The following is a 144,179-nucleotide window of genomic DNA, read 5'->3' on the forward strand; positions in this document are numbered from 1 at the left end:
TTCAAATGGTCCAAAAGGGCAGTTAGCCTAGTACTAAGCTATGAAGAAGCATTAAGGCAACTGAGGGATGGCAGATTTTACTATAACCTGCCTCTTGATCCCACTATGGATTTTAAAAGAAAGATAGATGAATTTCTTTTGAATGCCAAGTTAAATGGGGATATATCAGAATCCCTATTTAAACAGCTTCTTGTGAGCAATCCTAAACCTCAATGGTTTTATATTTTGCCCAAAATACATAAAACTATCTTGAACCCCCCAGGGAGGCCTATTGTCTCTGGCAGGGGAACTTTAACAGAACCCTTGTCTGCGTATTTGGAATATGAATTGAAACCATTACTTTGTTTGGTCAGGGCTAGGTTGAAAGACTCTAAAAACCTTTTGTGCTTGATGAATGATTTGCAAATATATCCTTCCTCCTATCTTTGTACCCTTGATGTCCAAGCACTATATACGAATATACCACATAGTGGGGGTATTCAGGCATTAAAATACTTTGCAGACCAGGCTCGTCAGGCTAATAGGTCGATAGTTCCCAGGATCAGTGGTGACTCCACATTTGTGGAGTGGGATAACTGTTGTTGTGCACCATTCAGTGGGCACAAAGCCTGATGCGAGGCTATTATTGAACATGGTGCTTAAGTGGGGAGCCAGTTCATTCTGAAGTTCGTGTAAAATGCAGCCTGGGATATTGCCCGGTCCCATGGATGCTGTGTTTTTAGCTTTAGAGAGTGCAGCTTTTACCTGCGTAGTTGTGATTACAGGGACTCTGCATTCTTCCTGTATAGATATGGGCCATTTAGGGGATGATGGGGTGGGGTGCAGTCAACACTGAACCTATCTACCAGGATGTTGGCAATATCAGTTGGTTCTGTAATTTCCGTGCCATTGTGCTGTAACTCAGAGCAGATCTGTTTGTTGCCATCGAGATTCTTATATGTGTGTGTGTGTATGTACATATATATATATATATATATATATATATATATATATATATAGATATGTATGTATATGTTTATATGGGTCTACTTTGATTCACTGAAAACTCATTTCACTGAATGTAAGTACTGGTGGGCAAATAAAATGTATATGCCCTCTTCCCCACTGTAGCGCTATCCTGGAGTTGTATACATAGCTGTGGGGGTGTGGGGGGTGTAGCCCCTCCTACTTTTTATTTTATATTGTTAGCTTTCAGTGAAGAAATTCATAAATATAAAAGCTAAGTAGGTGCAGGGCTATGCCCCCCAACCTTCCAGTGTGGGGTGCTTTGCCCCCCCACGCCCTCCAACTATATATACTAACTCCAGAATCACACTGCAGTGGGGAAAAGGGCATATACGTTTTATTTGCCCAACAGTACTTGCATTCAGTGAAATGTGATTCAGTGAAATGAGTTTTCAGTGATTTGAGCTTTCAGAGATTTTTTGAGGCTGAATTGAAATTCAGTGAAATGAGTTTTCAGTGAATCAAAGTAGACCCATATATATATATATATATATATATATATATATATATATATGGGTCTACCTGAAAACACTGACAACGAAATCACCGACACCACAAAACTGAAAGTTCAAAAACACGAAACTTCACATGCCAGACAAACCACACTCCCGACAGTCAACAAACAAAACAAATCCCCTGTCCAATAAGCACACACACAAAACAAGCACACCAAAATCCTTACAAACCTACACTAAACCTTACATACACAACTATCTATGCACTAACCTTAATCCAAACCCTAACCCTAAGGTCCGTCACTATCGCACACTCACCTAACTTGCGCCCTAACCCTAACTCACTTAACCTACCCCTAAAGTCTGTCACTATCGCACACTCACCTGACCCGCGGCCTAACCCTAACTCACTTACTCTGCCCCAGCCCTACAGTCCGTCACTATCGCACACTTACCTTAACATGTCGGTGTTCTCAGAATCGGGATTTTCAACTGTCGATCATCTCCGTTGCCGATCTTCCGGTGTCGGTGTTTTTGTCGTCGTCATTTAGGACTTTCGGCTTTTTCAGGTAGACCCATATATATATATATATATATATATATATATATATATATATATATATATGTATATGGCTTACAATCAAAATGTGGAGTGGCAGTTTTATGACTGCCACTTGTTCGAAATTGTGAAATCGTGGCACTCAAGATCTGCAGTGTCGAACTGCAATATTACAAACCATAACAATGAATGTAGAGCTGCATTCGTTATTATGAGTTCGGCATTGTGAATATAGATCTTGGTACAGTGGAGAGTGGGGAATTTCCCCTTTTCCTCACTGTAGTGTGATATTGGAGTTGGTATATTTAAGTTACAGTGGGTGGGGGGGGTGCAGAGGGGCTTTCTTCCCTGCAAAACATTGACACTAACACTGATGTTCGATTCAGACAGTTCGGTGTTGTGAGTGGGACTGTCGCAGTGATGACTTCTGATGTTTTGCAGGGATCGGGGAGTATATTTTCGTAGTTTCGGTTCAGCATTGTGCATAAAAGCACAATTGCTGTTCCAAATTTTGATAGTAAACCTATATATATATATATATATATATATATATATATATATATAGGTTCACTTTATAATCCCCAAATCCTGAAATATCATATTTCAGAATTTCAAAATCATAAAGGCGAAAGCTTACAATCCTGAAACCCCAGAAGCACGAAATTTGAAATTGCGAATCCTACACTAACCATATACCACACACATACACACACCTTCCCCCCACACACAAACCTACACTATATACAAGCAGGGAGGCAAGTCCCCCTGCACCCCCCATGTGGGGGGCTGCGCCTCCCACACCCCCTCCTTAAATATGCTAACTCCAAGGTCGCACTACACAAACAAACACATGAAAACACCACCACACACCTACATTCCCCTCGCACACGCACACACATCACAGTCACAACACACACTGACACACATTAAAGCTCCTAACCGACACCCTTAAACATAAATACTTACCTGAACTTCCACCTATCCATTCACACACCGAAACACCAGAAGCGCTACTTCAACATCTCCGAAGTTCAAGATTTTGAAATTCGCACTTCTGATGTTTCGGTGTTTGCAGCTTTCATTTTTCTAATGTCGGGATTCTGAAATTCGATATTTCAGGATTTCAGAATTATAAAGTGAACCTAGATATATATATATACATACACACACACACACACATATCTTGGAGACAGTTTCTTTAAGTGCAGTTACATATAGTGCAAATTAAATTAAAGATCACGTAACTTAAAATGCATCAAGCATCATTTTATGCTTAAAATAATTTATATTCACTTACAGTTATATGTTTAAAGTCTCTCAATGAAGCATACCAGTTCTTGGTATTACAGCTCTGGACAAGCTGCCGCTCAATCCCAAGTACACCCACAGTTAACATACTGGTCCTCCTGGAGTAAATCCACAGCCAGGATCCTTGAACTCCTTGACTGGATCCATCAGGCTTCAATTGATTCTCTTGGCATTCCCTGCAGCTGCATCAGGGTTCACAAAGAGTCTTCACATTTGGCCTCAAAAATCCCTCTCTGTGAGAGGAAAATGTCTCATATATTATGGGCCCATGGAGAAAAGCTCCATGACAAACAGGAAAGAATAATGTATAAGTACATCATAGTTGAATTAGCTTGGTTTTAAACTGTTTTTCTCCGCCTCCCAAGTCTCCTTTGCTATGTCCAGCAAGCCTCAGGTAGCACCTCAAACAGGATTAATCCTACTGAATCTTGGGAGAGAGGCAGTAGGGAAGTAACTGTCTCAGTTCGTACCTTTCTATTCAGTTGCCCTTTTTAGCATAAACTTTAGAGTTTTATCGAAGCACTCCTCTAACCCATTGGTTTGAAGATAACACACTGAAATTCATAACTGCTGTACTTTAAAACACTGGCAGAGCTGGTGTATTACCCCAGACATAAATGGGGTCCCCTGGTCTGTGAGTACGTTTTTGGGATCCCTACCCTGGAGAAAAGTAGCATCAGCTCTCTAGTTAATGACTTAGCACTGGCTTCTTGCAGGGGTACTACCTCAGGAAACATTTTGGCATAGTCATTAGTCACTAGTAGCCATTACTAGACTTTACCAGTGGACCTACAAAATGTATAGCTGCTCTGTTTAATGAGACACAGGCATAGGCATCAGTGGACTTCTGAACCTATGATGTGGTCCTCCCTTTTGATATTTTGGGCAAGCTGCCGAGAAGTTCTCAGTGGCTTTCACTTCATCAGTCACAACTTCAACTTTGTTGATTATAGTGCTTATTTCCTTAGCACTCACTACACAGATGTGGAGCATATGAAAACAATGTAACTTTAATAGGCAATATGGCACATGATGTAGCAACATTTAAGCATAAGAACATCTTCACAGTCTATAAAATAAGTCACTGAAATCTCATGGAGATATCCCAAGTGAGTCCTAACAGAACATCTGCATACACCTACATTAAAATAACTGAAAAGTGAATAAAGTTTTTCATACCTTGCCAACCCAGAATTCGCCATCCCAGGACATAAGTTGAACTAATTCAAACATAAAATCCATAAATACCTAAGCCAGCAGTAGATTATGTTCGAAAAATAATTCTTCACCATTAAACAGTCAGACAAAATCCAGAATCCTTCAAAGTCAACATAGTGCCTTAATTTTGCAAGTCAGCAATATTAGGGTAACATTGTTGTAAACACACGGTAAACATACTTAAGATAAAAAGTCCAACTGACAAAAGACCCCCAAAAGATCACCAAAGGACTGCTGAATGTGGCTGGAAGTGCTGTGAGAGTACTGCTGGTGTGTGGCGATTTTGGATTTTGGATTGGAATTATTCATTTAAGCTTTGAATAAACCCATTATTTTTTATTATTTTATTTTTTGGTTTTACTATATTACAATTTATTTTATTTTAAATTTTGTTTTACCTTAAATGTTTTTTTTTTCTTGATGTTTTAAAAGTTTTTGGCTAAGATCAGTTAGAAAAAAATCCTTTTCTATTCGTTGACTGAAAAAAAATTAAATCCAGCCAATTAGTGGGGGGAATTTGAAAGTAGGGTTTATTATTTAGTTGCATTTTTATTTAGGTTCCTAGAAGATTACAAGGTTAATGGCTTAAAGGCCCTTACAAACCTAGCCAATATAATGCACTTTTACCCAATATATGGCCCTTAGGGGCAAGAGGATGGCATGGATTTATGCCTGTGCATTGAGTATCTTACAGTTTGTCCCTTTCCATAAGGGAAGCAAGTACTGTGAGGCAACTGCCAGTGTGTTAATATATTGGATTTTGTTGTACCCACCTGGTGCCTACTACCAGCCCCCAGTATAAATCTGACTTTGGAAGTTCCTCCCAGTCTCATCTCATCTGCTTATTCTACTCGGCAATGAAAGTTCAAACTGGGAAGGACCTCCCTTCGACTCTTAAACCTTGAGTTAGCCTCTGTTTTCCATCATCCCCTTCATTTAGTGCACTCTGTAATATTTAGAATATTTATCCCTTTTTACCATCTTACTTTTAAAATCTTTAACATCTGAGACTAGACTACCAATCACTGGAGAGCCTAGAAATGATTATCTGGAATCAACTTGGGATTAGTGCTTCTGTTTCTCTCCTGATGAAAGAAATGCAGAGACACAGTAATTCATGCTGGTATCTGATTGGGCAATGTGTATGGGCCTTCACTGAGTGGCCTGGTTGCAGTTGTGGTGAGAACGTCTGTGGGGCCTTTGTGCAACTTAGCTTTGTGTTGTGTCCAGTTGCTGTAGGTTCCATCCAGGGTATCTACCAAGTGAAGACTATGACAAGTGTACTGAACCCAGTAACATCTGGGTTAAGACTACTTCTCAGGAAGCAGTTTATGATTAGTGCTAATCTTTGATTCTGGTGAGAGAAGGCGCTAAGGATCATTGAGTCATAGCTTTGTGCAGCTGTGTTCAAATCAGCACTATGTCCACTACCAGACAGGCAGTACTTTCAATAATCAACTGCAAACCTCATCAGTACTGCTACACCTTAAGCCCACATTAGTAAGAAACCTGGAATCATGGATTTCAATTTCCAACCATTTCTTTAACAAGCTGAGTTTAAATGGGCATCCAAAAACAATGTAGCCATTGTCTCACATTTACTGACAACTACCTCCTTCTTAAGCTGACTGTGTGAGAGATGTAGTGATATAATATTATTGGAGGCAAAGCTCTCATAGGAAGCCACAACAAATAACATGCAGGTTGTCAGTACCACCAACACCATACTAAACCATTCATACACAGCTCAGACGAAACACATAGAGCTACATTTACTGAGGCTCTTAAAAGCAACCTACCTAAACCTCAAAGGCCTCCTAAAAAGTAACCTAAGAAAGTAGTACCCTCAGCAACCTCACAAACACAGCACAGGCACCTTCCATGAAACATACATCTAAGAGTCACACTGACTCAGTCAAAAGCCCATAATGTAAAACCTGCACACATTTCAGTATCGTAGTCATGGGTGCCTTCAAAGTGTGATACACCAATGCAGCACTTGCAAGGCTGTGTAAGGACAGGGTCATGGTCAGTTGACTATTAGGCGTCAGGTTTTTCCACATCATGTAAGCATTCAACTCCTTGCACAATAAGTATGCATACAACACAATCATAGTGCATGTGGATGTAAATGACTTGAGATGTGCATTCTTGGACTATATGAAGAGACATGGTGGAGCTCTCAGAATATATGACTGAGGCAGGTATGAACCTAGCCTTCAGATGCATTCAACCATCATTAAGAATGATAACGCAAAGCAAACAAAAGATTATTCATTTCAACAACTGGTTTAACTTCTGGTGTCATTCTAAGAGGTACAATGTATATCAGCCTGGAGGAGATGGTAGACAGTCCTGACTACTTTACAAGGGATGGTCTGTACCTATCTTCCCCCAAGGCTTTTGTATATTAGCTAAACCCTTGTCCACCCCCATAGTGCCTTTTTAGGCAATGTCAGTCTTCTAAAGCTTCCAACATAACAGAACACATTCTTGATAACATAAAGGTATTACTGCTCAATTGCAGGAGTCTTAACAAAAAATGTTCACCCCCTGCAAGCACTCCTTACCCTGGATCTTAACAAAAAATGTTCACCCCCTGCAAGCACTCCTTACCCTGGAAAGCATCAATGTATGCATCATCACAGAGACCAGGTTCAAGACCAATGACAGCCCTCCATCAGTACAGGGTTTAAGACCAACGAGAGTGTGACAGAAGGAGGTACTGCTACCACAGCTAGCTGAAATTTTGTAAATAATTATATGTCATTCGTGAATATCAGAATGATTTATATAATAGGATCATAGGGAGTTACTAGGCTAGTGGCCGAGGCCCTTACAAGCCTAGCCAAGAATTTAGCCCATGTTCCAACAAGTCAACATCTGATGCCTTTGTCCAGCAGGGACACAGGTAGAATCCCAGGGCAGTATTTTCTGTTCCCCATGCAGTTATCCAGTTAAAAAGGGTTAATGAGGTACTCTGCCTGATGTGGAGAGGGAGTTTATTCCACAAAAGGGAGAGTCTCTGGGACACAAATCTGCCCCACCAACAAGTTCTACTGATGTCACAAACCAGGTTGAGGTCACGTGTATGGCTTACTTGAGTGGAGCTAGACTTGCGGATATGCAGCACTCCCATCAAGGTAAGGTCTGAGATTGCTTTGTATACCAGACAGAGGTCACCCCTGAAGAGTCTGTATGAGACTGAGTAGAGGGACAGGGCCTTAGCCTATCTGTGTAGGGTAGATGTTTGAGGCCCTGGATTCTCCTGGTGAGGAACCTCTGTGGTCTCTCCAGCTGCTGCATGTGCTTTGTGAGGTACATGCCAAAAGGGAAATTGTACTCCATAATGGGTCTTCTAAGGAAAGTATGCAGGGATGTTATAACCACCTTGTCCCTGGATGAGATACCCTTACTAATGAGGTGGGCCATGTAGAAAGCTTTCCGTACAATAGAGGCAATATGGTGGTCAAAAATCAGTTTGCTATTAACCTGGGTGCCCAATTCCCTCACCAATGATTGCATGCTTATGACCTTGTTATTAATGTGATAATTTGTGGGGATATCACTCTCCCCAAAGGGGATGATGATGATGCATTTTTTGGCATTTAGTTTGAGGCCATGTTTCTGGCACCAGTCATATGTTTGGGTGAGACCCTCTTGGAGGATGTCCACATCACTAGGGGAACTGATGACAGCACCCAGCTTACAGTCATCTGCAAACTTGGTCAGCCATAGCCCACTGGTTTTGGCTTGCACCTTAGAAAGGTATATCCCAAACAACAAAGACTGCAAGACCGATCCCTGAGGTACACCGCTCGTTACAGTTCTACTGCTTGAGGTGGCTTCCCCTCTTTTGACTAGATGAGTTCTATCAGTGAGTCAGTTTGCTACCCATCTGATAACATATGGATTGATGCCTAATTGAGAGAGTTTATCTATTATACCTGAGTGGGGAATAGAATCTAAGGCTTTGGCCAGGTCAAGGTAGGTGGTGTGCACTGTTTTCCCCTCATCCATGACTTTGGTGACTGTCTCAAAGAAGTCAACCAAATTTAACAGGCATGACCTCCCCTTCACAAAACCAAACTGTGGGGGATTGAGTGTTTATAGGTTTCCAATGTCCTTGTTAATGAGGTCCATGATAATCCGCTCCATGGCCTTGCAGATCAGGCTAGTTAAGCTGATGGGTCTATAATTTCCTGGATCAGTGGACACTCTACCTTTGTGCAAAGGGATAACAGTGGCTGTCCTTCACTTGGCTGGGACAAAGCCTGTACTCAGGCTTTGGCTGAATAAGGTGCCTAATGGTGCTACAAGTTCCTGCCTGAGTTCATGTAGGATGCGGCCTGGGATGTTGCCGGGTCCCATGGAGGCTGTATGTTTTGCCTTTGAGAATACAGTGATGACTTGTTTCCTAAAGATAAGGGGAGGGGGAGGGGAGGGGGAATATCCTGATTTGTTGATGGGGGGACAGAGGAATGAAATTTTCGCTGAACCTGTCTGCCAGCAGGTTGGCTATATCTACGGCATTTGTGTATGTGGTGTCCTTGACCACCAGTTCTGAGCAGATCTGGGTGCTTCCTTTGAGAATGCAGATATATGTGAAGATGGCCTTATGATTGTCTTTAGTAGATGTGGCGAGTTTAGACTCAAAAGTTTGCTTTGAAGTGTTTCACTAGTGCTCTTATTTGCTTGTTCAGGCTAAGAAGAGATTGCTTCCAGTTAGGCACTTGGTCTTGGACAGCAATTTTTTCCTTCTATTATAGAGTTTAGTTATTGCAGATGGTCACCAGACAGGTTTACTATTCCTTAAGCAGGATGATTTTGTCCTGCCGGGTATTCCTGAATCCATGCAGCTATATAAATGCTTGTATAGTACTTTGGTGTAGGTTTAGACATACGTGCCAGTTCCTATGGAGGGGAAGGAGGCTGTGAAGCTGTTTATACCTTCCCTCAGGAAGTTGTAATCAGCTTTGTAGAAGTTTTTTTTTTTTTTTGCTTGACCCTAGCTAGGGGGGTTCAGGGAGATGGTGACTTCGAAAGTGATATCTTTGTGGTCAGATCTTACCAGGGATGATGACACTGTAGGGATGTTGCAGTAGTTACTCATGTTGGTTAATACCAAGTCCAAAATATTTTCACCTCTTCTGGGGGAGTCGACCTGCTGGTCCAAGGCATTTTCATTGATGAAATCAAGGAATGTCTGGACATTTGTGTTTTGGCATGAGTAGTTCTTCCAATCTATGATTGGATAGTTAAAGTCACCCAGGATCAGGGTAAAGGATTGAATCTTGATAGATTTGAAGAGGTCCAGATAGGTAGAGTGGGCATCTTGAGTCAAAGTTGGGGGCCTGTAGCTAGCTATGATTTGAATAGGGGGTCTTGTCACTTGTTAATTGCACCTGGAGTGTCTCCTTTACATCATACTATTTGACCAGTCTGGAGATCTATATGTCTTTTATATATATTGCAATTCCACCTCCGTTTGCTTTGCTGCCCACAGTTTGGGGTCTGAATGTATGATAGGATAAGTAACCTGGTATGGCTGGGGTGCTCGCCGCAGCTTTGAACCAGGTTTCTGTGACTGCACAGATTTCAACATCTTCTAGAGTTAAGAATGCTTGCAATGAGTGCAGTTTCCATGTTTCTACTCCTAGCATTTAGTAGCATGACCATGCTTGTGTTACAAATGTGTTAGAAATGTAAGTCATGTGTATATCAAACTGGTTTGTTGAGACGTATGTTGAAAAGGTATTTTGTAAAGTGCTTGTGTTTAAAATGTATCCACAGTGTGCCCTACTGGAAGAGAACAGAAATGTACATGCACTATTGTAACTGTTTAAATGTATATGTTTTAACAGAGGAAACTGGAGGGTTAAACTCAGTCCAGCAAACTTTAGAAAAAAATATCTGAAATTAAATCACTTTATAGGCTAGGCCATAAAAACGCTATCTCACAGGTTTCAATGCAGCCAGAGACACAAAGTCTGTACTATTAAGCTTTCTGTATTGTCTTTGGGGTGAATTAATTGCCACTCAGGAAGAGTGGAAGTGTTTAGCTGTATTACGACCTCCAGAGGCTCAACAGATCTGAGCAAAAGGCCTTGTGCATGTATTTTTACAGGTAGGTGCTAAATACTGCCAGCTGACACCAATGGGGGTTTTGCATGGGAATTAGAAGTAAGATGACCAGAAATGCTGTCATCCTCCAAGCTATCCCAGCAGTAATATTTTAGATATTTTGAGAAGTCTCTTAGTGAGACAGAACATTCTGTATTCTGTCTTAGACTTGACAACAAGAACCACTCATCACATCATGTGCCTTGCTTTATTAAGTAAGTTACTAGGGAATGGTATAATTCTCTTAGCTTCAGAAAAGGAACATAGTGAAGCTTAGTTTAGATATTTTTCTTTATTTGTCTGAGCCTGTCTTGCAATGTTGTTTTAAATATTTCCTATGATTCTGAACTCTGATGTCACTGTGAATATATATTTAGTATTGTCTTGTTCTTTTATTATTTAATATTAAATATATTTAAACCTCTCATTGTGGCTGATTTTTGTAGAAATATTTAAGTTTTGAGAGTACTTGCATATTTATTTGGCAACACTGTGTGGGCCACTCCTAACAACCTTGTTCTTGGTCAAATTACCATTTGTATTAGTATTAATATTACACAGTAAGATTGGACACCCTTTGTTAAGGGCCATAAAGTAGCTGTCAAGGGGGTGTGGTGGCAGTGGTAACTACCTTATAGTCTAGGCAAGAGGGGGCATAGCTAGTAAGTGTGTGTGTGTGTGTGTGTGTGTGTGTGTGTGTGTGTGTGTGTGTGTGTGTGTGTGTGTGTGTGCGCAAATCAAATCTCCAAGAGTGTGTGTGTCAGCTACTTGAGCAGGGACAGGAAGCACTCGGACAGAGGGAGTGTTGGAGAACTTGGCTTGGAACCCTGGCTAAGGACTCAACTCTATAGCTGTGCCTGTGGGGAGTCTTATTGTGGATCTGGAGAAAGAGGGCAAAACCAGCCCTGGACTGACTGTGGTCTCTGTGTGCTCTCAAGAGAAATTGCACTTTTTTGTTTGTGTGTGTACAAGAGAATTAACAGACTGAGCTACTGAGTCACTGCTGCAGTAGTGAGAGCTACATCTGGAAATACTGTGTGTGCACCTGTTATCCTCCCATTGAACAGCCCCCCCCCCACACACAGGTGCCAGTGGTGAGGATTGAGGATCCTTGATTACTGGTTCAGAGGTGGGATATCCACATCACATATTGGTTGGCAGTGGTGGGTCTTCACAGAGAGCATGGTACTCATGCAGGGTTTAAGACCAATGAGAGCAGTCTGTCAGTGCAGGGTTGCAATGGTTACCACAAAATGAATGTACTAAAGGTGGTGGAATCTCCATATTAAAATTTTACTTTCAAACTCTTTAGACAAGATAATGACCTGAAACTCCTCCGCATCCAACTTGCTGTTAACAAAACCTGTTATATCATGGCTAACATTAGGACCACTCATATGTCACCCCCCCCCCTTAGCTCATGCCTCCTAGCTAATCAGTATGGAGTCTTTATGCATCAAGTCAAATACTGTTCCACTACCCCTCCATTAATTGGGAGTTGTATACATCCACAAATGTGCATGCCCAGAATTTTCTGGACTTAATCAGTACAAATGTTGGTACCAGTTAATCTGCACCCCAAACAGCTTTATAAAATCGTGCACTTGATCCTTACCTACATGGGGTAGCTTTGTTCCTTACCATTTGTTACTTTCTCCCTGGTCAAATCAGGCCACAAAGCAGTCATATACACCTTAAGACTGAAGCCAGGAGCATCTACCAAACCCTGATTTTCAAAGAATATGTCAAGGCTAATTTGCTAAAACTGAATGATGCTCTATCTAAATTCAAAAGCCTCTTACATTTTAATGACTCACTACTTATGAGGAATCCTTTACTGCCAAAATCTGTGCACATGTAAATAGCTGCATAGCTGCATTAGTCCCCCTCAGAAGAACTGCTTGTCCTACAGAGGTTATTCAGTATCAGCCTCCAAACAGGCTTCATGCTGGTTGACTGGAGTTCAGCAACAGTCACTGCCTCGCACAACATCTCTAAACGTCACAAAGGTATTCAACACCATCCCACACTTGGGTATCATATATAAACTTTTCCAGCTAAATGTGAATCCGTATATAATGCATTGGAAAATCACAAATAGAATCTAGGGAACTATGAAGGATGGCCCTACTACTTCTCAAAGACCTATCTTTAGCAGCATAACACAGGATCAGTCCTTGGACCACACCTCTTTGGTATTTTCTTCTGAGAGGTTAAAGCAATTAAAAGTTTTGGTTGACCAAGTTTGCAGATTACCATAATCTTGTTATCATCATAAATTCCGCAGATGTCACCCAAATCTTCCAAGAGGGCCTTTCCAAAACAGATAGCTGGTGTCAAACTCATGGACTAAAATGTATAATGCATATCCTTTGACAAGCATGACTTCCCATGTAACTACTACTTTGAAAGCATATACAGTCAGGGATCTGGGAACCTACATTTATCATAAACTCTCCTTTGATCACCATGTATCTACTATCGGAAGAAAGTCCTATTTCCTCATAGAGTTTATATCTAAAAGTAGACTTTCCAGGTCGAGGGATGTAATCATTCCACTGTGCTTAGCTATCCCCAGGCTGTTTTTTAATATAATGCTCCATTCAGTATATACCTGTTCAAACACTTGCCACAGCTGGAGTGACCATAATGTTTTCTCACTAAAAAAAAAATCAAGGGCCTAAATTACAAAACTGTGCAGGCCATCTCAAAGCCTTGTCTCTCTCTCCAGTAAAAATCAAGGGCCTAAATTACAAAACTGTGCAGGCCATCTCAAAGCCTTGTCTCTCTCTTCAGTAAAAATCAAGGGCCTAAATTACAAAACTGTGCAAGCCATCTCAAAGCCTTGTCTCTCTCTCTTCAGTAAAAATCAAGGGCCTAAATTACAAAACTGTGCAGGCCATCTCAAAGCCTTGTCTCTCTCTTCAGTAAAAATCAAGAGCCTAAATTACAAAACTGTGCAGGCCATCTCAAAGCCTTGTCTCTCTCTTCAGTAAAAATCAAGGGCCTAAATTACAAAACTGTGCAGGCCATCTCAAAGCCTTGTCTCTCTCTTCAGTAAAAATCAAGGGCCTAAATTACAAAACTGTGCAGGCCATCTCAAAGCCTTGTCTCTCTCTTCAGTAAAAATTAAGAGCCTAAATTACAAAACTGTGCAGGCCATCTCAAAGCCTTGTCTCTCTCTTCAGTAAAAATCAAGGGCCTAAATTACAAAACTGTGCAGGCCATCTCAAAGCCTTGTCTCTCTCTTCAGTAAAAATCAAGGGCCTAAATTACAAAACTGTGAAGGCCATCTCAAAGCCTTGTCTCTCTCTTCAGTAAAAATCAAGGGCCTAAATTACAAAACTGTGCAGGCCATCTCAAAGCCTTGTCTCTCTCTTCAGTATCATGCAGACTTCTAAGAGGGGAGCTGTGCCTCCTGTACAGAGCTTTAACTTACCAAATCCTGTCAGATCTATTACACGTTTCAAGGCCGATGGTAGCACATGGTTGTTATTAGTCTGTCTAAGCTAGTACTTAGTATAGTTTAGATGTGCTGCTATCTGTTCAGAAAATAAATGTTTTTCAAACTGCTTTCAAGGTCTTAATGGATTCAGTAACAGGCTTCTGGTAACACACAGGCTACTCTATCCCATTCAGCAAAAGCCATATTTTTGTTCCTGTTCTCATTTCTACATTATTTCTCTTGATAAGGACTGATTATTTTAACAGTGTGCTTGGCTGCTGTACCCCACAGTTTTAGTAGTGGTATATTCTGGAAGCAGAGTGTGCAGGTGTGCCCTCTTCCTCATAATTTCCACATTGCCTTGAACCGATGGCAGGTTTCGGCAACAGTAACATTGTGTGTTAATTAATTTATTTGAATTAGTTTACCAAGGTTGGGCACTGATACCATTGAACAAATTTCAGTCTCTGCACTGACATAAAAATACAGTAAACACAGAATACAAATTCGATGCCAAAGCCACAGGATTTAGTGCTTTACTCAACACATTTTTAATTTCTGAATCTATTACAAGATATGTCGTCCTGTCCTATGCATACATAAGGAGAAGGTATTATTTTTTATTTATAGAGAGACGGCTGTTTAATAAGTGTGGCCATGCTCCGGGGATCAAGTAACACTTTTATTTTCTTGCCATCTACTTATACCATTCATTTGACTAACTTTTATTAGCGGCACATGAACAATAAGCTGATTCTGTTTTAACAGCTACTTTAACACATTCCATTGGGTGTACTCATTATCGGCATGTTCACCCAGTCGTTTCTAGCTGCAGGCTATGGACACCCAGTTGCCTCTAGCTGCAGGCTATGGTCACCCAGTTGCCTCTAGCTGCAGGTTATGGTCACCCAGTCATCTATAGCTGCAGGTTATGGTCACCCAGTTGTCTCTAGCTGCAGGTTATGGTCACCCAGTCTCTACTAGGTGATGTTATCCCATGCCTGACCATGATCTTCATTTCCTGTGTCAAGATTGGTGCAGGCTGGAACATCAGTGGTGCCACAAGGGTCTGGGGAGTGGCAAATCTGACCTAAATTAATGCTATGCTGTCTACCAGGCTGAGATATCTCACAGTAAGACAACATTTCTGTCCAAAGAGATCTCATCAACAACAGACTGACCAGCAGCTCTCTTCTAAGTGGTTGAAAGGATTTCCAGCCTGACCCGCATCACCACTAGAAGAGCTTTGTCTATGTCAGAATGCATTTTTGCTGCTTATTTATTTATTTTTTTTGCTGACAAGGTTGCAGGTATCAGATTTGCAGGTATCAGATCTGCTACCAGACACCCATGGGTATTGTTATGGTCCCAGCATCCATATTTCTTGACCTTTGGATGGTCTTTAACATTCCCAGCTACAGTGAGATCATTGCTGTTATCTTAAGTATATGCCCTATGACTTGCAGTCTGAATCAATGCCCACTGAATCCGGTGCTGGGGAGTCATCATATTCTTGGAATAGTAATGTTTAAGATTTGGTTTTCTTATTAAAATCTGTGACTTTTCCATCAGCTTTGAAAAAGGCCATTGTTATCATAGTCTTAAAAATATCTTTGGACCCTAACATCTCTGACAATTACTGCTTGAACTCTAACCTTCCCTTCTTGAAAAAGGCTATAAACAGGTTGAGACTTGGCTTTTTATTTTTAGATTATTTTATTTATTGAATCATCACTTGTCACATAGGTAAACATACATTTATATAAAAACAAACAAACCACATTAACACATTCACAGTAACAAACAGTGTACATCACATATATTCTGTAAAATTATCATCAGTCCAACACTGCATAAATTGTTGAATTCCTCCTGCCTTTCCTTAAACCTCGCTCCTCCTTCAAAACATGATTCTGCATGCATTGTTCCCACAACTTCCATCTACCTTTTTACGTAATTTGCTGTTACTCTTTTCTAAATACCCCACTTCCCATTACTTTATCCCTGTTGCAATATTCATTACTTCAAATACACTTTGTTGAGAGTTTGATTTCCATTTTCTAGTTAATTCCTTTTTTTGGCAGTCACCAGAATTAAACTTAAGGCCTTACTGTGTCTAGGCAATTCATATCATGTATCGCAGCTTAAAAAAAATTCCTTAGTTACATCCATTTGCTCACCCAATATTTCTGACAGAGTACTCTGTATAGAATTTTCAAAGTCTGCCAACTCATTACACTCCCAAAAAGGTTGCGACTTTCCTTATAGTTAATGGTCCTGTAGATTTTCCTTATAGCTAATGGTCCTGTAGATCTTTCCTTATAGTTAATGATCCTGTAGATCTTTCCTTATAGTTAATGGTCCTGTAGATCTTTCCTTATAGTTAATGATCCTGTAGATCTTTCCTTATAGTTAATGGTCCTGTAGATCTTTCCTTATAGTTAATGGTCCTGTAGATCTTTCCTTATAGCTAATGGTCCTGTAGATCTTTCCTTATAGCTAATGGTCCTGTAGATCTTTCCTTATAGCTAATGGTCCTGTAGATCTTTCCTTATAGCTAATGGTCCTGTAGATCTTTCCTTATAGTTAATGGTCCTGTAGATCTTTCCTTATAGTTAATGGTCCTGTAGATCTTTCCTTATAGTTAATGGTCCTGTAGATCTTTCCTTATAGTTAATGGTCCTGTAGATCTTTCCTTATAGTTAATGATCCTGTAGATCTTTCCTTATAGTTAATGGTCCTGTAGATCTTTCCTTATAGTTAATGGTCCTGTAGATCTTTCCTTATAGTTAATGGTCCTGTAGATCTTTCCTTATAGCTAATGGTCCTGTAGATCTTTCCTTATAGTTAATGGTCCTGTAGATCTTTCCTTATAGCTAATGGTCCTGTAGATCTTTCCTTATAGCTAATGGTCCTGTAGATCTTTCCTTATAGTTAATGGTCCTGTAGATCTTTCCTTATAGTTAATGGTCCTGTAGATCTTTCCTTATAGTTAATGGTCCTGTAGATCTTTCCTTATAGTTAATGGTCCTGTAGATCTTTCCTTATAGTTAATGGTCCTGTAGATCTTTCCTTATAGTTAATGGTCCTGTAGATCTTTCCTTATAGTTAATGGTCCTGTAGATCTTTCCTTATAGTTAATGGTCCTGTAGATCCTTTTTGATAGCTTTTATTCAGGTGGTTAATTATTTAGTCTTTGTGCTTGATCTCTCAGTAGCATTTGATATTATTGATTATGGCATTTTGACAGAATACTTATGATCTTATTGTGGCATTTCCTATATCTCATCTCCCTGGCTGTCAAGAAATATGAAATAATTGCATCCCCACATGTCATTCGTAGAAACCTGGCACAAAGAATCAGTTATCGTACTTAGAACCAAGAAAACTAAGTTAATGCTTTTTACCTCCAAAAGTTGCCAAAATCAAAATAAATTTTTACCATAAAGTCAGCAAATAATACTGTCATTGAAGCTATAACTCACAGTAAACTTCTGGGCATTGTAATAGATGACCAGCATATACTGCACACTGTTAAATCTACACACAAGAAACTAGGCTTCCTTTATAGGATCAATGGATTCCTTAAACAGATACTGCAAGAAAAACTTTAGCCACCACCTTTTTATTGCCAACTCTCTTATATACTGCTCCTACCTTAACAAACTTAAACAATATAAATAATCCACAAGCGAAATCTCTCCACTCAACTGATAAACAAACAAAAAGAGAACCAAGGAGAAAAAGTACTGCCACTACTTTTTATTTTGTTTCCACACACCAAACACGTTGTACCAAAGTTTGATAAAACGTGTTTGATGTGTGGAAACAAAATAAAAAGTAGTGGCAAACTTAAAACAATACTCAAACAAAGAAACATGCCTTCTGCTATAACAGAATAGCCACATTTTTCTCCAATCTCCCTCATAGGACCCACCATTATCATAGTTCAAAGCAATTAAATTGGCTTGAACTACAGCACTACCTAACATATTCACAACTAACTACAGCACACAAACTCATTCATCATGCCAGAAAATACCCTACACTACATAACGTATTACTGACCTACTGTCTGTCAAGGGACATCTGCTCTAGTGACAATGCAGATAAGTCAAATAATGTTGCAAGAGACTCGCTGTGCTCCCAATACATTGCTAACCTCTGGAATAGTATCCTCACACAAATAAAACTCTCCAACAAACTCAGTAGTTTTAAACCATTGATTAAACAACATCTTAACCAATCCTAGTCCCGTACATGCTCATCGCAAGGTTGAGACTTTGTGTTCATCATACAATACTGTCCTTAAACAGAATACACTCAACATCTCCCGGAAATGACAACACAATTTTTATACATAACCGCTGCTTGTACAATTCACTAAGCTGTACATGGGTTTTTTCTTTAGTAACTTCCACCTCTGCAAAATCTTAGAATGTGTACATGTAACTACTGTTTGTGTATAAATGTAAATAGAAATGCAATTACTCTGCGTTTAATTGGAACTTAGTATAATGCAATGTAAGCAAATGGAGCTTTTCTCCCCATAACTCCACTGAAAATGGGTATTACCCAGTTGGACTTTCCCAGTAAACAGACAGACAAATAAATAAATAAATAATACATACATAAATAAATAAATAAATAAATATGAATGAACATGTCACATTCCACTTTAAACTGTTTGAATACTGCCAGCTATAAAGCTATTTCACCATGTGCCTATGCTGTGCATATCACGAAAATTATATACACATTTGTGTGCATGGTGTAAAAATCATATACACACTCTGTGCTTATTGTAGAAACACGTGCACATACTGTTATAACACTGAAATCATATGCACATGCGGTGCATATTATAAAAATTGTCTGGTAAATGTAAACATGAACTAACTGTATTTCCTATTTATAGAATTGTATCAACATTTCATTTGTGCCCTAATAACACCCGAACAAAAAAAAGTTACTGTTTGTCGTTTTTGCATTTAAGTTACCTGTAACACATTGCATTTAAGTTACCTGGCACTTGCTCACTAAAGCAATTATATAAGTCAGCACTAAAAAATTAAAAGCACTACACCCTCACAAACTCCCCTTGAGTACCTTGTTCCCCATTGGCCCTTTTTTTCAATTATAAAGGAATTCCCAATACTATTCTAGCATGTCCAAAGGTCAGTTGTCAATCTCCTCTCCGGTCCAGCTGGTGAATCTGGGAATCTTGAGGGAATGTTACAACTGCCTCATATACACAGACAACCCTCTCCTCCTCCCAACAAATTCCAACACATGTGAGAGTTGCATCCATATAGCCAAACTGGAGGCTAAGCTCTCTCAACTCAGTACTGGCGTAACCAGTCAGGAGGAGATGGAAACCACACTCACTGCAATTCCAGCCTCACATAGACCTACCACGACAGCAAACCAAACACATAAACACACAAAAACATACTCGGAGGCTCTAAATAAAAATCTGCCTAAGCAGCAGAGACCTCCAAAGCAGACACCCAAGCAACCGCTACCACAAAACAAAACACATGCAACACATAGCTCACAAAGCCAGTGTGCCGAACAGTCACAGCCCTTAAGGCTAAACAACACAACTGATACACTTGTAATAGGTGACTCTATCGTCAGGCACACTGACATCCCGCTCACCAGGCTGAACAAGGAGAAGGTCATGGTGAGCTGCCTGTCGGGCGCTAGGATCCGCCACATAACACAACCACTCAGGTCACTCCAAGGCAAGTACAAATATGACTCAGTCATTGTCCATGCTGGTGTGAATGACCTGGGACGTACCTCCCTGGACTACATGAAAAGAGACATAGAGGAGCTCTCTGAGCATGTGGCCCAGGCCGGTATGACCCTGACCTTGAGTAGCATCTTACCCTCACCAAGAATGATGCCACAATATGAAGACAAGATGATCAATTTCAACAATTGGCTTAAGTATTGGTGTCATTCAAAGGGGATCCAATGCCTGTCAGCCTGGGTTGACATGCTCAACAAGCCACGATGCTTCACTAGGGACGGCTTGCACCTGTCACCCTTGGGCTTTTGGATATTGGCAAAGGCTCTTGCTACCCCCATAGTGCCTTTTTTAGGCAAGGCTCAAAAGACAAACCCACCTCCATAGGTATCACAAGGGATAAGAAACTAAGAGTAATGCTACACAATGCCAGAAGTCTAAACCTCAAGATGCATGCACTCGAAACTCTCCTTAGCATGGAGAACATCGATATCTGTGCAGTAACAGAAACCTGGTTCAAGGCTCCCAAGAGCACCCCAGCACTACCAGGTTATACCTCATACCATGCTTTTCGGCCCCAAAACTTGGACCGAACCACAAAGGAGGGGAGTATCAATATTCGTCAAAGATACCCACACCTCCAGGTTGGTGGCACAGCACAAAGCATCAGAGACTATCCATGTGCAACTAACAGTGGGTAAAACTGCCTTCCAGTTTATAGCCTGCTACAGACCACCCTTCCAAACCCAGGAACCCCACTCGGCCTTCCTGAGAACACTGGAAAATATGAAGGTCTCTTCAAACACCATTATATTGGGCGACTTCAACTACCCAAACATAGACTGGGAGCATTACTCTAGCTCCAACACCCTAGCCCAAAGGTTCCTAGAACTTATAAACTCAAATGCTATGGAACAACTTGTTACCACTCCCACAAGAGGGGAAAACATACTGGACCTGATCATCACCAACATGGGGACTCTATGCTCCAGACCAGAAGTGTATCCCTCACTGGTAAGATCAGACCATAAACTAATCTCACTGGATATTCACATCCCGACCCCACCTCCTGCCCAGAAAACCACAGTGAAAAACTTCTCTAAAGCAAATTTCACACTCCTCAAAACCGAGGTTGAATCCTTTCAATGCCCCCGGGCCTGCGGAAAATACGGCCCAGACCGCAGAATCCTTTATAAACACATTCTATGACGATTGGATGGGAGAAAGGAAATTCACCCCAGGGATCACATCAGTCGCCCTGCTAGACAGGGGTCCAGGAAAGTAAATAATGTGGGAAGAAATATTCAGGGAATTGTTTATGGCTAGGCTTGTATAGGCCCTAGGGCTGATAGCCTAGTACTAACCTATGAACCTATGAACACCTTCAGGAATGCATGGATCATGCAATCCCAAATAAAACCAAGACCCAATCCTCCAAAGGCAGACGTCCTGTCTGATGGACCCCAGCCATAAACAAACTATACAATAGAAGGAGGAAGCTACTAAGTGATAGTGCAAAATCCCAAAAAGGGAAGGCATCTCTGATCAGTATTAGCAAAAAACTATGGGCACTTATAAAATCGTCTAAGGCCAGCTTCGAGAGAAATATTGCACAGGACACTAAGGATAATCACAAGGCTTTCTTTAGTTATGTTAGGAACCTGGGTGGGAATTCCCAGATATGCTCAGAATTAGTCCAAAATGACAAAAAATACACCGAACCCACAGACATTGCCAACATCCTAGCTGATAGGTTCAGCACAAACTTCTCCACCCCCCCCCCACCAAAATGGCAAATATCTATCCCAGCAGAGTGCTGCCCCCCTGATATCTCAGATGCTCAGGTAAGAGATGCCCTCTCCAAAGCAAAAAACACAGCATCAATGGGATCAGACGGTGTCCTGGGCTGCGTCCTACATGAACTCCAAGAAGAGCTAAACCCAAACATAAAACTACTGTTCAATCTCAGCCTTACTACAGGATATGTACCCAAAGAGTGGCGTACAGTAACAGTGGTCCCTCTCCACAAAGGTGGTGCCTCAACGGATCCTGGAAACTATCGCCCCATAAGCCTGACTAGCTTGGTCTGCAAAGCTATGGAAAGCATCATCATGGACCTCATAAATAAAGATATTGGGGACCTACAGACACTGGATCCTACCCAGTTCAGCTTTGTTAAGGGCAGATCCTGCCTCTTAAACCTGGTTGATTTCTTTGAAACAGTCACCAAGGCCATTGACGAGGGGAAGGTGGTCCACACAGCCTACCTGGACCTCGCAAAAGCCTTCGATACAATACCCCACTCTGGCATTATAGATAAGCTCACCAGCTTAAATATAAACCCCTATGTCACTAGATGGGTTGCAAACTGGCTCAAGGACAGAACCCACATGGTTAGAATTGCTGGAGCCATGTCAGACTCCAAACCAGTTACAAGTGGCATCCCACAAGGCTCAGTCCTGGGATCTCTCTTGTTCAGCATATATTTCTCGGAGGTACAGGCCAACACGGAAGGACTGTGGCTGACCAAGTTCACAGATGACTGCAAACTGGGCGCCATAATCGACTCTCCAGCCGACACAAGCATCCTCCAAAAGGACCTCATAGAAACAGACAACTGGTGCCAGAGCCATGGCCTCAAGCTAAATGCCAAAAAGTGTATAGTCATCTCCTTTGGCAAAAGCAAAGTGCCCGCAAATTACCACATAGGTGGTAATCCATTAAGTACAGAAGAAGTAATTAGGGACCCGGGGCCCAAGTTGATAGCAGTCTCTCATTTGACAACCACGTGGCCAAAGTGGTTAGAAAAACATTTTATACAGCCCACCTAATCATGAAGGGATTCACATCTAGATCAGGGGAGGTCATCGTGCCTCTTTACTCATCCCTCATCAGGCCCATAATTGAGTACAATGCCCCTTTTGGGATGTACCTTACCAGACACCTGCAGCAACTGGAAAGACCCCAAAAGTACCTCACCAAGAGGATCAAAGGGCTCAAACAGATGCCATATGCTACCCGGTTAAAGAAACTCCAGCTCTACTCAGTGGCATACCGCCTGTTCAGAGGCAATCTGTGCCTGATGTATAAAGCCATGTCCAACCCGGAATTAATGGACATGCTGCACCTCAGAAAATCCAAATCCCATCGAGCTACGAGCTCAAGAGACTTGAACCTCAGCACTGAAATAAATAGGACATGCTGGAGGGACAGATTCATAACCCAGAGGCTCCCTTCACTCTGGAATAAAATCCCAGTCCAGGTTAGGCAGAGTCCCTCATTGACTCTCTTCAAGAGGAATCTTGATGAGTGGATGGGAGATCGTAGGTTTACCCCGGGTATCACTTCTGTGTCACTGTTAGACAGAGGCACAGTATACTAACCTTGAAAAAGGGCATAGCAAAATTAATTTAAAATGGGTGGCGAAAGCCAAACACATTCTGGCTAGGCTTATAAATGCCCTAGGGCAGATAGCCTAGTATGAACCTATGAACCCATTTGTTGACAAGGTAGGTTCACTGGACACACCGCTCATTCTCAGAAACAATCTGAAATCAATGCTTAAAATCACACGGTAGGCAAATGAAAACTGAAAGATAACACTGCAATTCAGTTTTAACCCTCTGTGCCAACTTCTAGACCCATTGCTGATAGCATTTTCTTCAAAAGAAGAAAGCAATTAATTATATTTTAATAAATGATTTAATCCCTTTATCAGTGTCACTATAAAATAAAAACTACAACCACTAAAAGTGTTTCATACTTACTAACCATCCACCTGATGAACAGACAGAAAACTGTATTTTATGCTGTCTGATACATCATATGTAATGCTGCAAGTAGGCCTGCTTCTTTTTGTCTCATGCTTTTTAAGCATTTCACATTATTTTCCTAACCTTTTCCAGCTAGGTTAATATTTTCCCTTTGTTCCTAATTAATCAATTAATTAAGTTACAGTTAATTAATTAGTCCTGTTTTACTTATATTCTTAAAAGGGATTTGAAATGTACTGATAACACACAATTAAAACTCATGCAGGAAAAATCTGAACATAAAAACTGCCTTTAGAAAGTTTTCACATTTAGTTCCCTGTAATCTCTGGAAAATGACTTTTTTTGTGGAAATTTACAGAGGATTAAGAGGATTTTTCGATTAAAGTAAACCTGTGGGCAGTGGAGTGGATTCAAGCACTGTAGCCCTTTATCAATAGAAAACTATATTTTCAAAATAGTGAGCAGTAGTGGGATTCAACCCCCCCCCCCCCGGGTCTTCACAATATTTATGCACACAGCATCACTAAACATTTCATCCTCATGGGTTAAGAAATTTTCCATGTCCAAACTGCAATTCTCTGTGTAAAAATAAAAATGAAATCCTTTCCCCAGTCACAATATGGCATCCCCATTCCTATGCTTCTGACTCAACAAGAGAAAAAAAAAGAAGATATATACTATCAATGGTGCAGATAAAAACTAAGCCATGGAACTGTGGAATAATGTTTAGTTCTTATGACTGACTGAAAGTTGGTTAACCTTTTTCTGATCCGTTAAATAGCACTTATTGGAAAGAGAAAGGCAAAAAGAGAGAATAACGTTTATACTAGATAAATATCAACATTTGAAAAAAATAACTTCTAGGAAAAGTTTATGAAATGATATTTATACTGTATGTCAGCCTTTACAACTGGCATTCTCAACCCTGTGTTGGTAAACATAGACTCTTTGACAAAGGTGCAGTACCACAGAAGTTGTGTGTAAAAGGAAGCCATTTACTACAAGATATCTTGTATATCATCACCATAAGAAAAAAAGTGTATTTATATGTGTGTATATATATATATATATATATATATATATATATATATATATATATATATATATATATATATATATATATATATATATATATATATATATATATATATATATATATATATGGTTCTACCTGACATAATCGAATCCCCAAAACACCGACAACGCAATCACCGAAACCACATAACCGACAGTGCAAAAACACGAAACCCCACATGCCCGACAACGAAATAACCGACGGTACACAAACACGAAACCTCATACACTGCACACACCACAATCACAACAATCAACAAACAAAACACATTCCCTGTCCACAAACCACACACACAACACAAGCACACCAAAATCCCTACAAACCCACACTAAACCTCACATACACAACTATCTACAACCCTAACCCAAACCCTAACCCTAAGGTCCGTCACTATCGCATACTCAGCTAACCCGCGCCCTAACCCTAACTCACTTAAACCACCCCTAACCCAAACACTATCACTACCGCACACTTACCTGACCCGCTGCCTAACCCTAACTCATTTAACCCGCCCCTAACCCAAACACAATCACTACCGCACACTTACCTGACCCGCTGCCTAACCCTAACTCACTTAACCCGCCCCTAACCCAAACACAATCACTACCGCACACTTACCTGACCCGCTCCCTAACCCTAACTCACTTAACCCACCCCTATCCCCACAGACCGTCAATATCCACACTTACCTTACTCGCACCCTAACATCCGTCACTACCGCATACTTACACAGCCTTTTCCCATGTCGGCATCCTCGGCATCGGTGTTTTCATCCATCGCGTTGGTCTTCTGAATTGTCGATCTTCTGGGGCTCGCGATTCGCTTGTCGGTGTTCTGGCGTGTCGACTAACTCAGGTAGAACCATATATAAATATATATATATATATATATATATATATATATTTATACATACACACACACACACACACACATGCAGACACGCATGCGCGCATTGCATCTCATTAAACTTTTGGAATAAAGGAATGTTTATTTTATTTTATTTGACATATGATTGCCGCTATGGTACGGCAGTAGCATTGTTACCTCACAGCAAGAGGTTCTCCCGTTTGATTCTCGGCTTGGCTTGGGAGTACCTTCTGTGTGGAGTCTGCATGTCCTCCCAGCGGTTGGGTAGGGTTCGAAAGACATGCGTGCATAAATGGGCGTGCCTTTGTTGAAGGTTGGGTGTCAAGCTGGCATCTCGGCGTTTTGTAAAAAAATCTACTGCCAATCATTAGCGGACAGGAGTTCTGCTGTGGCGACCCCTTACAGGGAAAAAGCCGAAAGACAAACAACAACATTTGTTGACCAGGAGTGTCCGACTGAGCAAAAGCCCTTTTTCAGCATAGGCCCATGGAGAAAATCTCCACAACAGCATGAATAATTATTAACAGACAAACAATAATGAAAGAGTACATATATCAGAGTAAATACAGTAGCGCAATATGTGCACGCTGGTAGGGTAATAAGTCTATATACACTTTATGATTAGACAGCAGTGAAGAGTGGTAATGTCCGTGATATTTACAGACAAGTTATGTAACAGAGCAGTTTCTTGAAACAGAGGGTCGGCTATTTACAAATTATACAACAATATCAATAACAGATCAGCTAAAAAGGAGTTTACAGAAGAGAGGTTTACAAGCTGCTCAGTAGAGAGAGACAGCATCGAACATTAGGTGGCAAATGACATGAACAGTAAGAGTGCAGAGCAGGCAAACAAATCTCAGAGTTGTTAGAGATTGGCTAGGAGTTACAGTTACAAGTTTGGTTATTAAGTAGATATTGTTTTAGGGCCTTTTTGAATTTATGTGTGATTGTTATTTTTCTGATGTCAGTGGACGCTTGTTCCAGTTTTGTGCAGGGGAGTAGCTATATAAGTTTTGGCTGATTTTTTTTGGACTTAAAGATTTCTAGGTGTTGTAGGTTAGAGCTCCTGAGGGCTCTGACTGGAGTATAGAGAGTGACCAGAGAGGAGATGTTAGGACAGGCAGTGGGTTTGTAGAGAATGGAGTGAATGCTTGGGAGCTCTGAGAGTTGAAGTTGATGAGGAAACTCAAGCCACTTTAAGGCAGAGAGTAAAAGACAGTGATGTGAGTTTCAGGACTGATTAGGAGTAAATTGTGCAATTTTGTTATAGATGCTTTTGGGTTTGGCTTGTAGAGTGGTCTGTAGGTTAATTAAGATTCGTGAGCCATAGAGGAGACAGGGAGAAGATATGTATGAACCAATGAGGCTCTAGAATCTTTAGTAAAGAACTTTATATTTCTGTAGAGTAGTCCTAGTTTTTGCTGTTTTGTTTTTTTAATGCAATGGTGGATATGGAGGTCAAATGATGGTCCCCAAGGTGTTTTATTTGGGGTTCTGCATCAATAATAGTGGTGTTAGATTAGGTGATAAAGAAGAAAGATTTTTGGTGGAGAGAGATTTGACAGAGCACAGCAATCCTTCAAGAAAACACTTCAAAAAAGATTTCTGAATTGTATCCATCAATTTGATGTACTGCACATGAATATGCACAATTAGAAAAACAAACAACACCCGTAAATGCAGAAATGCAATCTCAAGAAATGATATGTCAAACTCCTTTGTTTTAGTCCCCTGATTTCCACCTGGTGGTAGACCTGTGTACTGCTTCCCCATTCGCTCAGCACAAAATGGGGAAAGCATATGGCATTTTTGGGTGTGTGAGGGCCACATGTTATAGAGGTTCCTCTGACCATAGTCCACCTTTCTGATATTTAATCACTGATATTACTATGTCAGTATAGTGCCCTGTATAACCTACTGGGTCTGATTCTAAAAGACTTGCTCTCAGTATTAGTGAATTACTAAGGTGTAAGCCTGCTTTATAGATGGGCCTTACACTGGAGTAAGTCACTTACACCAAGAGCAAGTCTTTTGGAATCTGGTGCTCAATATGGCATACTTAGATGGGCCTTTCCCACCACACTCCTGAAGCTTGAAATTATGACTTTAGTCCCTTGACATTATGTAGTCAGGTTGTGTTGTTCTAGAATACTTTGCCTGTAAAAATGGTGGTTGTTGTGACTTTCGGCTTTTCCTGGTTAGGGGTTGCCACAGCGGAACTCCGGTCCGCTAATGATTGGCAGTTGATTTTTACGTACCAAGTTGCCAGCCCTGACACACAACCTTCAACGAAGGTACACCCATTCACACATGTCTCCACGCAGAAGACGCTCTAACCGAGAGTTGAACTGGACAGTGTCTTACTGTGAGGCGACAACGCTACCGCAGCACCACCACTGCGGATTTACCTGTAAAAATGGTAATATTGTGAAAATCATAATCTGAAAGGCCTAAGGACCACATAAGTGAATTATATATATTTTTAATTTTATCACTGAAATTATATGCATCCATTAATTCCATAACATCTCATGCTCTATTGAATGAAAAAGTATTAATATCAGCTACCAGAAGTTTTACATCTCTTCTATTTGAAATATTATCCACAATTTCTCTTACTATTATTAACAATTCTTAACATCCCTTTCCTTTCATAACATATTGATTTTTTCCATTATATTTTCCATCTTATTTTCCAGTCATTTTTTTAATTATCTTCATAAAAATCTTATAATTTGTATTATTTAGTATTGTTGGTCTCCAATTTTTATATCTTTCTTTTCACCTTTTTTACATATAAATTTTAATATTCCACTACACAGTTCCTTATAATGCTGTTCTTCTTTCGGCTTTTAACAGTTAGGGGTCACCACAGCGGAACTCTGGTCTGCTAATGATTGGCAGTTGATTTTTACGGTGCCGAGGTGCCAGCCCGATGCCCAACCTTCAACAAAGGCACACCCATTCACGCATGTCTTTCGAACGCTACTCGACTGCAGGAAGGACATGCAGACTCCGCACAGAAGGCGCTCCAGCCGAGAATCGAACGGGAGAACCTCTTGCTGTGAGGCGACAATGCTACCGCTGCACCACATAAACACCTTAATTTACCCATTCGTTTAACAAATGTAACCAGTATTCTTTTTGCCATTCCATTCCATTTTACACATTGCGTATGCTACTCCATCTTCGGCTGCTACTGAATCTATATTTACCTGTCTAAGCTCTTTATTTAGCTCCTACATAGTAATCTCTTTTTCAGTTTCCTTATTTACTTGATCTGATTTTTTCCACATGCTATTTCTTTCTTTCTTTTTTCTTTAACCATTTCTTCCACATAATGAACTACAGTTTCCATAATCTGTTTGTTTCCTTTCTGGCTGTCCTTTCTTATTTTTCATTTCTCTCCTTACACTTTCTTTCACAATCTTACTGAAATATGCTGACGTCTTCCCCTTTTCCTTGTAATAAGAATGTCTGTTTATATAACACATTCCTCATCTTTTTCATAATTTCTTTTGTATAAAAGTTTTTCTTTCTCAACAGACCCTCTCTTATCCTTTTCTAGGTTTTCAAAAGCATTTTCATATATCTCTACATATCTACCATTTTCTATCTGTTTTTTTCTCTGTCATTTAAAAAAAAACATTTTATATTTACTTTCAAATGTAATTTACAATTTTGACCAATTAACATAAAATGCCTTTATATTGACACGATTTCTCCATAATTGTATAATTTCTTCTTTTCCTTTTTCATTCCGTTCTTTTTCTTTTATTCTTTTTATTCCCTTTGCTAGTTTTATATATTATTTATTTTCATTTATCTCCATCCATATAGCTAAATGTGTAAACCCTGCTCCAACTGTTTCCCTTTCTGCTGTACTTGTTTCTTCATATATTATAAAGTAATCCATTTCTGATTTAAGAGTACTTCTTTTATACGTCCAGAATTTTCTAGTCCATATAACCAACTTACCACATTTCATAACTTCTACTATTTTTTTATATCCTTTCCTTTCTTCTTTTTTTCTCTTTCCTCTTAAATAACAAAGTCCCCATGTTATTATAATATTCATATTCACTACTACATAATCCAACAACTATGGAAATAAGTTCTCCCTCTTTTTACAAAGAACATAAGCATACAAAGCTATAATTCTATATACTTTTTCTTGCCATCTTAAATCAATATAATCGTTACATTCTTATTAGTGTTACATCTAATATCTTCACTGCCCTCCTACATAATACTGCTATTCTTGAATAATGTTCATTTCCCAAATTCCATATTATATTTCCATGCCATATTTTTTCTGTTTGCTATCTTTCTTCATTTCTTAAGAATTGTATGTGTTCTAGTACAATTATATCTACATCACATTTATGGCACCATTCTAAAATTCATATGCCTCTTACAATATTTTAATACAGTTTACATTTACCAAAATAATTCTTAAATTACTCTTTTTCCTTAATTTAAAGGAAAACATTTACCCTTTTCAATTTACATTGCCCATTACCCATTTATTTTAAATGGATTCCTCTAAACCTGCTTGTCCTTTCTTTTACTCTTATTTCAGTAGTATTTTTTCTTTCACTACTTACCAGTTTATATCTTCTTCATCACTGATTTCTGAATCTTTCTGTATCTCCTCTCCACCTTCTTGTCCTTTAGTTTTATCCCTTTCTTTTTCTAAAATATCTTCAATTTCACTTTCCAGTTCTTTTTTTCATTTTGTTGTATATCTTTCCCTTCTTTCAGTATCATTACATTATTTTACGTAGTCCATTCTAGTTTACATTTCTTTGCATCATGCCATTTTTCCCACAACTATGGCATTTCTTTTTATGACAATTATTCACCAGATGTCCTTCTTTCCCACAATAAAACATGTTTTTGGTCGTCCTCACTCTTTTACCACACTGCATTATGATCAGTGTTTATAACACTTGGGAATGTACATAATATTTCAAATTTCTATTTTCAGAACAACATTGAACCCCCATCCCCCAAGTCCATAAACTCCTATTGCCATAAACCTTTGAAATGCCATTCACTTCTTTACAAATGCTTTTTAAATGTCTTTTCAAAGTCTTTCTTTCTTTCTTCTTCTGTTCAAAAATGTTTTTTTTTTTTTCTCAGAAAAAAAGCTTTTACTGCATAATTATTCCAAGGAATGTCATTCTGTCTCTTTTCATACTTGCATAACAATGTTCCATTCCATGAGCAGTCTCAAAAATAATGTCACAAAATATATTTTTTTATCAAAATAAAAGGTCTTGTCTCTTGGACTTTCACAGCCAAATGTAAAATGATAGTGTCCCGTTCCTCATAACTGTTCAACTCATTACTCTTCTTACTTTGTATCCTCACCACACATTTCTTTTTCACACCGTCTATTTTTTTCTTTTTGCTCACAGCCTCGACTGTCTCTGCATACTTTTTTCCGTGTATCGCCCCCTTTTTGGATTACGTCTGACTCTTCCTCTTGAATTTTCTCCATTATCTTCTCCAGGAAATGTCGCCTCCATTCTCTGGTTTAACATCTCCTGCACTATATTACCCCACAACCCTCCTGACTGGAAGGTTGTAACGACACATTCCTCTCCTTCTTCGCCATCTCTTCTGATTTTGCAAACAGATTTTCTTGAAAAATGACCTCAGAATCTATACGTACATCTTCCTGTGAGATGGCATTTGCCTCCTCTTCCCTATCTCTCTCGATGCTGTGCACCATCCTCCCAGCTTCCACTGTGCCAGGAATGGGAAGGGTGCACATATTCATGGCCAGTACTTCTGCAAATACCATTCTCTATCCAAAGGCCATATTTCACCTATTAGTATAAATACTACCTCGGGTCTCCCCTGTAAAGAGACCTCTAGCTTAGTGGGACAAATCTGGTCAACAAAGGATAAATAAAAAAAATGAATGTGTTCTCTGATGTCCTTCCACATTCCAAAGATGCTCCATATGTGAACTAGTGATCCATCATCCTCCCAAGTGTTTGGGACTCCTGACAATCCTGAAATGGATGTTCTGGAACACCTGAAGATGAATGAACAAATGAATAAGGAAGCTATCGAACATAATTTTACTATACAGATGGCAGTGCTGACATTGCATAACAAGAATGAATGAGGTCATTCTGGAACTGTTAAAATGCTCAGCAGCAGCCCTTATCCATTGCTGAGAGGAGGGGTGCACATGCCTGTAATCCTAGCTACATGGGAAGCAGAGGTTGTTGGCTCAAATGAGCCTTAAGGAGGATGGTGAGGATAGACCATACATACATGCATACCACCAGGTCAAAAAAATTATGTCTTAGTAGCCCAGAACCCTAAGAGAAAGGGTGCAGAAGGCAATGTGCTCCAAACCATAAGTTGGGAGATGTTACAGTGTCCCCAGAGACACAGCCTCACTTTTCCTGTGAATCTTTTTTGGTGACACAAAATTAAATGTTATTTAACATAATGTTATTTTATTGTTTTGCAACATTCCATGGCCCAGCAGACTGAACATGGTACATGGCATCTGTTCACGTTTGACATATTTTTTTTTTTTTTTGGGGGGGGGGGGGCAGGATACAAGTATGGAAGATGAAGGTTATGTTGCACTGCTGTCTTTCAAAGAAGCAAAGGAGATTTTAAAACATTTACAAATAAATATGACCTATAAAATGCATACTGTGTTGTACACCATAAGCAGTACATGATCTACTACTGGGAGAAGATTTGAAAGTTTACATCCAATCGGGATAGCCAAAACTCTGATGACATCCCAGGTTATGGACTAAAGGTGTTATAATCATGATTCATGACTTTTTTATTTTTTTAAAGGTAAGGTAGGCTACTAGGTTGTTGAGCACCCGCCTTTAGTGTCCAACAAGTTCCTGCCGTCTAGTGGTTGTGGCAAAAAATTAAGATGTAAAGTATGGAATTTCTGGATTATCCACCAGCAGGAGATGCTGTTGGACACAGTTTCTGTCTGGTCACAATAAAAGTTTGGTGCCACACATGATCTCGTACTACACACTTTTGAGCTTTAATATGGACAATGAGGCAATAAAAGAGGGGAAATTGGTCTGCAGAACAGTTGCCACGTCTTTCTGCCGTTTTATTTACAAGTGTATGAAAATATTGCAAATGGTGGCTGGACATTCTTATTTACTTTTGTTAAGACCAGAACCATATTAACTGCAAAATCAAACATGAATATTATAACCATTTGCCCCATTCCTGAGGAGTAACATGCTTGCGACTAACTGTATATGCTTTATGGTTGTTCATGTGCTGGGTTATACTGTGCTGTAATAACTCCAATAAAACATATGCAGCTTTGGGTAATTCCCAATTAATTTACATGGGGGACGGTGGATATCAGGTTTGATGAGCAGCAAACTGGGTGCAAAGCATAAGGAGTCCTAAAGGTTCACCGCTACCTTTCCTTCTTTATGCAGGCCAATCTCTATTTTGGACAGATGGATCCTGGGGGAAAATTAAAATTACCTTGGGGTTTTAGTATAAAATTAGTTCCCTCTAGTAGTTGCATAAAACTGCTATTTTGTACCTAAATATCATAATATTATACAACACAGATGAAATAACTTAAAAACTTAAATCTGTTGCAGTGTTTATTTGGCAGCAAAGTGAAGTCATACCCTTTCCATTGGTTGTAGGTATGTTTTTGCAGTGAAAATATCCCACTCCAGATAGAGCAGTGGTGCAGTGTTAGTGTTGTTGTCTCATAGCAAGCGGTTCTACAGTTCAAATCTCGACTGCAGTGCTTTCTCTGGGAGTCTGCATATCCTCATAGCATTTGTGTGGTTTTCCTTTGTGTGCTCTGGTTTTCTCCCATGTACAAAGACATGTGTCTGGAGTGTTTCACCCTGGGCCTCTGCTGAAAATTAGCTTAATTCCAAGTCAGGCTTTCTAAATAAATAAAAAGATGGCAGTCCTATAGCCCAATAATATAAATGTATACAGTAGTTCTTTACTCCCTTACCCACTAAACTATATTTCATCACTAGGTGGCACTGCTCAACCATTTATATTGTATAGATCACGTCAAATATATCTCTGTTCTCTCCCAAGCAATCCCCCACTCTCATAGCATATTTGCCCCACTCGCCTGCTTTGACTTGTGATTTGTTTTATTACCTTTCTCCCTCTACACTCCCCAGCCTAGACTCACCTCTGCTGTTCCTGTACTTCTTCTAAGCTTCCACAATTCAGCTACAGCTGGCTGATTGTTTTTTTGCCAGCCAGCTTCTCTTCAGCTCTGGAATTCCATTAATTCTCTTCTCAACCCAGGTACCAAAAACAACCCCTGCCTTGACACCAGCAAATCTGATCCTGAAATAGCCTCTCTATTCAAATCCTTCTTCACCAACTCCATAGCAGAACTGACCAAGACCTTCCCTAACAATAACCCTTCCCCTCAACCTATCCAGTCTTCCTCACCCCCTACACCACCCTCTGCCCCCAATCCTCCTCCAATATTTGAACTTAAGCCCGTCTCAACCTCCCACATCAAAAAAATTACTTTCTAAATTAAAACCATGCTCCACTGCCCCTGACAATATCACATCTTCCTTCCTAAAAATAGCTGCAGACGGTATCGCTCTCCCCATTAGCATCTTGATCAATAGATCTATGCAGGAATCTTATGTGCCCAAATTATTGCATGCTGCCTTTATTCTACCTCTCCATAAAGGAGGCAAAAACAATAGCGTCTTTAACTACCGCCCCATAGCTATCCTCTCCCCAATATCAAAACTTCTGGAAAAATGCATCCACCTTCAGCTTATGCCATTCCTAGCCAATCACCAAGTAATCACTCCAACCCAACATGGCTTCCGATCTGACCATAGTACTATCAATGCCCTTCTCTCCTTCTTAGACACAGTAAATCTTGCCCGTGACTCTGGAAACATAGTATCAGCAGTTCTACTAGATCTGTCCAAGGCATTCGATACCATCTCCCACACCCATCTCTTGAACCATCTTTCTAACATTAATCTCTTCCAGAAGACATTATCCTGCTTCTCAAGCTACCTATCTGACAGATCTCAAGCTGTGAAATGGAGGAAAGGCACATCAGCCTTCCTTCCTACCCCCACTGGGGTACCCCAGGGATCCATACTCAGTCCAATGCTATTCAGCATCTTTATTAATGATTTCCACACAGTCATACCCAGCATCCAAATTGTACAATATGTAGATGATTCAACTTTAGTCTGCTCCGCCTCTAACCTCTCAGAGCTTCAAAAAGTGACCCAAACTGCTTTCTCCACCACCGAAAACTGGATGCTCCCAAACCACCTCTCACTAAATGCAAACAAATCCAAAATACTATTATTCTCTCCCTCAAAAGCTTCCCCTCTTGATAAAAACTCATTCCAGATTATTAGCCACAACTTTATTATAGAGGTTGTTCCCTTCGCTAAACTACTAGGGGTTACTGTTGATGAACACCTAAAATTTGACACTCACATCCAGCAAAACATTAAGAAAACCCATATAAAACTTAGTATGCTATACAGAAACATCCACTTTTTCTCTCCTTCCACCAGACAAACTCTCGCCACTACCTATGTACTCCCCACACTAATGTATGGTGCTCCTCTACTAACTAACTTATCTGCCTCTCTCTCCTCCGTATTGGAAGTTTGTTATAATAAGATTTATAAATTTGCCACCAAAGCCAAATACTCCTCCCATCATTGCACTGCCCTTCATTTGTTAAATTGGCTTGAACTCCCCAACCATCTAGACTATCTCCATAGTACTACAGCCCACAGCCTAATTTTTCAACCTACTAAGTGCCCAGCACTAACCAACATCCTCCAACCTTACACCCCTCAGAGAACTCTAAGATCTACTCACCAAACCCTAATCACTGTCCGCAAACCCAATCGTCCTGCTGGTCAGCTTCTGTTATCCTTTTCCTTAGCTCTCTTTCTTTTGGCTTTTCCCGGTTAGGGGTCGCCACAGTGGATCACCTTGGCTGCTCATGACTGGCAGTGGAGTTTTACGGTGTTGAGTTGCCAGCCCGGCGCCCAACCTTCCATAGAAGGCACACGCACGCACTCATGCCTAGGGCCAATTTTAGTGTGTCCAATCCACTTGCGGCATGTCTTTGGAGATGTGGGAGGAAACCGGAGCACGCGGAGGAAACCCACATGACCGCAGAGAGGACATGCAGACTCTGCACAGAAGACACCCCAGCCGAAGATCGAACCGGAGAGCTTCTTGCTGTGAGGTGACAACGCTAACTGCTGCACCACCGCAGCCATCCTATATCCTTTTCCTTAGCTAAAAAATGGAATTCTCTTCCTCCCTAAGGACCTGTGAAAACTTTGACAACTTTAAAACTCAGCTACATTCCTACTTTTCCTCTAACAGGAAATGCAACTGCATTCTCCCCACCTATCCTAACCCTTAAACTCCTGACTAACTCTGAGTACAAGCTAATCTAACATAAATGTACATATTGTAAATAACATAATTGTATGTATTATAAATAAGTCATCCCACTTTTTTCTCTCTTTTCCATCTAAGTCTTCACTCTCCCTCTCAATTAAGTTACCACTTTCATCCTAAATATTTAGAAACTATGTAACCAAAGAATTTATTCCTGTTCTTTAGCATGTAATGAAATTGTAATTGGGTCATATTTACTATGATTGTATCTGTAACTAAACTATGTGATGCGGAGCTTTTCTCCCCGTGCCTCCACTGAAAACGGGCTGCCGGTCATCAAACTGGAAATAAATAAATAAATATAAATAAATGTATACAATTGTTGTTGCAAGAAAAGCAACCTGACTAGGGCTGCCACATTTTCAAATGCCTAAAGTGGGACATTTTTGTAGAAATGTAAAATTTTGCAGGACAAAACCTGCTCACAGCCAGTGCAAAGGACAGAACTTCACTTTTTTTGCTAAAATAAAAGTTTCTTTTTGTGGCATTTGAGATGCTTATGCTGTTTCAAATAATGTGTTTGTGTTTCAGACACAAAATAACTGTTTTATACAACTATTAAAGAAAACGTAAGAAATATATTTGGTCTTAAAATCTCAGGACATTTGCCCTTTTTTAAGTTTGTTCGCAGGACACAACTGCCCAGAGTGGGACTGTCCTTCGCAAATGGGACAGGTGGTAACCCTAAACATGACTATACCACAGTTCTCACAGTCTTTACTCAAGGGGGGGGGGGGGGGGGCAAAAGGCACAAAACCATTTCAGTATCACTCTGTTTCACTGAACATGTAAAAGAACATCGGATTTTGCATCACATGCATTTTGTGAACAATAGGAATTACTGAAACTCAATGTCTGACATCGTTGACTGACTGTAAGGTTTACCTGAATATCACATATTGTGTTAGGGAGAGGACTAAAATATGAGGTGAAATCAGAGACAGTTGAGATATATGAGTATAAAATATTACACAATAGGAGGAACTGAAATAGCAAATGTTTTCATAGGTAAAATAAGTGTATTTGTCGACTACGCAGTTCACCACCTCTTTGCAAGCAATCGTTAATTTTAAGAAGACCCAACAAAAATGTAATTCAGAAATCAGAAGCATCCCTGAAGACTCAATTGGCCCATTTTGTTTGCCTATTTTTTATCTCTTCCTCATAAAAAATGTTTTCTATCTAATCGCTGAGGACTTAAGTCACTAAATAATGACATATATTTAAAGTTCAAGCGTCATAGCTTTCCAAAAATGCATTTTGACATATCTCTCAACTGTCCAGATTTTCGCTTCTTTGTAAAAATGATGCTTTACTGGCAAATCTTTGAGGACTAAAGCCACTAAATAATGACAGACATTTGAGTTTTATACGTGAAACCCTTCGGAAATGTTACAACTTTTTAAGTTAATAAGAGCTGTATTTTAAACATTTTCCAATTTTTGGGCCATTGCTCCCTTGTTCGGATTTCTTGCGCTACGGGGCAGCAACTTTCCTTGTTTATAAGAGCAACATTTTAAAATCTGACCCTACTTTTGGCCAGACAGCTTGTACTAGAGATTGAAACGTATACCTGAAAGTCAGGGGATGGTCGGTTGAAAAGTAGAAGCAGCACATATAATTCTTTAACAGGGATGAGGTCATTGTAAAATGGTTTACAAATACAACTTAAGTAGATTATTCTTCCGCCGGGTGCGGTGGCGCGTGCCTGTAGTCCCAGCTCTGGGGGAGGCAGAGGTTGTTGGATCGATTGAGTCGGAGGACTGTGAGCTGGCCAGGCCTTATCAGAAGGCTCCGGGTGCAAACAATGACAGGCTGTCACAAGTTGGGTACCGGGTACAAAAAATGACAGGCTGTCACAACAGGAGACACAACCTCGATTTTTGTTTTCACCTCTGTTAAAAGCACTTTGTTTTATGCTTGTTGTTGCAGTTCTTAGTAATAGGTCGACAGGCTACAAACTTAATGTCATTGAAAGTCTGGACTACCTTTTAGGTTTTGACGATGTATTTTTAAAAGCACTTCGCATCGGACTTCTGAGTAACGGATACATCATTGCGAGATGATTTACATTTACACGGGATAGAGCACGGAAAAAAGTGCTGGTACCGTACGGCTCTTATGTGTTTGAAACTCTTACTATGGTTGTGCATATTGACTGCCACCTAGTGGTTATGTCCAATATTGAGCTTTTAGCGGAAATGTTTGTGCTTAGACACCAGCAGGGGTCACTCTTGGGCATGTTTCCGTGGTAATCTTTGCCTTGAAAAAATATAGTAAAACTTAATGAATTGTGTATACATCTCAATTAAGAGCACACATGTGGACAATACCAACAGTTATGAGTGTCAAAGCACCAGAATTGTGAACAATTTTAAAATATTGTTTTGTACGTTTAGAAAATTACTTGAATAATAGATTTTGCACCGACATACATTTTCTGAAGGATATGGAATTTGAAACTCAAATGCCTCGTTTTAATGACTTCTGTTCTCAGTACTTTGCTAAAGAAACACAGATGTTATGAGGAACAGTCCACAAATACGAAGCAAAAATCTGGGCATTTGAAGGGTACGAAATTGTGTATTACTTTAAGTAAGAGAGCTGTTAAGAGGTTAATTTATTTGTGTAAAATAGTTGATTTCTCGCTTGTATTCTAAAAGCATGTGCTTGAAAATAAGCAGATCGTTGTGACTGTTTCGGTTTTCACGTTTTAAACACAATGACCCTAGAGAGTTTCTTCTGAAGGTTTTTCATGAAGCAGCCCCACATACTGTAAGGCAACGATGACCCTTTCAAACGACCCAACTGTGCTTTAGTCCAATTACCTAGTGTTAGGGTTGCACAGTAAACTAGGTTATGTATTCAGCTAATTCTGGCCACAATCAAACATAATGGGTGGGGCAAAGATATTTTATCAGGAAACATTTTTAAGTATTACTTTAATTCACTTGAATTAATTAAACACAACGTTTTGTGTCAACTAAGGGTGTAGCTAGGCATACGCAGTGTACTGAAATAAGCATTTCTCAGCAACGTTATCGCTTAAATAGCAAATTATGTTTAGACCTGCCTAAATGGAAGTCTACTGTGTAAAACCATGCAAAATATACTTATGTGAAAGGAATGCACCTCTTAAAAATGGCCATTTCAGAGTGCTGATGACAATAGATAATAGTGTATACCTTTCCAAAATGAAATGGCATAACATTTTGAGGGTTGAGTACATTTTTTTTGAAAATGATAGGTGGGCGGTGGGTTCAACAGCAAGATGTATGATACAAAATATACATTACAGGCTACACCTCTGGAGTCAATGTGAATTTTCTGAACAATAAGAAATCTGATTATATGAAACTCTTTTGACTGGCGTTATTGATTGTAATCCTCAGGGATCTGCCAGAAAATTAAACATTTTTGAAGAGGGTCAGCACCAACTGTTTAATTTGGGACACTCTGCGGACTCAGGAACAGTGGGAGAAGTAATGATGGGTGAGGTGCACTATGCCAGCAATAATGTTCGCAAGGTGGTTGTAATCCAAGCAATAATGTCCAGGGGTGGAAAGGTGCTATTTTTAATTTATTATTTTGTTTACTGGGAAAGTCCGACTTGGAACAAACCAATTTTTAGAAGAGGCACAGGGAGAAAACCAGAGTGCCCAGAGAAAACCCACACGAACGCAGGGAGGACATCCAGGCTCTACACAGAAGACACCCTAGCTGAGAACTGAACTGGAGAACCTCTTGCTAGGAGGTGACAATGCTAACTGCTACACCACTGCACCATCCAGTTATTTTATTGTTATTTTCCCCAGTAACACCCACCCTGGAGGGCATGATTGTGTTTAGACAATAGGCTATTTTTAGGCTCATAGGTTGGTACTAGGCTATTGGCCATATGGCATATACAAGCCTAGCCATAACAATTCCCTGTCTATTTCTTCCCACACTATTTACTTCCCTGGACCCCTGTCTAGCAGGACAACTGACGTGATCCCCAGGGTGAATTTCCTTTCTCCCATCCAATCGTCAAGGTTCCTTTTGAAGAGGGCCAAAGAGGTGCTCTGCTTGACATGTATGGGCAGTCTATTCCAGAGTCTGGGGAGTCTCTGGGTCAGGAACCTATCCCTCTAGCATGTTTTGTTTATTGTGATGACAAGGTTTAGATCCCTGGAGCATGTGGCTCTGAGGGATTGGGATTTCTTTAAGTGTACCATCTCCAACAGCTCTGGGTTTGACATGGCCTTGTATGTTAAGCAGAGATCGCCTCTGAGTAGACGATATGCGACAGAGTATAGCTGGAGTTTTTTAAGGGGGTCAGCATAGGGCATCTGCTTTAGGCCTGTGATTCTTTTAGTGAGGTATTTCTGCTGCCTTTCCAGTTGTTGCAGATGTCTTGAGAGGTACATACCAAATGGGGCGTTGTATTCTATAATGGGTCTAATGAGGGATGAGTACAGTGGGATAATGTGCTCCTTTTTTCTGGATGAAAAGCCCTTAGTGATGAGGTATTCCACACAGAAGCATTTCCTGACTGTTGTGGCGATGTGGTTAATGAAGGTGAGACCACTGGCCACCTGTGTCCCTAAGTCTCCTATCACACTTTCGTTGTTTAGTGTACTGCCACCTATGTGATAATTCACGGGTACATGTTTTTTTCCCAAAGGGGATAACTATACATTTCTTGGCATTGAGCTTGAGCCCATGGCTCTGGCACCAAGCATCTGTTTCTGTAAGGCCCTTTTGTAGAATATCCACATCATTTGGGGATTCAGTAATGGCTCCCAGTTTGCAGTCATCTGTAAACTTTGTTAGCCAGAATCCCTTAGTGTGGGCCTGTACTTCAGAGAAGCAGATGTCAAACAAGAGCAGTCCCAGGACTGAACCCTGAGGTACTCCACTTATCACTTGTCTGGAGATGGATTTGGAGTCAGCTACTTTTACAGTCTGGGTTCTGTCACTAAGCCAGTTGGCAACCCATCGAGTGACGTAGGGATTTATGCCCAGCTTAGTCAACTACCCATCTTCTTTTGGAGTCTGTTCTCCTCTCAAGATTCATTGAAGATGGACTCACTTTAGAAACTAATGTATGTACTGTACAGTAAACTGTTTAATTGTAGACTACACTGTGCTTGTTCAGTGGAATGCCTATACACAGTTTGTTTTTTTTCTAGGTAATTAGTCTGAACTATTTTCTTACTACATTTGTGTATTTTTTGTTCGTGAAATGTTTTGCATTTCACCCGGGCTGAGCCTGAAATTGATCAATATTGATTGGCTCACTACCGCAGTAAACCAATATAAATAGATGAATTAGAAAGAGTACAACAACATAAATATATGAAGGGCATACAAGAATGTGAAAATAAAGTTATTACGAAAAGACCAATATATGTGAACTTGTACAATGTTTCATACAAATATTTAAGAGGCCTTATTCCGGTGCATAAGGCATTTAGAGACGACCATCTCGGGGAATGTTTGAGGTTATCAAAAATAACAGAGAATCAAGAACGGAAACAAAAATGGGAGGCGGTGAAGCAGGAAGCACATAATGATACAGACATTTGTAAAGAAACCAAAACCTGAGACACAAATAAAATCCAAGGAAGCTGCAAAAGATGAGAGCTTTCATTCTGGTTACCCCCAAGACTTCATCAGATAATGAATTAATTAATCATCAAGTAAAACGGAGTTTAAATAATTCTGAATAAATCACGTGAACGGCAACTGATTTTCTTAAAGAAACCTAAACCCGAGTGCAAAAAGTTCCATAGACATAAAATGTTTGTTTCTCATCATTTTAACATATATAATAAATAATAGTAAATATATGATAAAACCTTTATTGACAGTTCTCCCCTAAAAAACAACCGTTTACCCTATACATGGAGTAAAATGATTTATTGATATATATATATATATATATATATATATATATATATATATATATATATATATATGAATTCCTATTACAAGAACGAAAGTTCACTACTTCGAACTTGTAATAGGAAACCTCACTCCTGTGAAAGTTCACTTTAATGAAAGTGAACTTTTGTGTAAGTGCACTTCACCGAAAACACTGCAGCACAGTGGAGGACATAAAAAAACAAGCTATGTCCTCCACTATGGTGCGATAGTCACAGACCTTAGGGTTAGGGCACAGGTTAGGGTAAGGGGATAGTTAGTAAAGCTATCCCCTTACCCTAACCTATGCCCTAACCCTAAGGTTCGTGACTATCGCACCATAGTGGAGGACATTGCTATGTCGTTCACTGCGCTGCAGTCATCACGGACCTTAGGGTTAGGGCACGGGTCATGGTAAAGGGATAGCCCTATGGGCTATCCTCTTACTATGACCCATGCCCTAACCCTAAGGTCCGTGAGTACTGCACAGAAGTTCAGTACAACACCCATTCATTGAACTGAGCTTTGCGTAAGTGCACTTTCGATTAAGTGCACTTTCGCTGCAGTGAGCATTCCATGCACTATTTTGAATTAGTGAAAATTTGATCTAGTGTATGGAACCCATATATATGTGTGTATATATATATATATATATATATATATATATATATATATATATATATATATATATATATATATATAAAGCAATTACAAAGAACTTAAAAATAAAAAGTTTAAGAATACTTGCATATTTATTTGGTGACACTGTGCGGGCCACTCCTAATAGCCTTGCTCAAACTACCATTTGTACTAATATTGATATTACACAGTAATAATGGACACCCTTTGTTAAGGGGCTTAAAGTTGCTGATAAGGAGTCGACTGGTAGCAGTGGCAACTACCTTATAGTCTGGGCAGAAGGGGGCATAGCTAGTAAACCTGTGCCAGCCTCTCCTAGGTGTGTGCATGTAAATCAAACCTCAGAGTATGTGTCAGCTACTTGGGCAGGGACACAAAGCACTGGCTGGATAGAGAGGGTATTGGTAGGTCTTGGCTTGGTCACTCAGCTGAGATCTCAACTCTATAGCTGTGCCAGTGGGGAGTCTTACTGGGAATCTGGAGGAAGAGGGGAAAAAAACAACACTGGACTGACTGTGGTTTCTGTGTGCTCTTAAGGGAAATTGCACTTTATGCAGAGAGCTGCATCTGGAAATACTGTGTGTGTGTACTTATTTAACCTCTCAGTGAATGTCCCCCACTGGTGCCAGTGGTGAGGATTGAGGTTCCTTCACTACTGGTCCAGTGATGGGGCATCACAGTTGTTTTGACTGACACTTTGCAAATTCTTGTATTTCTACAGGAGTCACTCGTTTGGTCAAAGGGAAAAAATGTTGAATGTTTGGAATATGAAACAGCCTTTTTTTGCTGGGTTGCATTCTTTTCGGGCATTGGGAGTTTGCCCTTTCCCCAAGGCTGTGCATTCTTGGAATTAGTACATATAATCTGCAGGAGGGGGGACAGGGGGACTTGGTCCCCACCAAGAAAAAGTTTTGAGTTTCATAATGTTTCAGGTGCACCCCAGTCCTCTTTAGCAAACGTTAACAATTGCTAAATATGTAAAGCTTACATTGATGAAATCCAAGTGTTGTGATGAATTACTAAGTGCACATGATTAGGTGGATAGGAATGCAGTGAAGTAATACCTGCAGACGGGTCAGACTTCTATGTATATACTCTCTTTTCTCATCTCATCACAGGCTGATACATTATTAATCTGCAAATATTTGTTCCACTTTTAATCAGGAGGAACCAATCTTGTGCATGCAATGAGAGTTTCTGAAGACAACATGTTCTAGCATGGACAATGCACTACTCTAGTAGTGTACATAAAATGTAAGTACATGACATCAAGTAGGGAACACACCTAGAAAACATGTTTTAAAATCCACATTATTATAAGTGAAAACAGAGTGCATACACATTGTGTATCCTTGTGGCAGTGTATGACCAGCAGACATGGACACCTGGTGGGGACAGGTAACACATTTAAGGTTAGCTTTTGTCCATTACAGGGAGATACTGCATGCTGTCCCCTGTGGTCAAGGTCAAGAGCATAGCTCATTCCTGTCTGCAAAAGATGCTCTTCAACATGCCTGGTAACAGAGTTGGCCTAGTTTATGTCTGGTCTCATTGCCGAGAGCTCAGTTGTATTATTCTCCGGGACAGAGTGGGTCATGGGTGGTTGTGGCAGTGAGCTTGTGTCCACCACACTATGATTCAGAATCTGTCTTTGAATACCTTTCTGTTTTTATGTGATATGGGATCTGTCTGTATACTTTTTTTTTTAAGAGGGAACAGGTACCCATTTCTTTTTTGCAAGTAGTGTAGATGGGGTGGAGGCAAACACCAAGTTCAAGGAGTAAGGTGCATAAAGGACAAGTCATTGGGCCACATAAATATATAACAGGGGCAAAGACTGACCAGAGATGTGATATACAAGGGGAACAACAAGGGATAGACACAAAAGGTGGACAACAGCTGTTGTAGAGAAGTAGCTGACAATACAAAAGGTGAGTGACACAGTAGGAGGGAAACAAAATCAGGGTGGATAAGGCAACATAGAGAATGTCAAGCAGTCTGATCCAGAGGGGAACTCGCTGTGATGTCAATCAGATCTTGGGCAGAGAGCACCTTTGGTGGCCTGATGGATGGGGCCAGACACAAACGTGATTCAAACAGCTGCATAAGAAAATGTTCCTGGGTGCCAATGTGGGCATCCAGCTACTTGTGTCCCTTGGTCTTCACAGCTGTCACACTTCCAACTGTATGATCCAGAAGGGACACTCTGCATCACTCTGTGAAGAGGAGCTTTCTCTCCCATGAGATTTTGCAATGGAGGCCATCACCAAGGGGACTGACAGGGTCCCAGAGGTAGGCACATTGGGAGTCCCGAGGCTCTACCTCTCCACTAACCATATCACTGTTGTTACTGCAGAAAAAGAAAACAAATGGAGAAAAACAAAACAATAAATAAAAAAAAAGACAGAAAATACAATACATTGGTCATGTGCGGTACACTTGGGTGCAGAACTGCCAGCAAAACAAAACACTTACCCTGCTGGATGGTCAGCCCATCTGGTCTCCTCTGACTGGCCACACTACTATCCTGCATCTAGGCCATATGAAAATACACATCCACACAGCATATCCCGAACAACTAAAGCAACCACAGTATTAGACCCAGTGTTTAATACCAATGCAAGACCAGACTATGTTCAAAACTAAGATGGCCGCCTCTAACTTTTTTTTCCCATTGATGGAGAAGGTCTAAGTGGTGTTTCTGCTGTTCGCTATACTTGTGTCTACATTGCCTGACAGAGAAGGCGATGCCAGTAGCATCACTTGTTAGCCTGGCAAGCTGCTGAAAGACATGTAACTTGTACAAAGGGCCCTCCTATTTACCCAGTGGACACACTGTGGGGTCCCTGTGCAGCAGGTGGTGAACGATTTTGCACTTCTTACTGTGTCATGCAGGTGCCCCACCAAACTCTGTGTATGAAGAGCCCTTGTCCACTCTGCAAGCAAGAATGAAGAGAAAAACGGTACCCAGTGTGCACAGCCCACATAGTAGACACCACTTGACACTGACAAGCAGCAGGGCAGTGAGATGCAAATGAGCAGTACAGAAAAAACAATGCACAGCAGCAGCATGGCTAAGCCTCAAAGTAGTGTGACGTAACTGGTCAGAAGTATGCCATCCTTCATAGTAACATGATGTAACTGGTCAGTAGTGCAGCCAACCCTCTTAGCAGCATGATACTATGGACTGCAGATAAGACTGCAGTGGACATAGACACAACAGAAACGGTAACCACACAAGGTGGTGTGTGGTGTGCCACAGCATGAGGCGTGACAGGGACAATGACAGGAACCACACTGTAGGATAGGAGAAGAAGGCAGCAGTGTTGCAAGGGGACACTGGAACTGGGTAAATTAAATTGGGCAAGATAAGGTTTCATATTTGCTTTTTATTAGTATATATGTTTTTCTTTTCAAATTTTGGATGCAAAATAGTTCCTAACCTAATGTTTCAGTGTAGCTGTTGCTTATGTAATGGTTGTTGGAGGAAGTGTTTTACATCTAAAATGCGTATGTATTTAATGTCAAAACACACACACACACAGTCACATCAATATACATGCACAGGCAGTGATAGACAAGCACATATAAGCAGAAACATACAAAAACATCCATACGTATACAAACACATATACACATGCACAAATATAAATGTGGCCAGCAATTAAAACCACTTTCTTGAGTGAATACACTTTACCTGTTGTTGTTTGTCTTTCGGCTTTTCCCGGTTAGGGGTCGTTAATTGTCGAAAGATTTTACTCTTCTAACATATTCTGGAAGAATCACACCAAGTTCTTGTAAGCAAGTAAAACAGCTTTATTTTACATGCATGGAGACCAGCTACATGATAGTAATATGCCAGCAGTCTGGTTACTTGTACTTTGAGTTCTCCTTATATAGACCCTCCTGCACGTACATACACGTAGCACACAGAACATTCATTAGAAGTGATAGTTTGATTACTTGTTTTTACCAGCCAGTACCACAGTTATTCTTGCACCATTAACTTTCTTATCAGCAGTTTAAGATTAACTTCTGCATTCCTCAGTGATCAACATTTTCCAGAACATTTCAGTTTGCACGCAGTGAACATTTTTCTGCTTAACCCTTTAAATACAGAATACAAATTATGTTGACTTCAGTATTTTTCCACATTTCCCCCCTTACAACATTTTGTATACTGTTTATTTTACACAATCCCAGATACGTTGTATACCTTCTCATAATCAGAGAAATATGCTTTTGGAGCATTGGCAGAGATAACCTTCGATATTATCATTTTGATACATGGTATGCAACAGCAGCCAAGCAGCAAAAATATGATTGTACCAACACATACAGCAATTAAAATGTTCATCAACACAGAACCCCAGTTTCCAAACAGATTTTGGAAAAAGTCAGTCAAGGGGTTTGGACCAGGTTTAGTCAGTTCAAAAACTTGTTGAACTATTTTTCCTTCGCCGCTAGGGTGAAATCGAGTGCCATACGGTTCTGCAACACTACTGTTCTCATCGCCGTTCCGTCACCAATTCTAGCGCTGAAAAATGTCGCATTACTCAGAGTCTCTAACAGTTTTGACAGTTTTCTCAGTTCCCAGATGGATTTTACTGTCCCATACGCTGGCAAAATACCAGCCCAAGCAATTACATCATCGCCTAGGTCCATATGTGAGAGTCCTTTGCTGCTGACGTGTGCCAAGTCATGGTGATAAATCCATGACGCATCAATGTTACCTACGGGATTAATAGATTTATTAAGAGAACGTGCATTTCGTATTTTACTTTGAGGTAATACATTTGCGTGTCTGATAGCTGGTATCAGATATCCCAAAAAACAACTTCCTGACCAGCCATATGGTAACCATTTATATGCTTTCCTACCACAAATAAAATAACAATCATTCGTTTTTATGGTGATATTGGTTGCAAATTCATAACTCCCATTTGGCTTTAGCCCTTAAATAACAGGCCATATACATACAGCATTTTTTCAACAAAACTAGTATCATTTACATTGATGTCTTTTTTTTATAGCTCCAAACTTGGTTTCACACTGCCCTTCTAGGGTACAATTATGAACTATTGTCAAATTACATTGGCTCAGCCCCACCTTAACTTTTCCAATCTTTTGAAAACACACTGTTCCGTTTTGGCGCCCCAGAAGAGGCAGCGCCACCTTGTCTCTCAGTGGTACTTCTGTGGTTTCAAACAACAAACTATTCCAAGTATCATTTGTTCCCAGAGGGGCTGTCCCTAACATTAAGATACTATGTACAGTAGGTATTACAGTACATACCCAACAATTTGAGACATTCATTGAGGATGTATATGCATATTTAATCGCTTGATATGTATTAAAGTTTGGATGCCAGCTGGTGTGTTTGTCTCTTTTTGAATGGCTAGCTTCATTAAAAAACAAAAATATTACAATCACAATAGTTATAAACAATAAAATATTGCAATAGAACCATTTTCTCTTATTCTCATTATTGTCCTTCATGGTTACTGCTGTCTGTTTGTTCCTCAGGGGAATTCAATTTTTTATCTAACTTAAAATGTTTTACAATGCGTTAGGTGGATCCATGAGGACCTTTCTTTAATCCGAGCTGCCATTGGAGTTGCGATGACTTCCGTGATTTTGTCGTCTCTTAAACCTAAAAAACAATCATTCATTAAACAGCTGTTAGTATTGGTCAGCATTTTCCTCATGCTATCTCCTCACCCCCCTCACGTTCCGCAGGCAACAAGTTTTGCCACTGCGGGACGTAATAAGGTCTCCCATACAACAACTCAAATGGGGTGACTCCTTTTGAGGTGGGAGTTGTGCGCATGGAAAGGAGGGCTAGAGGTAGACAGGTAATCCAAGACTGATGTGTCTCGGCCATGAGTTTTCTTAACTTGCCTTTTAGAATGCCGTTGTGGCGTTCCACCAACCCTGCTGACTGTGGGTGGTAGGCACAATGGTGTTTCAGTTCAATTTGGAAAACTGTAGACAGTTTCTGAATGATCTGATTGACAAAATGCGTGCCGTTGTCAGAGTAGATGCGTGTAGGAAGTCCAAAGTGCGGGACGATGTAATTGACCAAAATTTTAGCCACTGTTTGAGCATCCGGATGTGTCACCGGAAAGGCCTCAACCCACTTAGTAAATGCATCTACTATCACTAACACAAACTTCTTTAGTTGTGCCGGGGTCAATTCGATGAAGTCCATACATATTGTATGAAAAGGATAGGGGGGTGTTGGAAATGATGCCGGAGCAACTCTGACCCCTCCCCCGTGGTATTTAGCACATACTATGCAGGATAGACAAAAACGTTTTGCATATGCAATGAAACCCTTGGTCCAAAAGGTAAGGTGGATAATTCTAACCATAGCTGCAGGGCCCAGATGGGAAGGGCCATGCACAACTAGTGCTGCATACCTAAAAAGATTAGTAGGCAAAACATATTTATTATCCGTCCCACATAGATTCCTTTGTTCTGCCTAACACCATACCTAGTCCAGCGTTGTTTTTCCTGTACTGTGCTAAGTTCCTGCATGACTTGTAAGGTTTGCAAATCAAATTTATTTGTTGGTTGTAATTCTGTAGGTGTGGTTTCAAGTGAAAAGGTACTGGACATAGCTGCCTCTTTGGCTGCTTTGTCTGCTAGGGCATTACCAAGTGATACCGGGTCCTTAGCACGGGTATGAGCAGCGCATTTACAGATGGCCAAACCCCGTGGCCGCTGGACGGCTTGTAGTAATTCAAGGATTAGGTCTTTGTGCATAATGTCTTTCCCCGAGGTTGTAACCATCCCCCTATTTTGCCATTGCTGAGCAAACACATGCACCGTAGAGAAGGCATATTGACTATCCGTATAGATAGTGACATTCCTGTCCTCTGAAAGGAGACATGCCCTTGTCACAGCAATCAGTTCCGCTGCTTGAGCGGATAAGTTCCCGGGGAGTGGTCTTGCCTCTATTACCTGAGTTGCAGTAGTAACTGCATACCCTACCTGCGTGGTGCCTGTTTCTGTTTTGCGTGCTGACCCATCTACAAACAGTGTCCAGTCCGCATGTAGTAAGGGTTGATCTTTAAGATCCGGTCTTGGTAGAACTTTAGAATGTATGAGATCTAAGCATACATGCGGAATACCGTCTTCAGCAACAGGTAGCAATGTCGCTGGATTTAAGGTAGTGCATCTCTCAATTGTCATGTGTGGCTGCGATAACAGCGTAGTCATACAAGATAAATGTCTGCTAGGTGACAGAAATGTTAACTTGTCCTGCAGAAGGATGACTGCTACAGAGTGCGGGACTTTTAATGTAAGATCATGGAACAATACCAACGTGGCAGATGCTTGTACCGCCAAAGCGGCTGCAATTACTGCTTGCACACAGTGTGGTAATGCTCGTGCTACTGAGTCTAATTTGCTAGAGTAAAATGCCAATGGTCTTAACTTATCTCCATACATTTGCATTAAAACAGATGTCATAAATCCCTGCTTGCAATCTACAGTCTGTATAAAGGTCTTACTGTAATCTGGAAACCCCAATGTCGCTGACCCAGCTATCAGTTGCTTGATTCTAGTGAATGCCTGTACTGCCTTGTCTGTCCAGTGCAGCAAATCTTTGCCGCCATCGGTATTGCAAAATTAAGTCTGATAGCGGGTGCACTTCTTCGGCATAGTTGGGAATCCAACTACGACAGAAGTTCGTAATGCCTAAAAAGGACATCATTTCTTTTTTTGTAGTTGGCATGGGGGCTTGTAAAATAGCATTCTTTCTACTGTCATCTAATCGCCTACCCTTCCCAGAGATAGTATAACCCAGGTAACGTACTTCTAATTTACAAAATTGTAACTTAGACTTATTTACCTTATGTCCTTCGTGAGCCAGAAAGTGTAGTAGTCGAATAGTCTCGGACTTACAGAGTTCTTCCGTAGTCGCGGCCAGGAGGATATCATCCACGTACAGTAGTAGGTGGCACCCTTGGGCTGGTTGGAACTGAGCCAAATTGGTGGACATCTCTTGTGAGAAGATGGTCGGACTTTCGCAGTATCCCTGCGATAACCTGGTATAGGTATAACGCTTACCCATAAATGTAAATGCAAACCAAAATCTACTATCTTCCTGCAAGGGAATAGAGAAAAAGGCATCCTACCCATTCAGTTATTTTCTTACCCACGAGGTACCATGACATTCCTTCACCCTCCGTGACTGAAATATGTGTGGTTAATTCATTCTTATACAGCAGCTGCATATCCCTTGTAAGGCTACATGTGACTGCAGAATTACCTAGTGTGTCCCAAAAAAGGCTATGCAATACTAGTTTGGTGACTTTAAAACTAAGAAATTTCTTTTCGTATTCTAAATCAGGTCCGGCACATCTTCTGTAATACATTGTGCAATGTAATGGATCTGACACCTTCGGATTTGTTATGCCGTATTTGCTTAATGCCAAATTTGTAAGAGCCGTCACTACCCTCTGGGGGCCTGTCTCTATCAAATCATTACTATACCAGTAATGTAGATCTCCCTGCCCCTCTAATAGCATTGCACTATTCGGTTCAATTCTCCTTGCCACCATCCCAGTGGAGGTTGGGATGGCTGCTATGCCGAACACTTGCATTAAATCTCTTCCTAGTAAATGTACTGGACAGATTTTTGAAATTTTATTACTCGGAACCGTATGGTCTGGTTCGTCTCTGGGTCAGTAAACCACAGAGGTTTGGACAATGGCTCTTTGTAAATACGACCATTTGCTGCTTTTACAAGCACATATTCATCCGAGGTAACATCGGATGATATGGCAATACTTCTGACTAACGTTCGTGAAGCCCCTGAGTCACAAAGAAATTCTATGTCTCGGCCCTCAACTTGCAATGTGATACACTGGTTAGGATTCCAATTGCATAGTTGATGCTAGTGCTGTTAGATTTACCATTTGATATTCCTCATTTTCTGCCATTTCCTGTCCCCACCCATCGTCTTCACTTGTACCTACTTCCCCATTCTCACTTTCTTCTTCTTCCTCATACCCTCCATCTACGTTTTCTTCCGCGGTTCGTAGAACCTTGAACTAACATTAAAGTTCCATCTTCACTAACTGTAAAAAGTCTGGGCTTGTTTATCTTTCTTTTCCTTCAGATATTTCTCAGCATGTCTAGCATAATCCATAAGGGGCTGTAGACGCGCTGTCCTGTGTGTGATCATATGCTTTTGTATAAAGTTACCAATGGCTGTCTTGCAGCCCTTTAGGAATGCATTTTTCAATTGCTGTTCATAGGGCAAGTCATTTTCCTGATTTTCTGCCTTAATCAACCCACTATGAGCATCAAAACATTGTGCGAGACGATGTAGATAATTGTCTACGGTTTCGTCATATGATTGAACGCATTGATTAATGCAAGTCCAATCTGCCTTGGGCTTCCAATGTTAAGAGAGTCTTTATTCTAGTTCTACACACTTGGAAGTTTTATTATCTTCCTTTTTAACAAAGTACACATCTCTTTCACTTGAATTACCACACCCTTTTTTCAAATTTTGTTCCCTATTTCTTTTATTTGCTTCCTCCAGCCATTTCTGTGCCTGGGGAAACCCCACCTTTTTTTGATTCCTTGTCTTATTTCCTGCCTGTTTGCGCAGTAATCTTACTAGATTTTGACATTCTGACTTATTTAAATATCCACTAAACCCATGATCTTTTTTCCATTTATCTAAATATTTTACGTTCTTTGGGTGTAAATCAAACAAACTTTTCATCTTCAGTTTTGTCGTCACCTTTGACGCAACTGGTTCCTGTTCCCATTTCTCTTAAGAGAAACTATTCCTGTTCCTGAGATCTCTTGTATATGGAATTTATTCACATATACTCCTTATACTTTGAGAAAATTAAATTTCTCCCTTGACTAGTCCCTTAAAATTTAGACAAAAATTCCAATCAGAAACAACACAAAAATAGCGTTTTTTTGCTTACCTTTGTGATTCCTCCGCCCTGTTTCGCTGCCACCTCACGGATTGAATCTGGAAAGAGTGACTGGCCTCTAATTTCAACCTGTTTCAGTTGGAGGTCTTTCATTCGAGGAGAGCCTGATCTCTCTCCACCTGCGCAGGTTTTCAGCCTCTCTTTGTTCGATTCGCCATGCAGGGCATACGTTACGCCAGTTATGTCGAAGATTTTACTCTTCTAACATATTCTGGAAGAATCACACCAAGTTCTTGTAAGCAAGTAAAACAGCTTTATTTTACATGCATGGAGACCTGCTACATGATAGTAATATGCCAGCAGTCTGGTTACTTGTACTTTGAGTTCTCCTTATATAGACCCTCCTGCACGTACATACACGTAGCACACAGAACATTCATTAGAAGTGATAGTTTGATTACTTGTTTTTACCAGCCAGTACCACAGTTATTCTTGCACCATTAACTTTCTTATCAGCAGTTTAAGATTAACTTCTGCATTCCTCAGTGATCAACATTTTCCAGAACATTTCAGTTTGCACGCAGTGAACATTTTTCTGCTTAACCCTTTAAATACAGAATACAAATTATGTTGACTTCAGTATTTTTCCACATTAATGATTAGCAGTAGAGTTTTACGGTGCCGAGGTGCCAGCTCGACACCCAACCTTCAACGAAGGTATGCCCATTCATGCATGTCTTTCGAACACCATTCAACTGCGGGGAGGACATGCAGACTCCACACAGTAGGCACTCCAGCCGAGGATCGAACGGGAGAACCTCTTGCTGTGAGGCAACAATACTACCGCTGCACCACTGCGGCAACCAAATACACTTTACCTGTTATTGTGATCAAATAAAAGAAAAAAAGTCATACAGTCCGAAACATTGCAACTCCCTAACTAAAATCCCTGATTTTGCAGAACATCTCTGATTTGCCTCATTTATTTCTAGTAAATACTAGATTACAGGTAGTCAGTAAAGCTAGACAGGTAGTCAGTAAAGCTAGACATTATCATTTCATACTTCCTATTGTTCAGGTGATGAATGTTGTTTTTGTAAAAAAATTGTCTCCTCACACTCGAAGATATAAACATCTGGGCAGTTACTGGGACATGGTTTTAAAATGTCAGACAGTACCCTAACAGCATAAGGTTTCAGTACCTTATACATTTTTAGTCCAGCAGCTGCACAGACAAGGGCTAAAGGAAGAGGTGTCTCAATATACATCAAAAACAAGCATAACTCTATGGTAGTCAACAGGATGACCTGCTGGAGTTCCACTACGTGCAGATCACAAATAAAATGCCGTACCTTATGCTAGCCAACTATAGGTCACTCCCCATGTTCCAAGAAGATCATAATGCATACTTGGGCCTACTAGAGAACACGTAACATCCATCCTAACACCCTACTCATGGGAAACTTTAATTACCTCTCTATAGATTAAGAATGTTACACAGCCTCAAATCTACAGGCACACAGATTCCTGGACTTCGTAAATACAAACACCCTTGACCAAACAGTGAATATGCCCACTAGAGGCTCCAACATACTGGAGCTTGTGCTCACAAATATGGGCGAACACTGTCCCCCATGTCTCATCCTCCATGGTGATAAGGTCCAACCATAAAGCTGTCTCCTTTGAAATCAAAATCAACTCTGTAATCCCATTAAAACCAGTGACAGTTAGGAACTATTCCAAGGCAAATTACTTTTTTATGAAATGTTGGTTTGTCACAATTCAAGGTCCCTCCAAGCTCCCAAGAACACAGCAGCCTACACTGAATTGCTCTCAGAAACTCTGTACAGGCATGTCAGTGGATGCATAGAGGCTGCTGTACCTACTAGAAGTAAGCACATGATTAGCCCAAGGAACAAAACACCCTAGTGGCATCCCAAATTAAACAAGATATACAACAAAAGGGGAACAAATATGGTAAAAATCTGAAGGGTAAATCCTATAAAGATAAAAACTCTCTCCTCAACCTAAATAGGCAACTAAGAAGACTAATTAGGTCATGCAAAGCCAATTCTGAGGTTAAGATAGCCTCCCAGGTGAAAGATAACCACAAAGCCATCTACAACTATGTTAGAAACCTCAAGGGTAGCACACAGCAAAGTACTGAACTGGTGGTTGGTAGACTCACATTCACTGAGCCTGGTGATATAGCATACCTGTTAGTGGACAAATTCAATTTCAACTTTACCCTCCCTGACTTCAACTACCCCCCAAAATTACCCTCAAGCATAACCCCATCAACTATGATTAAGAAGCATATACTGGCTGCACTCACTAAAGATAAGAATACGGCCTCAGTGGGCCCTAATAACATCTCAGGTTGCTTCTGGAATAGTGTAAAATATGATTTTTTCAGAACTCCTGAAGTCATTATTTAATTATAGTCTTAAAGCAGACTTTGTGCCACATGAATGGAGGACTGCAACGGTCATCCCCCTTCATAAGTGAAGCCCTTTAACAGATCTTGGAAACTACAGACCTATTACTCTGACTTGTCTTATTTGCAAAGCATTGGAAAGAAGTATCATAGAAATTGTCAACAAGGGCATAGGAGACCACAGGATACTGGTGTGATAAACTGAGGGACTGCCAGCCCAGCTAGATAGAATTTTGTAAATAATTCTATGTCATTGTAAATATTAATATGATCCACAGGCTTGTTTGACAAATGTAAGAAAACTGTGTTATGTGCCGAACTTCAAAAATGTAACCACAGTGCACCCTGCTGGAAGAAAGCTGATAAGTAAAGAATTTTACAACTGTGTGTGATCTCAAGCTAGGGGACATGACGTCTGCAGCTGGAATGTCTTTCTATTGTCCAAAGACAGATAATTACTAGGTTTCACATGTAAAGTGTATTTTATTGCTGTGACTTCCTGGCAGCTGCAAGATCACAAAGAAATATTACATTTTAAGTTCTGTGAGCCTGGGGACTTAAGTAGAAGTGACAAGAATGATGTAATCTGAAATGACTCCGCAGTAATGTGTATTCACAATTAAGTCTATCTCAGAGAGAAAGAGATAGCATTTTGTATTTGTGTCTAAACCTGAACACATCTGCTCACCAGCACTTTGCTTTGCTCTGCAAGTAAGATATTTAGAACAGTGATTTATCTTAGAGACAGATAGAAATAGTATGATTAGTCTAGCTGTTTTCTATATTTATGTGAGACTATCCTACGTTGTTTTAAAGTATTTCCTGTGATTTCTGAACTCTCTATTGTCACTCTGTTCAGTTAATAAGTATTGTCTTGTGTTTTTATTACTTATTATTAAATATATTTACATTTTTAACTGTGGCTGTTTTGTGTAGAGATAATTTAAGCTCTTTTGAGTACTTGCATGTATTTAGTGATACTGTATAGGCCACTCCTATATAGCCTTCAAGTCTCAGTCACACTTACCAATTGGATAACAGTAACATTGCACAGTAGAATTGGACACCCTTTGGTAAGGGCCTTTAGAGTAGGTGGTACTACCGTATAGTCTGGACAGATGGGGGCATAGCTGGAGAACCTATGCCAACCTTACCCAGGAGTGTCTGTGTGTTTGTATATAAATCAAATCTCAAAGTGTGTGTGAGTGTGTGTGTGTGTGTGTGTGTGTGTGTGTGTGTGTGTGTATGTATGTCAGCTACTTGGGCAGGGACACGTAGCACTGGTTGGACAGAGAGGGTACTGGAGGTTTTGGCTTGACTACTCGGTTGAGATCTGAACCCTATAGCTGTGCCAGTGGGGAGTCTTATTGGGATCTGGAGAGAAAGGGAGAAACCAGCCCCAGACTGACTATGATCTCTGTGTGCTCTTAAGGCAAATTGTACTTTACTGTGTGTACGTGTTATCCTCACAATGTGGACACCCTTCACTGGTGCTAGTGGTGAGGATTGAGGCTTTTTGATTACTGGGCCAGTGCATGGGCATCACAACTGGAAACATACCTGTTTGGTGTTGTCAAAGGAAGTTCATGCTTACTGAATCTGGTGGACTTTGAAAAGGCCACCAAGGCAATGGATGACAGGGAGAATGATGCTTACTACTACCTAAATTTGGCTAAAGCATTTGATACAGTACCCTACCTGAGCATTGTCAGCAAACTTATTGAACTAGGTATAAACCCCTTTATAATACTCTGGATAGCTTCCTGGTCCACTGATAGGATCCAGGATGCTGGTCACCAATGATGTACCCCAGGGGTCAGTGCTAGGCCCACTCCTCTTTGGTAACTACTTCTAGGATGTCAAAGCCAATGTCAAAGGCCTCTGGCTAACCAAATTCGCAGATGATTGCAAAATGAGAGCAGTTAGGGAATCCCCCCCCCCCAAGATGAGAACATCCTTCATGAAGGTCCAGCATGGAAAAATACATGGTGTAAAAGCTGGACGTCTGCCACCCCAGGTAACTACATCATCAATAAAACACACTTAAAAACTGATTCAGTAGTCAGGCATTTGGGAACTCATGTAGATAGTAACCTAGACTTTGACCAACATGTGTCCCAGGTAGTAAGAAAATCCTTCTATGTTGCTGAACTTATAAGCAAGAGCATGGTATCTAGGTCTGACCCATCATATAGTTTAATGCCCCTTTAGTATGTAACTGACCAGACACATGCAGCAACTGAAATGTTCACAAAGGTTCTTTACAAAAAAATGCAGGGGGTGAACACAATGTCCTGTCCTGATCGCATCAAAGCCATGTCTCTTTACGTGGTATCATACAGACTGCTAAGAGGTGATCTTTGCCTGATATACATAGCATCTCTAAAAGACCTAAATTTTGCTTGAGACATAAATAGGACATGGAGAGATAGACATGTTTCTCACAGAATTCCCATTCTCTGGAACAGCTTCCCTATCCATGTGAAACCAAGTTCCTCTCCATCCCTATTTAAGTGAAACTTGGACCAGTGGATGGTTAATTGGGAATTCACATATGGTCTGCCTCCTATGTCACCGATGGACAGAGGCAGTCAGTAAATCACTCCTGTATAAATTAAACTTGCAGGTCAGATTTGGGTAGCATGGCTAGGCTTATAAGGGTCCTAGTGGTTGTTAGCCTAGTGTACACTTATGAACCTATGAAAAGCCTCTTCAGATCCAAATTCTTGACCAAAGTTCAGAGATATACTGTCTCCCTCTCTTTCTCTTAGACACACACACACACACGCACACACCGTCTCTGTCTCTCTCAGGACTGATTTTTCTTTTTTCTTTTTTTTTTTTTTTTATTTTGCTAAGTGTGGCATTTTTAAACTATGCTTAGTGAGATGTAAGTAAAAGGGCAAGTCCTTGTGACTGCTATTGTAATTACTTTTCTTAGTTGAGTTGTTTTATTTTACACGTGTTAAATAGCAAAGCCATGTTCAGTAAGCATAAGAAATGGCAGTCATCTGTTTTTTTTTTTTTTTTTCTCTCCAACGTCATGGCAGCTTAATATGCTGCCCTGAAGCAGTGGATGTGCTTTTTGCCAGGTGTTACCTCTAACAATAACACCCTGTTAGAGAATAATTGTTCTTCAATAGGGTGAAAGATGTACACTTCACACATTGTCTAAAAGAAAATTGCACTGTCCAGGGGTGTTGTGAGGTTGAGAACCTCAACACCCATGGAAGGTGTTTTATTTCCCTGTAATGTCCACCCTGGAGGACATTATTGCACTCTCATAAGTTAAGATATTTGCCAGTTTTACATTTTATTATTTATTTATTTACATTTGTTAACCGGGAGTGTCTGACTGGACGTAGGTCCATTTTCAGCGGAGGCCCAGGGGGAAAAGCTCCACAGTTAAAATAAACAGACAGTAGTTACATTGGATTACATAGCGAATAACAATTTAACATAGCAATTACTTACAACATATTTACAGATGAAGAACATAGTACATCAGTAGACAACTATAATCTTTATCTGTGAAGTACACAACAGACATTAACAAATGTAACAATGAGAAGTTCCTGCTGTATAATAAGTACTAGGCTTATGAGCATCTGAACTTGCTGTAATCAAGGTAGTTGGTGGAATGGAAAGAAAGGTAGTGGTTGGATGGGGTGGGTGATATTAGAGTGGGAGTTGCAAGGGCATAGCCAGCATGTTTTTAGGTGCGCTTTTAGTAAAGTTTTGAAGTGGGTGCATGATGGTATGGAGGTAATTGTGGGTGGGAGGGAGTTCCATAATTTGACTATGGTGCAAGAGAATATTGCTTTTATTACTTAAGAAATATGACTAGTCAACTGAGTTATTACCAAATAATGCAAAGAATAGTCTATATGTTTGTTTTATTTTATTTTGTAAATATTGTAAATAATTTGCTTGATTTATTCATTTTGTTCTCGTTACATCTTTGAAAAACAAAAAATGAACCCCAGTATTCAGCCACTTTCTTGATTAAGCACACCTCAGATGTCTCATTGTGATCAAATGAATGAAAACAGTTATACAGTATAAGGCATTGCTATCTCCCTGTCATGCCCCTCAACTGCCCCTGATTCTGCAGAACCTTCCTAATTTTGCCTCATAGTTTTGCTGCATCCCTTGAAAGTGTGTGATCTTCTGATGAACCCCTGGGGATTGCAGGCAGTCAATAAAGCAAACATTAATTTCATACTTATGTTCGGAAAATGCATGTTGATGGGAAAACACTTTTTAAGTTAACTGGGGCTGATTTTAAAAGGTATGTTATCTACTTTTGTAGAGTGGGACAAATTATTATAACCGTTCTTCCCGGGGATTGCAGCATTTGTGTGGAGAAGAGGTGCCCAAGTACAGATTTTCACAAATTATTCTGTTTTGGTAGTTTTCCCCTGTAGGGATTGCAAACAATGTCCTCACAGAAACCAGTGATGTTGTATCTGAAAAAAAAATCATTCTACTGTGTTAATAAACAGATACAACCAACATTAATGGACTGTTTAATTTGATAACAAAATAAAAATAACATTTCTGCATCTGTTTATAAGTGTGGTTTGTCCTGCAAAATCTTGGGCATCTAAAAAGGTGGATGCCCTTTCTTACCTGAATATATAAAGTTAAAGCTTTACTTAACCTTAGGGATGGCGTTTGACACTCATGGCAATACAGTGCTTATCCTGTCACACAGTAATACTTGAAACAACTTACACATCTCAGTAGACAAGCAATAAGATGCCATAAAAGCCAACTAATAAAATATGATCAAGACCCCCTAATACACTCCCCAAAATAGTTTTGGAAATAAGACTCCTCATGAAATGCACCCTCTCATATTACCTCTTCTGACTTTTTTAGGGAATTCAGTACCTTCTGACACAACAGTGTTCTTCTTCCATCATTCCATCGCCTCCTATTCTCTCACCCCCCCCCCACACACACAACACACACACTCCTTTAGTTCACTTCAAGAAGTCTCAGCTAAAGACATAGTCACCTCCTTGAACAATTACAGATAGACATCTCCACTGTCACTGACCATTTTTTTCCTTGATTCATATAGTGCTCCTGATAATTCGACCCATCCTTAATTAAACTTTCAGTCATTGCATATCACAAAATGTTATGCCCAACTATAGACATCTGCCGTAGTAAAACCATTATCAAAGCAACAGTATCCTATCAATGTCTCATACTACTGTCCAATCTCCATTCTTACTACAGCAGGGAACATGCTAGGAAAATTATTTATACTCAGCTTTCACAGTATAGTAGCCAGGTTCTTTCTTCTAAACAGCATGTTTATTTTTCCGTGTTCAGGTTGTAGCATTCTGATCACAACATGGGCTCATACTGATGACATCATTCTTCAAGGTATAGACAAAGGGTTATTTACAGGAGCCATATTCAATGATCTTACTAGATCATCTGACAATCACTCCATTCTCTGGCACAACCCAATCAAACTAGGAGTTAGTTCAGATGCCATTTCTTGGTTCAAAAACTACCTGTCACTTTGCCATCACTTTCAAGTTCATTACCTCAGTATCACCCCCCCAAAAAAAAAAAAATAATTCCCTAAGGGTCAATACTTGCCCTACTTTTAATCTTTAGTTACAACAACATATTTCCCTTTGACCTTTCTCACATTCCTCTTTTAATTTATGTTGACAATATGGTTTCATTCTAATCAAAAATTTATCTTCCTTTTTTGCAACCTGAACTTCAATTACATTCCATCAGCACTAAAACCATCTACTAAACTCTTGCAGAACTGAAGCTATGCTCTTTGCTGCCATCAGAAAACTCAGCATAACCACCTCAATACAACACATTTTCAGCTGCTACAATATTCTTATAGAAAATATCAGTTCCTTTAAATATGTGGGCACCTGGCCAGATCCTGCTGTCTGTTTCCATGTCTATCTAGAAAACAAACCAATGAAGATAAAATCAGTCTTGTTCTGAGCCAAGAAGATAACCCCCTTCCTTTCTTTTCTAGTAGGAGAACCACAGACAAAACATTTTGTTTTTTCAACTTGAATATGGTCTCTCATTGACAACAACCATGTCCAAAAATAATACCACAACAGTCTAAAACAATTCCCAAATAATACCTATTGTTTCATCACATTCTCCTCAAAACAATAGCACCATTGTAAAACTCTCTAAAATCTAAAAAGATGAGTGGCTTCTTGTCCAGCAAAGGTCAAACCTCCTACTGGGGTCGCTATTTTTCAAAATAAGTGGTCAAAATCTATTTCCATTAGCTACTAAATTCGTAAGGCAGACACTTTCCTATAATCTAAGCAAGTACAACCACTCTGCCTCCCTCCTTCAGCTCTCCAAATCCAATCTTCATTGTACCAACCACTTTTCCATTCTAGGCCCCACTGGGAATAACTCACTCCCTCTCTTAAAGATACACCCTCATACTCATAGTTCAGATACCAACTAAAAAGCAAAATGCATCCTCTCATGGCATACAACCTAATCTTAGAACCTTTCCTCATCCAATCTCCTTATCTTGCTGAGCTCCATTTGTGCCTGGCAGAGAATACTTCTTAAACAATCTGAATTACAGAGCTACATAAGTACATTTTTGGCACTTTAATTGTTCAGTGTTTCTTATCAGCACTGCACTGGTTGTATTTATTTTGCTTATCAGTACTGCATTGTTTTTTATTTATTTGTCTGACAGTTATGCACTAGTTTACTGCACTATTTTTATTTATTTATTTGTTTGACTGAATTATTTACTTTTCTGTGTCTCCATTTATATAATTGCTGATCTGTGGTTGAATTTTTGTTTCCCACCCACCCACCGCATTGCAGTTGTGCTCTTGTAGTTGTTGCCCACGTCTACTGTAAATTTGATAAGGGACACTCCTCCCAGTCCCATCTCATTAGCTCATTCTACCTAATACAGAGATCACTTGGGAAGGTCACACCCCTTAGTTCCTTCACCTTGAATTTTCTTCTGTTCCTCCTATCTCCCTTTCCACTTTACTTAAAAAAAAAAAACACTTTATTCAGCTTCTTTTACTGTATTTGAGTTTCCTCCTCCTGCTCCATTACTTCATCATGCTTTTTCTGCTACTTGCAGAGGTTTGTTCTCTAAACTGTTCAGTTGCATCTTTTCTATTGCATTTGTTACTGCTTGTTTATAGCCTGTTTACATTGTAAGCATTATTTTAAGCCACTTAGTTTTGGTTTAAGCACTTGGGCTTTAGGCCTACCCCTTAGCTCTCCCTGGCCTTTTTTCTCAGATTCTGAAAAATATGGATAGACAATTTCCTACAGTTTCTCCTGCCATTCTGGTTGATATGGGCATCCTGAGACAGTGTAGCAACTGCCTTATGTACACAGACAACCACCTACTACTACCTCCTAGGAACACAATTTGCGATGGATGCGATTAGGATACATTAGGAACCTAGAGTCCAAGCTCTCTCCCTCACAAGCCATCATATCTGGCATTGAGAAGGTTGTCAACACAATCACTACACCTCAAAGACCGCCCACACCTACACAACATACACCCACATATGTAGAGGTCCTTAACAAAAACATACACAAAGAAAGGAGACCTCCGAGGCAATAACCTCTGAGGCAAACACACACACGATTTCCACAGCACTCCACACCACATAGCATGCATAGTTCACACACCTGTGTCTCACAACCACTAAGGTTTAACCATAAACCCAACATATTAGTCATAGGTGACTCCATTGTGAGACAGACAGATGTGCCTCTCACCAGGCTGGATAAGGAGAAAGTCACGGTTAGTTGTCTGTCAGGGGTCAAAATCCGCCATATCACACACACGCACTCAAGCTCTCAACAGTCCATGTTGGTGTGAATGACTTGTGACATACTTCCCTGGACTATATGAAAAGAGACATGATTCAACTCGCTGAATATGTGTCCCAGGCAGGTATGTCCCTAGCCTAAAGCAGCATTCTACCATCACCTAGAATGATGCCTGAATACAAACAGAAAATTATTGACTTTAACAATTGGCTTAGTTTCTGGTGTCATTCCAGGAGGATCCAGTACCTGACAGCCTGGGAAGATATGATCGAAAGACCATGATGCTTTGCCAGAGATGGTCTGCATCTGCCTCACCTGGTTTTCAGGATTCTGGCAAAGGCTGTTGCCTTCCCTATAGTGCCTTTTCTTAGGAAAAGTGATGAGGTGTAAACGACCAACATAAAAATTTCAACAAAACACAAATTAAAGGTCATGCTGTTAAATGCTAAAAGTCTAAACATGAAACTGCACTAATTGCAAGCATTCCTAACCCTGGAAAATGCTGACATGTTTGGGGTCACAGAAACCTAGTTCAAAGGTGCAGAGAGCACCCCAGCCTTACCTGGTTACTTATCCTATCATCCATTCAGACCCCAAACTGTGGGTAATAAAGCCAAAGGAGGTAGAGTTTCAATATATATTAGAGACATGCACACCTCCAGGCTGGTCAAACAGTATGACGCACAGGGTCACTCCAGGTGCAGTTAACTATTGACAAGACCCCTATACAAATCATAGCTAGCTATCAACCCCCAAATCTGACACAAGATGCCCAAAATGCCTATCTAGACCTCTTCAAATCTATCAATAGTCAACCCTTTACCCTGATCCTGGGTGACTTTAACTTCCCAAACATAGACTGGAAGAACTACTCTTGCCAGAACACAAATGCACAAAGATTCCTCAATGTTGTCATTGCAAATGCTTTGGAACAGCTTGTCAATACCCCCATGAGAGGTGATAATATCTTGGACTTGGTATTAACCAACATGAGTAACCACTGCAGCACCATTGCAGTATCATCCTCCTTTATAAGATCCGACCATAAAGCGTTCACATTTGAAGTCACCATCTCCCATGACCCCCCCCCCCTCTAGCTAGGGTCAATAAAAAAAAACTTCTCCAAAGCTGATTGCAGCCTCCTGAGGGATGATATAAACAGCTTCACAGCCCCCTCTCTAGGAACTGGCACCAATATCCAAAACTATACCAAATTACTATATGAACATTTATATAGATGCATGGAATCAGGAATATCTGACAGGACTAAATCATCCTCCACAAGGAGGAGCAAACCTGTTTGGTGGACATCTGCAATAAATAAACTCTATAACAAAAGAAAAAAAAATCCTGACCAGGACCAACAAGGAGCAGGTGCCCAATTGGAAGCTATCTCTCCTTAGCCTAAACAAGCAAATATGAGCACTAGTGAAATCTTCCAAAGAAAACTTCGAGTCTAAATTGGCCACATCTACTAGAGACAGTCATAAGGCCTTCTTCACATATGTCCATAAACTCAAAGGTAGCACCCAGATCTGTTCAGAACTGATAGTTAAGGACACCACATATACAAATTCCATAGCTATAGCAAACTTGCTGGCTGACAGATTCAGTAAAAATTTCACCCCTCTGTCCCCCATCAGTAAATCAGTACATTCCAAGTACCTGCCCCCTTCCCCGTATATCTAGGGATCAGGTCATTACCACTCTCTCAAAGGCAAAAAATACAGCCTCCATGGGACCTGATAACATCCCAGGCTGCATCCTACATGAACTCAGGCAGGAACTTGCAGCACCATTAGGCACCCTAGTCAACCAAAGCCTGAGTACCGGTTTTGTCCCATCTGAGTGGAGGACAGCCACTGTCATCCCTTTACGCAAATGTGGTGCGTCCACTGATCTGGGAAATTATAGACCCATCAGTATATGTAGCCTGATCTGCAAGGCCTGGAATGGATTATCATGGACCTCATTAATAAGGACATTGGCAGTCTCCAAACACTCAATCCTGCACAGTTTGGCTTCATCAAGGGGAGGACATGTCTGTTAAATTTGGTGGACTTTTTTGAGACAGTCACCAAAGCCATGGATCAGGGGAAGACAGGGCACACTGCCTACCTTGACCTGCCAAAGCCTTCGACACTATTCCCCACTCGGGCATAATAGATAAACTCTCTCAACTAGGCATCAATCTGTATGTTACCAGATGGGTAGCCAACTTGCTCACAGATAGAACCCACCTAGTCAAAATAGGGGTAGTCACCTCAAGCAGTAGACCCGTATCGAGTAGCATACCCCAAGGTTCGGTCTTGGGGCCTCTGTTATTTCGGATATACTTTTCTGAGGTACAGGCCAAAACCAATGGGCTATGGCTGACCAAGACTGCAGATGACTGCAAGTTGGGAGTTGTCATCAATTCCCCTAGTGACGTGGACCTCCTCCAAGAGGGTCTCACCCAAACAAATGACTGGTGCCAGAAACATGGCCTCAAGCTAAATATGAAAAAATGCATCATCATCCCCTTTGGGGAGAGAGATGTCCCCAAAAATTATCACATAAATAACGTTCTGAGCATGCAGTTAGCCATGAGGGATTTGGGCACCCAGACTGATAGCAGCCTGACTTTTGACCACCATGTTGCTTCCACTGTACGGAAAGCTTTCTATATGGCTCACCTCATAAGTAAGGGTATCTCATCCAGAGACAAGGAAGTCATAACATCCCTGTATTCTTCCCTTATAAGGCCCATTATTGAGTACAATGCCCCATTCGGCATGCATCTCGCAAAGTACATGCAGCAGCTGGGGAGACCACAGAGGTTCCTCATCAAGAGAATCCAGGGCCTCAAAAATCTACCATACACAGATAGGCTAAAAGCACTATGCCTCTACTCTGTTTCATACAGACTCCTCAGAGGTGACCTCTGTCTGGCATACAAGGCGATCTCGGACCCCGCCTTGATGGGACCGCTGCATATCTGCAAGTCAAGCTCCACCCAAGTAACCCGCACACGTGGCCTCAACCTGGACTGTGACATCAACAGGACTTGTTGGCGGGACAGATTTGTATCCCAGAGACTCCCCATCTATGGAATAGACTCCCTTTCCATGTCAAGCAGAGTACCTCTTTACCCCTTTATAAGCACAATCTGGGTAACTGGATGGGAAATAGAGAATACATCCCTGGGATTCCACCCGTGTCCCTGCTGAACAGGGGCATCTGGTGCTGATTTGTCTATCCATGGGCTAAACTTTTGGCTAGGCTTATAAGGGACTTAGGGCCAATAGCTTAGTAACTTCCTATGATCCTATATATATATATATATATATATATATATATATATATATATATATATATATATATATATAGGGTCTATATTAGGAAAGCGAAAAGACGTTTACGCGAATATGTAAATGTCGAACCGTATAGTGCGAAGTGGACTTAGAGCGAAAGTCGAAAACCGCGAAAATGGAAATATCGAATTTCCATGGTTGGCCCGCCTGTGGATTAGCTGCATAAGGTAAGTTCATAGGTAGTTTATAGGTAGGTACTAGGCTATCGGCCCTGGGGCCTATACAAGCCCAGCCAAAAAGGTACCCTGGCTTTTGCCACCCAAGAAAATTATTTTCCTGTGCCACTGTCGAGCAGAGCCACAGAGGTGATTCCCGGGGTGAATTTCCTATTTCCCATCCAATCATCAATATTTTTCTTGAAGAGTGCTAATGAGGAGCTTTGTGTGATATAGATAGGTAGTCTATTCCAGAGTATGGGAAGTCTCTGGGACAGGAATTTATCTCACCGGCATGTTCTGTTTATTGTGGTGACAAGATTTAGGTCCCTAGAGCATGTAGCTTGGAGGGATTGGGATTTCTTTAAGTGGAGCATGTCCAACAGCTCTGGCTTTGACATAGCTTTGTATGTTAGACAGTGATCACCTCTGAGTAGGTGATACGCGATGGAATAAAGCTGGAGTTTTTTGAGACGGTCAGCGTAGGGCATCTGTTTGAGGCCGGTAATCCTCTTTGTGAGGTATTTTTGCAGCCTTTCCAGTTGTTGGAGATGTCTTGTGAGGTACATACCAAAAGGGGCGTTGTACTCTATAATGGGCCTAATGAGTGATGAGTAGAGGTAAGTGCTGGCTAGTTACGGCGTTTAGGATAGGGTGCAGGTTAAGGTAAGTGCTTAGATAAGTAATGTATGTTAGATTTAGTGTAGGGTTTTGTTAAATGTATGCATGTAGGTTATATATTTTGTTTGTGTATATTTTTGTAGGGGAAGTGTGCAGTAGTTACGGACCTTAGGGTTAGGGAGGGGTTAAGGATAGTGCATAGATAGTTTTGTATGTGGGGTTTAGTAGTGTTGGAGGTAGGGTTTTGTTAAATGTATGTATGTTGAGTATTTGTTTTGTTTGGGTGTATGTCTGTAGGGGACGTGTGCGGTAGTTACAGACCTTAGGGTTAGGGAGGGGTTAAGGATAGTGCATAGTTAGTTGTGTATGTGGGGTTTAGTGTACGGTTAGAAGTAGGGTTTTGTGCTTTACTTTAGGTTAGAAGTAGGGTTTGGTTAGTATATGTTTGTGGTTTATTTATTTTATTTGGGTAGGTAGTGTATAGCTAGTGGTGGGGTTGGCCGACTATGACAGTTCGATTTTTTTTTCACTGTTTAGTGCGTTCGGGATTTTCACGGTTCCCGGTATAAGGGTCGGTGTTTTGGTATTCGCGCATAGGGTTTTTCGCTTTTGTAATATAGACCCATATATATAATATATATATATATATATATATATATATATATATATATATATATATATATATATATATATATATATATGGTTTACTATTGAATGTGCGAATGCACTTCGTTCGAACGGCGACCTCAGTGACGCGTTTGCGCGAACCGAAACTGCGAAAACCGTTCGCTAGCGAACTGAAACCGCGAAAACTTCGACGATCGACATTACCGGCCGCGCAACACCTCCACACCCATGCTACCATGGGTCGGATAGGGGCGAGGTTTTGCCGTTCGCACATCTGGGAGTCGGTGTAGTGGCGTTCGCAGTTCCGCGTTCATGCAAGACGAGTCGCACATGTCGGGATCGATATTTCAATAGTAAATATATATATATATATATATATATATATATATATATTGTGATTTACTTTCTTACTATACTCTTTTTTTTAACTTTTGTGCATGCCCTTTGATGTAGTATGGGTTGTTTTTCTGTTCTTTCCCTTCTGAGACTGAAGCTGGTCATTAATGAACAGTGCCATGCCCCACTTAACAAATTCAGATAAATAAATAAACTGCCCTTATCCTAAACTGAGTATATGTCAGCAGTTGCATAACTGTAAACCCATAATAGTCAGCTGCCAGCTAAACGTGCAGTAAATCAATGGACCTGTAAACCTTTTTATTCCAATGGTCAACATAACCATTAAATGCTGTACTGCATTAATCCAACTGTGTGTTTTTGGAAACAGATCTGTTCACCTCCTTTCAAGGTGGGAGATGGTGATGACAGTGCATGGGTTCAGGAGTTTAGGCAGAAATATTAACGTGGTGGGTTTGGAATAACAGTTAAGGTCTTTGCCTCATATACACAAGGCATAGGGTTTGATTCTGTCCTCTGTGTTATTGGCTAGGCTTAAAAATGGCCCTTCAGGGCAGTTAGCCCAGTATTCGCCAATGAAGCTACTGTATGGAGTGCCAAGATTACTCTCCAATATCGGGAGAATGATAAACTAGCTAACAGCTTTCCTAGTGTGATACACAATTGTAATAGCACTTAGGAGGCACAAAACAATAAAGTGCCCCCCTACTCTTTGTTACAATCGGGTCTTGTGCTATGGACTAACAGCAGACAGGCTCGCCCATGAAGAACAGTGGTAGAATGTAAAAAAAAGCTTTTGTTTCTGCCTGCTGTCTGTGCCTTTCAATTGTCTCAGAGTTTTGTCTCACATTTTTGCTCTGTCTCTGGTAATGTTTTGATTTGCTGGTATATCACTGAGGATTACAATAAGTCAATGCCAGATGTTATAACTTCTTATTGTTTGGGAAATACATATTAATGCAAAACATGTTGTATTAATGTTTTATGGAAATGAGTGATATTTTAAAGCTGCCCCTCATTTTGATCCTTTGTCCATCCATTATTTTTGAATTTGTCAGGAATGTTTATGCATCGAGAAGCTGAGAAGTGTGCTGTTGTCCGTTTAGCAGAGCGATGCGCTTCACTGGTACTCACAGCCAGTAAAACAGTTTGCACTATGATTGTTTCCTAAAAAAGGAAAGTACATAGAGCAGATAGGCTCTATGTACTACAAAGAGTTATGTTCTCTCGACATGGATGCCTAGCTTCAGCTCCCGAACTTCACTTTTGAGGTGAATTTCTTGGCATTTATGTCTTGAACACATAAGTGTGTTAAGATCAGAGACAGGATCATAATTTATTTATATATACTTATTCACCAAGTAGGTGGACCAGTCTGCTGATCCTTTTTAGCCACAACTTGATCTGATGCTCTGTTTTGCACCCTCAACATGGCATTTAAAACATACTCATCTCTCCAAGAACTGTTTCTACAATTAACAAATGTTGACTTCATTTATCACCCCACCCTACACACAGTCATGAAAACACAAGTTTTAAAAACGAGTTTTCCAAATCCTGATCATTACTAACATGAGCGACCATTGCTCTACACCAATAGTCAACTCCTCCCTGGTTAGATCCGACCACAAACTAATCACCTTGGAAATCCACATCCCTCCCACCCACCTGACCCCCTGCAAAGGTAACCACCATTAAAAACTTCTCCAAAGCTAACTTTGGGCTCCTAAAAACAGAAGTGGCTTACTTCACGGCACCCGTACAAATGGAGTATACTTGCATGACTGCCAAATCATACACCAGTGCACTGTATGAACACATACACAAATGCATGGATCTCGCCATATACCCAATAGAACCAAGACGCTCTTTTCCACAAAAGGGAAGCCAAATCTAGTGGGCCCCTGCCATAAACAAACTCCACAACAGAAGGAGGAAACCAATGCAGAATAAGATGAAGTCCCAAGACTGGAAAAACTCCCTTATCAGCCTCAACAAAAAGTTGAGATCCCTCATCAAATCCTCTAAAGCTAGCTATGAAAACAGAATTGCAGCAGATAGTAAAGACAACCAAAAGGCCTATAATTATGTAAAGAATCTCCACATCAATACACAGATATGCTCTGAGCTACTGCACAGTGCTACCTCCTATACAGAGCCAACAGATATTGCCAATATACTGTCCGACAGATTCAGTGCCAACTTTACCCCTCTCTCCCTCCCCAAAGGACCAATCACAATACCAGTAGATTGCCAGGCACCCAGTATTACTGCTGCACAGGTTAAAACAGCACTGTCCAAGGCCAAGAATACACCTTCTATGGGACCTGACAATATCCCTGGCTGTGTTCTACATGAACTACAGAGTGAACTGGCACCTCACCTGTGTGCCCTGTTAAGTCACAGCCTCACCTCAGGCTTTGTCCCTACTGAATGACGCACTGTTACAGTTATCCCTCTCCACAAAGGAGAAGTGACTACAGACCCTGGGAACTATCACCCCATTAGTCTGAAAAGTCTGATATGCAAAGCTATGGAACACATCATCATGAACCTAATAAACAAGGGAGTCTCCAAACTCTGGATCCCATACAGTTTGGTTTTGTAAAGGGTAGACCATGCATGCTCAACCTGGTCGACTTCTTTGAGTCAGTCACCAGAGCTGTGGATGAAGGCAAGGTGATTCATACACCCTACCTTGATCTGGCCAAGGCCTTTGATTCCATTCCCCACTCAGGAGTCATAGAAAAACTCACTAAGCTAGGCATAAATCCCTATATCAGTAGGTAGGTTACAAACTGGCTCACAGATAGAACTCACAGTGTGAAGGTGGCTGACAGACTGCTGAACAGTCACAAGTGGAGTCCCACAGGGTTTGGTCCTGGGTCCTCTCCTGTTTGGTGTCTACTTCTCTGAAGTCCAGGGCAACACGAAGGGACTCTGGCTAACAAAGTTCGCAGACGATTGCAAGTTGGGAGCTATTATTAACTCCCCAAGTGATGTTGACATCCTACAGAAAGGCCTGACTGAGACCAACAACTAGTGTCAGAATCATGGCCTTAAGCTCAATGCCAAAAAATGTGTCATCAACCTCGTTGGGAAAACTCAGTCCCCATGAATTACCACATTGATGGTAGTCCACTGAACACAGAAGGTGTTATAAGACATTTGGGAAGACAGGTTGACAGCAGCCTCCCTTTTGACCACCACATTGCCACTGTGGTCAGAAAATCCTTCTATGTGGCACATCTCATTACTAAGGGTTCTGCATCCAGGAAGAAAGAGGTCATTGTCTGCCTCTACTCTTCCCTCATTAGGCTAATCATCGAGTACAATGTCCCATTTGGCATGTACCTCACTAGACACCTGCAGAAACTGGAGAGGCCACAAAAGTACCTCAAAAAGAGGATCCTAGGCCTAAACACTTGTTCTATATGGACAGACAAAAAACTCCAACTATTCTCTGTCTCATATCTCCTAATTAGAGGCAATCTCTGCTTCACTTACAAAGCCATGTCTGACCCAGCTCTGTTAGAAATGCTACATCTAAAGAAATCCCAATCCCTCCTTACCACATGCTCCAGAGACCTCAACCTCATTACCACAATCAGAAGAACATGCTGGAGGGACAGGTTCCTCACCCAGAGACTGCCCATGGTATGGAATAGACTTCCCATACATGTCTAACAGAGCACCTCACTCTCCCTCTTCAAGAGAAATCTTGACGAGTGGATGGGAAATAGAAAACGTCAACAAAAAACAAAGCACAAGGCACACCAAACCAAAGAACAAGCTGTAAATAATGAATGGCCACACAATAGAGCCCGAAGGAAGCTGAATTTAATGTAACGTTGTCAGTACAAATAGAAAATTCACCTCAGGGATCACTCCAGTGGCTCTACTCGACAGAGGCACTGGGAACTAAGGTCGGGTGGCATGATGCTAGGGTAATCCTATGGGATAGGCTTGTAAAGGCCCCAGGGCCATTAGCCTAGTACATACCTATGAACCTATGAATCTGAGTATTCTGTGCACATGTACATATTCCAGATATTCTCCAGGATTCAGAAACAGCCCCACTGCTTGTGATAAGAGCTTTGGTAAAAAGGGACTGTTTCCATGATGTGGTATTGTGTGATTCAGGGACATATTTGCTGCAACGAGGAAAAAACTCTTTATCAGCTAATTTGCATGTCTCTGCATGGCTGTTAACTACTGCAAATGCAGATCAGCACTTTCCTGTGGTAGTTAACATTGTAGGCCCATGCATTGAATTAGCACGCGCAACACCTCTCATTCATTTCCCACACAGTATTTACATATTAGGATGTGGACACACACACACACACACACACACACACACACACACACACACACACACACACACACACACACACACACACACACTCACACTCACACTCACACTCACACCCCTATCCTTGTGTTGTCAGAACATCCCCGATGCCTCTTTTTTTCCTGTCCTTATAAATCATAGATTATTACAGTGACTCGTTAATGCCAGACGTTAGAATCTCATGCTTCACATCCTTTAGTAAATACATGCTAGTGCAAAAGCTATCAGTCTAATGACTGTAAAAGTTTGTTAGAGGAATAATTACAACTCATCCCTGAGTGTGTCTTTGTCCACCAATTATTTATAGTTTTGTCTAGATATCTTGTGCTATGAGATTGTGCAGTTTACTTATATGTGCACTGTCCCTATCCCTTGTATGTCATGAATTGTTGCAGGCCTTGAATACTGTCTGAGATCTCATATTATAAAAACAGTCTTGCTGCATTCACTTTTTAAGTAGTGTAGCAGGTTGATGCTGCAGTTTCCTCTCTTGGGAGGGGGGGGGGTTGAAGCTTTCCCTCTCCTTTGTACTTTACCTTTTTTAGTTTTATTATTCTAGGTTATCCTTTGTGTCCAGTGGTGACACAGAGGACTAATGTTCTTATCGGTAGGGTGCAGGGTTTAAATCCTTTATGGCCTTTAAGGCATGCTCTTTAGAGTATCCCTGGTAGCTAGTAGCCCCATACTACCTATATTATCTTTTTTTTTTTTTTAAGTGCCTTTAAAGCATATTGTTACAGAGTTACTCCTACTGTCTGTTGTTTTCCCTTGCCCTACATCTTTGTTAATTGCCCTAAAGAAATAATGTAAAAGTCATCTCTGGTGACTAATGTTCTGCTGTCCCACATCTTTAGAGTTCTCCCTGGTTTCTATGGGACTGTGGAGGTATGACAGACCCCCCCCCAACTCACACAAGCACTCTCACACAAAACATCCATTCATAAATTCATGCATACAGTCACACACCACCCCCTACCCTATTGTACTCACATACACACTCACCCAATCACCTACACACACACACACACACACACACACACACACACACACACACACACACACACACACACACCCCAAAAATGTATCCTATCTCTTACCTAACTCCCCCCCAATGCGACCTCCCATGTGAGACACACTGACACATAGGCTGTCACATGCAGCAACCATACATATACACATGCACCCCTCAACCACACACATATACACATGCCCCCCCAACCACACACATACACATGCACCCCAACCATCTATATATATATATATATAAATATATATGTACACACCCCAACCACACATATAAACACGCAACCCCCAACCACACATATATACATGCACTGTCCCCGTACAATCTGCCTACTAAACTCCTCAGCACTTAACTCTACCATGATGGCTGAACTACTAACATAAGTGGCCAGAAGCAGTCATGTCCAGCCATGTTCGGCCAGCCACACACCATAAACCCAGTCTCACATAGAACTATCACAACTACAAATCAAACACATAAACACACAAAGACATACTCGGAGGCACTGATCAAAAATCTACCAAAACAGCAGATGCCTCCAAAGCAGACACCCAAACAACTGCCTTCTCATGACATAACACAAGCAACACATAGATCACAAAGTCAGTGTGCAAATCAGTCACAGCCCTTAAGGCCAAACACAATGCCAGACACACTTGTCATAGGTGACTCCATAGTCAGACACACTGACGTCCCACTCACCAGACTGAACAAGGAGAGGGTCACAGTAAGCTGCCTGTCGGGCGCTAGAATCCGCCACATAACACAAGCACTCAGGTCACTCCACAGCAAGTACAAGTATGACTCAGTCATTGTCCATGCCGGTGTGAATGACCTGAGACGCACCTCCCTGGACTACATGAAAAGAGACATAAAGGAGCTCTCAGATTATGTAGCCCAGGCTGGTATGACCCTGACCCTGAGCAGTATCCTACCTTCACCAAGAATGATGCCACAATACAGAGACAAAATGATCAGTTTTAATAATTGGCTTAATTTCTGGTGTCATTCTAAGGGGATCCAATGTCTGTCTGCCTGGAATGACATGCTTGACAAGCCACGCTGCTTTGCAAGGGACGGCTTGCACCTGTCACCCCTGGGTTTCCAGATATTGGCAAAGGCTCTTGCCACCCCATAGTGCCTTTTTTAGACAAGGCTCAAATTCTAAACCCACCGCCCTAGAAAACAATAATGGAAAAAACTAAGGGTAATGCTGCTCAATGCCAGAAGTCTAAATCTCAAGATGCACGCCTCAAGCCCTCCTCAGTATGGAGAACATCGATGTCTGTGCTGTGACTGAAACCTGGTTCAAGGCTCCTGAGAGCACCCCGGCACTATCAGGTTTTACCTCATATCATGCGTTCCGCCCCAAAACCCGGACCGTACCACAAAAGGAGGGGGTGTATCCATATTCATCAAGGATACCCACACCTCCAGGCTGGTGGCAACTCATGAAGCATCAGAGACCATTCAGGTGCAATTAACCATAGGCAAAACTGCTCTACAGTTTGTAGCATGTTGCAGGCCACCCTCTCAAACTCAGGAACCCCACACAGCCTTCCTGAAGACACTGGAGAGTATAAATGTCTCTCCAAACACCATCATATTGGGTGACTTCAACTACCCAAACATAGACTGGGAACACTACTCAAGCCCCAATACCCTAGCCCAAAGGTTCCTGGAGTTCATAAACTCAAATGCTATGGAACAACTTGTCACCATTCCCACAAGAGGTGAAAATATACTAGACCTGATCATCACAAACATGGGGACAAAATGCTCCACACCGAAAGTATATCCCTCATTGGTGAGATCAGACCATAAACTAATCTCACTGGAGATCCACATCCCTCCCCCACCCCCAACAAAAAAGACCACAGTGAAGAACTTCTCAAAAGCCAACTTCACACTTCTTAAGACTGGTGTGGTATCCTTCAAGGCCCCTGAGCCATTGGAAACCACAACCCACACTGCTGAATCCCTTACAAATGCTTTCTACGAGCACCTCCAGGATTGCATGGATCAAGCAATCCCAAATAAAATCAAGACCCTTTCCACCAAAGGCAAGCGCCCGATCTGGTGGACCCCAGCCATAAACAAACTTTACAACAAGAGGAGAAAGCTACTACAAGATAGAGCAAAATCCCTAAAAGGGAAGACATCTCTGATCAGTACTAGTAAAAAACTACGATCACTCATAAAATCATCCAAAGCCAACTTTGAGATAAAAATCACCAAGGACTCAAAAGACAATCGTAAGGCCTTCATTAGCTATGTTAGAAATCTGGGTGGAAACTCCCAGATATGCTCAGAATTAGTCCAAAATGATACAAAAATCACTGAACCCACAGACATTGCAAACATACTGGCAGACAGGTTCAGTGAAAATCCCCCCCCCCCCCCCAAAAGGAGAAATATCTATCCCAGCAGAGTGTAGCCTCCCAATCATCTCAAATGCCCAGGTGAGAGCTGCTCTCTCTAAAGCTAAAAACACAGCATCAATGAGACCGGATGGTGTCCCCGACTGTGTGCTACACGAACTCAATGAGGAACTAAACCCACACATAAGGCTGCTGTTTAATCTTAGCCTTACCACAGGATACGTACCCAAAGAGTGGCGTACGGCAACTGTGGTCCCACTCCACAAAGGCGGTGCTTCTACGGACACTGGTAATTACCGCCCCATAAGCTTAACAAGCCTGGTCTGCAAAGCTATAGAGAGGATCATAGTGGAACTCATAAATAAAGACATAGGGGACCTACAGACATTGGATCCTACCCAATTCGGCTTTGTCAAGGGCAGATCATGCCTCTTGAACTTGGTCGACTTTTTTGAAACAGTCACCAAGGCCATTGATGAGGGTAAGGCAGTTCACACAGCCTACCTTGACCTTGCAAAAGCTTTCGACACAATACCCCACTCGGGTATCATAGAAAAGCTCACCAGCTTAAATGTAAACCCATATGTCACAAGATGGGTTGCAGACTGGCTCAAGGACAGAACCCACAGGGTTAGAGTTGCTGGTGCCATGTCAGACTCCAAGCCGGTCACAAGCGGTGTCCCACAGGGCTCAGTCCTGGGCCCCCTCTTGTTCAGCATCTACTTTTCAGAAGTGCAGGCAAACATAGGAGGATTGGAGCTGACAAAGTTTGCAGATGACTGCAAACTGGGCGCCATAGTTGAAAATCCATCAGACACAGATATCCTTCAGAGAGGTCTCATAGAAACGGATAACTGGTGCCAAAGCCATGGCCTTAAGCTAAATGCCAAAAAATGTATAGTCATACCCTTTGGTAAAAACAAGGTAACCCCAAGTTACTACATAGGTGGCAATCCATTAAGCACAGAAGAGGTTATCAGGGACCTGGGGACCCAAGTTGACAGTAACCTTTCTTTTGACACTCACATCGCCAAAGTGGTTAGGAAGACCTTCTACATTGCCCACCTGATTATGAAGGGATTCACATCCAGATCAAGGGAGGTCATTGTTCCCCTGTACTCTTCACTTATCAGACCAATGATTGAGTGCAATGCCCCATTCAGAATGTATCTTACCCGACACCTGCAGCAATTGGAAAGACCCCAAAAGTTCCTCGCCAAAAGGATAAAGGGGCTCAAAAATATGCCATATGCTGCCCGACTGAAGAAACTCCAGCTCTATTCAGTCGCATACCGTCTGCTCAGAGGTGACCTGTGCCTGACATACAAGGCCATGTCCAACCTGGAATTAATGGACATGCTCCACCTCAAAAAATCCAAATCCACCAGAGCCACAAGAGCAAGAGACTTAAACCTCAACACGGATATAAATAGGACGTGCTGGAGGGACAGATTCATCACCCAGAGACTCCCTATGCTGTGGAACAGAAATCCAGTCCATGTGAGACAGAGCACCTTGCTGGCTCTGTTCAAGAGGAATCTTGACCAGTGGATGGGAGATCGTAGGTTTACCCCGGGGATCATCTCTGTATCACTGCTGGACAGAGGCACGGCAAACTAATGGGTATAGTATTCTTCAACCTAAGGGGTGGTGAAAGCCACACAACTCTGGCTAGGGTTATAAATGCCCTAGGGCAGATAGCCTAGTATGAACCTATGAACCTATGTTAACTAATGCAGAATCACTTGGCTGTGTAAATGACTTACAGCAGACAGTTCTGGGAGAGAGCATATAGCTAATTAGCATATGCCACACCCCAGAATGCCTCATTGGCTTTTAGCATGGTGCAGAGACAGTTCACTGTGGTGCTGCATGGCATTTTGCAACATTGTGGTAAGGGTTCTCTGAATCTGGAATAGTTACCATTAGGTACCTTTTTGAATTGGGCCCATTACTCTATGCAGTTTTAAATATCCTGAGCTCTGAGTCACAATGCTTTTGCAGTTACTGATTATGCTGTATATGTCGGCTACGCACTTATTTGGTATCATTAAACTAATTATGGTTTAGTTTCATTTTGTGCAGATAACAGATTACCAGGGGTAAAGGGGACAGCAACCCCTTTAAAACCACTGCATGTAGGAATAGAATTGAAAATAAAAAGCTCTTTGGTGCTGTTTTAAATAAATGTAGTAAACAGGTCAGTAGGTGCTTGCAGGTAATTAGGTAAGGTAACTGCTTCTAGGCAGTGTTGAATCTAGATGTTCATCATTTCCACTGCAGCAGTACCATTTGGGCTACATGGGTTGTTTCCTACCCATGAAGCAACAACCAGCCAGCTTCAAAAAGGTCTGGTTCCTTCACGCACTCCTTCACTCTGACTGCTGATTGGCTAATTCCGCTGAGGGAAATCAGCAGTCAAAGTAAAGCTTTCTTAAGTAGTTTCTTGGTGTCTCAAGAATAAGCATCTCTTGGACTTCAAAGGATCAGTTAAGAGCTTCATTTCTATCAGATAGGTCCTCACTGGGGAACCCCTCCACACATAAATTATTGCCATTTTAGGAAAAAGAATATATATTTTAGTTTTTGACTAAAACAATATTTCCCTTTTAAGAACCCTGATATATCGGAAGTTTTCTGTCAGGGACTGCTATTTTTAGCTAGAACTGTCTTTTTAGATATTCAAGGGTAATTTTCTGAGAAATTATGTACTGCTTGTGTAAACTTTGAATTTTGTGAGTCAGAAAAGTTCACAGAGGAACAGGCGGGATTGTGTGTGTGTGTGTGTGTGTGTGTGTGTGTGTGTGTGTGTGTGAGCGCGCGCGCAACACTTATACTCACTTTGTGACAACCTACCTGCAGCAGTGTTTTCTGGTAGTGTGTTTGTGAGTGGTTAAATAATACTGACAGAAATTTGGTTCTACCTTTACTTTTTCTAACCTAAGGGACTTAGGAAGGTGTTGGGAGTGTAAATGTGCTACTTGTGAACACTCATTGACAACTTACTGTTTGACCAACTCACTCGAGCTGCGCTTATCACTTTTAGTGCTTCTTCCTCGGTCACAGCATGTATACTCACTCCAGTTCAGCTGGATCTTCTCCTGCAGTACCTAAAAAGAAAAAATCCACTTACTAAGGAGTCCTTGCTATTGTTGTAGACTCAGTCTTTGCCTTAGCCAACAGTGGGTGAAATGTAGTCATCATTGGTTGTTCCTTAGAGCAATCATTTACCTCTGTGGCTTCACCTGATGTAGTTCTTTAGGGCAGCATAAACCAAGCGTCAGCCATGTCCTCTCTGGCAATTCCAGTGTCTGATATGGGCATGGGAGAACCATCTTCTCTTGGTCTGTGAGACACTCTGGGAAATTCCTTTTGGGGTAACTGGGGGAAGAGATCATTAGACTGGGCAGATATCCCTCCTTCGAGTTGGTTTTCTTCTGCTGGAACTCCTATTAAGAAAAAAAAAATAAACATTATTCTTCTGATGAAGTTATGACTTCTAAAAAAAATTAGTTCCTTACCTTGATCTGACAGGCATTAAAGGGAAGAAATCCTTGTACACAGAAGCCATTATAGGTGATAATCCCCTGTAAAGTTATTCCTGAGTAATCCCAGGCCTAGTTCTCTGATGGTGAGGAATTTTTAATCCTTCTCCTTTCAAGAAGGAATTTTATTTTAAGCAGACCATTGTCATAATGAATGAGGTATTTTTATGGTAATTTATGGATTTCCCTCCTACAATGAGATATTATGATCAGTTACAAATAGATACAAATAGATATAACGCATTCCTTTCCCATTCCTCCTCTCCTGCCAGCCCTGGAGGATGTGTTGTATGCTGCCTGTAAGCATATTGATATCTGGCATCTGCCTGCCTTGAAGGATGTGTCGTGTGCTGCCTGTAAGCATCCTGATACCTGGGCATCTGCCTGCCCTGGAGGATGTGTTGGCTGCTGCCTGTAAGCATCGTGACACCTAGACATCTGCCTGCCCTGGAGAATGTGTTGTGTGCTGCCTGTAAAGCATCCTGATACCTGGGCATCTGCCTGCCTTGAAGGATGTGTTGGCTGCTGCCTGTAAACATTCTGATACCTGGGCATCTGCCTGCCTTGAAGGATGTGTTGGCTGCTGCCTGTAAGCATCCTGACACTTAGACATCTGCCTGCCCTGGAGGATGTGTTGTGTGCTGCCTGTAAGCATCCTGATACCTGGGCATCTGCCTGCCTTGAAGGATGTGTTGGCTGCTGCCTGTAAGCATCCTGTTTACCCAGGGTATCACTTCTGTGTCACTGTTAGACAGAGGCACAGTATACTAACCTCGAAAAAGGGCATAGCAAAATTAATTTAAAATGGGTGGCGAAAGCCAAACATACTCTGGCTAGGCTTATAAATGCCCTAGGACAGATAGCCTAGTATGAACCTATGAACCTATGATATCTGGGCATCTGCCTGCCTTGAATGATGTGTTGGCTGCTGCCTGTAAGCATCCGGATACCTAGATATCTGCCTGCCTTGAAGGATGTGTTGACTGCTGCCTGTAAGCATCCTGATACCTAGATGTCTGCCATGCTGGAAGGGTGTGTTGACTGCTGCGTGTAAGCATCCTGATACATGGATATCTGCCAGCCCTGGAGGATGTGTTGTGTGCTGCCTGTAAGCATCCTGGCATCTAGACATCTGCCTGCCTTGAAGGGTGTGTTGGCTGCTGCCTGTAAGCATACTGATACCTAGATATCTGCCTGCCTTAAAGGATGTGTTGACTGCTGCCTGTAAGCATCCTGACACCTAGACATCTGCCTGCCTTGAAGGGTGTGTTGGCTGCTGTCTGTAAGCATTCTGATACCTAGATATCTGCCAGCCTTAAAGGATGTGTTGACTACTGCCTGTAAGCATCCTGATACCTGGGTATCTGCCAGCCCTGGAGGATGTGTTGATTGCTGTCTGTAGCCATCCTGATACCCATCCTTGGTCCCTAAAAAGCAGATAAGCTGTATCAGGTACCTCAGAATAATACATTTCTTTTCTCACTTTAGATTTGACCCAGCTGCCATTTTACGTGTTGGCAACTGGTTGGTTCTCAATACAAATCTTTCAGCTGGTGACAAAGAAAGCAAAAGGTTGGACTGAATTAGTTAGAAAACATTTTCTTCCACTTTAGCCTTCAGAGTTCTGAATTACCAGGAATATATGTGGGAATTTATGCTTTGTCATTTGGAGAGCCTGAGCAAATTGGCTTCCACTCTTCCTACAGAATAAAGTTTTTTTCAATCAAACTGTTTCTACCCCATCTCCAGTATCTAAACATGCTTTAAAGAGTGTGTTCCATTGTGCAGATACTGTGATAAGGGCTACTGCTACCATGTTGAGAAGACATCCTTGGGTACATAACCAAAAGTTTACTAATTAGGTAAAGGTTGGTAAATTCGGATAAGGCAGTATAGTTTGGCTCATCTGCTACCCAAGTTGTCAGTCAATATGATAAAAGAGGGAAACTGATTCAGGAAGTCTCTAAGAACTTTCATGTACCCCAGTACAAATCTCATAAGCATCCCTCTTACACACACACACACACACACACACACACACACACACACACACACACACACACACACACACACACACACACAGATGCTTTTTCTGATAAACAAAATGCGAAGAAGAGATGGTCGCAGGGTAACAATAAGAAACAGTGTTTTTATTTTCAGAAAAAAAGGGACAAAGTAACTGGATGGAATGACTATGCCAGCATTCATTAACCCCTCCCCCTGGCCAAAACATCTACAGATCTGCTCCTAAACCTGGCCCTTAACATTCCCACTTGAGAAAACATTGTGTTGGACTCTTGGCTGTTAAAAGTGGTGCAGGAGGGTTACAGATGTACTGGATACAAAAGTCTCCTTTCAGGGGAGTACTTACCCACTGTCTGAACCAAATAGATTTTTTCCCCTCAGATTCTTCAATCTTTACACAACCAAGGAGTAATAGAACCAATGCCTGTAAGTCAAAAGGGTAAAAGCCTTTATTCTAGAATGTTTCTGATGCCAAACAAAGAACCTTCTTGGAGACCAGGACTAGATATTTTATTTCTAAATCTGTACAGGAAAGTTCCAAAGTTCAAAATGTTGACCTAAAAGAGCCTGTTACCCCACATTCTTCCCATTTGTTACTTGATAACTTTGTATCTAAAGGACACTTACTACCACATTACCATAGCCATATGCTTCAGGAAATTTCTAAGGTTCTCTGTTTCTTGGTCACATTATCAGTTTCTCATTACCATTTGGTTTACCTACAGCTCAAGTGGTGTTCACAGGATGCCTAGCCTCAGTCATAGCTTATTGAAGAATGAATGATATTCACATCTTTCTTAACTTAGAAGATTTGCTTATCTTTGCAGAGTCTTTATCCAGATGTCAAGAATCATTAACATGGGTTATGTCTCTTTTGACCAATCTGAACTTTGTAATAAGTATTCCAAAATCCTCCTTGACTGTTTTACAAGACTGTGTTTCTAGGTTACCTCTTCTCTTCGGAAGGACTTTTTAATACAGGAGAAGGTGGACTTCTATCTGGAATTTTTCCTGATCTTCTCAAATCAGTCTCAGACTTCTGCAAGAGAATTTCTTACAATCTTAGGATCCATGGCTTTGATGATTTTCATGATTCATCTGGCCATATTGCACATAAAAAATTTGCAGTGGTTCTTAAAATACACATGGACCTAGCTTTTGTATTATCTGGAGCATCAAGTTCAAGTTTGGGGCTTTATAAAAGGGAACTACATTGCTGGAGGCAACAAATTAAATTGAACTCAGGTCTTCTCTTCTCGCCAAAGACTCTAATCCAGTGTGTCAGCGCAGGCACATCAGATTTTGCTTGGGAAGCAGTTTTCAAAGGGGTGAAAATGCAAGGCCGGTTGAGTTCTTCATACAGACCAAAGCACATCACCCTAAAGGAGATGCTGACTGTGATCCATAGCTTGAAGTATCTCCCTCACCTGTGTCCCCAGGACCTCTTGAAGTGATTACAGACAATACCACAGTCATGTGCTACATAAATAAGCAGGGAGGTACAAGGTGATACCCCCTGTGTAGGCTGGCTGTGATGGCTTGGGAGTTAACACTTCAGCATTCCTTAACCTTCCAAGGATCTTACATTCCATCAGAGCAAAATATAGGAGCAGACAAGTTGAACAGGACCAAGATAGACCCTTATGAATGGAAATTGAATGAGGGGTTATTTCACAAACTGAGGCAGTTGCGGGGATCAACCAAAATAGACCTCCTTTCAAAATAGGCAACTAATCAAATTTTGCTCCAGGGCTCCTTGCAAGAAAGCCTTAAAAACATGCATTTTTATTCTCTTGGAAGGGAATGTTTATTTATGCCTTTCCACTAATATTCAGGGTAATTGTGAAGATTCAAAAGTATACCCCAAAAATCATTGTGGTGACTCCTTTTTGCCCCAGGCAATATTAATTCTCCCTGCCAATAGAATTGACCAAGGGCAATTACCACAAGCTTCCTCACAGACGGAATCTACTCACACAAGGTGGGGGGAGTTTGATGCACCCCCATATCAATCAACTTCAAATGATTGACTGAACGAATCAGTTTTAATACCTTTTAGGCACTTATTTCATGAGGATATGCAGCAGGTACTAAAGGAGGCAAGAAAACCTGTTACTAGAAAATCCTATATTGGTTAATGATTTTCTAGCTGGTTCCTAGCCAATAACCTGGGGCGATCAGGTGTTTTGTACCACATGTGCTCAAATATTAGCGCAAGTTACCTTCCTCTGGTCTCTCATTACTCTAAAAAGGTTCATCCTGTGGCCAGTTCAGCATATCTGTTCATGGATTATTTTCCTTTTTGTTCTTTGTTAGTTGTGAAACAGTTTCTGAAAGAAGTTTTACACCTTGGCTCTCCTGGTAAACAGGTTGCTTCTCCTTAAGATCTCAATTTCCTGCTGTAGAAATTGAGTGTGTCACCTTCTGAACCTGCTCATCAAGCTGATTTGAGGTTCTTGACTTGGAAAATTGTACTCATCATTGCTTTTGACATCTGCAAGAAGAGTATCTGAGTTGAAAGCTCTTATTGTGGGTGAACACTATTTCATTTTCCACAGGGCTAGGGTCTCTTTAAGGAAACCTCCTCATTCATGCCCAAAGTGGTTTTAGAGTTTACTTTGAATCAAGTCATCAAGCTCCCTGTTTTCTATCAAGAACCTTAAAAAAACAGGGAGAGAGGATTCTGCATACACTGGGCATGCATAGGCAGCTCAGATACTATCACGAGAGAACTAAGCCCTTTAGAAAAGTTATGTAACTATTTACTTTTTATCAAGGGGTAAAAAAAGGACACCATGTATCTAGTGTAAAAAGATAATATCCAGGTGGTTGTCGTCAGCCATAGCGTTTTGTTATTCCCACCATGGCAAATCTATTCCAGGCAGCACCAAGGCACATTCTATTAGAGTCTTGTCTTCTCTGATGGCATACTGGAAAGGTGTTGACTTTAGAACCATTCTAGAGGCTGCTGCATAGTCCTCTGCATATGCTTTTACAAAGAGTTATAAACTGGATTCCTTTTCAAGGTCCAGGTCAGATTTTCCTAGGACCATTTTGCAAGGGCTCCTAGATCCATATCCTTCCTCCTGCCAGTTTGGATAGGCTTTGGTAATCAGCTAGACTAATATAAGCCCTAGGGCCAATAGCCTAGTACCTACCTATGAACCTATGAACTTGTATAGTGTAAAGGCTACTGCAGCAGTGGGAATGATGACCGCAGTACAGCTGTGTAAGTAGCTGCTCAAATTCCTAATTGCTACGGTAGCTGCACCAACCGTCCATCCCCTACTCTTGTATATAGTTATAGCTGGGATATAAAGTATAGTTGTAGGTTTTTTCTACTTTATTTTTATTGATATTATTGTATGGTAATTCTGGATTACTAGGCTGTTCTCTCCTTGTATGAGCAAGAAAGTCCTGAAGAAAGCTTCACTCTGACTCCCCATTTCCCTGTTTGGGATGAGTCATTCAAGAGGGAAGGAGTCTGGGGTGACCCAGAGCTTTTTGAAGCTGGTTGATTATTGTTTCCTAACGAATTGTGTGGGAGGTTAGCATAACATTTAAGGCATTTATCCTGCAGACACAAGGTGCAGGGTTTGATTCCCAGGCTTAAAATGTCTCTGAAGGACAGTTAGTCTAGTACTAATTCATAAAACTATAGAAACAACTGATATAACCTAAAGGCCACTGCAGCAGTGAGGAATTTGAACTCCTACTGTTAAGAGTAAGTACAACATACTCACCTATACTTTGTCAGTCAACGACACCCTGACCAGCACAAAATGTGCTGTTAATTAGTATCTACACACCTCTTCCATATCACTTTCATTTGATTTAGAAGCCGGAATTTGCATAAGGGGACTGGAAAAAGCCTAATTTAGGAAACATATGAGCAAAAAAAAAGTTTTTTGTACATTTCTTTCCACTCTGAATGCATTTTTTAATTGGAAACATTATGTACATAAAACACATCACTATTTGCAACTGTAGTTTAAAATTTTGCATTCTTCCTTCTGGGTGACAAGCTAAGTATATTTCTTGTGATGGGCCATTACTTAGCCCTACCCAGAGGTTGTCATTTCTCTGTTAAAGGTGAGTTGTGCTGAACAATAAAATATGACAAACAAATAAATAAGTAATGACACAGACATACAGTTGCACAGTGTGAAAAAAACACTTTTTAAAAAATATCTGTATCAGTTGGATACATGTCTATCCAGTAAAAACAAAGCATCGAATGACATGCATATTTGAACATGCCATTCATTGAGATGTTCTAAGATTGCATTATGGTAGGGATAAGGAAAATTGCCGTTTACCCGCTGTGGTGCGATCTTGGAATTGGTGTAGATATATATATATATATATATATATATATATAAATATATATATATATATATAGTTAGTGGGAGGTGTGGGGGGCACAACCTTCTATGAGAGGAGATTTAGATGAACAGCATTTACGATATAATGCTGTACAATCAAAAAAACACTAAAACTATTTAAAAAGAAAGCAAAATGAAACCGATAAGAGCCGGTAACTTACAAAGAACTGGTTTAATAAGCGCTTTCGGTGGAGCCGAAGAAGGTGAAGTATTGGCTCCACCGAAAGCGCTTATTAAACCAGTTCTTTGTAAGTTGCTGGCTCTTATTGGTTTCATTTCACTTTCTTTTTAAATAGTTTTAATGCTGTACAGTGCTTTTACCTTTTGACGAATAACCATAGACCTGTATTAGTTGTTCATTTCTGGTTTAAAAGCCCGTGTTTGCACTTGTTTCCCGCCTTTCCTGTAACTAGTCTAGTCCAGATAAAGATTTGCTGTATCCAGGACTGTTTGTAAGCTTCTGAGCCCCCCAAGCCTTTCTGTATTGGAGGGAAGCCTTCTAGCTTATCAGTGGGAGTGGTAAGCACTATGTAGCCTATCTACCACAAGAGGAGTGGTTTCTGGCCCAGAAATTGTAGTTTATTGGCCTTTTGGGCAGGTTTTTTCCATCTCTTTCAACTTTCTGGCTTAAAAACCCACATTTGTGCTTGTTTCCCATCTTTCCTGTAACTAGTCTAGTCCAGATACAGATTTGCTGTATCCAGGACTGTTTGTAAGCTTCTGAGTGGTACCAAAGTCTGCTCTTCAATTTTTCCCTTAGATCTGCTAGTTTTCTCCTCTCCTGCACTTTTACTGCCTTATTAGTCTAGCAGTTTACCAGACTTCTTGTAGCAATTATTGTAGCACACAAAATTGCTGTCAGCACTAAACATTCTACAAGGAAACAGCTCCAGTACTTATTATTAATGCCCACCCCTCCAGACATTTCTTTTTTTTTTTTTTTTGTAAATATTTTTTATTCATTTTCAAAAACAAGAAAACATGAATGCAGGTTATTAATGACAGTGAAATATTTACAAATTATTTAAAAAGGTTGTCTAAAACCTCTAAACAGATATCAAACATTAAAAACCAAAATAAAGTATTTACAAGGGTGTCTATTGTTGGCATATAATTGACTTTCTATACAATTGTTTCTTGATTATAATCTGCTACAGTCATTACACTCCAGTATTTCAGATACTTTTTGCCATGCTATATATAATGATGTAGTTCTTTCAGTTCTTCCTTTAATAGTGTTCATTTCCAAATTATGATACTGCTGACACCATATTCATGAATTGCTTCAAAGTTGGAGAAGCTTTGGATTTCCAGTTTGATGTAATGTTCTTCCTTGCAATGGCTAGGAGAGTCCACAAGATTACATATTTTGTTCTTGGTACACAGTCAGGTACAGGTGCATTAAACAAAATAATAGATTTGGAAATCTGGAATTTGTCATTGAATACCATTTGCAGAAAAGAATTTATTTTATCCCAATATAGTTTAATCAAATGGCATTTGTAAAACATATGTTGCTAGTCTGCTTTTATTGATAAATCACATCTCCAGCAGCCAATATTTTTCTTAAACTTAAGTTCCATTTTATGAGGGGTTACGTACGATCTGTGTATGAATTGCCATGTAAAGAGTCTCCAATGTAATGAAAGTGATGTCTGCTTTGGAGAGAGAAGAATTAATTTTTTGTCTCTGTCATTTGGCATATGTCCATTAATTGATCTATAATAATTCCATATTTTGTCATTATTATAGGTTTTTATTTTTTGTTTGTTTTATAAATAGATGATCCCCCGGATTCATGAAGCTCAGCACAAGGCTGGTGTAAGGCTTGCGCCGGCCATGCGGCGTATATATGGAGTAGTAGCGCCATATGCATATTAATGAAGGCGTGCAGCTGCCACAGCCACGTGCATAGGAAATGTGCGCGAGTGCACAGGGCGTAACGAAGTTGCGGAGGGAGACGTGTCAATGTCGGCTGTCGATGAGCAACCTAAACTGCTGAATATTATAGTCTGCCTGCAGTAATAATCACACCTATCAGTGTCCATGGAGACTGAAACGTATACAAAGCATGCAAGATAGTCCCTGCGAACAGAAAATGAAGAAGCAAACACAAATGCATGATAGGGAATAACAGGTCCCTACCCTTGAACAAATGACAGAAAAACCGTGTGCCCATAGTCCAACATAGTGTTGATAGCTATACCATGTGGAAGTGAAACATATCATATGCTAGGGCGCCGCCAGGAGGTACGTCCAGCCCAATGGAGAGGGTCACCAGCTGACCGATAATGTGGGGGAGGGTACATAGCTGTGCAGATGTGTCCATAACAAAATACACGAGGAGAAATGTAGATATATGTAGTGACTGTATGTCCAAATCATATCCCACAAGGGATGTAATAGTCACATACAAAAGGTATGTCTCTATGTCTGTATCCCACATAACAAATGTGATAGGGAATAGAATACACATGTAAACGAATCAGGAGCATAGAAACAGCTACAACAATAAGGACACATGTAGGCTGAAAGGAAGAGTATGACCCGTACCATCGACTAAGAATACCACCTGTCCCACTTTGCGAGCGACAGTACCGCTGCGGCCATATGTGTCCTGACACAAGCTTGTAAACATGGCAAATGTGCAGAGATTATAGGACATAATTATCCCTCAGACATCATGTAATAGTGGCATTAAACAGTTGTTCTCCACACGTCTATTACATAAATGTCATAAGAAAAAGAATAAGCCACCGAAATGCTACAAGACTAAAGCTTAGATATAGGCAAGAGTTGTAAGTTCTATCTGCCGAACTGACCGTGGGTATGTGTCGGCGTGTAAAATGTGTTGTGTCCACTGCAAATGTTACAGTGTGGCCAATTGAAAAGGTGGAAACAGTACCGTAGACTGTGGGGAGGCATTGTCCACAACAGTTGGATATGTGGAAGGAATAGCATGGACATAGGAAAAGGTGCCATCCCCCCAATGAGTACAAACGGTCTGCAAAACCCAGGAGTCATTGGTAGAAGCGCCAAACTAGTATGTGACACAGCCGAACGGGTAGTACCCGGGTATACCAACTAAGTAATGAAAGTGAAGTATGGGCGTGTACCTATGTGTGTGAGGTATAGCACATTGGAAGCAAACATGGCAGGGTAGTCCACACAACCATAAAGGTACCCGACACCTGTAGGGCAGTCAATGTGCTACTCTGGCCGTGTCATGGCCCAACAACAAAAGTAGTGAGCTATCGGATGTGAGTAATTTGCATGTGAGGGGTGGATGGGTAATGGTAAAACCCGCAAAGGCGAAACTGTGTCATATGCAGAAAAGGTGAACCAGAGGTATAGGAGGGGGCAGTGGGTGAAGTGGACATAAACACAAACACATGGAGAAACAGCTGCAAGACAAGCAGACAGGCCATAGTGTAGAACACAATCCCACAAACATATGTATCATGTAAATGTGCGATCAAAATGTATAGATATGTCACTGTCACATACCCACAGGTTGGTCCTGATGGAACTGGCCATAACAAATGCAACACACCTGGCTGCATAATGGGCTACCCAGCATACCGTCCACATCACACAACCCACCCCATAACAGAACGTCCACCAAATCCACCCGTACGTGGCCCACTGGTTCATTGCCGAGACAGCTGCACATACCGACCCCTACGTATATGTAGTAGGTATTGTCACCCCAGGCAGTGTCAGGATAGCAAACCATGTATTCCCTTCCCTGCACGTTAAACCCCCTGCACATTTTCATAAAGCCAAAATACATTTCAATATCATTTTTGTGTGGAATGGTCCAATTTCTGGAATATCCCTTACGGGATAAGTAACCTGTGTAAATAGTAGAATGGGTATGATGACAAGATGTCCAATCCTGTAGATATCTGTACACAAGTCAGAATGTGAAGTTGAGGTCCAAGACACTGTCCAGACCTGAGTGGTCATGCATAACCTAGTACCCAGGATAAAACACCTTCCCGTGATGCACGTGTCCCCACACAAATATGCAGGAGAATATATTGCACACTCGCATAGTGGCAATCGGCAGAAGGGTGAGGAAGACACCCGACATTAACAGGATAACCCTGATGAAGTGTGAGGGATACCTAGTGTGTGCCGGCATGACCGACCATACCTGACAACCTGTGTGAGCTAGATATCTGGACAGAGCCATGAATACAAGTGAGACAAAGGTACAACAGCAGGTACAATATGCAAAGATAGCTGTTAGAAGTTATTCATGTATGTGCAGTCTGAGTACCCAGGAAGTCCACTGGGCGAAGAAGTGCCCAGTAACAGCGGAGGCCCGGGTAGAAAAGCTCCACAAGCAATACAAGGAAATAAAGGCTACATGATGTTAAAGGTAAAATACAAGAGTAAAAGGCATACAGTCAGGAAATACACATGCATAAAATGTGCATAATAAGACAGTGCAAATCCAGAGTTTTGTAGTGGTAATACAGAAATTTACAACAATGACATACTTGGAGTCAAGTGAGTGTCAGCTAAGTCTGGTTAAGCTGGAGGGTAGAGAGGAGCAGGAGTATGGGGAGCTCAGAGGAGTGAGATCCCTAGAATGTATAACAGGTGCAAGCAGGAATATATCCATGTGGATGGATAAACATAGATATATCATAGAATGACAGTTTGCACAATGGCATTAATGTCCAGAGTATGAAGTCTGAAACTCAACTGTCTGCCAGCACATCCTGACATCTGTCTCTAATGCCGAGCTACTGCTGTGCCAGAACACAACAGTGTATTACAGAGGTTCATACCATATCACTCAACTGTCCAGATATTCGCAGAATGACCAGAGTGTTGGCTCATATTGTTGTGTGCCTCCGACAATCTGCGTCTGTCCGGTAAATAGGTGTGGATTGACGTCACAAAATAATGAGGATTAAGTATAACACTCCACATCCCACAGAAGAGTCATGATAATGCAAAACCTATCAACCTATCAACGTTATAAGCTTGTAAGGAAACTAGTTAAAATGTGTCCCTCTTACTCTCCCCATCATGTAGGGTTTGCGCAGATTTGTTGCTCAAAGAGGTTGAGAGGTATGGTCCGTACATATGTACAGTAACAACCCATGACATTTGTGTAATGTACAACTGCATACCTGTAGTCACATCATGTCCAAGAAAATAATCCCCGTATGAATGAATACAGGTAATAGTCAAATGTGAATGGGAACCCCCCCCCCTCACCGTGGAGTATGGACCGTAACAACCCCACCCATAATATGTACAGCCAACAGAATAAGCTCCTGATAGGTGCCCAAACACGTGTCTATAAATACAGGTAGAATGTTCATAATAGGGAGAAGCTCCCTGTCCACATGCTTCATCTGACATTTGAACTCGGCCGGGAAGTTCCGTTCACCAGGCGGACAAGCCTATAACCCAGATCACTACATGAACACCCTGACAATCAGAAACGTGTATGTGATATGACTATATGCCCTGGTGTTCTGCATATCCTCGGAGTGATTAACAATGCAGCTGGGGTCCACAGCAGTAGGCAATAGGGAATGTGTAATATGTAGTACCGCGTTTCTCACAGCAGGGGAATGGATGCCTGTGTTGTAAGTGAAGCGGTGAGGCATATGTTGATGTAGCTAAGTACTATGGGTATGCGTATCAATGAGGCAGAACAGCAACAGAATACTGTTTCTGGCATCCGTCCAACGTGAATGCAGTCCCGGTTGACCTACGACCACTGCAGATATCCCTGTAAAGTGTAATGAATGCGTTCGTGCTGTACACACAGTTAAATACGTAAAGGTGAACCGTGTGTTTCACACCAGTCCATAAACCGGACTACAGATATGTAAGTGTTACGGTCAGAAGTATGAAAGGCCGCGCAAGCACACATATCTATTAAACAGATGTAACCCACAACATGTATATGCAAGTGCGCCTGTGTGTGTGTGATCCGCTCACAGCATAGTAAATGAATGCTGTTTCCCCCACGTTATATATACATGGCTCAAACCTGTTAACCCCGTAAAGTATGAAACCGGACAAAGCCATGCAAACTACTGGTACAAATAGGGACAATCCCCAGATATGTGCCAGAACAAACATAGAAAGTGGATAGAATAACGGGTGTGTCAGTAGCATGGATTCTCTGAAGGGTATGCAGTCGTAACCTGAACTGCTTGCCAGTATTTCCCAACATAAGTCTTTAATGAAATGCCACTAAATTGCCAGATAGACACAAGGTTATGAAAAACACACTGAAGATAAAGAGGCAACCAGCTGTACATTCTGCGACAATCTGTACAGTGGAAAGGTATGGTATGGATATAGATATATGTGTGTACACATAATCCACAAACGTAAACCAAAGCAAATTATGAAATGAGGATTGTACATGTATATATGTATACACAACAAACATATGTCCCATAGATATGACATATGTACATAAATAGGCCATGGCATAGCTATTATGGGTAGACAAACAGACATGCACGAAAGGTGAATAAACCGCTGCTTTCCAAACCATTGGCCAGAAAGTGACAGCCCGGCAAGTTCTACACTTTAAACATGAATATAGGTGTCCATTGCAGGACCCCAAAATTGATCCATACGTTGTGTCAACCGTCATTGACTCAAAAGAAGTGACGTCAGCAAATATGATATAGCTGTACATGCAACAGTAGCAGGTGCAAGGGTAATAACACGTGTTGATAGAATGTATGATGTACGAACTGATATCCGGAGAGTGGGGAGTGCTTATAAGTGTTTCCACACTTTAGTACCACTCACATCAAACATATGTAATGGGTACTGTGGAGGGGTGTCAGGTATGGGAATCATGGGTATGCAGAAATGGGCCTAGGTGTTGTTTGGCACAGATTTATTAGGTCTGCCCCGTGGGAGTGATGTGAGTATAGCACACGCCTATATTCTCAATAATGGGGCAAACCATCCACTGGATATTGCGTAAGCCATTGTGGTAATATGCAGGGACCTATATCAGTGTCATGTAGGCGATTATCATGGATGGACATGTGTACGACCAAGATGGTAACCATACCTGGCAAACTGTCAGAATACGACAGCTGCACTAAGGCATAGTACATGAAATACAAATAGGGACTATATTGGATATACCCCAGACAAAGTCAGAACATTGATAGAATACTGGCGTAGTCAGGAATACGAATGTTATGAGTGTTACTAATCATGACATAAAAATGTCAGTCACTATTATCTAACCGCACAGTTCGTAATGCCTTGCCAGTAATTTACCAGAAAGTTACATTATTATGACAAATGTAACAAGAGCAAAGGTCAAACATCAGGGTGTTTACCCATAATGTGTACAGGTGAGAGGTATGAAGGTAACCTGTCCAAAATACATGTACAGAACTAGTGATACTAGGTGGACAGGTGAGAAGAAAGATGTCAGGACAAATGACAAAACATGTACAAGTCATAAGCATGTACTTCAACAAATGTGAATGACAATGTATGCCCTGTGAAAGTCAATGTGGAAGGTTAATAGACTCAAAAGAAATGTGTCCCTCAGGGTGTCATGCAGTGTCACAGTTACAATGTCCAGTCCCCCATACTCGTACGTGAGCTCTGCCACTGACGGAAAGCGCAAATACCGGCGTACACATAAGGTACATGATAGAATAATTAGTGTGGATAAGCACCTGTTGGCCTTTGTGAGGAATACAACCCTCTGGGTGGGTGTGTCCTGCAATATAAATGTAATGGCATCTGTCCTGTGATGCCGCCATACAATGTGTGTATTGGTATCAGAAAATTGATATCTTGTATCAGACACATACTCCGCAACTGTACAGATTTACGCAGAATGTGCAGAGTTTTGCCTCATATGTTTGGTGTGTTCCTCTTAAAATCAGTACCATTCTGGCAAATTCCTGAGAACTGAAGTCATTAAATAATGACAAACATGTGAGTTTAAGACACCAAATCCGTCAGAAAAGTCATACTAATGCAAAACCTATTATTGTGTCAACTATCTACGTTTGTAAGAGCAATATTTAAATTCTGCCCCTATGTGTCCCACTATCAGTTAAGGCTTTGTCCAGATGTTTGCTCTAGGAGGTTGAGTGGTATGATTAGAAACAGATACATGTGTGAGGAAACAGCATTATCAACTGCAAGATAACTCAGACGGAATGAAAAGTGCTGCAGTAGGACGTTCAGTACTGTCCGCAGGTATGTGCTGACATGTCAAATGACACAGCAGTCTACATGAAGTACCTATAGGGCTGTCACCTTTACAAATGATGATAGTGGGACATACCCACAGCCATGCACACAGCACAAATAGACATACACACAGCAAAACTAGGCCAGGATACATGAAGCATCTGGCGTGTACGAGTAGAGTGAGAGTACAGCATGGATAGATGTCTGCCAAGCTATACAGCAAATGCCTGTAAGGGCGTGTAACACCGCCCGTAACATGAACGTTGCACGGACAATGTTGGGATTTGCAACATACCCCATTGGTATGTGAAAGCTATGCAAATATGCGATACATGAAACAGTCAGCTGTCAATGCAAAAGCAGAGTTATGTGCAGAAATTATATATATATATATATATATATATATATATATATATATATATATATATATATATATATATATATATATAGATACAGACATACACACACAGACACACACACACATGGCAGGGTTGTGAGCAGAACATGAACGTAACCACTGTACCACACAACAGCATTACGCAGTGACAGAACGTGCAACCGTGATTAGTAGATCATGGCAATCACACAGGCATACGTCTAGCCTGTAGACAGCGGCATCAAAGGCAAAGATGCCGCACAGATGTTATGGTGAGTGAATACTGTAAAAGCAATGCACTGTTGTCATGCAGCTGGAAACACACACACACACTTGGCAGAGCTGGGAGTCGAACATACACCTAACTACCCTATGACACTACAGCATGACGCATTTACAGAACGCGCTACCGAGATTACTAAACACAGCAGTCCCACAGGCATTCTTCAAGGCGCGTGTCGACATCCGCAAAGGCAAAGACTTCATCAGGATATATCTGTGGTGTGAAGCATCTAAAAGCATAACCTGAGTCCCCAGGAGGACGGGAGCATGCGCACACACACACACACACACACACACACACACACACACACACACACACACACACTTGGCAGGGCTGGGAGTCGAACATACACCTAACTACCCTATCACACTACAGCATGATGCATTTACAGAACTCGCTACCGAGATTACTAAACACAGCAGTCCCACAGGCATTCATCTAGGTGTGTGTCGACATCCGCAAAGGCAAAGACGTCAGCAGGATATATCTGTGGTGTGAAGCATCTAAAAGCATAACCTGAATCCCCAGGCGGATGGGAGCATGCGCACACACACACACACACACACACACACACACACACACACACACACACACACACACACACTTGGCAGGGCTGGGAGTCGAACATACACCTAACTACCCTATCACACTACAGTATGACGCATTTACAGAACGCGCTACCAAGATTACTAAACACAGCAGTCCCACAGGCATTCATCTAGGTGCGTGTCAACATCCGCAAAGGCAAAGACGTCAGCAGGATATATCTGTGGTGTGAAGCATCTAAAAGCATAACCTGAGTCCCCAGGCAGACGGGAGCATGCACACACACACACACACACACACACACACACACACACACACACACACACACACACACACACACACACACACACACTTGGCAGGGCTGGGAGTCGAACATACACCTAACTACCCTATCACACTACAGCATGACACATTTACAGAATGTGCTGCCGCGATTACTAAACACAGCATTCCCACAGGCATTCTTCTAGGCGCGTGTCATCATCCGCAAATGCCAGGATGCTGGCAGGGATTGTATAGAGAGTGTACGATCAGACATAGTACTGTCCCGTGGTAGACATACACAAACACACGGCAGTGGTGTACTCGGGGCAACTATACACATATGGAGCACTACAACAGCAATACATAGACACAGTACGCACCACAGACAGTACACCCTTCAAGATAGTCACCCAGTGTGTACTCGGTAGGCATCCATCCTGACGTTGAATACAGAAATATGTTGCCTGGATGACCACCATGGCAATACAGGATGTCAACGGCCATGACCATGCACAGAGGGACATCACCGACACAAGGTGTCACTGGCCATGGCCACACACCTGGTAATATACATCAGTTCGTACTGTACTGTGTGTCGATCTACACAATGGCGTACTGGGCATGCTCACACACTTAGCTGTTGCAAAGGGCCGTCTTGCATGCAGATGGAGTGTAAACACGGAAGGTCTCAGTTTGGACTGTACCGTGTGTCCATCTACACAACTGCATACATGGACTGTACTGTGTGTCCATCTACACAACAGCATACTGGGCATGCTCACACACTTAGCTGTTGCAAAGGGCTGTCGTGCATGCAGATGGAGTGTACACACAGAAGGGCACAGTACATAAGGGCACAGTAAGGTATAACTGTCCTCACGCACAGGGTGGTCACACACATGCAGTGACCTGTACACACTCAGCTGCCATCACAGCTGTCACAGGTGCAAGTCACACACGTACACTCTGCAGTGTACACTGTAGCTGTCAAGTCATCACCATGTCATCGGTGCAGCACTACACAGCCTTACAGTACCACAACACCATGTGACACATGACCACTGGGCTGTACAGAGGTGTACACCAGCTGTGCAGAGTACACATGTACCGACAGGGATCCAACAGGTGTTATGCATTGCAACGATACCAGTATACATGAACAGGTCAGCTCAAGACATACCACGGCCCTTACACATGACTGTTGCTGTACACCAATGAACACACGTCTGGATATGTCATACATGTGATTGTGTGGATGTGTGCATAGACTGCACACACAACACATACATACATAGCATAGCCTTTGATGTACCCTGTGCATAACAGTGGAATAAGCAATGCTACACACGCAAATGGAAGGTGGGTCCATGTCTGTTGAATGCTCACACTACAGGGGGTAGCAATGTTGACCGGGACACATACCCTTGTACTGGTCACCTGTGACACCCATGATATCATACCACAGTCCATGTGTTATGTATGTCAACACACATGTCCAACAATAGCAATGCATACAAACATGGCAACAGGAGACACATGTGACATCTGTACTGTGCATGCAGCAACCATGCATGTGCAGTGGCCGATGTCCGTAACATAGTTGCACCTAACTACGACATGCAGTTGCAATGCAGCCCCATCACTGACACCTGTATACGGTGACATACAAACAGCACGTATGAAGGGATGTGTGTACATAAAGTGGTGAACCACCTGTGTAGATGTGTGCAGGGGGTGGCTCACAGTTGTGTCACATACCATCCTATCATGCCATGTGCAAACAGTACGCTATGTCACTGCTATGTGATGGTGCTGACATAACGCATACACAGCGGTCAGGTGTTACCAACTATATGTCACATGGCACCTATAATACCTACAACCTCCTGTGTGCATATAGCAGCACAATTGCCAGACATAGCGTCGGTACACATAATGCAATCAATACCGCTGAATGTCTATCAAACGTGCCATCATATGGCAGGTGTATCATTCCCAGCACTGCCATGTGTGTCCGAATGTGTGACCAGAGATGCCACATATCGTGGGGATTATGTCCCAGTTGTTACACATCCCTGTACACCATTGTAGAGGTCTGTACATACGTCAGTGTGGGAAGCATGACGTCGGCCGGTGTGGTGCATCACACACATCGGCTGTCTGTATACACATGTGTGGTCACCACAGTGTGTGTGTGTATGTATGTATGTCTGGTGCTTGGTGTGAGGGTGTATGCAAATAAACAGTGAGAAATGATCACTAACCCCACGTGGTGACTAACCCGTAATGGTGATGCAGTGCACTACCCTGTTGATGCCATAGGTCCCAGCCATACTGGCTACCTGTGCATGTTCCTTCTCTGTGACACATGTGGGTGCATAGTACTATGAGGGTGATGACCACATAGGCCAGGGTCCCCACCCCAACACTATGGGGTGTGCGTTATAGTGGTGTACACCCCGTGAATGTGGCCATGTTCCCGTACTGTTACAGGGTCCTACTGATACACAGTGTGGCCTCCAGCTACCAAGTGATACCTCACATCATCATTGGCCAGACCGCTGTGTACAACTCCTGCACCATGTCACCATACCTGTAATGTGTCCTGCTATGTATGTCACGTTTCTGTCCACTGTAGCCTGTGCCACTGACCACATGCGTCAGGTGCAGTATATATGCGGACATCTGTGTCATGTTGGTGTTCTCAACAGTCAGGTTGAGGGTACATGTAGCATGCTGATATTGCCAGATGTGCCTGTGAGTAATCCACGGTTACACGTGGGGGACTGCAAACATTGCTACCTGTAGGCACATGCAAGTACACCATAGGAGGGAACCAGGGTATCACAACCAACATGGTGCTACAGATGTAACCAAGACACATACCATGAACACATCACAATGCATGCTGCACCTGAACTACATGGTATGACCGGTGCATGTCGACAGTACACAACCTATGTCACATACACATCTCTCAGTATTCACACACAACCACTGCAACATACACATCCCTCACTATGCATACACAGGTAATATTACATACACCTCTCACTATTCTGTTCACCCTGTGCATCAGAATATTTGAGCATATCCCTGCACCGATGGTGTGGATGACAGGGATGCGGCACAGGCTTCATCATATGCACAGGGTGATATGTTTGCCAGGGGCATAGGCTGCACCAATGGATGACATCATGTGTGTGTGTAAGGGCCGGTGATTTGATTGGACATGTCTGTTCAGAATGCATGTGGATGTTGTGGAGCCCTACAGTTGTGTTTGCTGTGTGCGTGTATGTGTGTACACAGTTCTGCCATTTGTGAGGCCTACATGGGGTATAACTGACAGCTCCAGATTGTACAGACCAGGTTGTACAGCTCACTGTGTCCGTCCACGGCCACGTGACCTGTGCCTGCCTGGGGTTGCACGGGCACTACCAGGTGGAGGTACAGATTGGCTACTGTCCGATGACACATGTCCGCTGGAACAGTGTCCCGAAACACAAGGTTATGAAAAACACCCCAAGATAAAGAGGCAACCAGCTGTACATTCTGTTTACAGTGGAAAGGTATGGTATGGATATAGATTTTGTGTGTACACATAATCCACAAACAAACCAAAGAAAATTTTGAAATGAGGATTGTACATGTATATATGTATACACAACAAACATATGTCCCATAGATATGACATATGTACATAAATAGGCCATGGCATAGCAAATTATGGGTAGACAAACAGACATCCCGAAAGGTGAATAAACCGCTGCTTTCCAAACCATTGGCCAGAAAGTGACAGCCCGGCAAGTTCTACACTTTAAACATGAATATAGGTGTCCATTGCAGGCCCCCAAAAAATTGATCCATACGTTGTGTCAACCGTCATTGACTCAAAGAAGGGGCCTCAGCAAATATGATATAGCTGTACATGCAACAGTAGCAGGTGCAAGGGTAAAAACCCGTGTTGATAGAATGTATGATGCGAACTGATATCCGAGAGTGGGGAGTGCAAAATGTTTCCACATTTTAGTACCACTCACATTAAACATATGTAATGGGTACTGTGGAGGGTGTCAGGTATGGGAATCATGGGTATGCAGAAATGGGCCTAGGTGTTGTTTGGCACAGATTTATTAGGTCTGCCCGTGGGAGTGATGTGGGTATACCCCGCCTATATTCTCAATAATGGGGCAAACCATCCACTGGATATTGCGTAAACCATTGGGGAAATATAATTTTCATTTTAATTTCATGGATGGACATTTGCGACCAAGATGGTAACCATACCTGGCAAACTGTCAGAATACGACAGCTGCACTAAGGCATAGTACATGAAATACAAATAGGGACTATATTAGATATACCCCAGACAAAGTCAGAACGTTTATAGAATACTGGCGTAGCCAGGAATACGAATGTTATGAGTGTTACTAATCATGACATAAAAATGTCAGTCACTATTATCTAACCACACAGTTCATAATGCCTTGCCAGTAATTTACCAGAAAGGCACATTATTATCACAAATGTAACAAGAGCAAAGGTCAAACTTCAGGGCGTTTACCCATAATGTGTACAGGTGAGAGGTATGAAGGTAAACTGTCCAAAATACTTGTACAGAACTAGTGATACTAGGTGGACAGTTGAGAAGAAAGACGTCAGGTCAAATGACAAAACATGTACAAGTCATAAGCATGTACTCCGACAAATGTGAATGACAACGTATGCCCTGTGACAGTCAACGTGGAAGGTTAATAGACTCAAAAGAAATGAGTCCCTCAGGTTGTCATGCAGTGTCACCGTTACAATGTCGAGTCCCCCATACTCGTACGTGAGCTCTGCCACTGACGGAAAGCGCAAATACCGGCGTACACATAAGGTACATGATAGAATAATTAGTGTGGATAAGCAGCTGTTAGCCTTTGAGGAATATAACCCTCTGGGTGGGTGTGTCCTGCAATATAAATATAATGGCATCTGGCTTGTGATGCTGCCATACACTGTGTTTATTGGTGTCAGAAAATTGATATCTTGTATCAGACACATACTCCATAACTGTACAGTTTTAGAATGTGCAGAGTTTGCCTCATATGTTTGGTGAGTTCCTCTTAAAATCAGAACCTGTCTGGGAAAAACCTGAGAACTGAAGTCAAAAAATAAAGACAAACATGTGAGTTTAAGACACCAAATCCGTCAGAAAAGTCATACTAATGCAAAACCTATTATTGTGTCAACTATCTACGTTTGTAAGAGCAATATTTTTCTGCCCCTATGTGTCCCACTATCAGTTAAGGCTTTGTCCAGATGTTTGCTGTAGGAGGTTGAGTGGTATGATTAGAAACAGATACATGTGTGAGGAAACAGCATTATCAACTGCAAGATAAAAAGGGTGAAAATGCTGCAGTAGGCCCAGTACTGCCCCAGGTATGTCAATGTAAAAACACAGCAGTCTGCATGAAGTACCTATAGGGCTGTCACCTTTACTAATGATGATAGTGGGACATACCCACAGCCATGCACACAGCACAAATAGAAATACACACAGCAAAACTAGGCCATGATACATGAAGCCTCCGGCATGGTAGAGTGGGGTACAGCATGGATAGATGTCTGCCAAGCTATACAGCAAATGCCTGAAAGGGGGTAACCCGAAGCGTTACGGACAATGTTGGGATTTGCAACATACCCCATTGGTATGTGAAAGCTATGCAAATTTTCAAAAATGTGCCAATGAAACAGATTATTTAAAAATTATATATATATATATATATATATATATATATATATATATATATATATAGATACAGACATACACACACAGACACACACACACATGGCAGGGTTGTGAAAACGGCCACTGTACCACACAACAGCATTACGCAGTGACAGAGCGTGCAACCGTGATTAGTAGATCACGGCAATCACACAGGCATCGTCTAGCCGGCGGGCATCAAAGGCAAAGATGCCGAAAGATGTTATGGTGAGTGAATACTGTAAAAGCAATGCACTGTTGTCATGCAGCTGGAAACACACACACACAGGCAGAATCGAACATGCACCTAACTACCCTATCACACTCCGGCAGGGGGCATTTACAGAACGCGCTCCCGAGATTACTAAACACAGCAGTCCCACAGGCATTCTTCAAGGGGGTTCGACATCCCAAAAGGCAAAGACTTCATCAGGATATATCTGGGTGTGAAGCATCTAAAAGCATAACCTGAGTCCCCAGGAGGGGGAGCATGCGCACACACACACACACACACACACACACACACACACCCCCCCTTGGGGGCTGGGAAAAAACCCAAACCCCTACCCCTACAGCAGGCATTTACAGAATTTCCCCGAGATTACTAAACACAGCAGCCCCACAGGCATTCTTCTAGGTGTGGGGACACCCCAAAAGGCAAAGACGTCAGCAGGATATATCTGTGGGGGAAGCATCTAAAAGCATAACCTGAATCCCCAGGCAGATGGGAGCATGCACACACACACACACACACACACACACACACACACACCCCCCCTTGGCAGGGCTGGGAGTTAAAACATACACCTAACTACCCTATCACACTACAGATGACGCATTTACAAAACCCGCTACCAAGATTACTAAACACAGCAGTCCCAGGCATTCATCTAGGTGCGTGTCAACATAAAAAGGAAAAGGGCGTCAGCAGGATATATCTGGGGTGAAGCATCTAAAAGCATAACCTGAGTCCCCAGGCAGGGGGGAGCATGCACACACACACACACACACACACACACACACACACACACACACACACACACCCAGGGGGGAGCCCAAAAACCCTAACTACCCTATCCCCTACAGCATTTTGAAGGCGCTAAACACAGCATTCCCACAGGCATTCTTCTAGGGGTGTCATCATCCGAAAAGGGAAAAAGGATGCTGGCAGGGTTTGTATAGGGGTGTGCATCAGCATAGTACTGTCCCAGGGTGACATACACACAAACACACCGGGTGGTGTACGGGGGCAACATACAAAAGGCACTACAACACAATACATAGACACACCCAAAGACAGTACCCCTTCAAGATAGTCACCCAGTGTGTACCTGGGCATCCATCCCCTTAAAATCAGAAATATGTTGCCTGGATGCCCAAATGGCAATACAGGATTCCAACCATGCACAGGGGGACATCACCCAAAAATGCACCCCACCCTGGAAATATACATCATTTGCTGTTGTGATCTACACAATGGCGTACTGGGCAGGGCCCCCTTAGCTGTTGAAAAGGGCCGTCCATGCAGATGGAGTGTAAACACGGAAGGTCTCAGTTTGGACTGTGCGTGTGTCCATCTACACAACTGCTTTGGACTGTACTGTGTGTCCATCTACACAGAAATACTGGGCATGCTCACAAAAGCTGTTGCAAAGGGCTGTCTGCATGCAGATGGATTAAAGGGGCACAGAAAAAGGGCAAAAGGGTATAACTGTCCTCACCCCGGGGTGGTCACATGCAGTGACCTGTACACACTCAGCTGCCATCACAGCTGTCACAGGTGAAAGTCACACCCCCCCTCTGCAGTGTACACTGTAGCTGTCAAGTCATCACCATGTCATTGGTCACCCCCGGTACCACAACACCATGTGACACATGACCACTGGGCTGTACGGGTGTACACCAGCTGTGCGGGTACACATGTACCGACAGGGATCCAACAGGTGTTATGCATTGCAATGATACCAGTATACATGAACAGGTCAGCTCAAGACATACCCCCCACAGGCTGTTGCTGTACACCAATGAACACGTCTGGATATGTCATACATGTGATTGTGTGGATGTGATGGACTGCACACAACACATACATACATAGCCCTTTGATGTACCCGGGCATAACAGTGGAATAAGCAATGCTCCCCGCAAATGGAAGGTGGGTCCATGTCTGTTGAATGCTCACACTACAGGGGTAGCAATGTTGACGGGCACATACCCTTGTACTGGTCACCTGTGACACCCATGATATCATACCACAGTCCATGTGTTATGTATGTCAACACACATGTCCAACAATAGCAATGCATACAAACATGGCAACAGGAGACACATGTGACATCTGTACTGTGCATGCAGCAACCATGCATGGGGCGGGGCATGTCCAAATGGCACCTAACTCGACATGCAGTGCAATGCACCCCCATCATTGACACCTGTATACGGTGACATACAAACAGCACGTAGGGAAGGGATGTGTGTACATAAAGTGGTGAACCACCTGTGTAGATTTTGTGCAGGGGTGGCTCACAGTTGTGTCACACACCATCCTATCATGCCATGTGCAAAAAATCGCTATGTCACTGCTGATGGTGCTGACATCATACACAGCGGTCAGGTGTTACCAACTATATGTCACATGGCACCTGTAACACCTACAACCTCCGTGTGCAAAAAAATTTGCCAGAAGCGGGGAAAATTGCAATCAATACCTGAATGTCTATCAAAGGGCCATCATATGGCAGGTGTATCATTCCCACCCCCATGTGTGTCTGAATGTGTGACCAGAGATGCCACATATCGGGGGGTTTATGTCCCATTTTTACACATCCCTGTACACCATTGTAGAGATCTGTACATACGCCAGTGTGGGAAGCATGACGTGGGCCCGGTGTGGTGCATCACACACGTCGGCTGTCTGTATACACATGTGTGGTCACCACAGTGTGTTTTATGTATGTATGTCTGGTGCTTGGTGTGAGGGTGTATGCAAATAAACAGTGAAAATGATCACTAACGGGTGACTAACCCGTAATGGTGATGCAGTGCACTACCCTGTTGATGCCATAGGTCCCAGCCATACTGGCTACCTGTGCATGTTCCTTCTCTGTAAACCTTTGGGTGAAATTATGAGGGTGATGACCACATAGGAAAGGGTCCCCACCCCAACACTAGGGGGTGTCGTTATAGTGGTGTACACCCGTGAATGTGGCCATTTTCCCCGTCTGTTACAGGGTCCTACTGCTACACAGTGTGGCCTCCAAAAGGATACCTCACATCATCATTGGCCAGACCGCTGTGTACAACTCCTGCACCATGTCACCATACCTGTAATGTGTCCTGCTATGTATGCCCTCTTGTCCAGCCTGTCCCCTGACCACATCGTCAGGTGCAGTATATATCGGACATCTGTGTCATGTTGGTGTTTCAACAGTCAGGTTGAGGGTACATGTAGCATGCTGATATTGCCAGATGTGGGGAGTAATCCACAGTTACACGTGGGGACTGCAAACATTGCTACCTGTAGGCACATGCAAGTACACCATAGGAGGGAACCAGGGTATCACAACCAACATGGTGCTACAGATGAAAAGACACATACCATGAACACATCACAATGCATGCTGCACCTGAACTACATGGTATGACCGTGCATGTCGACAGTACACAACCTATGTCACATAAAATCTCTCAGTATTCACACACAACCACTGCAACATACACACCCCTCACTATGCATACACAGGTAATATTAAAACCTCTCATTTTGTTCACCCTGTGCATCAGAATATTTGAGCAAAACCCTGCACCGATGGTGTGGATGACAGGGATGTGGCACAGGCTTCATCATATGCACAGGGTGATATGTTTGCCAGGGGCATAGGCTGCACCAATGGATGACATCATGTGTGTGTGTAAGGGCCGGTGATTTGATTGGACATGTCTGTTCATAATGCATGTGGATGTTGTGGAGCCCTACAGTTGTGTTTGCTGTGGGGTTGTGTGTACACAGTTCTGCCATTTGTGAGGCCTACATGGGGTATAACTGACAGCTCCACATTGTACAGACCAGGTTGTACAGCTCACTGTGTCCGTCCACGGCCACGTGACCTGTGCCTGCCTGGGGTTGCACGGGCACTACCAGGTGGAGGTACAGATTGGCTACTGTCCGATGACACATGTCCGCTGGAACAGTGTCCCCACTGAGAACGTCCAGGGCCACGTCCACATGGCCTGCTGTTTCCTGGTGTGGACAGTGCAGCACCAGCTGCACTGCTACTGCTACCGGCACTATGGGAGCGTGCATGTGAGGTGGCATGCTCACGTCGACCTACACTAGGTGGTGTTGCTGGCCTATGTCCACGTGGCCTACGCCTCACTCCTACCAGATGTTCCAGCACAGACAGCTCATGCTCGCGGATTGCCATGCCACGGTCAAGGATTCCAACCATGTCACCCAATCGCCTATCCAGAACATCAGCAATCTGCTGTTGAGCATTTGCCAATGCTGGATGTTGTCATTTAGGGTGCGGATAGCAGCCCTCTGCAGCCTCTGCCCTTCTCTGTTCTGCCATTCAGCATGTGCGTGTGCCACCATTACAGTCTGGAACATGCATTTGGTGATACCAGCTTCTGTGCTCTGTCCTGCAGGTGCATGTCTGCCAGAGGTCCTCCTATGAGCAGCACCAGCCACATGCCTGTGTGGCACATCTTCAGTCATTACACTGACACCATGGTGTGTAGACACACCTTCTGTAGCCACCACACGTCCCTGTTCCATGCTAACAGACGTTGACTGTCCTTCCTCTATGGCCACTGGTGATGCGGTATGTATTGGCAGCAGAACCGTGTGCGGGGAAGAGGGGGACATAGCTGGGATGGTAACCATTGGCACAGATTCAGCCCCTGACAACCCTGCCTGTACCTCATGCATATGTTCATCACCGCTAATATCTGTGGGGACACTAATATCAGATGGACCGCAGGAGGGTAACGCACCTACATCACCTGTGAATGCAAAGAAATACTGTAAAGTACAATAAAAAGACACAGACACACACACACACAAAACAGACAGACACACACACAAAAGACACAAAACACACACACACAAAAGACACACACACACACACACACACACACACACACACACACACACACACACACACACACACAACACACACACCATGCAGGGATTTGACAGATGGCATGCAGCATGCCTGTGATACAGCAGAGGGCATGCAGCTCAGACATTAATAGGGTTAGGCATACCTCCCTGGGGTGCACACTACAGCAAGCAGGTGTCATATCAGTAGCCATGCAGTTCACACAATCATGGTAGTATGCATGCATCCCCTGATACACCATGTGGCCCAGAACAGGATAACAGTACACATGGCTGGAGTGACCTTGACATGTAATCTGCTGACATGTGCATTAACATGCATACATGTCTGACACAACGGTGTCCTGACACATGTACAGCATCATAATGGGCTTCACATTGCAGTGTTGTCTGTATGCCCTACAGATAGAATGCATGTTTAGCAAATGTGCATGAGCATGGGAGGGTAGTGTGAGCCATCTACATTGCTATACAGTGTGAAGTACAGACCCCCATTGCATGGCATCATGAGGCATCTATATTGCTGTAGAATGCATAATATGTACACATTGCATAGCCATAACTGCATGCTATGACACAGTCGTGATGTTCAACAGATTGTATATGGTAGACTTCAGTGACACCACCAGTAGCTGTGCACAGGCTTTTAGGATGTCCAGTGTACCACATCAACTGTATAATCAGTCAACTAAGGCTATAATTGGACCATGTGTGGACAATGTGCAACAGGGTGTATACACATCCCATCTACTGTGTGGCTACATGTCTCTGGCCATCCCCCATGGCCATGTGTGAACGTGTTGGCCAAATGTGTGTGATGGCCCTCTATCTCACATGTCTGTGTTGTCCCATATAACATACACCCATAGATGTCAGATATGTCATAATCCACAGGGCTATGCAGACAACAGGTTGTATGTTTGGTATGTGGGGTATAGGTCATGCGATAGTGTGACAATATTGCAGACAGAACACTACGTGTCTGGGACATGTCAGGTGGCACATCACAATGTGTGCACCCAATGCAGGGGCATATGACACCTGTGGGCTGCCCATATCACAGCTCACTGTGTGGTACTGTGTGCGTACCACACATGTTGTTCAATGAAACTACATATGGCTCCATTGTAGAACACCTCCACCTTTATGCACAGCTGACCACACATTTAAAAGTACTGTGGTTTCAAGTGGGTGTATCTTTTCATTTGTATATATTGCACGGGGGTGGCCTGGGGAATGATGGGTGATGCGACCTGTATTTTGGGGACTGGAACAAACATAAAGGTGTGCAAGTGTTAACTGGCCACATGGCAAATAGATCTACACTGTAACATGCCTGATACTGATGACAGTCTCACCTGCAACAGACTCATGTCGGGCGGCACGCCAGAGGTACCTGTATAGGGGTGACACAGCAGTATGAACATTATCCATGACTGTATGACAGCCACAGGGTGCACTGTGCATGTTAACACATTCAACTGTGTAATAGCATATAGTATGCACATGTGTGCATACACAGAGTAGCATACTATAGTATGCAGCAGGTGTGTCCACATACCTTGCATATGTTGTTACTTTATATATTGTACAGTGACACATGCAACTAAATGGGATATAATAGCCATATGTGCAGTACTGACCTACCAGGCAACTCCAGGCTCATTGATTGGGAGACACCCACCTCCACGATGGCAGCTAGTGTTTGTGAATGCTGTTCCCTGGGTGTCCCCAGACTGGCCAGTAGCTCCTCGGTGTGGGGAGGGGGGGCTGGGTTGGTGGCCCACCACCTGTTCCACCTTTTTCCCCTGGCAATTGCAGTGGCACGCTGTTTTGCTTTCGTATCAAGTCCATGCAGTGTCTCCCACCTGCTGGTAGGTGCGGTTATGGCCACCCACGTTCACCCTCCTGCGTGATCCTGCCACAGGTCACCCCGCTGCTGGGCATGCTGTGGCACATGGCTGAACAACAAGTCATAGTTTCATGGAGCTGTGGGATGAGGACATCATCCTCCTGGCGGCTGTATGCGGGAAAGGCGTGTAGGGGCATTATCTGTAAGACATAATGATGGTGACAGGTCACAGTTTCAGAGATTTTGAGATACTGCTGCACATACATTTCTATGACATCTACTACATCTGCACAGTTATCTTTGCAAAGCATCATGACACTGACATGACTGACATGTTTGTGTCACACAGTCACACCATTATGCATTGGATATCATCACCATATATGTGTGTCCCCTCATTACAGTGGTCATACGCCATGTGAATGCTGTCTTGCTGTGGGCATGTCTATTTGCCTGCACTTGTGTTCTTACCTATCTGCACATGCCTGGATGTGTCCCCCGGTAATGCTGTTGACCTTTATGCTTTTATATGTCACATATCAACACAGACACAGCCGTAATGGACTTGAGCAGTGACAATGCACACATCATGGACACCTGTACATGCATGTGTTTTGCCATATACATCTACACAGCACTGTACAACTGTTCAACATCCTGCCCGGATCGCCTGTTTGCACATGTGATAGACATGGGACAATGGCTAGTCAGATGTCGCAGGGATGGTTATCAACCATAGCATGTGGGGGGTTTCCCAAACTGTAACAGACAGCCATTATGCCACCGCAAGGTGCATCAGTGCCACATTACTGATCCAGTCAGTTGATAGTACATTCCTGCGGGCCCTCACACCATGTATGACTGGGATGACATGTGCAGCTTTGATGGACAGGGTTGCATGGTATGGTGGGGTATGTCCCTATATGGCACAGGGGTCTGTCCAGCCTGTGGCGATCCTAGTATTAGGACGGTGGCTGTCCATGACATATGTCTTACAGATCAGGTTATGGTCATGTAGCATGTCCATCATCATGGTGTAGCAAATGTTTTTGCAAGGTAGACAGCATGCTGCATAGTGGAGGTGGGGTTGTGAAGGCTGGGCCCATCCAGCAGGGCCCTTACCCCCTTTAAAAGGGGGTATGTGATCCAATATTGGTCACCACAGTGCTGTATATGCCTGTCCAATGATCTCCGTGCTCATGGATGGCACCCTGACGACATGGGTACCTCATATGACTACCTAAGGGGCCTGGAGACGTCACCAAGTCAGGGGTGCACTGGGACCATCCCTTACACAGTGTCCATAATGTTGACCACAGCCTAGGTAGTAGTTAATGGGTGGGGGTGTTCACCTAGCGGTGACAATGCTGGTATCATCCATCAGACTGTGCACATATGTCACACACCTCACCCACACAGCCCATTCTGTATGTTGTTCCAAAACTGAAAAGCTATACTCATAGGTCATGGCCATTCACAGCCTTACATACACAGATGTCTAACATTTGTCTGTGGGGTATGGGCTACAGTGGGAGGGGAGTACAACACATTAAACCTGTTCTACTGTAGCTGGCACTGGTGTGATATGCACATGTCACTCTTGCACCTTTTGTAGTTGTGAGTCTGTCAACAGGCCACTGGTGGAACACTCCTATGACATACAAAGGTATTTGTAATCAAACATCCGTGCTGTCTTGTACATCTGTACTGCTAACATCTACAGTGATAATGGTTCATGGACATGCACACCATACTCAGCAGGGTTATAGTGAGGTGCCACCCATAATAACTGTCATCACCACTTGTGGGTTGATATTATCCAACACCCTATCTGTATTGTATGGTCATGCTAGGGACTTGTTCAGAACTTGTGAGCATGTCATGGACTGATTAATATAGCACCCATTCCCCACCATTTCCCACAGGTACACTGGCTGTCCTACACTTCCCAGCTTGCTTATGGTACAACAGCTGTTGTACACCCCCATATCCTGTGGGACATGGTTGTATATACAGGCATGTCCAACTGTCACGACCCGTGCTACTGCCTGTCTATATGATGGATATTGTATGTGGCAATAGAGCAATTGTCTCATGTACACATTCAAACCTCCCAACATGAAATACAGCCTGTGGGGATGCACTTCTGCAGCCGTGCTGGGGGCATCTCAAGTGTACCTCATTACGAGGCGGGCCCCATTTGGGGTTTAAAATGCATGTTCCTCAAAGGGTTTCCCCATTGAAAGGGTCTGTCACACATTCATTGTTGTAAATTGTTTAACCCGCTAGCCATGGCTAAATAGATGGGAATCATATTTAAATTTATTAGAATATCTTTTTTTTACGTAAAACCGGCCTATTTTAGCCATCATATGCTCTTCCTAGTTGAAGCTGGTAGTAAGCTAGTAGTAAGTGTTCCACGTTTTTTCCCATTCATGCACATTATGAGGGCTAATGTTCCTCATTTTGGGGACAGGAGGTTGAAGCTATGGCTGGGGTAATGCTGTCACCAACCCTGACTGCCCACAGTCATGTGGATGTGTAACATTCCAAAACCCCACCCATCACATAGTCTCACATGATCTCCCCCACGGCCACACCTACAGGACAACGTGCAGTTCCCCCATACTCTGTGTAGGCACCAGAGGTAGCCCCCCTCATGGAAAACAACCACCAACTTATAGCCCACAGACTCATGTGTGCCCATCACATACAGCCAATAGGGGGGTTTTAACATTCACAACACACCAGTCATAGCTGACTCTGTAGGGGGTCACACTGCAGTTCCACACAGCAGGCTACACAAGGTGATAGTTTTTCATCTTGCTGTCGGGTAACTGGTTCTGCAACATAACCTATGCACCCCTGCCCCACCTCACCAGGTACAATTTCTGTCATTCTCCATGTTAGTGTGACTGCCCTGGATGCCACTTCACAGACTACTGTGCAGGGACATGCAATAGCTCACCAGTCTTATAGCCCTGGGGGGTGGGCCAAGCCCTGGGAGCATTATGCATTCGTCCGGACACGATGCCACTGTACAACAACCGACTATGTCATTTCAACAGCTGCCTATGCTCCTATTTTCATTCCACAGGCATCTGGTATCTGTCCGCTTTGACTGACCTGGTCAAACACAATGCTGTGGCACAGATGACATGCACCTGTTAGCCCTGGGAGTACAGCTCACATGTAAGGCTCTTGCTTCTTTACTGCCTGTCTTGCACAGTTTCCAATAACGTCACCAGCAGAATGGGAACTGGGGAGGGGGCATGTTAAATGCTTGCATCTTCCTCTGTGACGAGGCAAGGCACACCTTATAATGCACCACTCCCAAAATCTCTGCAGTGACTGGGACCTGCCTCTAGGCTCTGCGGAGCACACCCGCAATGACAGTTTGTAGACGGACCATAGCTGTGAGGCACATAGCTGCACCGGCACAGCCACAGCTGAGGGGTTCCCATATCCCACTATGTTGTGCACACATCCTGGCTGGGTTTCTTAGCACAATGCATCAGAGGTGCTCCCGTGCAACTAACTGTGTCCAGGACCGCTGTACACATTGTAACAAGCTACAGATTCAACATCATACCCCACAGTTAACATACCTCATTTGTTGGTATATTGGACAGTGGGGCTCAGACAGCTACTACTGATGTGTGACTGACACTACCCCACATTTAACTGGGATAGCCACTCATGTACCGACACATCCATGAGTCATAACCTCCACTCTGCTGGATCAACCCATACACACCACCTCCAAGACCAAAAATTTAAACCCTTTACATGAACACTACCACCATGTGACTGGTGTTACACACCTGGGGTTATCCCTCATTGGTGGATTCTGAACATATGCTAATCAACCTTGTTAGCCACATCCCGGCACCACACTCATCACAGCATACACAGTACATGAGTACTACAACACCTACTACAGACGTTTTCTGACAGCGGTTGTTAACATAATGACACCCGTGCAGATGGACGATGCACATACAAATGCTGAAACATACCCCAGTGCACTTCATTAGCATGTACACAAACTGCATGGATCATGCTATTCCACACAGAGCCATGATGGTACACACCAGATAACAGACTCCACTCTGGTGGTCATGTTCCATGGACATATGATGTACAACAACAGGTGTAGGCTGTTGCACAGTGGTGTACATTCCCATGGGTGGGGTAGCTCACTGGTCAGCCTTGGTAGGGCCACAGGATCCTTCATCACATACTCCAAGACTAGCTACGTAAACATTACTGGCCCTTCCCGGGGTGTACCACCAGGCATTATGGTGGTATGTCAGTAGTTTATGGCAACACCCACATCTGCTGTCACATACAACAATCACTCAGGAACATTACAGACCCAGGTGATGATGGCAACATGCTGGAGGATGGATTCAATGCTAACATTACACCCTCTCACTCACTACAGGGCCACAATCCATACAGGAACATTGTGGTGTCCCTGTGGTCACACCTGCACAGTACTAACCTGCACTCTATATGTCCTGGGACACTGGTCCCATGTCACCTTCCAACTTCCCAGGCTGTGATGTCCACAAACCTCTGAATGACATGTCTCCCCACTAGGCCACCATATTCAGTAATAGCCTTGTTTTATACATTGTAGCCCCTGAATGGCACACAGCAGAATTTATCACACACACAAGGTGGCACCACAATGCGAGTGGGACTATAGTCCTACACACCCGACTGGACTGTTCTGCATGGCTATGGGGCACATCATCAGGGCGTCATTCACAGAGACATTGTTGGGCTCCCCTCCTTTTCCACCCGGGGTTTGGGGTTGTTAGGGCCAGAGCATCCCCCTTTGGGGGACTCCTTTCATACAGTTACCAGGGCAGTTGCTGATGGTCAGTCCACACATCCTACATTGTCCTCTCATTGCCTTTCAGCACCATTCCCATTCTGGTATTGAAAAATACACATCCACCTGCACATCACCCTTGTCTCAGGATGTTATGCAATGTGGCTCATGGACAGGACACACAGTGAGGCCAGCATACCATAGTACCTACCCTGTCAGTTACATTTGGCATACCCCAGTCCTCAGTCATAGGGCCCTCATGTTCAGTATATGCTTCCCTGCGGGACAGGCTAGCACAGGGGACTTTCCTGCCTAGCTTTACAACCCCTGCATGCAAAGCACCATGATTGCTCCACCAGCTGATACTGACTCCATCCATATGGGTGTCACTGTGACAGAATGATATGACTATCATGGCTCAAGCTGCATGACACAAGGTGCATGAAAATCACCTTTGCATTACACCATTCACCCACTGACTATCACAGGGGGGTAGTCCCCCTACATATCACATTGTACATGTTTGCAGTACACAATTCGCACCCACTCCTGTGGTTACCGTGTGCCACTGTGGCTGGTATCCTTTCTGGCCACACTTATCTGTACTGGGTGTGTAGCTGGTACATAGGCACCCATTCTACCTCTGAACTCAAGACTTTTACACACATTCAAGGGTACACCACCCCATTTAGGGTGTACCTTACACAACAGCTACAGCTTTACATGCCTCAACATTAACACCCCTGACATTTACTGAGCTCCACAGTTTAAAGGGGGCCCACGGACACCGCATCTGTACACATTTGCATACTACATACTCAGGGGTGACCTCTGCTGATCAGACAGGGCCCATTTCCACAACATTATTAATGGATATACTCCTCATACGCGACATAAGCAGAGGCCACTGTGAGCAACATGCTCATGGATATGTGCACACACACCACAATGAGTGGGATGTGCTTGAGGGGTTTCATTCCCAAACCGGACACTCACCATGCTTTGGAACATGAGTCCTATGTACATCAAGGGACACTCAGTAGCACTGTTCATGTGATACCTCCCCTTTGGGGGTTGGGAGACACATGTAGGCCTGGGATCACTGCAGTGGCTGTACTGTGCAGAGGTGCAGGTGAAAATGGCTCTGCTGTTCACAGGACACTACCCTAAAAGGGGCCACTGGGGTGAACACTGTAGTTGTGCTTAAAATGGACTTGCCAGACTGCATAGTACCTCACTATGCACCTGTGAAGCTATTACATGTCCTTTGTGCATGGTTACTTGGTAGCCCTTCCAGTTAGTTTAGCTATCATGCTATTACAATGTCCCATTTCAAGCCATATGTATCCTGTTATTGTACATGCCAATAGGGGTACCTTTGGTATGCATGATATGCCTGTTATGCTGTGTAGAATATCTGTCATATCTACCTACAATACCATTACACATATTTCACATAGTATCCCATAATGCAAAGCATACTTGCACAGCAGGACCACCTTAGATATGTCATTGATGTTATATGCCCATACACATGCATGCTGTGACAGTATATCAACATATACTATCCCCTGTTATGGCACGGGTTTGGGCATACCCTACCACTGATGGTGGGTTGTATGAAATTGTTCCGTTTAAAGCCCCCATGTAGGATTCCTTGTGGGGTCTGGGATGTGTACCGTGTCGCCCACTGCTGGGCCTTTTTAAAACTTTGTATGCTCAGCAAGAATCACTACATAAATACCTTTTCCCCATGCATTGCGGACACGTTTAATTAATGCAAACCAGGCTTAAAACAGTAAAACTAATTAATACAGATCATGCTATACATAACCTTACATATCGGGGTTCTACATACCTTGTTATCTTATTTCGCTCTATCTCTCCGTGTTTCAACTGGTATTTATGAGCATACGGTTTGAATGTCTGGCAAGTCATCCTTATATACGTCGATACCTGTAACATGTGGTTTCATCCCGCCAATTGGTGTTCCTGAGTGACTAATTACTTGCCTATCAGCTGTGCAGCTACTCCATTCGCCAATTACGCGGCAACAGTGGGGTATAATTGAATTCTCCACTTGGGCGTTGCCTATTTGCCCTACCTTTGGGGAGACAGCCTGTATTGTGTTTTATTATGTGTAATTGCAACTACTATGCATGGAGACAAGTATACTTTGGATTCATGTCCCCCGTGGATTGTGTGTGACAGCTAGAGTATGTGGTTCAACATGTGGGTGTGCCTGTCATCCCAATGTCTGATAACGGACTATTGCGAACAAAACCTGTAACATGGCTGTTTGTTCCATTATACAACGCCTGCAATTTTGCCTGACACCTTTAATTGTGTCTCTCACACGGTATGTTGAGGGCTCTGCAGATGTAATTGACTGACTGGATGTTTGTGCTGCTATTACAGTCTGTATTGCTTTAGTTTCTAGTGTGGGGGATGTCGGTGGGTGTGTAGCATATAAGGTTTGTGGGGCTTGCATTTCTACATATTCCAAAATATGTGTGTGGGCTTCCCTAATTAGAGAGCTAACAGTTAGTAGACTTATGTTTTCGGGGTTGTACATTGGGCCATTGTTAATTGGTTTCTTTTATCGCAGGTGAGGTTGATACTTTATACCTCCTTGCAGCGATATATCAAAGGGGTATGTGGGGACAGCTATCCCTTTTATTTCTGTCCCAGATATTTGCAGTCATTGCAGTTGTGTTGGTAAAAGAACCTGTTTGCCATGGGTTGCCACCTTTTCATATGGTCATTGTTGGACACTTGCGGGACACACAGCGGTGTTTACAGGCCAACACGTAGCCACGGTCAGTACACAGGTTAGCACATACTTTTATCCTCAATAAATACCTATTGTTGTGGGACTTTGGCTACTTATCATATTGCATGTAACATTTACGTTTCTTACATACAGGCATAACTATTAAATACAACTTTTCATTATATATGGGACATATTAATGTCCTAAAATCTCGGACATTTGCCCTTTGTACTGTTTTATGTCAGGACACACCTGCCCAGGGTGGGGGTGTCCCCCCTACTGTGGGACAGGTGGTAACTGTATGCCTTTTCTAGCTATACCCCCACCTACCTACTGATCTACCTCTGACTTGGCACTAACAGACACATGTTGCGGAAAAACACACACATTACAGTCACATGGAGGCCCTGGCACCCTCAACCCCAACACAGACTACGGCACTCCCCAAACACAGTTGAACACAGTACCTCGTGGACCCCAAAACTGGCAGCAGTGAAAAAGTCCCTTCATATCATCATACTATTACTGGGTGTACTGTTCTGGTACTGTGTTCTTCGGTCTTTCAGCCTCGTGGTTACGCGTCGGTATGTTACACATTCCATGGGTTGGGGGATCCTATTTATTTGTACCTCCAAGGTGTTATGAATGTCGTTGACCTATCTATATATATTTGCAGATATCGCTGAATCCATATATCAACATATATCACTCTATTGCCCTTTCTATCTGTATTTATATATATGCAAAATTTTAATATATATATTATATCTTTTTATATATATATATATATATATATATATATATCTGGGGAATGTGACAGGCACAGCACCACCATATGCTGTAGGCTCATGTACTGTTCAGGTGTTGGCATTCCTGTTCCACTGGCTGTTGTGTTTACAATGTTTGAGGGCTGCCTATGTAGGAGTCACACATAGGGACACCTATACATTACAATTTACAGGTGGTCATGTTTGTGTGCCATCCATTTTACTGTGTGTACAGGTGGAGAGGTGTCAGTCCGTTGGGGCCTACACTGTCAGAGTATGTGCTATACGTTCCCTCTTTGCCAAGGCGTAGGCATATTGGGCATGCCTCCGTCTGCCTACTGGGGCTGGCACAGTGTGTTCATGGTCTGAATCCCCCTGTGCGGTGGGCTATGAGGGCCTTCACCATTTTGTCCCTGCTGCAGCTGCTTCCGCAGGATCATATTATGTAGCATGGCACATACTATGACGATGTGGGCACACGTGCCTGGAGAGTACTGCAAGGCTCCACCAGATGTATCCATGCACCAGAACCGTGATTTCAGCATCCAACACATGATTCTGGTTTGTGCGTGTGCCTCATTATGGTGTTCTTGCATGGTGTGTAATGCATTTCTGATGGGAGTCATTATCCACGGCTCCAGTGCATAGCCAGCCCCCCCCAAGATGGCCATGTGGGATGTCCCCTGACAAATACCTGATACAGCTGTGAGGCATGCCAGATATGGGAGTCATGGTAGCTTCCAGGGCTGCCAGCCCCACATCCATGATAATGCCCTGGGCATTGCCCCGACCTGGCAGTTGATGGAGTCGAATCCCTTGCCGTTTATGTAGCGCCTACCATGCTCAGCGGGGGGTGACTTGATTTGTATGTCCGGGCAGTCTATCGCCCCTACCTCCAGGTATTTTGCCCACAGTGGAAGTGGCACATATTGCTGGCCCAAATCCTCCTGAGTTCGGGGAAATATATCTGCTCATTGGCATGTGGTAACATGGCATCCAGGAACTGGTGTAGTACCCTGGATGCCGATGCCTGTGAGACCGCCACTATACCTGCAGTTGGCCTTTGAAACGTACGTGTGGCCAGTATTCCCAGGCTTAAACCCTTTTTGTCCACTGGGGTGGGTTCCCTCTTTTTTTTGGGTTTTCAGGCGTGGCGGGACAGCTCCACTATTTGCTGTAAGATGTCCCTGTCCACCCTGTAACCTCTATCTCCAGGTCATGTAGCCCCTGGTAGGTTACCCTTGGTCTGAACACTTTCCTTCTCCTCCGAGGCCTGCAGTGGTTGTCGCATCATCCTCCCAAACCGTCAGTCTCTAACACATGCTGATGAATCACAGCTATGGCAGCTCCCAACATGTACATTTTAAAAGTTCCCTGTGTTTTCCCCATGGTGCAGTGTTTGGGAATACACAGGTGTGTGTAGGGTGCTTTACACTTTATACTATTGTGCTGTGAAACCGATGATGTCATAGGGTGTGTTTTACGATCCCTACAGGGGATCTTATGTGTTTTACTACCAGAACTACTATTGTGGTGCCTTTGGTGTTGAATTACATTTGGCCCGCCGTGGATTACCTCTTGACCTTCCCCTTTTCATTTCTGCACGTTTACCATTTTCTGGCATGCATCCAGCCCTTTCATTTGTACTTTCCTGGACCTGGCTTGCGTTATTTTGCTACTGGGGCCCACTGTGGGTTTGCTCTGCTGTGTCAGGTCTCCTATCTTTGCAATCCAAAACCCCCCTCCTTTCTTTGGTTAGGAAATGTGGTTCAACATGTGGGTGTGCCTGTCATCCCAATGTCTGATAACGGACTATTGCGAACAAAACCTGTAACATGGCTGTTTGTTCCATTATACAACGCCTGCAATTTTGCCTGACACCTTTAATTGTGTCTCTCACACGGTATGTTGAGGGCTCTGCAGATGTAATTGACTGACTGGATGTTTGTGCTGCTATTACAGTCTGTATTGCTTTAGTTTCTAGTGTGGGGGATGTCGGTGGGTGTACGTAGCATATACAGGTTTGTGGGGCTTGCATTTCTACATATTCCATATATATGTGTGTGGGCTCCGTCCCTAATTAGAGAGCTAACAGTTAGTAGACTTATGTTACGGGATTGTACATTGGGCCATTGTTAATTGGTTTCTATATCGTCTGCAGGTGAGGTTGATACTTATATACCTCCGGAATTGCAGCGATATATCAAGGGATATGTGTAAGTGACAGCTATCCCTTGTATTTCTGTCCCAGATATTTGCAGTCATTGCAGTTGTGTTGGTAAAAGAACCTGTTTGCCATGGGTTGCCACCTTTTCATATGGTCATTGTTGGACACTTGCGGGACACACAGCGGTGTTTACAGGCCAACACGTAGCCACGGTCAGTACACAGGTTAGCACATACTTTTATCCTCAATACGTACCTATTGTTGTGGGACTTTGGCTACTTATCATATTGCATGTAACATTTACGTTTCTTACATACAGGCATAGCTATTAAATACAACTATTACATTATATATGGGACATATTAATGTCCTAAAATCTCGGACATTTGCCCTTTGTACTGTTTTATGTCAGGACACACCTGCCCAGGGTGGGGCTGTCCCTCCTACTGTGGGACAGGTGGTAACTGTATGCCTATGTCTAGCTATACCCACACCTACCGTACTGATCTACCTCTGACTTGGCACTAACAGACACATGTTGCGGACACACACACACATTACAGTCACATGGAGACGCACATGGCACCCTCAACGCACACATACACAGACTACGGCACTCACAAACACAGTTGAACACAGTACCTACGTGGACCGCAACACTGGCAGCAGTGACTAAATGTCCCTTCATATCATCATACTATTACTCGCGGCTGTACTGTTCTGGTACTGTGTTCTATCGGTCTTTCAGCCTCGTGGTTACGCATGTCGGTATGTTACACATTCCATATTTGGCGGTATCCTATTTATTTATACCTCCAAGGTGTTATGAATGTCGTTGACCTATCTATATATATTTGCAGATATCGCTGAATCCATATATATCAACATATATCACTCTATTGCCCTTTCTATCTGTATTATATATATGCATATATGTGTACATATATATATCTATATCTATATATATATATATATATATATATATATATATATATATCTGGCGGGGAATGTGACAGGCACAGCACCACCATATGCTGATAGGCTCATGTACTGTTCAGGTGTTGACATTCCGTGTTCCACTAGCTGTTGTGTGTACAGTGTTTGAGGGCTGCCTATGTAGGAGTCGCACATTGGGCCACCTATACATTACAATTTACAGGTGGTCATGTTTGTGTGCCATCCATTTTACTGTGTGTGCAGGTGGAGAGGTGTCAGTCCGTAGAGGCCTACACTGTCAGAGTATGTGCTATACATTCCCTCTTTGCCAAGGCGTAGGCATATTGGGCATGCCTCCGTCTGCCTACTGGGGCTGGCACAGTGTGTTCATGGTCTGAATCCCTCTGTGCCTGTAATGGCCTTGGCAATTGCGGTGGGCTATGAGGGCCTTCACCATTTTGTCCCTGCTGCAGCTGCTTCCGCAGGATCATATTATGTAGCATGGCACATACTATGACGATGTGGGCACACGTGCCTGGAGAGTACTGCAAGGCTCCACCAGATGTATCCAAGCACCGGAACCATGATTTCAGCGTTCCGAACACATGATGATTCTGGTTTGTGCGTGTGCCTCATTATGGTGTTCTTGCATGGTTGTGTGTGCATTTCTGATGGGAGTCATCATCCACGGCTCCAGTGCATAGCCAGCAACCCCCACAAGATGGCCATGTGGGATGGCCCCCCTGACAAATACCTGATACAGCTGTGAAGCATGCCAGATATGGGAGTCATGGTAGCTTCCAGGGCTGCCAGCACACACATCCATGATAATGCCCTGGGCATTGCACACGACCTGGCAGTTGATGGAGTGGAATCCCTTGCGGTTTATGTAGCGCCTACCATGCTCACCGGGTAGTGACTTGATTTGTATGTGCATGCAGTCTATCGCACCCAGTACCTCCAGGTAGTGTGCCACACAGTGGAAGTGGCACATATTGCTGGCTAACTCATCCTGAGTTCGGGGGAAGTATATCTGCTCATTGGCATGTGGTAACATGGCATCCAGGAACTGGTGTAGTACCCTGGATGCTGATGCCTGTGAGATCCCCATTATATCTCCAGTTGGCCTTTGAAAGGTACCTGTGGCCAGTATTCGCAGGCTTACACCTTCTTGTCCACTGGAATGGGTTCCCCTCTGTTGTTTCTGGTTCTCAGGCGTGGCCGGCACAGCTCCACTATTTGCTATAAGATGTCCCTGTCCACCCTGTAACGCTCTACTATCTCCAGGTCATGTAGCCCCTGGTAGGTTACCCTTGGTCTGAACACTTTCCTTCTCCTCCGAGGCCTGCAGTGGTTGTCGACATCATCCTCCCCAACACCGTCAGTCTCTAACACATGCTGATGAATCACAGCTATGGCAGCTCCCAACATGTACATTTTAAAAGTTCCCCGTGTGTTTACACCTATGGTGCAGTGTTTGGGAATACACAGGTGTGTGTAGGGTGCTTTTACACTTTATACTATTGTGCTGTGAACACCGATGATGTCATAGGGTGTGTATGTACGATCCTAGCTACAGGGTATCTTATGTGTTTTACTACCAGAACTACTATTGTGGTGCCTTTGGTGTTGAATTACATTTGGCTGCCGTGGATTACCTCTTGACCTTCCCTTTACATTTCTGCACGTTGCACCTACCATTTTCTGGCATGCATCCAGCAGCCTACTTTCATTTGTACTTTCCTGGACCTGGCGTATCTTGCGTTATGTGTGCTACTGCCGGCCTACTGTCGGTTTGCTTTGCTCTGCTGTGTCAGGTCTCCTATCTTTGCAATCCAATGCCTCCCCTCCTTTCTTTGCATTCCAATGCCTCCCCTATCCTGTTTTGCAGGTTTCTGCAAGCAGACTTGTCAGCTGCAGTCGATTGGCCATCGTAAGTTGATTGGTGTTGATTGCTCATTAGTACTCCAATTACCCTACTTCAGCATTTCCTTCTTTTCTTCCCCTGACCTTCCTGTTTGTGCTATTGTTTGCGGCGCGTGCATCCGATTACTGGGTTTCGGGCACGTTTTCATCCCCGTACACATGCGCTTTTGGGCACCATGTGTGCTCTCAGCTAAACGATTCTATACCTTCCTCCCCACCCCTGTCCTGCAGCTTTGCTTAGCAACTGACAGGCCAGATTTGCATTGCTCCAATGTGCTTACTGTTACGGTGGCACACCCCTCTGCTGATGTCATGTATCACCTCTGAGCCACTCCTCGGTGTTATACCACTGCGCTGTATGGTACAACCTTCATCCGGCGGGACATTTGCGATTCAGTATTATCTGCCTCATTTGCATGGAATTGACTACTAATTCATAGTTACTGCGCCGGACACTATCGCAGGCCCTAAGCAACCCTTGCACCTTGGTTGTGGTGTTCCATGCTTACCATTGTGAATTATGGTGTAAACTTGATTTCTATTACATTGCGATTTTATGACATTTTTATATTATTTCTTTATGTTACAGTTTCCGCACACATGCCCTGCGGTTGTGCTGTGCGTTACTGTGGACATGATATTAAATGTTGTTTTTTAGGTGTTGTGCATCTTTTCTTATACCATTGTCTGTGTATTTCGCCATTGACATATGTTAACTTTGTGATACATGGGTCTGGCCCGCTTCCATAGCTCCGATGTTCTGTTTGGGAAAATGTAAACCATGTTTTTTGGTTTACATTTCCATGGGCTTACGCTACGCCTGCACCACTTCATGAATCACTATATGCCTTCATTTGCATGGTGCGACACTTTGCATGGGGTGATTAGCATACCTAAGCCGAGGGCTGCGCAGTTCTGACATACGCCGGTAGTGCACGTGGAATTGGATCGTACCTGAATCGCTTGATGGCCATATTTGGCATTATACCGCCTACGCTATGCCTGCACCTGGCGCAAGCTTCATGAATCCTGGGGGATAAGTATCCCTTTCCAGTAATGGGTTGATTCATTAGTAATATTATATGTTCTATAAGATTAGAAACATTCTGTCTTATTGATGGTTGCATTGTTTCTTGTTTGCTTAATATATACTGTCTTAATTCTTGTACATGTAGCCATGAACTATTTTCCATATTTAATTTCCTTTTAAATTGGTCTGTTGTCAGTAGTTTTCTAGAGTATACCAATTGATGCCAATATATTAATCCATTTTCTTTAAGCATGTTGACTACTTCTATATCAAATGTTATTATATTACCTTGTGTGTATGCTACTGGATATAATAAAAATGACCATGCTTTAATATCAGGATTGCTATTAATAAGATTTTGGAAAATTTTTAATGTATAAGTAATGTATTTGGAACTTATATTTTTATGCTTATGTATCATCATATATTCCTTCATCAGCCATAGAAAATTGTTTGGTATGAAATCGGTATACTTATTTGCTACTACAAATCCTGATTTTAACCAGATTCTCTCATGAACTAGCTTCTATTTTGATGTATATTTTGTATTTAGCCAAGTATACTTCTATGTCTGGTAAACCTATGCCACCCATATCCCAATCATCTAGATGATATTTCATAGCTATCCTTGTTTCTTTTTTTTTGGATACCATAGGAATCTTACCATTAAATCATTTAATTGTTTTAGGTGCGATTTAGCTGGTGGCAAAGAACAAGCTTGTATAACATAAAAAATTTTTGGAAATATGGTCATTTTAATTATATATAGCCTTTCTTCCATTGAAAAGAATAACTTATTCCATCTTTGTATTAGATTTTTAATATTATTTAAGATCTCTTTATAATTTGTTTCAATTGTAGTATCCAGATTTTTAGTTATTATAATTCCCAAGTATTTAATTGTATTATTGGTGGGGATATATTTATGGTATTTTTATTTAGATCTTTTTTATTAGTATTTATAAGCAATACATTTGTTTTGTTCTCGTTAAATTTAAGACTCGAAAAGCTTTGAAAGTTTTGAATTGAGTCCCATAATGCTTTTAAAGAGCTATTATTATTCTTTAAGGTAATTAAAATATCATCAGCAAAAAGTTGAATTTTAAGCTATAGGCTGTTGTCTAATTGTATTCCTTCAATATTTTTATCCATACGTATATTATTTGCTAAGGGTTCAATGACTAGTGCAAACAATAATGGAGAAAGAGGGCAGCCTTGTTTAGTGCCCTTTGTTATTTTAATAGATTTAGACAGACAAGATCCCAGTTTTATATAAGCCAATGATTTTTCATATAATGATTTTATTAACAAGGTGAAGTTGTTTGAGAAGCCATATTCTTCTAAAACTAACCATAAATAATCCCAGATCACTGAATCAAATGCGTTATTTATGTCTAAACTAATAACATTCATTTTGTTTTTTGTGACATTTATATAATCAAGTAAGGAAAGAATTCCTTTGATGTTGTCATAAGTGTTCCTATCTTTTATAAAACCTGTTTGATCCTCCTCTATCAAAAGTGGTAGTAATTGTTTTATTCGAGCAGCATGTATTGCCATAAAAATGTTATAATCTATATTAAGAAGTGAAATGGGTCTGTATGATGAACATTCACTGGAATCTTTACTTTGTTTCAGATTTGGTGATATTAATGTGTACTTCCAAGAAGGAGGGATGTGTTTACCATTTTAACTGATGTAAAGACATTCAATAACAACAGCAAAGCCTCATTAGATAGTAATTTAAACATTTCTGGTGTGATATTATCTATACCTGGAGCTTTGTTTAATTTTAGCTTATTTACTTCGGCTTTAAGTTCTGTCATTGTTATCTATTAGTTGTGCCTGCTCCTCTAATAACCTAACTTTAACATTGTTTTTAAGAAAAGCTTTCAATACTGTATGTGCTTCTATTTTCTCATTTTGATTATTAAGTTTATGAAAGAATAGCCTACAGGATTTTCTTCTGTTTGTGGAATATTTAGAAACCAATTAAACTTTCTGAGATTCACTGTTGAAACTTCTCATGAAAATGTGAGTTTTCTTGATGTGAATCTCAGTATTCGAGATGGTAGGTTATCTTCTCTCCACAGAAAGGCCTGTTGGAAGAACACTATACTAAGATATGATAGCATGCACCCCCGCCATATATTTAAGGGAATAGTGAAGTGTCAGTTCCAAAGGCTCTATAGGCTTTGTAAAGATCCTGTAGACTTGGCCATTGAATTAGAAAGGTTGGAGGTGATTTTCATCCAGAGGGGTTATGATACTAAGTTAATAAAACAGGTTAAACTTGAGATACAGGGAAAAGGATCAGGTATGAATGATATAAACCCCAATAATCTAATTATTAGGAAGTTAGGCCATAATAATATTAAAACGTTCTCCGACAGGGTTATGTTTGTTACCACTTATACAAATGATAGCTTAGCGATTAAAAAAATCATAGCTAAACATTGGGGTATCCTAACTTTAGATGGAAAGACAGCAGACATAATAGGTCTCACTCCTGGATTCATCTACAGGAATAATAAAAATTTGAAAAGAATACTATGTATAGACCATGTTACTGGTTATGGTGACGCTAATCTATTGGATATTGAAACATCAGAAGAAAAAGGGACTTATCCTTGTAAAAACTGTAATTATTGTGGTTATATATCGAGAGAACAAGATTTTATACATCCAAATTTGGATTTCTCCTTTAGTCCTAGATTCTATGCAGACTGTAATACATCAGGACTTGTATACCTAGCAAAGTGTCATACATGTCCTGCATTCTATGTAGGCATGACCAAAAGGAGTTTCAAACAGAGAATCTATAACCATATTTACGATATTAGGAATAATAATCCACTAAACGCATTAGCTAAGCATGTTTCCATTTATAATGATCACGGCTTTGAGTTTAGGGTACTCCAAATAATACCTCAGAGACAGAGAAGGGGAGATTACATGAGTTATTTGGAACAAAAAGAACTAGAGTGGGTTTTTAAACTAAGAGCCCATTACCCACCAGGTCTTAACACGTATGTTTCATTACGCTCAGTACTAAAGTCCCGTAGGTGAGGATACAATCTTATGGTTATTAGTGCCATACCCACTGAAGTTGGCTTATGAACTTCTTTTTGTATATTTATCTGAAGAATTTGTGTTCGATATATGTAGTTGTATTTTATTTTATTAATATACATAAAATTAAGTTTTATACATAGGTTAGTATATTAACTATATTATATCTGTATTTTATAGTTGTTATTTATATTTGTATTTATTATATATATAATGCTTGAGGAAGGAGTTTTTATTATTATATTGTCATTTAGGATTTTACATGTTTTGAACTATATGCATAAATTCTTCTTGTTGTTTGTGAGTGAGTAATGTCTCTGAAGTTTGTTTAACAAGGGGTTAATCTGAAGTGAAATGTTCATTGGAGGGTTTGAATTAATTGGACAAATTAGCTACATTTAAATAAGGCTCATTTATCTTGTTTTTGTGATCTGAAGAAGCGTATTAATACGCGAAAGCGCTCATCTCTGTTTTTATCTACAATAAATACATTGGTTTTTATAGCTGCTTCTGACTTTTCCTGTGTTGGGACTGCACATGTGTTTTTTTGCTTGCATAATCTATATTAAGAAGTGAAATGGGTCTGTATGATGAACATTCACTGGAATCTTTACTTTGTTTCAGATTTGGTGATATTAATGTGTACTTCCAAGAAGGAGGGATGTCTTTACCATTTTAACTGATGTAAAGACATTCAATAACAACAGTAAAGCCTCATTAGATAGTAATTTAAACATTTCTGGTGTGATATTATCTATACCTGGAGCTTTGTTTAATTTTAGCTTATTTACTTCAGCTTTAAGTTCTGTCATTGTTATCTATTAGTTGTGCCTGCTCCTCTAATAACCTAACGTTAACATTGTTTTTAAGAAAAGCTTTCAATACTGAATGTGCTTCTATTTTCTCATTTTGATTATTAAGTTTATGAAAGAATAGCCTACAGGATTTTCTTCTGTTTGTGGAATATTTAGAAACCACCACAAACTTTCTGAGATTCACTGTTGAAACTTCTCATGAAAATGTGAGTTTTCTTGATGTGAATCTCAGTATTAGATGGTAGGTTATCATCTTCTCCACAGAAAGGCCTGTTGGAAGAACACTATACTAAGATATGATAGCATGCACCCCCGCCATATATTTAAGGGAATAGTGAAGTGTCAGTTCCAATGGCTCTATAGGCTTTGTAAAGATCCTGTAGACTTGGCCATTGAATTAGAAAGGTTGGAGGTGATTTTCATCCAGAGTGGTTATGATACTAAGTTAATAAAACAGGTTAAACTTGAGATACAGGGAAAAGGATCAGGTATGAATGATATAAACCCCAATAATCTAATTATTAGGAAGTTAGGCCATAATAATATTAAAACGTTCTCCGACAGGGTTATGTTTGTTACCACTTATACAAATGATAGCTTAGCGATTAAAAAAACCATAGCTAAACATTGGGGTATCCTAACTTTAGATGGAAAGACAGCAGACATAATAGGTCTCACTCCTGGATTCATCTACAGGAATAATAAAAATTTGAAAAGAATACTATGTATAGACCATGTTACTGGTTATGGTGACGCTAATCTATTGGATATTGAAACATCAGAAGGAAAAGGGACTTATCCTTGTAAAAACTGTAATTATTGTGGTTATATATCGAGAGAACAAGATTTTATACATCCAAATTTGGATTTCTCCTTTAGTCCTAGATTCTATGCAGACTGTAATACATCAGGACTTGTATACCTAGCAAAGTGTCATACATGTCCTGCATTCTATGTAGGCATGACCAAAAGGAGTTTCAAACAGAGAATCTATAACCATATTTACGATATTAGGAATAATAATCCACTAAACGCATTAGCTAAGCATGTTTCCATTTATAATGATCACGGCTTTGAGTTTAGGGTACTCCAAATAATACCTCAGAGACAGAGAAGGGGAGATTACATGAGTTATTTGGAACAAAAAGAACTAGAGTGGGTTTTTAAACTAAGAGCCCATTACCCACCAGGTCTTAACACATATGTTTCATTACGCGCAGTATTAAAGTCCCGTAGGTGAGGATACAACCTTATGGTTATTAGTGCCATACCCACTGAAGTTGGATTGTGAACTTCACTCATATTTATTTGTATATTTATCTGAAGAATTTGTGTTCGATATATGTCATTGTATTTTCTATTAATATATATAAAATTAAGTTTTATACATAAGTTAGTATATTAACTATATCATATCTGTATTTTATAGTTGTTATTTATATTTGTATTTATCTATATATATATAATGCTTGAGTAAGGAGTTTTTATTATTATATTCTCATTTAGGATTTTACATGTTTTGAACTATATGCATAAACTTTCTTTTTGTTGTTTGTGAGTGAGTAATGTCTCTGAAGTTTGTTTAACAAGGGGTTAACCTGGTGTAAAATGCTCATTGGAGGGTTTGAATTAATTGGTTAAATTGGTTATATTTAAATAAGGCTGATTTTTCTTATTTTGTGATCTGAAGAAGCGTATTAATACGCGAAAGCGCTCATCTCTGTTTTTATCTACAATAAATGCATTGGATTTTATAACTGCTTCTGCTTTTTCCTGTGCTGGGACTGCACGTGTGTTTTTTTGCTTGCATAATCTATATTAAGAAGTGAAATGGGTCTGTATGATGAACATTCACTGGAATCTTTACTTTGTTTCAGATTTGGTGATATTAATGTGTACTTCCAAGAAGGAGGGATGTCTTTACCATTTTAACTGATGTAAAGACATTCAATAACAACAGTAAAGCCTCATTAGATAGTAATTTAAACATTTCTGGTGTGATATTATCTATACCTGGAGCTTTGTTTAATTTTAGCTTATTTACTTCAGCTTTAAGTTCTGTCATTGTTATCTATTAGTTGTGCCTGCTCCTCTAATAACCTAACGTTAACATTGTTTTTAAGAAAAGCTTTCAATACTGAATGTGCTTCTATTTTCTCATTTTGATTATTAAGTTTATGAAAGAATAGCCTACAGGATTTTCTTCTGTTTGTGGAATATTTAGAAACCACCACAAACTTTCTGAGATTCACTGTTGAAACTTCTCATGAAAATGTGAGTTTTCTTGATGTGAATCTCAGTATTCGAGATGGTAGGTTATCATCTTCTCTCCACAGAAAGGCCTGTTGGAAGAACACTATACTAAGATATGATAGCATGCACCCCCGCCATATATTTAAGGGAATAGTGAAGTGTCAGTTCCAAAGGCTCTATAGGCTTTGTAAAGATCCTGTAGACTTGGCCATTGAATTAGAAAGGTTGGAGGTGATTTTCATCCAGAGTGGTTATGATACTAAGTTAATAAAACAGGTTAAACTTGAGATACAGGGAAAAGGATCAGGTATGAATGATATAAACCCCAATAATCTAATTATTAGGAAGTTAGGCCATAATAATATTAAAACGTTCTCCGACAGGGTTATGTTTGTTACCACTTATACAAATGATAGCTTAGCGATTAAAAAAATCATAGCTAAACATTGGGGTATCCTAACTTTAGATGGAAAGACAGCAGACATAATAGGTCTCACTCCTGGATTCATCTACAGGAATAATAAAAACTTGAAAAGAATATTATGTATAGACCATGTTACTGGTTATGGTGACGCTAATCTATTGGATATTGAAACATCAGAAGAAAAAGGGACTTATCCTTGTAAAAACTGTAATTATTGTGGTTATATATCGAGAGAACAAGATTTTATACATCCAGATTTGGATTTCTCCTTTAGTCCTAGATTCTATGCAAACTGTAATACATCAGGACTTGTATACCTAGCAAAGTGCCATACATGTCCTGCATTTTATGTAGGCATGACCAAAAGGAGTTTTAAACAGAGAATCTATAACCACATTTACGATATTAGGAATAATAATCCACTAAATGCATTAGCTAAGCATGTTTCCGCTTATAATGATCACGGCTTTGAGTTTAGGGTACACCAAATAATACCTCAGAGACAGAGAAGAGGAGATTACATGAGTTATTTGGAACAAAAAGAACTAGAGTGGGTTTTTAAACTAAGAGCCCATTACCCACCAGGTCTTAACACGTATGTTTCATTACGCTCAGTACTAAAGTCCCGTAGGTGAGGATACAACCTTATGGTTATTAGTGCCATACCCACTGAAGTTGGATTGCGAACTTCACTCATATTTATTTGTATATTTATCTGAAGAATTTGTGTTCGATATATGTAGTTGTATTTTATTTTATTATTATACATAAAATTAAGTTTTATACATAGGTTAGTATATTAACTATATCATATCTGTATTTTATAGTTGTTATTTATATTTGTATTTATCTATATATATATATATATAATGTTTGAGTAAGGAGTTTTTATTATTATATTCTCATTTAGGATTTTACATGTTTTGAACTATATGCATAAACTTTCTTTTTGTTGTTTGTGAGTGAGTAATGTCTCTGAAGTTTGTTTAACAAGGGGTTAACCTGGTGTAAAATGCTCATTGGAGGGTTTGAATTAATTGGTTAAATTGGTTATATTTAAATAAGGCTGATTTTTCTTATTTTGTGATCTGAAGAAGCGTATTAATACGCGAAAGCGCTCATCTCTGTTTTTATCTACAATAAATGCATTGGATTTTATAACTGCTTCTGCTTTTTCCTGTGCTGGGACTGCACGTGTGTTTTTTTGCTTGCATAATCTATATTAAGAAGTGAAATGGGTCTGTATGATGAACATTCACTGGAATCTTTACTTTGTTTCAGATTTGGTGATATTAATGTGTACTTCCAAGAAGGAGGGATGTCTTTACCATTTTAACTGATGTAAAGACATTCAATAACAACAGTAAAGCCTCATTAGATAGTAATTTAAACATTTCTGGTGTGATATTATCTATACCTGGAGCTTTGTTTAATTTTAGCTTATTTACTTCAGCTTTAAGTTCTGTCATTGTTATCTATTAAATAACTCGTAACACTAAGGAACAGTTCAACAATAATAAAATCAACGATATCTTGTTCCTTGACCCGTAAACAGTTCCACACCAACACCTTTAAAAACACTTCTTTATTCAGATAAAATTCAGTGGTTAAGCGCTTTCATCTAATTATAATAGACTTCATCAGAACAATTCTAAAACAGTAATCCATTGCTTAAATACTTTTTTTAAAAAACGTCATTTTTTATATAATCAACATTTAAAGTGCCAGTGTGCTAATTCAAATAAAACCATCCTAATGCCTCCATTAACCTCCTAAGCTAGTTACATAAATACTGTCTCATATAAAAATGTGCTAATGCTGATACTATATCATTGTGTTAAACCTTGTGTTCAAACTTCTACTCTTAATGCCAGTTTTGCGTCTAATTTTTAAAAATGCATTTGTTGTAAATGTTGGTTTAATAAGTATTGATGCATTAATTCCTCCACAAATGGAAATTGGTTCACTATATTTTTTCTAACATTGGCTTAATAGATATATGGTCGTTGAGCCCTGGGGGGGTGGCGGCATTTAGCCTAATTTGCCATCTAGTCTCTAATTCTGCAAGTTTCATTTTTATACATCCTCCCCTTGGATCTCCTGGATGTATGTTAGTCACCATTGACGTGGTAGATTTATTCTCCAGCATACCCCATGACGATGGACTTTTTAGGTTGGAATCCCAGTTGAATAAGGCCAACTATCTTACTTCTGATAGGAAAGTGTTAACTGTGGAATTTATGGAATTAGTTTTAAAACACAATTTTATTTTATTTGAAGGGGAGTATTATGTACAAAGTAGGGGTACTGCAATGGGAGCGGCTTGCGCACCGATCTATGCAAACCTCTACTTAAATGATTGGGAGGAAGAACACATCTTAAGTACTAACTGGTACAACTACATGGCATGTTATTACCGGTTTCTTGACGATGTGTTTATGATTTGGACTGGTACCCCCATTCAATTGGAAAAATTTAAGGAATATTTAAATACAAGGAGTAGTTGGCTAAAATTTACATTTAATGTAGATGTAAATAAAATCACATATTTGGATACTCAGATAGAAGTAGTAAAAAATAAAATTAAAACAAACATACATAGGAAGGAAACTTTTAGCAATAGCTACTTACATTTTTCGAGTTGCCACCCCTTTAGCCAAAAAAGAAGTGTAATTAGGGGTCAATGTATAAGAGCAGCTCGGATGACTTCTGACTTTGCTGACTTTTTAGAGGAATTGACAAAAATATCTGACATGTTCCTGCAGAGGGGGTACCCGAGGTGGTTAGTCTCGGATGTAACTGAATATGTTAAAAAAGAATGGGGTAATAAGTACATCCCCCTTCTAGGAACTGGACCCCTTAGAGAGCAAGCAAACATTAACAAAGGGAACGCAAAGGATGTCGAAAGGGTGGATTATAGTAGAGCCTGCATAGTACAATACTCCCAATGGAATAAACATGTAAAGGATATTATTACCAAAAACTGGAGTATTTTTAAGACGGACAAAAAATTAGTGGGTATAATAGGAAGTACACCGAAGTTCGTGGGTAGGAATGGAGTTAATTTGAAAAGTGAGGTAGAAAGGAAATTTGGAACTGATGGGGATGCAGGTGTCCTTCGTGGTACTACCAGTTGTGGCACCTGCAACCAATGCAGGTATATCACCAAGAAGAATAGTATTACGCTAGAAGATACATACCACACAAATATTAACTTCAAAAAGGGTAATTGTAGGACAAAACATATAGTGTATCTTGCCTATTGTACGAAGTGTCCATGCTATTACATTGGGAAGACCGATAGGTGTCTCCGACAAAGAATATACGACCACTATTACAACATTAAAAAAGAAGACACTAGGAATGCTTTATGGAGGCATATTGCCCAGTCAAAAAGTCCTAACGGATGTAATGAATTTCATTTTGGTATACTGGAGATGGCCAAAGAGAATCCAAGGGGTGGATGTATAAAAATGAAACTTGCAGAATTAGAGACTAGATGGCAAATTAGGCTAAATGCCGCCACCCCCCCAGGGCTCAACGACCATATATCTATTAAGCCAATGTTAGAAAAAATGTAGTGAACAAATTTCCATTTTTGGAGGAATTAATGCATCAATACTTATTAAACCAACATTTACAACAAATGCATTTTTAAAAATTATACGCAAAACTGGTATTAAAAGGTGAAGTTTGAACACAAGGTTTAACATAATGATATAGTATCAGCATTAGCATATTTTTATATGAGAACAGTATTTATGTAACTAGCTTAGGAGGTTAATGGAGGCATTAGGATGGTTTTATTTGAATCAGCACACTGGCACTTTAAATGTTGATTATATAAAAAAATGACGTTTTTTAAAAAAAGTATTTAAGCAATGGATTACTGTTTTAGAATTGTTCTGATGAAGTCTATTATAATTAGATGAAAGCGCTTAACCACTGAATTTTATCTGAATAAAGAAGTGTTTTTAAAGGTGTTGGTGTGGAACTGTTTACGGGTCAAGGAACAAGATATCGTTGATTTTATTATTGTTATCTATTAGTTGTACCTGCTCCTCTAATAACCTAACTTTAACATTGTTTTTAAGAAAAGCTTTCAATACTGAATGTGCTTCTATTTTCTCATTTTGATTATTAAGTTTATGAAAGAATAGCCTAAATGCTTCTAGTATTCCTTCTAAATCAGACACTTTCTTTTTGGTTTCTATATTATGTATTTCCTTGATTTGATTTGTTTTAATCATCTTTTTAGTCCTATTTGCTATTTTTTGTTGGTTTTAGGGTTCATTGAATAGTAACATATTTTAATTTTTTTCTAAGTTGATCATTGTTTTGTGGTGTAGCATCTCTGAGTATTTTTATTAGTATCTTCCAGTTCTTTTATTAAGTTGGTGTTTCCATTTTGAATATTAAGCTTTAAATTATCCACTTTTGACTGTAATTCCATTAATTCCTTATTCCACTGTTTTTGTTTATTTTTATACCATCCCACCACTCTTCCATATAGGTATGCCTTCAGTGCATTCCATATATTTATTTCAGATACATCTTTCGTAAGATTCATATCTAAGAATGCTTGTGTCTCTTTAATATAAAATTCCTTAAAATCTTTGAGATTTATTATGTAGGATGGTATTCTTGTTACTGATATCCTTCTCTTGAAACACAAGTCTGTCTCAAACATTATGGTGTTATGGTCTGAAAATGGACATGAAATTGTCTTGACTTTATTTAATTTAATGGTTAAATCTTTTGTTATGTACACTCTATCTATTCTAGAGTATGTATTATGTCTATGGGAAAAATGGGTAAAGAATAGTGAATCTGAGACAGCATACTCATTTATGTCAACTATATTAAAATTTTCAACAAACTCAGATAACAGCTTTGTTAAAGGTGATCTCTTATGTGTAGTTTTAGTATTTGTGTCAGTTTCTTTTATAATGCAATTGAAATCTCCAGCTACGATTAAATTGCCTTTGGCATATTGTACAATGCCATCTAAGTGTTGTTTGGCCACTCTAACTCCTAGTCCTGGTATCCAATAAATATTCACTAATGTATATACCATTTCATTGATAGATATTGTCACTAGACAAAACATTCCTGAGTTGTCATGAAACAGGTTTATAATTTTAGGCATTAAAGTAATGTTTTTCCACAAAATTGCTATTCCCCTTCGCTTTTGATTATAGATGGAACTTACTAGTACTGTATAATTTTTATTATTTATTTTATTCATTTCTTCCTGTGTAAGGTGGGTTTCCTGTAAAAATACTAGTTGTGCTTCACATAGCTTTAAATATCTGTAAAGTCTTTCCCTTTTGCAGCTATTATTTAAACCATTTACATTAATAGATATACATTTTGCAATTGGATTTATATTAGCTTTGCTTTTATCCATATTTATATACTCGTAACAATGTTTAGATGTGTGTACATGAAGAGAATGACTTGTTCTTTCTTCTTCCAACAGTATTACAATAGATTATAGACACCCAATAAAAGTACATTAGAAGATCATAACTGAAAACATTATAAGACAAACAACCACCAAACCCCTCCATGAGAAAAAACATCTCATCCTTGAATGATCTAACCATTCAAGTGATCCCTCTAGATCTGCATTTCAGCATCTTCCCCCAGCCCTGCCACATGGTAGTTTTATAATGAAAAGTATCTTATATATCTTTTAAGTATACATGTATTTGTATGTACAGATTACTTAAATACAGTCTATATCTATTTTTAATATTTTATAAAACACTAAGGCAACACAACTATACCTAGATTTAATACTTAACTATTTGGCTTTGTTTAAATTGTAAAGAAAAATCTCTTGTTTTAATATATCTTTTGTATAGCAATAACGGTTACGCATCTTAAAAGTAATATGCTTGCTGTTTATCTCCATTATAGTGTGAGTGGCATTCATAGGTATCAAACATTTGTAATGGTCTATATAAAAAAAAATTTAAGCATTATATGCATTAGTTAACTATACTACAACTTAATTAAATCATGAAGTGTCCGTAACAATGAATATATTTCACTTTTATTGTCATTTATCAGTAATCTTATAGTTTTCATTTAATTCAAAAAATCATATTTTAATGGCATGAATGTTACTAATTTGTTTTTAGCATTGGTATTATACAGTTTAAGACTATATTTCCAGGCAGTTCCTATATATTATTAGTGCCGCTGGCATATTTCACCGCTAGTGTGCCACATATGTCATATGTCAAATAGCAACTCATAATCCTTATTATATTACAGGATTTATCTACAGTGTTATAACTGTAAGGTTGGAAAATATAACAAGCAAAGTAAACTTTAAACATGCTATAACACAGTTGTTTGGTACTTATTACTGTCAACCCTTCTACATACACGGGAAAGGCTAACCTTATATGACCACCGACCCAACCCTTCTACATACACGGGAAAGGATAACCTTATATGACCACCGACCCAACCCTTCTACATACACGGGGAAGGATAACCTTATATGACCACCGACCCAACCCTTCTACATACACGGGAAAGGATAACCTTATATGACCACTGACCCAACCCTTCTACATATACGGGAAAGGATAACCTTATATTACCTCCGACCCAACCCTTCTACATACACAGGGAAGGATAACCTTATATGACCACCGACCCAACCCTTCTACATACACGGGAAAGGATAACCTTATATGACCACCGACCCAACCCTTCTACATACACAGGAAATGATAACCTTATATGACCACCGACCCAACCCTTCTACATACACGGGAAAGGATAACCTTATATGACTACCGACCCAACCCTTCTACCTACACAGGAAAGGATAACCTTATATGAGCACCAACCCAACCCTTCTACATAACCGGGAAAGGATAACCTTATATGACCACCGACCCAACCCTTCTACATACACGGGAAAGGATAACCTTATATGACCTCCGACCCAACCCTTCTACATACACGGGAAAGGATAACCTTGTATGACCTCTGACCCAACCCTTCTACATACACGGGAAAGGATAACCTTATATGACCTCCGACCCAACCCTTCTACATACACGGGAAAGGATAACCTTATATGACTGCCGACCCAACTGTTGTACATACACAGGAAAGGATAACCTTATATGACCGCCGACCCAACCCTTCTACATACACGGGAAAGGATAACCTTATATGACCACCGACCCAACCCTTCTACATACACGGGAAAGGATAACCTTATATGACCACCGACCATTTTCCTTCTTTTTTCTCTTCATCCTTCTTTTCTCCATTTTTTTAATAAATATTTATTTCTATTGTATGTTCTTTGAATTTAGTGAGGGTACTCAGTATCATATTATAGATAATATAGAACATTCAAACTGAGAACATGCCCGATATAGAGACATATTCTCAACTCAAGTGTTCCATGCCATATATTTATATCATTGCAGTCAGAAATATACTAATGAATAAGGAATAACCAGCAGCTTTGCAGCATGTGTGTCTCTAACAAGTACATACCTATAGGATATTAAAAAGAATAGATAGCAAGCTCTTCTTTCATAATTAACAAATGCATATAGCCTGGTATTTACTTTCATAGACAAAAATTAGACATGTTATTTATATGCATATCATGTACCAACAGCAATATATTAGTAAATGCCCATGCTATTCAATTCATATTTTAATACTTGTCATATTTTAAAAAACATGACATATGTAGATACTATAAAAGTGATTAATATGAGATATAGCTGACAATGGCTTTAGCATTTGTGATGATATATAATATATATTCAGTATCATAAGTAAAAGTGCATTGCATGTCTATTTGTAATCTAAGATTCAAGGCTAATCAATTTAGACATACAAGGCAATCTCTTTAGCCTTGGTCATATAATGGGAGTTACTGTCTCTCTACACAACCATTCATTTTCAGTGAGGATGTTCAATATTAGTATAACTTGCCTTTAATAAAAGCATACTTATAATTCAGCCGTTCTTTTCTATGTATATATATATATAACAATATCATAAGCAAATCTGTGAGATTTTTTCTTGCTCATTACTGCTTAATGACTGTGCTACTCGACCAATTTAATATTTGCAGAGTATCTTAATAATTAAACAGCAGCTCCTTTTTACCTTTAAAAATGCCTAATAACAAATAGTTACATTCATGAACCATAATTGTCTTACTGTTATTAAGTTAAATTATAGTAATTTACTTGGGTGATGTTATCAGAAAAGATTGTAGTAAAGTCTGTATATGTTAACTGTTCCTACAGTTTCTTCCAAGTGATATACTTCTTTTTAAGCCATGTGTGCTGTTTATGTGTACAATTCAAAATGAATAACAAATGTTACAATATAATAAAACATCATGCATGTGTTGATACCTTCTAAATTTGTTAGGTACTTCAGTGTACTTTTAATATTTGTTAAACTGTAAAAGCACTTTGCCATCTCATAAATAGTGTGTTTGTTACTTTAAGTAGCTTAAGAGCTTAAACCACACCCATACTGCCTTGTTTCAGTGTTGACATCACTCAGACTGTTTATTTTCGTTTTGTGCCGTTCGTACATTTGTAGAGGATTTAACACACTAGTGGATTCTAACTGAAGAACCTCCACTCTAGGGATGGTAAAATAAGAGTTCCCAGCTAGTGGCCATGGCAGGAAGCCAAAAACAAAGTACGTGAAGCTTTTAGAGCTTTTTAAACTGAACACAGGCTCATTAAACTGCTATTAGTTTTCTTAACATTAAGGGCAGATATACAAGCCAAACAGTTGTTACCTTGCTTCTTTAGGGTTGTTTCGTTTAGTTATAAAATGTCCTGTTTATCCTGTATTTATATTGCTTCAAAGACTAACACATATGTAAAGCATGAATGCTTTTAAAGAAGAAATTTTTTACCTTACAGAGCAAATAGAAAACAATAATGTTTGCCCTTTTCATGTGTCTGAGTTTCTTCTGTTTCTTGTCAGCAGTGCTCCATTCATTTTTTTCTGCATGTCTCATTACCCCCAAGGAGCTCCAATCCATTTCTTCCACTTTATCCAAGGTTTTATTAGCTGAAAGATAAGAGACTGTTGCTTGTAGAGTGTCAAAAGTTTTAGGACCTTCAGTAAAAAATATTTTTATTCTTGCAGGGAACAGCAGGTGCACTTTAAGTTGCCTTTTTTTCAATTCCTTTATCAGAGGGAGACATTCTTTTCTTGCAGTTATAACTCCAGCAGAATAATCATTATCAAATCTGATTATGTTGTCTTTGTATTTAACTGGAGAAGTTGACCACGCTGTCTTTAAAATAAGTTCCTTGTCCTGTGATGAAAAAAACTTTACTATTATTGATCTCGGGTGATTTTTTGATTTGATGGTTGATGAAGCAGCTCTTAAGGATCTATAGGCTCTTTCAATTCCATACGAAAGAGCTTCAGGCAATTTTAAAACTTCTGGTAACCAGGTAGTAAGGAAAGTCACCATTTTATCTCCCTCTGTTTTCTCTGGTAGCCCATAGATGCGAAGGTTATTTCATCTGGACCTGTTCTCTAGATCCTCTATTTTATTTTGTAATGAAGTATTTTGTTGTGATAAAAAATTTAGCTGAAGATCTTGTTCTGAGAGTCTGCCCTCAGTATCATTTAAGGATCTCTCTATGTCAGCTATTTGAGACTTCTGTTGCGTCATTATTTCTTGTAGTTGCTGTATTTGTTTTGTAGATCTCTCTTCAGAAGTGTCCAGTTTGGTATTCATTTTGTCAAATTTCACTGATAAGTCTTGTATAGCACTTAATAAAGACTGTATCTCCTTTCTCATCGTCTGGTCCTGTGTGGTATTCTTAGAAAAGGTCATTTCCAGTAGATTCAGATACCTTCCTTCTTGTTTTTTGACAGGAAAAATAATGATTAAAGCCAAAATTTTTGCAATGTAGATTTCTAGTAGAAGTAATTCAGCAAAATAGGTTTGTCTACAATATCTAGTTTTTAAAATTTCCTGTCAGAAATATCTTTTGAGTGCAGAGCTGAGAAAAGATGCTGCCAACCAGTCTACATCTTAGCCACCCCCCCCCCAGACATTTCTAAAGGTCAGTTCCCTGTGCTTTCTCCTATTAACCTGGTGAACTTGGGCAACCTGAGGCAATGTAGCAACTGCTTCATGTACACAGACAACCCTCTCATCTTACCTCCAACACTCAGACTTGCGAGAGATGCACTTATATATCCAAATTGGAAGCCACGCACTCTCCAGCCAAGACTGGAATAACTGGTCAAGAGGAGAAGGTCAGCACTTGCACCACACCACATGAAACACATAGCCCTCCTGAACACACACCAGCACTGCCTTCACATAAAAACACAAACCACACACCCACCTTTGGGGAGGCTCTCAATAAAAATCTACCCAAACAGCAGAGACCTCCAAGGTAGAAACGCACTTGACTACCACAACAAAACACTAATCACGAGACCTATAACTCTCCTAAACAGTGTGCCATTCAACCAAAGCCCCTAATGCAAAACAGCATGCCCAACATACTAGTCATAGGTGACTCGATAGTGAGGCACACTGATGTCACACTCACAAGGTTGAATAAGGAGAAAGTAACAGTCAGCTGCCTGTCAGATGCCAGGATCCATCACATAATGCACGCACTCAGGTCCCTCAACAACAAGTACATATATGACTCTGTCATTGTACATGTGGGTGTGAATGACCTGAGATGTATCTCCCTGGACTACATGAAAAGAGACATGGAGGAGCTCTAGGAATTTGTAGCCCAGGGGGGTATGACCCCAGCCCTGAGCAGCATTCTACCATCACCCAGAATGATACCACAGTACAAGCAGAAAATGACTGATTTCCACAATTGGCTAAGTTCCTGGTGTCATTCTAAGGGGATCCAGAATCTGTCTGCCTGGGATGACATGATTGACAGACCTCGATGCTTTGCCAGAGATGGCCTGCATCTGTCACCCCTGGGCTTCTGGATACTGCCCAAGGATCTTTCCACCCCTATAGTGCCTTTTTTAGGTGGTGTTCCAAAGAACAAATTACCACCATAACAGCTACAAACAAATGCAATCTGAGGGTCATGCTGCTCAACGCTAGAAGTCTAAATCTCAAAATGCACTCGCTTGAAGCACTCCTTAAAATGGAGAACTTCGACATTTGTGCTGTAACAGAGACCTGGTTCAAGGCAGCAGAAAGCAACCCTGCACTACCAGGCTATAACTCATTCCACACCTTTCTGCCCCAGAACTTGGATCAAAGCTCCAAAGGTGGTGGTGTTTCCATATTCATAAAGGATGTGCACACCTCCAGACTGGTAGCCCAACATAACACATCAGAGATACTTCAGGTGCAGCTAACATTGTGTAAGACAGAAATTCAGGTTGTAGCCTGATATAGGTCCCCAACCATGTCCCAGGACTCACACTCCACGTTCCTAAGCACCTTGGAGAATATTAGGGTCCACCTAAAACTGCTATACTGGGTGAATTCAACTACCTCTCCATTAACTGGGAAAGCTACTCATGTACCAATGCATTTGCCTAATGCTTCCTGGAATTCATTAATTCCAATGCCCTGGAACAGCTTGTTCTTACCCCCACTAGAAATATCAACATCCTTGACGTGGTCATTACTAACATGGATGACCATTGCTCTACACCAATAGTCACCTCCTCCCTGATTAGATCTGACCACAAACTAATCACCTTGGAAATTCACCCCCCCCCCCCCCGCAAAGGTAATCACCATGAAAAACTTCTCCAAAGCTAACTTAGGGCTCCTAAAAATAGAGGTGGCTCACTTCACTGCACCCATGCAAATGGAGAATAGTTGCATGACCGCTGAATCATACACCAATGCATTGTATGAACACGTACACAAATGCATGGATCTTGTCATACCCAATAGAACCAAGACACTCTTCTCCAAAAAAAAGTAGCCAATCTGGTGGTCCTCTGCCATAAACAAACTCTACAACAGAAGGAGGAAACTGATATGGAATAAGGTGAAGTCCCAAGACCGGAAAAACTCCCTTATCAGCCTCAATAAAAAGTTGAGATCCCTTATCAAATCCTCTAAAGCTAGCTATGAAAATAGAATTGCTGCAAATAGTCAAGACAACCACAAGGTCTTCTATAGCTATGTAAAGAATCTCCATGGCAATACCCTGATTTGCTCTGGGCTACTGTACAATGGTACCTCCTGTACCAAGCCAGCAGATATTGCCAATATACTGGCCGACAGATTCAGTGCCAACTTTACCCCTCCCCCCCAAGGACCAATCACAATACCAGTAGATTGCCAGGCACCCAGTATTACTGCTGCATAGGTTAAAACAGCTTCTTATGGGACCTGACAATAACACTAGCTGTGTTCTACATGAACTACAGAGTGAACTGGCACCTCACCTGTGTGCTATGTTCAATCACAGCCTCACCTCAGGCTTTGTTCCTACAGAATGGCGCACTGCTACAGTCATCCCTTTCCACAAAGGATGAGTGACTACAGACCCCGGGAACTATCGCCCCATTAGCCTGACAAGTCTGATATGCAAAGCTATGGAATGCATCATCATGGACCTAATAAACAAGGATATAGGGACTCTCCAAACTCTGGATCCCACACAGTTTGGTTTTGTGAAGGGTAGATCATGCCTGCTCAACCTGGTCGACTTTGAGTCCGTCACCAGAGCTGTGGAGGAAATCAAGGTGGTTCATACAGCCTACCTTGTTCTGACCAAGGCCTTTGATACAATTCCCCACTCAAGAATCATAGAAAAACTCACTAAGCTAGGCATCAACCCCTATATCACTAGGTGGATTGCAAACTGTCTCACAGATAGAACCCATAGTGTGAAAGTAGCTGACTCTAAGTCAGACTGCTGACCAGTCACAAGTGGAATCCCACAGGGTTTGGACCTGGGTCCTTTCCTGTTTTGTATCTACGTCTCTGACATCCAGGCCAACATGAAGAGTCTCTGGCTGACAAAGTTCGGACACGATTGCAAGTTGGAAGCTATTTATTAACTCCCCAAGTGATGTTGAAATCCTTCAGAAAGGCCTCACTGAGACCGATGACTGGTGTCAGAACCATGGCCTTAAGCTCAATGCCAAAAAAATGTGTCATCATACCCTTTGGGAAAAACCCGGTTCCCATGAATTACCACATCAATGGTAGTCCACAGAACACAGAAGACGTTATAAGAGATCTGGGAACACAGGTTGACAGCAACCTCTCTTTTGACCACCACATTGCCAATGTGGTCAGAAAGTCCTTCTATGTGGCACATCTCTTTATTAAGGGTTTTGCATCCAGGAAGAAAGAGGTCATTGTCTCCCTCTACTCTTCCCTCATTAGGCCAATCATTGTACCTCATTAAACAGCTGCAACAACTGGGAGAGGCCACAAACATACCTCACAAAGAGGATTCTAGGCCTTAAACACTTGTCCTATATGGACAGACTCAAAAATCTCCAACTATTCTCTGTCTCATATTGCCTACTTAGAGGTGATCTCTGCTTGACTTACAAAGCCGTGACTGACCCAGCTCTGTTAGAAATGCTACATCTAAAGAAATCCCAATCCCTCCACACCACACACTCCAGAGACCTCAACCTCATTACTACAATCAACAAAACATGCTGGAGGGACAGGTTCATAACCCAGAGACTGCCCATGATATGGAATAGACTTCTCATACATGTTGAACAGTGCAACTCACTGGCCCTCTTCAAAATAAATTTTGATAAGTGGATGGGAAATAGAAAATTAACCCCAGGATCACTCCAGTGGCTCTACTCGACAGAGGCCCTGGGAACTAAGGTCAGGTGGCACGATGCCAGGGTAATCCTATGGGCTAGGCTTGTAAAGGCTCCAGGGCCATTAGCCTAGCACACAACTTGAACCTATGAACAAGTTCAATGTATATTCACAGAAAATGTATGCAAAAACTGAAAATAAATCATATAATATGGAAAGTGTAGATCAGAGCGTGTGTATGTACCTTTAAGAAGCATTTCCAGATGTAGCACGTGCATATAAATACTGAGCATGTGCAGGCAGCACTGCCATTTTGAGAGAACAGCCAGAGTGTTAACATGTATGAGTGTGGTAGTCAGTCTGTTTATACGTTTATTTAAGTTTAAGTTACAAAGCCTCATTTCTGATGTGTTTATGTGTAATAAAGCTGCTTGAACAGAACCCACAAATGTTCGTCTGTTTTATCCTGACCAGAACAGACCCATTTATTTATTTATTTATGTGTTTTACATATGTTTACCGGGGAGGTCCAACTGGACAGAGCTGTCCATTTTCAGGGGAGAACCAGGGTGAAATTCTCCAGAACAATTGCTAACATATATATATATATACTATATTTACATGAGCATTACATATACAGTTATAAAATATAGCAGACAATAACATATGATTGCATAAGATATTTACATAAGCATAGATATTTAGACATACAATTAAAAGAATAGCAGGTAGTAACATATGATGGCTGTTCATACAGTATGTTTAGTAGAGATAATACAAAACAAAATTCAGAGCAACTTCCAAATAAAACTTGTAATCCACAAAATAAAGCAGCTTTTCAGGCAAAACAATAAAGCCCTGAGCAGGACAAGCTTAGAAAATTGTGAAAAAACCCACGGATGGCTCAACACACTTCAGTTCACTTTATTCCACAGAAACACAGCACATTAACGCTCCACCATACGTTTTCGTTTTAAAAATCACTTCCTCAGACGTGGGCTGTTCAAACTACTAGTGCTTTTATACCATTCACTTAATTACATTGATTAGGTTAATGAATTAATTGAAAGGTTAATTTATTTTAAAACCAAAACCTTTTCTTATTGCATCTCTCTGTGTTGCCACAATTAAAACACATTTAATGTTACAATGTTTGGCGAATAAATATGTAGAAATAAAAATATGTTTTAAATAAAAATCCTTAAAACACTTTACTACAAAGAATAAATTATAAAGTTAAAATACTATTGGAAACACATTTAGTAGGACACAATGGTTAAAATTACCAACTTGAATATTTGCTTTAAATTAACTTAATCCTCCATCTAG

This window comes from Protopterus annectens, chromosome 3.part0 (assembly GCF_019279795.1).
Source record: "Protopterus annectens isolate FY-2018-M chromosome 3.part0, PAN1.0, whole genome shotgun sequence".
NCBI classification, from domain to species: Eukaryota; Metazoa; Chordata; order Ceratodontiformes; family Protopteridae; genus Protopterus; species Protopterus annectens.